The sequence below is a fragment of the Pezoporus flaviventris genome, unplaced genomic scaffold (assembly GCF_033815535.1).
Source record: "Pezoporus flaviventris isolate CSIRO_AGI_PZ_B2104156 unplaced genomic scaffold, CSIRO_AGI_Pfla_v1 ptg000168l, whole genome shotgun sequence".
NCBI lineage: Eukaryota > Metazoa > Chordata > Aves > Psittaciformes > Psittacidae > Pezoporus > Pezoporus flaviventris.
Window position 1 is genome coordinate 241,066 of NW_026892716.1, and position 126,435 is coordinate 367,500.

Consider the following 126,435-nt stretch of genomic DNA (forward strand, 5'->3'; position numbering starts at 1 on the left):
GCAGAAAGCTTTTAAGAGGGGATGGATGCTGTGCACAGAGCAATGGCTGTCATAGACCTGGCACTTCCCTCTGGTTTGGACATCTTCACATGGAGGTGGAGATGCCTCTTGCCTGATGTGCATGGGCAACCTTCCCCTGCCTGGTTGCTCCTCCCAGTTCTCTGAGGATTCCCCTGGGGCTCTGCATGACATTCGAAGCTTGTGAGGAATTCACAACTTGCCCCAAATAACAAAAAACACATAGCAGAGCAGCACAGGCATCTGGGGGCCCCATCCTACTCCCTCCCCCAACTGGACGGGCACTCTGAGGAGAGGGGAGCCCATAATGAGAAGCATTTGCTGCAGCAGCTATCTATAGGCCTTTGTGTTTGGGAGTGGGCAAGGGACAGGCACAGCCCTGCCTGCCTGACCCCAGAGCTGATGTCAGAGAGCCCCAAATGAGTAACAGGGAGTTCTCCGGAGAACGCAGCACAGCAAAGCTGCACAGCGTGGAAGGTGGGACATCAGCACCACTGAACAAAATCACCGATTAAATGGGAGGTGTTGCTCTCACAGGGAAGTATTCTGTATCCATGGGATCCAGATGCCGGTTTCAATTTAGGTGGGCCAGGGAAGTTTGGGTCTTTCTATCGGCTGACTTAGCAACACAGAATCTGTGCTTCTTCCTGTAAGGAAGAACTGTCAGTCCTGGGCAAATTAGTGGAAGGGCTGAGCGCACAGCATAAGAGGGGGTGAGGATTGCCATTAACTATACAACCAAGATACATTTCTAAGCAAGATAATGATGTCTGTTTGGAATACCAACAACAACTAGATATGTTGATATTCTAGGAGGTCTGCTTCCCTGTTTTATTCCCAAGTAACACTGTGGTCTTTTAAAATCTCCTTGTTAATAATTCAGAACTTCATTAAATGATGTTATCCATTCCAAGAGACTTACCTCAGGCACTGCCATGGTCATCTCTCTCTGAAAACTGACAGCTTTCTGAAAAATGTCTTGAAGTCTCCTCCTTGCAGGAGGGATGCTCCTACACTTCCCAAGTGATACTGACCTCTCTGCTTCTGTCTGCATGGTGGGAGGCTCTCTTCATCTCCTTACCCACCACAGAGCTCCTCCGCTGCCTGTTGCTTTCTCCATTCTCAGTAGCACGTTCCCAAACGTGGTGGTGTGTTTACATTCAGTGATCCTCTGTGTCTTGTGAATGAACATGACTGGGGTAAAGCACCCATGATGCTTCTGAGAGACTGATATGGCACCTTAGGCTGTAGTACACGTGTTCACGCTACTCAAACACCTTATCATACCAGCTCAGTTTGCTTGTTCTCTCTGAACAGGTCAAACTCCAGTTTGAGTTACTGTCCAATGTGGATTTTTTTCAGAGAGGTATGAGCAAGGTAGGAGCCTTCAAATTCCATTGAAGGACATTTCTGCCTCTGTTTAAAGGCCTGATGTATGGTAGTGCTGCTTGAATCAGCAGGCTGAAGCATATCAAGGCTCCTTTTGTATTTTAGAAAAAAGACCCTGCCTTGTTTTTCTCCCCACATGCAAACATTATACACAGTCTGTTTCAGAGTTCCTTTGGTGATTTCAAAGCCTCAAAAGATCTGTCTCTCATATTGTTTCCTCCTCAAATCTCTGTATCAATTCCCTGTCTGTAAAATGGATAGAAGACAAAATTTCATACCTCCAATGCAGGGGAGGCAGGTGGAGGGGGAAGCATGAGGGAAAAAACAAGGAATTTTGGCTCATCAGAGATAGATAAGGGATTTCTGTAAGGCATTTGTCCATAGTACATGAAGAGCTGATTAAACACTGAGTGGTGATTCTGATGAAGCTTTTGGTTTAAACTCCACTGCTGTATTTCACAGTGGGTCACTGTCGGCCAGCAGCATTGTTTCTAGGGGAGACCCACAGAGCAGTTCGTGGTTACAAATTGGTGGCTGGGTCCTGTAAAGTAGGAAAGATTTATCAATTACATTAGATGACCAACAGAGTATGAGTTCTCAGTTTGATGAAATAGAATCATAGAATCATAGAATAGTTAGGGTTAGAATGGACCTTAAGATCATGTAGTTCCAACCCCCCTGCCATGAGCAGGGACACCTCATACTAAATCATATCACCCAAGGCTCTGTCCAACCTGGCCTTGAACACCACCAGGGATCGAGCATTCACAACTTCCCTGGGCAGCCCATTCCAGTGCCTCAGCACCCTAACAGTAAAGAACTTCTTCCTTAGATCCAATCTAAACTTCCCCTTTTCAGTTTTAACCTGTTACCCCTTGTCCTGTCACTACAGTCCCTAATGAACAGTCCCTCCCCAGCATCCCTATAGGCCCCCTTCAGATACTGGAAGCTTCTCTGAGGTCTCCACACAGCTTCTCTTCTCCAGGCTAAAGAGCCCCAGCTTTCTCAGGCTGTCTTAATGCAGGAGATGCTTCAGCCCCTGATCATCCTCGTGGCCTCCTCTGGACTTGTTCCAACAGTTCCATGTCCTTTTTATGTTGAGGACACCAGAACTGCACACAATGCTCCAGGTGAGGTCTCACGAGAGCAGAGCAGAGGGGCAGGATCACCTCCTTGGACCTGCTGGTCACGCTCCTTTTGATGCAGTCCAGGATACGGTTGCTTTCTGGGCTGCGAGCACACACTGAAGCCGGCTCGTGTTCATGTTCTCATTGACCACCGCTCCCAGGTCCTTCTCCACAGGGCTGCTCTGAATTTCTTCTCTGCCCAGCCTGTAGCTGTGCCTGGGATTGCTCCAACCCAGGTGTAGGACCTTGCACTTGGCATGGTTTAACTTCACGAGGTTGGCATCAGCCCACCTCACAAGCATGTCCAGGTCCCTCTGGATGGCATTCCTTCCCTCCAGGGTATCAACTGGCATACACAGCTTGGTGTCATCAGCAAACTTGCTGAGGGCGCACTCAATCCCACTGTCCATGCCACTGACAAAGATGTTGAACAAGACTGGTCCCAACACTGATCCTAGACAAATAGCTAGACCAAAAGGTGTTTTGAATAGTATATAAAAAGGACAGCATCATAGGATGGAATGGAGTGGAATGGAATGGAATAGCATGAATAGTTCATTTGGAAAGTACCTACAACAATCATGTAGTTCAGCTGCAAAGGGTTGGTATTGCGTACATATATTTCATTAGTATAATAATTACTGGCATAATGTTAGTGTTCTGGGATCAGCTTTTCAAACCCATTTGGTTTGAAAGGAGTCAAAAGGAGTTCTGGTTTGAATCTCTTTAGTTTAAAAATGGTTGTAAAATTAACCAGGATGGAACTACAAAAGGACTTCTAGAAAATGAAGTCAAATCTGTATCTGGACTGTGAGTAAATTTTGCCAGGGTCCAAGGTCTGTGATACCTTCTGTGTTGCTCTGGCAGGTGACATTATTTCTTACCAATTTCCTGATGTTTCAAGGATCACCAGTGTTATATTGCCATGTTTGCCAGCAGACATAGTGTTGCTTTCCCCAGATTAGAATTTCTCATCCATATGATATTAAAACCAGAATCACATTCACCGTTTTCTTCCTAGGAGGCTCAGATGAACAGGATTAGCAAAGGAAAAGTCTCTCTCCAGTGTCCCTATCCCCAGTTTTGCAACTTCCCATTCTCTCAGCTTTATCCTGCTATTATCTCTGCTCCCAGGAACACATAACCTAACACAGACATTTTGCTAGACTCCAGGGAGTCTCTGGTCCATGAATTTGGCCTTGTTTATAGCATCTGAGCCACAATGTCATCACTTTGGGGCCTCACACATAGATGGCAAGCAAGGAAACAATATAAATTATGCTGGCCCCTGCTTTCTTGTGGTGTCATCTGTACTTACCAGAAACTTTGTTCTGGGATGGGAATGGAGAGGGAGGCACTTTCTATTCTGAGTGGAGAAAGCAGCACCAAGGAAGGTTTTGATTATCTCCCATCAGTGCAGAGCAGCCAGGCTGCCTGTAGTTGCAGGAGCTGATGAACAGTGCAGTCCCAGCCCAGTCTATTGCAGTGAGAAGAGCTGCAGGAATGGAGCATGTTCTCACCCCATGGGAAAAGGGTCCTTGGAGGATGAGGCCAGATCATACTAAGATCCATAATGGAGCTCTTCCCACAAGGACTGGACTCCTTCTGCCAGACTTGGAGCAATAGAGTAAAGCAAGCACTGCTGAGGAACGGAAGTGCAGCAGGCTTTTCTTTCTTTTGTCCCATCTCTCAGCTCTGCTTGAGGTGACATTGTGCTGTGGAGAATGGCACTCTGGGCTTGTCCTTCTTACCTGTCCAGAGGACTAAGGTAGAGGTTGGGCCATTGCTGTTGATGCCCTAGCAGGGAATGTTGCAAACGTGGAAGATGTTCATCTCTTTGTTTTTATGCCTTGCCTTGCTCTTTTCTACAGGGCAGCATGGTACAGTCCAGCAATTTGGGGTCCTGCTATGAAAACTATCTGCTCAGCTTCCCTCAGCTTCCTGCCTGCTCTTCATCCTTCAGATGCTTTGAGGGATGGTTCTTTATGTGCCATTCCCATATTTTGTATTCCTTCTGTCTTGCTGATGCTCGTTCTCCCCTTAACTGTTAGTAGTTCACATTAACTTTGCTAGATCCTTTTTCTGCTTGTTTTTGCTTTACCATTGTAAGTATGAATCTAAATCCTGCATCCCTATTGCAAAAGCTGCTACTTCTTTCCCTCCCCCTTAGTTTGTTTAATATTTCTTTCCACCTTTTTCTGTTTGCCCAGCAGGTCATGTTGCTGATTTTAACATCACCTTGCTTTCTGCTGTTTCTGAAATACCCTCTGTAAAAAATGCATCTGTCCCTGGCATCGTTGTTGCCTCCCTGTCTGTGTCCTGAGTCCTTCAGAGACTTTGATGCCTTTATTTCACATTTCTCAAGGTCTAAACTCCTGATGGATCATGTTGCTTGAATTGGGTCAGACTGTGGGAAATGCTGCACTGCTGTTTTTCCATTGTTGCCTCTTCCCCTACCCTGCCTCCTTCCCTCTTTCCCTCTACAGAGCAGTGCTGTGTTCAGCTTTTCAGTGTTGCTGTCACCAGTCTCCGCCAGCTAATTCTCTTCATGCTCTGTTGTCCTCTACCCTTAATTTGTTTTCCCCGTCTCTTCCATTACAAGCTCTACCCTGTAAGTCATCAGCCTTTACATACTCCTGGGGTCTCTCTCACCTCATGCACTGGTATTAACAAACCCCCATAAAGTCTGAATCCTGCCACTTTACCGTCTTTCCTCCCACCGCCATTTTGCCATCTTCCTAGTTTAAAATGGGAAGGTTAAAAGTTTTGTTTACTCCCTTGTCCTCAATTTCAGGTTTCTTTAGCCTGGTTTAGCTCATTCCTCAAACTCTTTCCTTCTCCTGCTTTCAGCTCTTTCTTTGTAAGAGCTCTCTGCTTCCTCCCACAGGAGAGGAACAAGAAATAATCTCTTCTTTCTCTGCCTTGCTTTCATTCTTCTCCTCTTTCTTCTCCCCATCACAAACGCAGCAATTTCTTACCTACTTTATTCTGTTATTGTAATCTCAGGTAACATGTTCTGAGAATCACAAGTGAAGCATTTTAAAGAATTTGTGTGACTCATCATTCGCTTTAGAAGGGAACACGGTATTTTTACAACAAATAGTGAGTCTGTAGCACATTGGGTTCTGGACTTCAGCCTCCAAGGCTATAGGATACAATATGAGTCATAAAACCTGTGATGCACAAAGGCACTCAGGCACAGAGCAAGTGCTGCAAGATGTGCTAATTTTCTGTAAATGGCACTTAAACCTTATATTTTAATAGACTCATAGAATGGTTCGGGTTGGAAAGGAGCTTAAGATCATCCAGTTCCAACCCCCCTGCCACAGGCAGGGACACCCCACATTAGACCATGTCACCCAAGGCTCTGACAACCTGGCCTTGAACACTGCCAGGGATGGGGCAGCCACAGCATCTCTGGGCACTCTGTGCCATTACCTCAGCACTCTCACAGGGAAGAGCTTCTGCCTTATCTCCAACCTGAACTTCCCCTTGAACCCATCACCCCTTGTCCTATCACTACAGTCCCTCTCCAGCACCCTTGGAGGCCCCTTTCAGACACTGGAAGCTGCTCTGAGGTCTCCACGCAGCTTTTCTTCTCCAGGCTGAACAGCCCCAATGTTCTCAGCCTGGCTCCATACAGGAGGTGCTCCAGCCCCTGAGCATCCTCGTGGCCTCCTCTGGACTTGCTCCCACAGCTCCATGTCCTTTTTATGTCCTTTTTTATTGAAGAAGTAATGAGTCAATAGTAGCCACAAAGCAGAAGACCTGTAGTTGTGGGTAAAGTAGGTTAGGGGTAATGTTTCTCAGAACTCTAAAAGCTGCATGTTGTTCATTCTGTCATGTGGCTGTGGCAGAGGATGCTGATGCCACTGCACATCTCAAGTGTGTCTTAGGTGAGTGAAGTTGGATATGTTCCCTCTCTAAGCACAGATCTGGACACTGGACTGGATAGAACTGGGAAAGTGCTGGGAAGAGTCATCTTTGCCAGTAATGAAACCAAAACCTACTATTTTATAGTAGTTTGGTTCCACTTGGAAGGGACCTTCTACTCTAGTCCAATTGCCTGACTACTTCAGGGCTGACCAAAAGTTAAGGCATTAAGGCATTAAGGGCATTGTCCTTAATGAAGAGGTACTGAAGTTGCCTCTTCAACACTGACTGGCATCAACCACCTCCAGGAAGCCTGTGCCAGTGTCTGACCACCCTTTCTGTAAAGAAATGCTTCCCAATGTCCAGTCTAAACCTCCACCTGAAGCAGCGTTGAACCGTTACCACACATTTTGTCCCTGGATATCAGGGAGAAGAGATCAGCACCTCCCCCTCCACATCCCCTCCTCAGGAAGCTGCAGAGAGCAAGGAATTTACCGCTCAGCCTCCTTTCCTCCAAGCTAGACAAACCCAGGGTCCTCAGCCTCTCCTCACAGGACATGTCTTCCAGCCCCTTCATCATCTTTGCTGCCCTCCAGAATTGCCCCTTGAGCTCCCCCAAGCCCAAGCAGGACATGGAGCCCGTACCCCATTCTCCAGCATATACATGTTGATGAGGTGGGCCAGCATGGACACGTTCAAGTATCATCAAGTATCATCATGCACGTACACGTCCTTCTTAAATTGTGATACCCCAGAACTGCTTGCAGTACCAAAGGTGAGGCTGCACCATCACAAAATACAGCAGGGCAATCTCCTCTTCTTGACTGGCTGGTTATACCGTGTCTGGTGCATCCCAAGGTGCAGTTTGCCCTCTCAGGTGCCAGGCACAGTGCTGGCTCTGTTGACCCTGCTGACAACCAACATCCCTGCGCCCCTTTCTGCAGGGCTGCTCTCCAGCCACTCCTCTCCTAATTTATACTTGTGTCTGGCATGACTGCATCCCAGGGGCAGATTATGGGGTTTGCTTTTGTTAAACTTCATGCCATGGATGACTGCCCAGTCCTCCAGTCCATCTAGACACCTCTGCAAGGCCTCATGTTCCTCAAGAGTCAGCAGCACCTCCCAGTTTAGTATCATCAGCAGACTTACCAATGGTTCATTCAACTCCTGCATCCAGATCATTGATAAAATATTGAACAGAGCTGCCCTCAGATTGAGCCCTGAGGAGCACCACTGGTGTCCAGTCACCAGCCAGATGTGGCCCTATTCACTATATCCCTTTGATCCCTGCCAGTTGTTCACCCAGCACACTGTGTACTTGCTCATCTCACAGTTGGGCAACTTGACCAGAATACTGTGAAGGACAATATCAAAACCCTTAAAACCCAGAAAAGCTACATCCACCACTTCAGGTGACTTTCTCATAGAAGGGTATCAAATTAATCAGACAGGACTTTCACCTCTTGAGCCCATTTTGACTGCACCTGATAACTGCACTGCCCTTTAAATGCCTCTCAGTAGCAATTTCAGTGCCCATAAAAGGAAGGTCACTGTTCCACAGTCATGGTCCTCCAGCTGAGAGGACCGGGCAGCCCAAGGTCTATCGTTAGCATTAAAAATTGAGGCCAAAAAAAAAGCATTGAAAATTCTGTGAGCCGTCTTTCAGTGTTAGAGGTAACTGGTGAAGCACATCCACGTGTCTAGACTAGGAAAAATGAGTGTTGAAGACCTCAGTCTAGTCTCAGGCATCTTTCAGTGTGCACGGAAGAAAGGGAATGCCAGGAGCAGATGATATCAAAGAGCATCTAGCTTAACACAGCATACTTTGGGAAGCAGAAGCATAAGCAAACTGTCTCCCTGAGTGTCAGCCTGGAGAGATGCTTCACACAGAAACCTATCCCGAATGAACAGTGATAGCTATCCACTGTTCTGCCTTCTTACTCACACCCATTTTCTTAGCCACATTCACATTAGATCAAGAGCCTCACAGCTGTAGCAGTGGCACACAATATTCAAGTCAGCCTTAATAAAAGACCATTCTGAAATGCTCTGCCTCCTGACAGGTCAGTACCTGAGTGTGACAAATTAATCTTGCAGCATCTAATGGGCAACTCCTGAAGAGCTGCTGTTCTAAGAAAAAGACCCACACAGTGAAGAGTCACAGAGGAATTGCAACAAGAGGAATTATGTCACAACAGTAAAGACAGAAACAAGGAGTGTTATAAAAGAGTCTCTTCCAACAGGAGGGACTCTGGAGAAGTAGAAGGTGACTTGCTACAAAATTCTATGGTGTAGCTCAAAAGCGTTTGAACTGGAAACAGCATAGCCCTGCATTACCAGTGGGTGTCATTCACTGGCCAGGGAGCTTTTTTCTGTCTCTAGCAAATGGTTCTGTGAACTGCTGCAAAGAAACTACTACAGTCCCTGCGGCAGCACCAGAGTGTAGCTGAGCATCCCTCAGTGATGATCAGGATATACCCACAGAATTAATGCTTGCCCTCCTTCTGTGCAGGATGAGCTCAGAGTCTCCAGATCAAGAACAGACCCAGTGGATGTTTTACCTTTTTGACTGATGTCCACCTTTATGCAGAGTGCCTTTCACATCCTCTGTATACATGCAGTGACCACTTCTTAAACTTGTGACAAAAACGAAAGAACACTTTTTAATGTGAGAAAATTTATGCCCAGGTCCTCAGTAATTTGCCTGTTTCAAAAATCAAGCTAGCATGAAACTGTATTTCACATTCTCGTAAAAGCAAAGAGCGCATCCTGGTCTGTGCACAAAGCTGCTAGTGGTGTTCTGTGGAAATGTCATGATATGCTTCTTCTGTTTTCATGTTTTTCTAGGTCTGTGCTGTCAAAGAGAGAACACTGGGCTAGATGGATCTTTGGTCTAACGTGAGTTTAACATCTTTGTCAGTGACATGGCCAGTAGGATTGAGCACCCTGAGCAAGTTTGCTGACAACCCTGAGCTGTGTGGTGCAGTTGACACACTGGAGGGAAAGGATGGGATCCAGAGGGACCTGGACAGGCTGGAGAGGTGGGACCATGTGAACCTCAAGGAGTTCAACAAGGCCAATTGCAAGGTCCTGCCTCTGGGTCAGGGCAATCCCAAGCACCCACACAGGCTGTGGGAGAGGGGCTGGAGCAGCCCTGGGGAGAAGGCCTTGGGGTGTTGGATGATGAGAAGCTCCTCATGACCCTGCTTCAGGGTGCACTTGAGCCCAGACACCACCCACCCGCCCCGCCCCATGTGCTGGGCTGCACCCCCAGAGCGTGAGCAGCAGCTCAGGGAGGGGATCCTGCCCCTCTGCTGCGCTATGGGGAGACCCCCCCCTGCAGCCCTGATCCAGCTCTGGGGCAGCAGCACAAGAGGGACGTGGAGCTGCTGGAGCGAGGCCAGAGGAGGGCCAAAGTCTGCAGAATTTTTCAGTTCTTAGGCAGAAGCTCTTCCCTGGGAGGGTGCTGAGGCGCTGGCACAGGGTGCCCAGAGAAGCTGTGGCTGCCCCATCCGTGGCAGTGTTCAAGGCCAGGTTGGACACAGGGGCTTGGAGCAAGCTGCTCCAGTGGAAGGGGTCCCTGCCTGTGGCAGGGGGTTGGAACTGGAGGAGCTACAAGGTCCCTCCCAGCCCAAACCATTCTATGGTAGCCATAGAACTACAGAATCACAGCAAGGTTGAGGTTGGAAGGGACCTTTGGAAATCATCAGGTTCAAGCCCCATGCTCATGCAGTATCAAGGAGCTATAGATCTCCTCAGTGAACTTCTTTGTACTTGTATGTGCAAATCAGTTTAGCCCATTGATCTTATAAGCCATTTATTATTGCTAGACTACTGTTAATTATCTTCTAATGTTTTCATCTTGTATCTCACACATGTAAAAGAGAATTTTGACCAACTATTCCTTCTTGGCATCACTAAAAGTTTTTCTATCTTCATATAACATAAATTCACAAAACTGCTCTATGCTGGATTTCTTTTGTTCTTAATTTACTTCAAAGCCAAAAGCATGCCATTTTTATGCTTTTGTGCTGTCAGGGGTTTATTCTTTCTTTTTCCTTGGCTTCACTTTTACATAACTTAGTAATTATGTCACTTAGAAATTCTCTATTTCCCCTTCCCAGCTCCCTCCTTTTCTGTTTGCAGGGTACAGATTTGACTTATGCTGAAAGCAGACACATTCCCACAATTAAAGCTTTGGGTTTTTTTGTGGTTTTTTTTTTTTTGCAATCCATGTTATTGTAACACTGAATATTCTGCTCCTTGAAAACCTCCAATCCTTGAATTTTGTTGAATTCTGTCTTGCAGTTCTAAGACCTGCAGTCTAATTTCATGTGTCTACACATCATGTAGATATTTGGGATAATGGGATCTCTGTGGGATGATCTATTACGAGTCCCAAGCAGCAACAATATTATGAGTCTATTATGAGTCCCAAGTAGCAACAGATAGATTGTGATTTCTGAGAGCTCTTCATGCACAAGTAGCAGTGCAACGCAGCACTGCCAGTTGACATTGCTGCAGGGCAAAAATTCAAATGCTGCTTATCTTTGGGGTTTTAGATCAATCCAGTTTGTCTGTATCCCCTACTTCATACTGGGGCCGTCAGTTCAGGAAAGCCATGTCTATTTTGCTTGGTCAGTTGTCAGGGTCTGATACTCTCTGACCAAGTTCTTTTAGATATGCCACACTATTAAAGGAGGGTTTAAAACCGTTTGCCAAAAGATTTACTTACTCGAAGGTATCTGACATTACACTGGGATTTGTTTAGCAGAGGGATACAGCATATACTGAAATCACAATGTAAGTGTAATACAGCAACATACAGTTGAACCTCAATACGAATGTGATTCCCATTACTAGTCTCTGTATGCTCACTGTCATGATGATGGGCAGCCACAGTTCAATACTTCTTCATATTCCCATTAAAACATGATGCATCTGTCTAAACTTACTTTAAATATATTAAGATGTCTCAGTGAGAAAATTTGTCAGAAGGAATATTTGAGGGTCAGTGTTGCTTCAGTGGTTTTGGTGATTTAAAAGTAAAGTCATTGCTGATAAAGTTGTAGATGATACACTGAAAAAGTAAGAAACAATGAACTAGTAAACTGGATCCTCTCAAACAAGTTTGCTCTTAACAGAGCCAAATGCAAAGATTTCCATGATTATGGGACTGCCCAGACAAAAAAAAAAACAGTAGTGAACTTCACTTTACACTTCAATGTAAACTGAAGCTCAAGCTAGCTTTGAATTCATGGAGAGGAAAGAAATGACTGAATCTGACCTGAATGAATGCACCCACGAGTGATGAGGGAGCTGGATGCCAGCACTATGAGGCCACTCTCCGTTATCTTTTACAAGTCTTGGTGCCTGGGGTGTTCCTGAGGACTGGAAGAAAGCAATTATCACTCCTGTCTTCAGGAAAGGCAAAGAAGATCCAGGGAGCTACAGGCTGATCAGCCTCACCTCAGCCTCTGGGAAGCTGATGGAGCAAATGTCCCTGTAAACTATTTCCAAGGAAGCAAGAAGGTGAACAGGAGCAGCCAGCAAAGCTTAACTGACCTGATGTCCTTCTACCATGAGATGACTGGACATACAAGGGGAGAGCAGTGGTTATTGTTTGCTTGAACTTTAGGAAGGGTCTAGTTGTCCTTGCTTTGAGCAGGGGAGGTGGATTAGTTGTAAATGTCCCTTACAACTTCAATTACTCCGTGATTCAATCCTTCTTATGGCCATATATATTCTGGTTTGGAGGTACCCAATCCCTGATTGTGAAATAAATCTGAGCAAAACCAAGGACTGTAATGAACTTCCTCAGTTTTCAGCATTATTTCCTTTACTTTTCTATGTCCTGTTTTTCCTTCATTTATTGTGGAGAACAGTTATATGGACATAAACCACTTTTCCCACTGTTCCTTAAGGTATCCCACCTCACTGACACCATCAAATTGAAACACAAGATTCCATCTAAACATACAAAAAGATTTTCTCCTGTGAGGGAGGTAAAACACTGGATCAGGTTATGCAGGGATATTGTGTAGTCTCCTGCCTTATTGATATTCTGAACGAAAATGGACACAGTCCTAAGCAACCTGCTGTAGTTGACATTGCCTTGAACAAAGGAACTGGACTAGAAGTCCTTCAGGTATTCCTTTCATCTTCATCTATTCTAGGATTCTAGGATTCTGCTGGCTTTCCAACAGCACAAAACACTGTCATTCCCACTCAACAGTAAGAGGACAGTCATCTAGTACACTGGCATCAGGAAGAATAATCAGAGTCATAAAATCATAGAATCATAGAATGGTTTGGCTTAGAAAGGACCTTTAAAAATCATCTAGTCCAACCTTCCTTGCCATGGGCAGGGACATCTTTCACTAGATCAGATTGCTCAAAACCCCATCTGACCTGACCTCGAACACCTCCAGTAACCAGCTGGGTTAAGCACTTCTTAGGACACCTTTAGTAGCACCTACATGGTATGTTTTTTTCTCTTTCCGTTTAAATTGCATGATACTTTCTGTAACTGCAGACTGTACAAGTCACAGCTATTGCATGGAGGCACAGATGTTAAAGGCAGAGTATCAGCTTCTCCTTCTGTTTTATTTTTTCCACAAGCCCTAGTGTGATTTTAAATTTAAATTTTCAAAGTTTATGATCCTCTTCTCCTCTAAGATATTCTCTTGATGAACATGAACAAGGAAGGATCCTATCTATGACTGATGACAAAAGTCTTTGGTAGCCACTAAATTGCCTTTGGGCAGACAAGGTGCAATTTCCAGTTTACAAAACTGGAAATTAACAGTTATATGTGTGTATATACATACATATACAGTTATATATATACATAACTGCCTTCCTTACAAATCTAAGCACCTTTCAGAAATTCATTAGGCAGCATTGTAAAACCTCTCTGATGTGCCTTAGGTGAGGAATGCAGTAAAGAAACATGGAAAAAAGAGGCATGTCTGTTATGACCAATAATATATAATAGTATCAGAGAGCAAAGGCAAGGACTGGGAGAATGAAGAACTGCCACTTTAGGAGAAAATCAGGTTTGAGGTCATCTAAGAAACTTGAAAGTGCACAAATCTATGGGACCTGGTGACATGCATCTGTGGGTCCTGAGGGAACTGGTGGGTGAAGTTCCTAAGGCACTGGCCATCATATTTGAAGTTCCCACTGACTGGAAAAGGGGAAACCTAACCCCCATTTTTAAAAAGGGAAAAAGGAAGATCTGGGTAACTGCAAGCTGGTCAGACACACCTCAGTGTCCAGCAAGGTCATGGAGCAGATCCTCCTGGAGACTATGCTAAGGCACATGGACAATACGGAGGGGATGAGTGACAGCCAACACAGTGTCACTAAGTGCAAATTGTGCCTGACAAATGTGGTGATCTTACACGACAGGGACTCCTGAAGGCTGCTTCTCTGTGTTCTTTGTCACCAGGGTGCTGGTAGCAGTGGACCCGTGTTTTCCTTAGTCAGTCTCCTGTTGCTGCTGATGCCACTGCAGAAGGCTCTCTTGTTGCACTTCATAGTTCTTGCCAGATTTGACTCTAGGTGGGCATTGTGTCTCCTGATCACCTGTCTTCTTGCTTGTGTAAGATCATGATATTCCTCCTGGGTTACCTCTCCCTTCTTCCCTCTCCCAGAGCCTCACAGTGGCCTGGCTTATTTTTAGATATTTAAGACTCATTAAGTTGACTCATAAAACTCATTTTCTTCGTTCTGGAAGGTCAGTTATGTCCCTCAAGGGTTATGTAAAGCAGAATAACTTGATGGTTAGGTCCAGCTTGACTCTTCTGTGGAGGAGCTGCATGGCTGAGGTTTAACCTGGAGATCTCTGTAACTTTTTTAAGTGTGTGGTATTCTTAACCTATGTGAATTGCATTAGAGCAGTTGATGTTACCTAATGGTAACGTCTGTGTTAAACTGCGTACATTATAGCACCTTAAACTGAAAGTTAATGGTTGGGGGGGAGGTTAATAGTTTGTACACTGTAAGTTTAGCATACAAACTGGTCTGTGTCCGGGCTCACAAGCCATGCTGCGGCTGCTACCCATGGATTAAGATTGTGTAACCAATATATGTCCACTAGATGGAGATGTATCACACCAGTTCCTATCCTTCCTGTCGGTGGGGTAGCAGGGTGCCTTGGTGTGTCACCCTTTCTACTTTAAGAACCGCAGCTTCCCGTGCCTATTTGTGGCAGGTATATTTAGTGCAGTTCAGACCCTATATATGCCTGCAGCATATTTAGAACGGGCTGTTTGGTCAGTGTGCGCTGTTGCCAGTTTACTTGCTGGCGTGCAGGAGCAGAGTGTATTGGTAGGATATCTTGTTGCCTCCCAGCGTGCATCGGCTGTGGATGATAAACTTCATTTGTCTAAGGCAAAAAGAAGGTCAGACCTTCTGCATTTGTGTTTTTCTTGTTGGAATCATCAGATCTTACTCCACATCCTGCCCCTCTGTGACAGCCCAGAGCCTGACCCCATGCTCCAGAGGCAAGCACTCAGGTACAGGTGGGGGATTGCTGGACAGTCCCATTCCCCTGCAGACTCCTCCCAGCTCCCTGCTGCTGGGCAGAAGAGTCCAGTGGAGTCGATAGCTTGTGGGTGAGACTCGACTCTGCTGATCTCAGAGCCTTTCCTTCCTGAACAAACATTTTCCATTCTGAAATAATCACCTCACTATATATAGAAAGCTCCTCCAAAGCGAAACCCATGTTCTTTGGGAAGGGATATTCCTCAAATTGTTTTCTTCCTTTTAAAAGCTCCAACAGGCCCTTTGCCATCAGGCTTGTACATGTTTGTGAATTCTGCTGATCAGAAGCATGTGTTCACCTCACATGAAAATAATCTGGATTCCCGATGCAGCTTCTGTGCTCCCCACCCCCACTGCACGGGTCCTGAGGCTGTCTGCAATCACAATCCACAGGATTTCGGAAACCACCTCCCCATCTCACTTCCTCCCAGCTGATTTTCAGGGGAATAGAAGGAGACTTGTTTGCTAGCAGGGGGGAAGTCCAGGCCTTGGTGAGCAGCTTTCTAAGAGGCACCTATGAGAATGGTGCGCTTCAGTCAGTGCTAAGTTTGCAGAGGCTGCTGCCAAATGAGGTCACCCTGGTGCAGAAACGTGGACGAAGAGCTTCCAGAAGAGGAGGATGGAAGAAGCCAGGACAGGAAGTAGAGCCGTCAGTAGCACAGGGCTCAGCTCAGTCAACTCCCTGCTCTGGAAATGCTGATTTCAGTTTTGTCTTGGCTCACAGACTAAAATGCATTAAATGGTTTCATTGTCATCTTCCTATTTCTCGTCATAAAAATCATTCTTTGGTTTGACACAGTTTAGTTGTCTCTCTGGAAGGTGTCTGCTGGGGCAAGCAGCATACACAGGGCAGTTCAGCCACGAGGTCTGGGTGCCTTTTGGGAATCACAAAGCTCAAAGAACCTCAAGGAGAGACTCCTTTTCAAACCATGTAACATCTGCTGAGCTAGCACATCTCTTGACAAAGGCAGAACACCACGATACCAGCTTGGAGTGGGTCTTGCCAGGGACAGCAAGGATCATCTGGTCCAGTCTCTCTTGGGAAAGAGACAAGACGGCCCAGCACCCTGTTCAGCCAAAGATGGACAACCTGGACTGCTAGGGACCTCTTATGCCTTTTTCTTAGTTATTCTAGTGATTAATTCCTCCTTCAGTTGAACTGTTGCTCTTTACTTTAGTTTGTATAATGGCCATTCCACCCCAGTGCTCCTGTTTGTTTGCTAGATTGAAACATTACACACAGTGGAAAAAAAATTCTTTCTTACAGACCCTTAGAAATCACTTGTATTTTTAATTTTTCTGAAGTTCTCCATGTGGAAACTTGTTCTGCTGATGTTGACTCCTTCTTATGACTCTGACTGCTTTGAGTTTTCTACAGTCTTTATAAATATTGAACATCAAATTAGCATCACTAAAGCTGCAGTAATATAATTTCCCTATTGTTCTGTGTGTTTCTCTTTGGTCAGTCCGTACTTCCTTACAGATTCTTAGTCAAGATACTGAACAAACATTGATGATAGAAATATTAAAATTATTATTATTCCTTGTAGGAAGATTATCCACTTGGTAGGAATAGTAAGATGTACAGATGAAGACTGAGAAACAAACGTCTATACGGTAGTTCTCAGTGTTTAGTTTATAGTTAGCCACAGGTTGAATATGAATCAGCTATGGGCATGTTGTTGCAAAACCAATGTAACATCATATGAGATGATATAAACAGGAATATAACTGGCAGGATGCATGAAGTAACATTTCTGGCTCTGCTTTGCTGTGATAAGGCCCTTAGCCACAGTACTGGGACCAGTCTTAGGGCCCTTCAGAGAATGTAGACAAATCTGAGAAAGTCCAGAGGAGACGGCTGGAGGCTGAGAAAATACAGGATGTGAAGATTAAATTCTCTGGGGCAGTTTAACTTGAAGAAAAGTGAGAAGATATGAGAACCACCTTGATTTGTAAAAGACAGTTGCAAGGAGAACGATCTATTTCCAGTGTTCATGACACTGGATAGTACAAGATAGAATGTACAAGATAGTACAAGGAAGAATGGGTTTAAATAATAGCAAAGAGAAATTAGCACTGAATCGGTGGACTGGCAGGTTTATGAAGTCTTCATTATGGGAGGACCTGAAGGTGCACATCTGCTGAGCATGACAGGGGCTCCTGTGCTCAGTGGAACCCTCTGTGAGGGATAGGAATAAAGCAGCTGACAGCCCTGGGTTTGTTTTTCCTGCTGTTTAAAATCTGCCCCTGCTCTGCTCTTTAGGAAGTACCTGCAAAGAATATAGCTGCTGTCTCACTTGTAGCCTTACCCTTCCATGTTCCTTGTTGTATCTACCTACTTGTCTTCACTTTTGATTGTTTTCTCTTCTGGGCATGAATTGTTTTATTGCTGCACTTGAAGTCTTAACCTTTAGATGCTGCTATAACTTACAATAATACCAAATGAGCTTTTTGAGAAGTCCCGTGCTGAGCTACCAAGGGAGCTGCTGGTTGGGAATGCAAGGAACTGGCAAAATTAAGAACAAGCCCAGGCCTGGGACAGGTGAAATGATGAGCAGTGGAACTCCCAGCCTGCAAGATGGATGGTGTAATGTAAGTAATGTAAGTTCAAGACAAGGAGGCAGCAAGGAGCAACATTTTAAGCCCAACTGTTTCACAGGTTTTGCTGTCATAGAGAATTCCTCTAAAAAAAGAGGCAAGGTGGACAATTGAGTGTTCAGATCATTTAGGACTGTACAAAAAAGAGCCATGGAAAATAGGCTGTGGGGAGTCCTTACCAGGCTACCATGAGAAAGATGGGTAGCAAGGGGAGGTGATGGCTCAGCATCCTTCCTTCAGGCATAATGTAGTGTGATGTTAAGACCACTGCTCAGTCCAGCTGCTTCCAACACTCCTGAGCTTCAGCACATTTCCAAGGTAAAGAGAAGGCAAAAACTCAACCTGCTGTACCCTAACTGCCCACCACATGCAGTGCAGGGGGAGGACCTGGCATTCAGGCTCCAGGCGGCTCATGAACAAACCCTGTAACACAGAAACGTGCCTGTTGCAGGACCTTTATGTGACAGGAGCTTTGTGTCCATCCTGACAAGCAGGAGATGCAGAGCTCTTCCACTGTAAGCTTCCAATCTAAGTCAGGTTGCCTTCAGCAGCATTTCCTTTGACCAGGCTTTGAGTACAGAGCTGCAAAGCCAAGGGACCAGCCCCATTTCCCAGGTGAAATGTTTTTGCAACTCCTTTATATTTCATGGCTTTCAAGGGCATTCCAAATGGTGAAGGCAAACTTGGGATCTCACCCCAAAGCCCTTACTCCTGTCTCAGGGAGAGTTGTGCTGCTTCTCTCTCTCCCAGCCATGGATGTTCCTAGCAGGTGCCTGCCTTCCTTTATTTTTAACCTCCATTCTGAATGCAGGAAGCCTTTGCTTGCTGTGAATGTCCGGGAATCAGAGCCTAAGCACATCCCAGAAGGATTTCCTGTTTGGGACTTTTGAGCTAGGCTTCAGCCTGCAAGCGTGGAAGCCTCCGAGCAATTTAGTGCTGCCGGGCTCCCTGCTAGTTGCTCCTGTCTGGTTCAGGAGCAGCCTGCCGTCTAGCAGGAAGGTGCTAAACTGACAGACCACTTCCCACCTGCTATGGATGAGGGTGAGAACATGGAGAGTCCAGTCAGGGTGGGGATGTGCTTGACTCCAGGATCGGGGACAGGGTGGCAGAAGAGCCACACGAGAGAGAGAGCACAACATCCCATTACAGTGCAGCTTTTGCCTGTAGCTCTAGGACAACACAAAGTACGCAGAGTGTGTTTTCTGTGCTACCTCCCAGCCATGCTCCGGTGACTACTGACTCCGTTTGCTCGGTTTCACTGGCTCCTACATTATTGCCATTTCTCAAGTTCACCATAGCACTGATGAATCCAGAGTCACCTTCACAATGTGCCCCCTTCTCCATACTCTGGTCTCCATGTTATTTCTATCGAAAGGCGTGATACAGCAGTCCTGTCCCAACCTTTACTACTACCAGTAAACTTCTGCCCTGAATAGCTGAATAGCAGATTTCTGCTCTTGTTTCTGTATCTGAGTTGCTCTTACAAGGTATAGGTTAACTTACATTTTTCTATCAGTCTGCATACAGCTTCAAAGGTATGTGCATGTCAGAAAGACTGTTGAAGATCTCTCTGAAGGCCAAGCACATGATACGGATCTGTTCACCCCTCTTTTGCCAAGGGGGATCAAGAATATATAGTAAATTAGAATTTACTGGGAAAAGGAATGCACTGATTTCCATTCCTAAGTAGAAACAACACTTGTGCACAAACTGCAAGTCTGAGAGGAGGGCTGTTTAATGATGTGGGGCAGTGCCTGGGGTTGAAGAATGACAAACATCACAGATTACTGAAGAAAGGAGGAGTGAAGTGAATGTCCATGGAAAATGCAGATTGCTTGCAGTAGTGTGAAGGATTCAAGGCAGATTTTAAAGGGAAATGATAATTTGAAAACATGACAATAAATGGCAAATGTGATCAGCCTCTTTGGGTAGCTTTTTCCAGGGCTGTACAATTCTCCTGGTGAAAAACACCTTCCCCAGTGTTCACTCTGAATCACCCAGGCTGTAATTGTGCCCATTGTTACTGTTCTATTGGTGCCATCATCTTTTTAACATGTCCTAAAGTAGCATTAAGATGCCATTAAGAAGACCCTTAAGCTACTCATCACCAGCCTGAGCAAGCCCAGCTTCTTCAGTGCCTCTTTCTACCTGTCATGTGTGCCTGGCCCTTACCTCTCTGCTAGTTTTTACATATTCCTCATGAACAGGGGTGCCAGGAATGTACCCGGGATTTCAGGGTGGCTTCACCACCTCCCAGCTTGAGGGGATAATTATTTCCCTTGATTTGCTGCTCACCCTTCTCCTGTGTAGTGCAGGAAGTTGTTCGCCTCATTTGCAACGAGAGCAAACTAGGATTCTTGATTCTACCCCTACCTCCAGGTTCCTTTCAGCAGGAGTGCAATTCGGTTGGTTCCCACCCTGGACCAGTTACAGGTTATTCTGCCTCAGGAACAGAACTTTGTACTTCTCCTCATTGAACTTCATGAGGTTTCTGCTAATCCAATTCTTTGAGTTTCTAGACATCTCTCTTGACCAAAGTTCTGCCATGCAACATATCAGCCACTCCTCCAAGTGTCATCTGCAAACTTGCACTCTGTGTCACCATACTGCACAGCACTGGCTCACAGTTCAATGCTTGCTGTGCTTTCCTGGCTTGCAGGCACCAACTCCGTATCGAGTCACTGATCACTACCCTTTGAGCCCAGAGGTGCAGCCAATTTTCACCTACTGCTCTGTTCCTTCAGCCCGTACATCCTCAGGTTAGAAATTGGAAGGTTGAAGGGACCTTTAAAGGTCATCTAGTCCAAGCACCCACAACAAGCAGAGACATCTTGAACCAGATCAGATTGCTCCGAGCCACATCCAACCTGGCCTTGAACACTGCCAGGGATGGGGCAGCCACAGCTTCTCTGAGCACCCTGTAACCCACCCTCACTAAAAGAATTCTTTGTTATATCTAGTCTGAATCTATTCTTCTTTAGTTTAAAACCATTACCCCTTATGCTATCGCTACAGGCCCTATTAAAAAGTCCTGCCCATCTCTCTTTTAAGCCACCTTTAAGTATTGAAAGGTTGCAGTACATCTCCCCTGAGCCTCCTTGTCTCCAGGCCAATCCCCCTGCCATGTCCCTCAGCCATTCCTTATCACACTTGGGCTCCAGGCCCTGCACCAGCTCCGCTGCCCTTCTCTGGCCCCACTCCAGCACCTCAATGTCTCTCCTATAGTGAGGGGCCCAGAGCCGAACTCAGGATTCAAGGTGCGGCCTCACCAGTGCCCAGTGCAGGGGCACAATCCCTGCCCTGGCCCTGCTGCCACACTGGTGCTGATCCAGGCCAGGATGCTGGGGGCTTCCTGGCTGCCTGGGCACAAGCTGCTCGTGTTCAGCTCTGTCAATCAGCACCCCAGCATAGGTCCTTTTCCATGAGCAGTTTTCCAGCCACTCTTCCCCACTCCTGGAGCATTTCATGGGGCTGTTCAGGACCCAGCACTTTGCCTCATTGAATTTCATACCACTGGCCTTGGCCCATTGATCCAGCCTGTCCATATTCTCTGAATTGGTTGTCACTGGTGGAAGAACCTAGATATTTTCCTGAGGAAGGAGATTGAGCTGTGACCTTTATAGCACAAGAACTTAGCAATGGACTGTCATAGCCAGTAGTCACTGGCAGCTTCTCTACTAAGAAGGCAGAATAAAAGAAGGTCCAGCAGTGATTATTGGCCTGGAGGCAGCGTGGCCTCTAACCCACACACCAGTACTTCTGGGACCTGGCCTAGCTGGAGCAGGGAAAAGCAGTTCAAGCGGCCAGGCTGAGCCAAGCAGGAGCCACTGGTGAAGAAGCCTCGACAATCACTCACCAGAGTCTTGGTTTGACTCATCACAGACTGGTGAAACCCAACCACTTGCAGTGCAGGCACTACAGATGAGATAGTGCCTTCCACACGGACATTAGATGCCCTGATGTGAGCCAAGGTGCCAGCATGTTACAGGTTACAGCTACTTGGACTCTGGGCTCTCTGCATAGGAAGGAACAGAGAGCAGAGAATGGGCTGTGCCTCTGCGATCGTGGCCCCAGTGCCCCCAGTATCACGCACAGCCTCCCTCCATCTCCTGCCCAGCCCTCTCCTTGCCCTGTACCATCCCGACACTGCTCTGCCCTCGTTCCTGCCTATCCCTTCCCATTTCCCCGGGCTCCCGGCGCCCGTTTCTTCTTCCCCATCCCTCTTTACCCCGGCTCCAGCCGTTCTCCCCGACGCTGCACCCCGGACCCTTCGTGTCCCGCCACGGGATCCCATCGCCCCGGACCCCAACCCGGGGCCGCTCGGAGGCCGCCCTCCGCCGGCGCGCTCCGGTGGCGGGGCGGGGATGGGGGGAGCGGGGGGAGCGGGGGGCTGAGGGCGGCGCTGGGTCGGGTTTCAGCAGGAGCCTCCGCGCCGAGCCAGCGCCGACCCGCCGCCGAGAGCTCCGCGGGGCGACCGGGGCGGCTGCGGCACCGGGTAGCACCGACACAGCGGGGTGGCCGCGGCAAAGGAGCGCTTCGCAGCGCTGGGGGTACCGGAGCGGCCAGCGGTATCGAAGCGACCGCGGCACCGGAGCACCGGGGTACCGAAGCGGCTGCGGGACGTCTTGGCGGAGCCGGATTCTGCGGGATGTGAGCGCAGTCAGCGCGGGACGCGCGGTGTAAGTGCCAGCGCCGGGCACCGATCCCCTCGGGCTGCCCCGCGCCCTCGCCCGGCGTTCCGCGCAGCGGAATCGCCGCAAGGCGGGCCGGGCCGGACCGGGCGGGACCGGGACCGAGACCGAGACGGGGCCGAGGCCCGGGACTGGGACCGGCACCGGGACCGAACCACGGCCAGGACCGGGACCGGGCGCTTTGTTCTGCCTCCGCAGCGCAGACAATGGAGCGGGGGGGCGGGGGGGACGCGCCCGCGGCGGCGCAGCACCAGGGATTCGCGGCCGGACCGGCCTCGCCCGCGGCGCGACGGCAGCGGGGCTGGCGCTGGCAGCGGAGGAGCGGGACGGGGAGGGTGCGGGACCGGTGCTGCCACGGAGGTGGCCGCAGGGGAAGCGCTGCCGCTGGGCGGGAGCTCGGAGGAGCCGCGGAGGCGCCAGGCGGAGGGAACCGGGGCTGGCAGAGCTGCGGCACCGGGAGTTCACTGATCGCAGCGTCGGGGATGGGGATGTGCCCGGGACTGGGCTGTGCCGGGGGCGGCTGGGAAGCCACCGGCGGTGCGGGGAGCCCCAGGCGCCGGGGGGCCGTGGGGGAGAGAGAGGTCCGGGAGCTCTGAGGGAGGGAGACGCCTGACAGCCTGGGGCACCCGTGGACACGGCGCAGACACTGCCCTGCGGCACCTCTGCGATGGGCACATGGTGTGGTAGGGGCCAGATCAGATGCGTGTGGGCCGGAATGTGGGAACTGGCTAATGCGTGAGGAGATTTTATTAGTGTCCTCTGAGGGGGAGAGTGTTTCCAGAGGCAGGACAGCAGGCAGGAAGCTCTGGTGTGGCACAGAAATGGGATGCACAGGTATGCAGTGGAGCTTAACTGAGAGCGTGGTCACCTCATGGAAGGCTGGTCACTGTTCAGAGCTGGTATCAGAGGGAAACGAGGCCATGTGGCTGGGCTGGAAGTGAACAATAGGGTGCTGGTCCTGAAGGCCCAGGTGGGTGGTGGTGGAAGGGCCAGGAGGCATGGAAATGGTATCTGTAAGTAGTGGCAGACAGTAAAGGCTGAAGAAGAGTTGTTAGCCTAAGGCTGCACTGCTGGCAAGCCTGGGCTGTGGCTGGCTCTGAGAGGCGATAATGAGAAACTCTTGAGAGAGAGATCTCTGTGAATGTAGAAGAGAAAAGCATGTTCCAGGTCAGTAACTGGTGCTCAGCAAAGATTAAACGGGCTTCTGCATCCTTCTTCAACTGGACTGGAGTCTCAAGAAAACATCATTACATGACTCATGGCCTCTCATGTGAGACTTTGGGTATGGCATCAGCAGCATCTGCAGCTTTGGTGGAGCTTTTGCACAGCAAGCACTCTGACATCTGTTTGTGGCATGCACAGTGGGTGCCGTCTTTCCAGCTTCTCTTCTGGGGCCACTGTGGGCCTGCTAGGGCTGCCATGAGATCAGAGGTGCCACTGGCAGGCAGGGATGCACGCTGGTCCCTCTGTGATTCCAGATCCTTTTTATTTGTTTGTTTTCCCATATGTGGTTTGTGTGCTAAGTGCAGGCTGGTCTCTCCTGGTCCCCTGATGCAGTCTGGGCTCTCCTGGTGCCCTGATGAAGGCTGATCTCTCCTGGTGCCCTGATGTAGGCTGGGCTCTCCTGGTGCCCTGGTGTAGGCTGGGCTCTCCTGGTGCCCCAGACCATCAGCTCTAGGCTGGGAGATGCTGATGGTGCAACTCATGCCATTTCAGCTGCCATTCTTGTTAACTTCCTTGCCGTGGCTGTGGGCCCCAGGCACCTCTCTGGACAGGTTCTGGCACCAACAGTTTTCTTCAGAGGATTCTGCTGCCATTGCTGACGCAGAGACTCGGTGCCGGTGGTGGGAGGGACAGCGAGGACGGGGCCGCCCGCTCACATTACACAGCCTGGGCCTGGACCACTTCAGCCAGTGCTGAGCTCTCTGCTAATTGGAAGCAGCTGTTGGGATGTGGTGACTCTGCATTCACTGAGGTCACTGCTGCCTTCCTCTGTGACCCCTGCCTGCAGCCTTCACAGGAGCAGGGGGCTGCCACCAGTGGCTGCAGCCCTGGCAATTGCATCTCTTAGCAGAGAGGTAGCTACGCTCTGAAACAACCTACTTGTGTCTGGGGAGGATGGAAATGGAGAAGTTTACACAGACTTTTATCACAGATTCACAGACTGGTTTGGGTTGGAAGGGACCTCAAAGCTCCTCCCGTTCCAGCCCCCTGCCACCGGCAGGGACACCTTCCACTAGAGCAGGTTGCTCCAAGCCCCTTCACACCAGGCCTTGAACACGTATCACTGGTTCCCTACCCCAAGAACCCTAATTTCAAATCCCTGTTGCCACAGTGCTCTCAGCTGCTTCTCATGCTCCCCAAATTAAACTTTTCAGGTTTCTCCCCTCCCCGGCAGCAGCTCTGTGGGAAGCCCTCCTTGCTGCACTCCCTTCTGCTTCTCAAGAACCACATCGCTAATCAAACCACGTGGGGGTTTCCCCGTACCTGTGCCCTGATTTGTTCCAGGCACTGCCCAAAACCTTTCAGCTTCATCCTGTCCTCAGCAACTGAGATTGCCACAGGGAGCCTTGCCCCTCTAGCTGCTTTTCTGCTCTCCTTTGAATTTAGGTTTTGTCTGACCTTCTGTCAAAGCTTTAAACCCTCTGTCCTGCACCTTCCTATGACCTGGGCAGCTAGGGCACAGTTAGGGTGGGTGCAATCTCATCACAGAAGCAAACTTGGACCCCAGTCCCCAGCACTACATGTTCTGGATGTGTGCTGTTACCCTTCCAGCTGGGGACATTTAACTGTTTCCAACAGAGACACAGACCTGGCTGGGGCCACTGAGCTAGTGCAGACCCCCGCTCAGAGCCCATGGTGGTAGAAGTATCTTCTTTTGACTTCTGCTCCTGAGGGATGGGGAGTATTCATACATGCCAGGTACAAGAAGAGTGTGTGCTCTCACTTGCCATAGACCTCAGACACTGGATGCTCACTGAAGCAAACACCTCTGTAATGCAGAAAACACTTTGTAATACATTTTCTTTCTGTCACTAACCCAGGATTTCCACAGGGAAAACCGATCGAAGCAGCTGACCTGGGGTAGGAATGAGAGCCCAGGAATAATCATCCTGCGTCCCCTGGAAAGGGTTAACAGTGCTATAGGGTTCTTTTGATCAAGGGCTGACAATCTCAGTCCCCAAAATAGGCAATGTCAGCCACCTCCATCCTGCAAGACAGGGAGGTTCCTGCTGTCCTGCCTCTGCCATGAGCGGCTCCTGAGTGTGGTTATGGGACCAGCAGCAAACACTTTCAAGAGAGTCCAAGTGTGAGCTCATGCTGCCGCCATCCCCGCAGACCACTGAGCCTCGCTTACCGGGGGCTGGAAGCAGCGCTGGGGCTGGTGTTCCTCACCGGATCCCTGGTGCTGCTCTTGGGGATGGTGGGCAGAGCCCCGGGGGCTGACAGCCTGTGGGCATTAGGAGTGTACCCAGCGTGTCCAGCAGTGGGGTGGCTGCAGGGAGCTGCTTCCCTCTGCTCGTCCCTCCCCCACTGCTGCAGTGAAATGAAGCTACAGCAGGGGGAAATGAAGTGAAGGAGCCAGAACGAGCCAGGAGCAGTGAGAAGGAGACAAAGGAGGAGAGTGAGCAGTGGAGGGTGTGGGACCGGGAGGGATCCAGAGCAGCTGCTGCGTTCCTGCTGCAGTGCCACCACCCTCCATGGTACCCGCTCAGGGCATCCACAGATCTCTGTGCCAGGCCAAACAATGGACCCTGTCTGATTTTGTCCTGGGCATTCCCAGCTGTGGATACATCCTCTGCAATACAGCCACTCTGATTTATTGTTCACTGGAAGTAAGCCCGCACCAGTTTAGCTGCTGCCTCCCAGGGACACCAGATTTGCCCTTCTTGTTTTTTTTGGCATGTGGCTCTGTGGTCCTGAAAGGCATGTTACTGGTGGTGGTTGGGGGTGTCTCAACATGGTTGCTTGTTCAGCTTTCTCCCAGCTTGAGACCAGCTTTTTTTCGGGGTGGAGAGGTGCTAGGGCTGCTGTTAGTCCCCAGATCTCTGTCCCCTTGCAGGCAGCTTCAGCCTCACAGGGAGCATTCAGCTGTTAAAGGCACAGGAACACCCTGCCCCGGTGTTGCCAGAGGGCAGGTGTCTGGGAAGCACATCCTGTGTGCTGGGGTTCCAGCTGTTAACCTCAGCAGCCTTCAGGTGTGACCTGCTTGGCTGACCAGGTCTGACCTGGTGTTGTCCCAGGCCGTCACTCTGCGCACCCTCTGCTCTGACACATTTTCACGTTCAGTCCTTGCAAGGGGTAGGTGATACAGAGCAATGGGGTGGCATATATGTGACAGGCTTTCCCTTCCCACTGTTTTTATCCCTGTCCTTCCTTTGCTGCTCCTTCTTAACCAGCATCCTCTGGTCTGCATTCCATGCAGGATTAAAGGAGATCAAGCCACCCTCTGCTCTGCAAGTCACTAGCAATGGAACAGATGAAGGGGTCAGCCATGCTTCTGCTGGAGCTGCTAATTCTTGGAGGCCTGAGAGCTGGGAAGGGCTCTGCCGTCCTGGGCACCCTGGATCTACAGATAGATGAGGAGCAGCCAGCTGGCACCATCATTGGGGACATCAGTGCTGGCCTGCCTCCGGGAACTAGTGCCTACATGTATTTCATCTCTGCACAGGAGGGCAGTGGTGTCACCACTGATTTGAAGATAGATGAGAACACCGGTATCATCAAAACAGCTCGTGTCTTAGACCGAGAGACTCGAGACCACTACAGCTTCATTGCTGTAACCCCACAGGGCATCACAGTAGAAGTGAACATCCAAGTGAATGACATCAATGACCATGCTCCAGCCTTTCCCAGACAACACAGCACTTTCCAGATCCCAGAGCACACACCCATTGGCAGCAGATTTCCCTTGGACCCAGCCTTTGATGCTGACAGTGGCCTACTCAATACGCAGGGCTATGTGATTAAGGGAGACAATGTGGGGCAGGCCTTCCGCCTGGAGACACGTCGAGGACCCAACGGGGTCCTTTATTTGGACTTGGTAGTCAGCAACATCTTGGATCGGGAGAACCGTTCATCATATTCGCTGCTGTTGGAAGCCTACGATGGTGGCTCTCCTCCGCGGAGCACCCAGATGACACTGGATGTGTCCCTCCAGGACATCAATGACAATGCTCCTAGCTTTAACCAGAGCCGCTATCACACTCTCATCTCAGAGAACTTGAAACCTGGCAGCAGCATCTTGCAGGTCTTTGCCTCTGATGCAGATGAAGGTGACAACGGGGATGTGATTTATGAGATCAACCGTCGGCAGAGCGATCCTGACCAGTACTTCACCATTGACTCCCGGACTGGAGTCATCAAGCTCAACAAGGGTCTGGACTACGAAGTAAGGAAGGTGCATGAGCTGGTGGTACAGGCAAGGGACAAGGCTGTCCATCCTGAGGTCACTACAGCCTTTGTCACTATTCATGTGCGTGACTACAATGACAACCAGCCCACCATGACTATCATCTTCCTGAGTGAGGATGGCTCCCCACAGATCTCCGAGGGAGCCCAGCCCGGCCAGTATGTGGCACGCATCTCTGTTTCTGACCCAGACTATGGCGAGTACTCCAATGTCAATGTCACACTGGAGGGAGGGGATGGCAAGTTTGCCCTCACTACCAAGGACAACATCATCTACCTGATCTGTGTGGACCAGCTTCTGGATCGGGAAGAAAGAGACTCCTACGATTTGCGAGTGACAGCTACTGACTCAGGAACTCCTCCCCTCCGAGCAGAATCAGCCTTTGTGCTGCAAGTGATGGATATCAATGACAACCCTCCGCTCTTTGACCAGCAGGAGTACAAACAGAGCATCCCTGAGGTTGTGTACCCGGGCAGTTTTGTGCTGCAGGTGACAGCTCGTGACAAGGACCAGGGTCCCAATGGGGAGGTGCAGTACAGTATTGTGCATGGCCAGGATGTCCACTCCAGCTGGTTTGCCATTGACCCTGCCACAGGGATCATCACCACTGCTGCCCCACTGGATTACGAGAAGGATCCTCAGCCTCAGCTGACAGTGCTGGCCACAGACAGGGGAACCCCTCCCCTGTCCTCCTCGGCTGTGGTGCGTGTGGCCCTCCAGGATGTCAATGACAATGAGCCAGTGTTCAGGAGTAACTTCTACAACATGTCCCTGAAGGAGAACACCCCTACTGGGACCTGCTTCTTACAGGTAGGTGCAACTGTCAGGAGCTAAGCTTGAGGAGAGCACTCCCAGGGCTGTGACAGGTTTGGGATGGGGGACCTGCCACTGAAGGCTCTGGTGCAGTTGTCATGGCTTAGATGGGCAACAGTTGCATGAGGAAGGCTGGAACAGAGATCTGTGTGCTCAGGAATGGAGCAGAGCACTGTTACACCCCTTCTGCATGCAAGTACTGAGCGGAATCACTGATGCTCTGGGCACATCTCAAGGATGTCCTTTGTGCAAAGCACGGGGGTGACCTCAGCTAAGGCTGGGGCTCACTGTGCCGGGCCTGGCTTGCACAAGTAAGGAGTTGCCTTGCAAGCCAGGCCACTCAAAATGGTGCTCAGGAATATGGGCGAGACCTCTGGGAAGCTGCTGTGTTCTCTCTCCACCCTGTGAGGTCGCAGCCCAGGTTCATCAGTGTTTGTAAGGCTGGTTGTGAGCACCGGCATTGTTTCTGCACAGCTGGTACTGTTACATTACATTGGAAACAGCCCCTGAGGGATAGAATTAGGAAAGGACCTTCAAGCTCCTCCAGCTCCAGCCCCTGCCACGGGCAGGGACCCCTTCCATAGAGCAGCTTGCTCCAAGCCCCTGTGTCCATCCTGGCCTTGAACACTGCCAGGGATGGGGCAGCCACAGCTTCTCTGGGCACCCTGTGCCAGCGCCTCAGCACCCTCACAGGGAAGAGCTTCTGCCTTAAGATCTAACCTGAACTTGCCCTGTTTAAGGACCCGAGGTGAGGCACAGGCTGCATCAGCTTTGTGGTCTGAGGCAAGGCCTGGAGAGGTCCTGCCCCTCTGCAGGTTCTGTGGCCCCGAGCTGATGACATTTGTCGTTGTCTCTGGTCTGTTCCCTGCATTCGCTATTTCCATGGCAGCTCGGGCCCCGGCGCGGGGGCTGCTGGAGGCAGGGATGCAGCCAGGCTGGGCACGGGGCTTGGGGCTGGCGTGGGGAGCCACTGCAGTGGTGCAGCCCAGGCACCCCCAGGCTGCCCGGTGGGCCAGGCGTCGGTGAGGTTTGGGCACTTCTGTGTGGGGGTGGTGGGGTGCTGGGTGTGTGGCTGGGGCCGTGAGGAGCTCTGGGGCCCAGTGGTAAGCAGTGCCTATGGGGCCAGGAGGAGGGTGTGTGGGGGAGCAGGAATCCATGAGACAAGGCAAGAGGAGGTCCTGCAGCCTGTCCAGGGAGATGGGCCTGGAGGAGGAAGGGGAGCTGCTGAGACAAACCAGTCTACGGGTGTGCTGTGGGTGCACTGCTGGGGCATGGTGGGCTGGTGAGTGTGGGGCACATAGGGTGTGTCAATGGAGGGGACTGATGGGATGGGACAGGAGTGCTGGAGAGTGAGTGCAGGGCATGGGATAGGAGTGTGGGGGAAGAAGGAACTGGGTGGGAGCAAAGGCCAGAATAGAGAGGGAACATGGGGCAGGGGCGAGTGCAGGATGGGGCAGATCTGTGGGGTAGAGGATGAGTCAGAGTGGGACTGGGGGGAAATCTGGGCAGAAGCAGTGGGCGAGAGATGGGGAGGCAGATTTGGGTGGGGAACGGCGTGGGTTCGGTCTGTGTAGGGCAGCAATGCAGATGTCTGAGGTGGGGGGGATGGAGACGGGGACAGGGCTAGGAGCAGAGATGGGGAAGGGGTGAGGGCTGGGTTCAGTGGGGAAGCACGGAGGCCCCAGGCGTGTGCAGGGATGTCTCGGCTGCGGCAGCCCCCGAAGGGAGGCCCCCCTCTCTCTCCTTCTCCGTGCCTTCCTGCTCAGTGCCGCTTGCCGGGTGGGAAGCCGTTCTGGAAATGCAATCGGAGATGGCGGCTGGGCTCCTGCCTGCGAGCGAGCACGGGGAGGCAGAGCGGGGCCTGCCGAGGAGCCGGCACGGTGCAGGGCCACGAGGATGGCACCGGAAGCTGCCCGGCCATGGTGAGGCCGGAGCCAGGCAGGGGCAGGCGCTGGCCCGGCGGTGACTGAGGCTTTGGCCGGATTTCGATGGTCTTGGCTCAGCCCCTGTGTTTCGTTTGGAAGCGGCGCGCCTGGGCTGCGCGCAGGTAACTCCCGCGTGGCCTCGGCACAAAGCAAACAGCTCACACATCTGCTGCTGCTTCCTCTGAGCCGGGAAACGTGAGAGGATGGGAAAGGAGGCTGGGAGGCTGCCGGCTCGGCACCGGGCCGCAGCAGGAGCGAGCCAGCCCGGGGAGCTGGGCAGAGCCGGGGCAGGGAGCCCGCGTCTCGCAGCACGTGTGCCCAGTGTGGCCGCCCCTCAGCCGCAGTCATAGAAGCACAGACTCAACCAGGCTGTGAAGGACCTTTAAGACCCTCAAGTCCAACCTTTAAAGTCCACCTCTGTTGCCCTGAACAGGAGGGCTTAGAGGTGCTGTCAGGGTTCGCAGGGCCAGCAGCCAGCAGCGTGTCCCACGGGGTCACCCACGTCAGCTGTGTCAGCCACCCTGGAGCTTGTGTGCAATGTGCCCCCTTGACTCCATCTGTCCGTGGCAAGTAGGCATCGAGGCTCATTCTGCCCTGGGGGCTTAAAGCCCCACATGATGGTCACGAGAGTTTAGGCAATGGGCAGGTCCTGACAACGTGATGTGCAGGACACAGGACAGCCCCCAAGGTCAGCACAAAACCAAATGGTTCAGTTCTCCATCTGCCATGTTTTTAAGCACAAAACCCTGGGAGGACCAGGTCTATATTGAGATGGTGATGTCTGCTCTCCTGAGCAGAACAGAACGATGGGGAAACGGGGAGTCCATGTGGATGGCCAGAGAGACTTGAGGAACACTGCAAGTCTCCTGCTCCCTTGCAAACCCCCTCCTCTCTGCCAGGTCACTCTTTGTGTTTGGTGTGTGAACAGAGACGAGCAGAGCATGCTGCTGGCCCGAGAACGAAAAAGAATCTCATAACATCTTTATTTATTACTCGTGTTTATCACGGGCCAGGTCCCACAGTAGCAGACTCTGGATGAGCACTAAGCAAAGGAAATAGCAAACACACAGTTTGAGTCTGAGTTGAGAGAGAAAAAACGGTGGAGAAGATGCCCAGGGAGCTGGTGAACATCACAACAGCAGAAAACAAGAGCAAAGGATAGCCACTGGTTTTCTCAGAGTCACTGACTCTCTTCTCTCTGTGGCCATGAACTGATGGACTCATCAGACTACATTCTAATGCTATGGTTACATGATGTGGAGCAGTGTTCTGGTGTACATTCAGGTGCTGCCTTACATTTGTTTTAAACTTAGAGACCTTGTACCATTAAGCTGCATGCATGGTCAGATACTGCCTTTCTGGGCCTTTTTAACTTTTCATGCTAAATCTAGTATTCTCTGTCCTCTGGCATGCGGCGTAAAGCACAAAGAGCTGTGTAAACCCATGCTGTAAGCAAGGCTGATTTGACAGAAATGTGAATGAGATGAGATGGTGTATTATTGATTCTTGCACAGATCCAATATTAATGATTTTGGAACCAGGGTTTACGTATTTCCCCCACATCCCTACACACGGTTGTGGGGGAACAAGCAACACACCTACCATAGACTCCTTGTGTTTTTAGGGTGTGCCTGATGAGTTTTGAAGCTTGAGGACCAAGCTGTGGTTCTGTGGGACTGGCTGTGCCGCATGCGCAGCACTGGGACAGCCTCTTGGGCTGTGCCCCAGATAGGAAGACCTGCATGAAGTGCTGTAGGCTACACTTGGCCACATCCACTGTATTAGTGAGTCTTGACAGATAATCCTGATGCACTGGGGTTTGCTACTGGAGGGGGCAGATGTGAGAGGACACATGGGGGACTGGGACAGCAAGAGGACTAACACTGACGGACTTTGCTGCCCAAGAGAGTGGCAGGAGGTGGGGAGTACATTACTATGTGCATTCGTTTCCTTGGGATGAGGGATTCAGCACTAACCTATTGTCAGGCCTTTGCACGACATCCATCAGGCCTCCCCTCCTCAGAAACAAGTGGGGAGCCAGGGGTGAGCCTGCTGGGGAGCAGGAGGGGAGGGAGCGCCATGCTCCGGGGAACGGGGACGGGGGGAGCCACTGGGCCATGGGGAGGCTGTGGGGGAGGTGATGCTGCTGTTACCGCCAGAAGAGCTGCATTTGTTCCAAATTCCTGTGAAAGTTATTTCCTCGCGCTGCCAGCAGCCTCCTCCTGGGCTTGGCACAGCAGCCAGCGCCATGATTAATTCAAGTAGCATTTCCCCTGGAGCTGCAGCAGCTTTTCCACTGCAGCCGAGAGGCCCCAGCCCCTTGCGCTCCGCTCCCCCCATGCTCCGCTCCTCCCCTCAGCCCCTCCATGGCTCTCTCCTTCCTCTGCGCCAGCCCCGGCCCCCCTCACAGCTGCCCCTTCTCCCTCACCTCTGCTCCAGCGCTAGGCTTGGAACTCCTCTTCCTCCCACAGTCCTTGCTCACCTACACGGGCACTCTGGCCTCCTCCTGCTCTCTGTCCCTGGGCACCCTCCCTGGCACACGCCACCTCCTGCTTCCCTGAGCCCCGCTCTCATCCATGTGTCTTGCTCAGCGTGTCCATCTCATGGTGTAGATCTGCTCCATGAGCTCTGCACAGCCAAACCCCAGCCCAGCACCCCGGTCTGGAGTCCTCGGCATCAGTGCCCTGCAGGATACCACAGCCGGACCCTGTCACTTCCCACCATGCTCTGCTGCTGCCCTACTCAAGCCTCCCCACCTTTGAGTAGTCTTCCTCTGTGGAGGCCCAGGTTTGTGCCCTGCTCAGCTCCCGAAGTCCAGCACACTCTGCTGCGTGTCCCAGTGCCCTGCAGCTCCATTCCACTGCCCTGCTGTCCCACAGTGCCCGTGTCTGAGCCTTGCTCCCTGTCCTTCTGTGCCTCACTGCCCCTCGGCTCAGTGGCTCCAGGACTCCCAGGAGCAGCGTTCACCCCCAGACTCCTGCAGCCCATTTCCCAGCCTCACCCTCCACAGCCCTGCCTCCCTGCCAATGGCTGTGATTAAACTGCTGGCCCTCCTCTGGAAAACCGAGGGCTTCTCCCCATCCCCAAGCAGTGCTGGAGGCCAGAGGCTGCCCCCGTTCTCCATCCCTTGCTCTGTGTGGCTGTGGCAGCCCTGCCCCTGCCGGTTCGAGGCCGTGGGGCTGCCCTTACCCCGCCCTGCAGCCGCTGCGCTGTGCGGAGCCGGCAGTGCCGAGGGCTCCTCGCGGACGCGGAGGGTCCGACCCTCGCCTCGGCCGCGCGTGCAAGGACGTGGCCGGGGCCGAGCCCTGACCCCGCTCGCTCCCCCGAGGCCAGGGCGTGCTGGAGGCCGGGGGCAGCCCGGGAGCCAGGGCCGGCTCCCGAAATAGCCGCGGCCGCTCCCGGCTGCGTTTCTTGGGTCAGCGGCGGTGCCAGGGCTGGGCGGGCAGGAGCCTGGCACACGCGCAGGGGCGGGAGCCGTGCGTGGGAGCGCTGACCACACTGGCGCCAGCCTCCCCTCCTCTCCCACCGAGAGCCGTCACTCGGAGGGGCGGGAGCCCAGAGCCAGATGTTTGCCAAAGCCACAGCGTAACATGTGCGTAGCAGAGATCCAGCCAGGGCAGGGCTCCAGATGCGCTCCCTGCTGCTGACTGCGCGCGCTGGAGGTGGGGAGGGTAGCCGGAACGTGGAGGCCCAAGCTGCTGAGAAGCCCTCAATCCCTTCCCGCACCATGGGCTGTGTAGGGGGCACGTGGGTCAGCAGTGAGGCTGGAAGCACAAAGGCTGACTAGGGCTCAGAGAGCTCTGGCGCTGTTCTCCTCATGGGTCTGTGAGAATAAGAAGCCTTGACTTCTACAGCTGAGGACCCCGGAGTGGGGCTGTGTTTCTCCATCCATCCCCATCCCTGGGGAAGGAAAGAGCTTTGTGGTGCCTTGGCCCCACTTGTTCCTCTGGTGTTGCCAGGGGACTTGGAAGAGGGTGTGAAATAACAAAGTCTCAATGCCCACCTCTGTCCTCCCAGTTCTCCATGCAGTGGGAAGAGGCACACTTGGCTCCTTCTCTCACAGCAGCCATAGCTCCCCAAGACTGGTGCTCTGGTTCCTTTCTGCCTAGTCCTGAGCCATCTTTGCTGCTCTTTGTCATCCACTTCTGCTCTGCTTTGGCGACAGCACTCCCATGAGGTGCTCTTCTGCCCAGATGCTACTAGTAGGTACAGGGTACACGAGTGAAGTCTTCTCACCAAACCTGCAGGGAAGAAGGGGCAAGCAGATGCTGCTGCACTTTGCTGTCTGGGCTGTGGTGCAGATCAGCTCTCTCAGAAGAACTGTAGCTAAATGGGGAACCGGGAGGTTCAGGAGGGCCTTTGGCTGGAGATCACAGAATGGTTGAGTTCGGAAGGGACCTTTTGAGGTAATCTAGTACAACCCCTCCTGTTCAAGCAGGGCCATCCAGAGATGGTTGCGCAGAACCATGTCCAAGCAGCTTTTCAGTACCTCCAAGGATGGAGATTCCACCACCTCTCTGGGCAACCTGTTCCAGAGCTTGGTCACTTGCACAGTGAAAAAGGACTTTGTGATGTTCAGAGGGAAACTCCTGGGTTCCAGTTTGTGCCTGTTGCACTGGGAATAGCCTGGCTCTGTCCTCTTGCTGTCTTCTTTCATGTATGGATGATATTCCTCCACTAGAATTCTCTTCTCCAGTCTGAACAGTCCCAGATCTCTCAGGCTCTCCTCACAGCAGAAATGCTCCAGTCCCTTCATCACCTTGGTGACCTTTCACAGGACTCTCTTCAGTATGTCCATCTCTCTCCTATACTGGGGAGCCCAACACTGGACCCAGCACTCCATTTGTGGCCTCCCCAGTGCTGAGCAGAAGGAAGGTTCACCTCCTTCAGCCTCCTGGCAGCAGTCTCCCAGGAGTCCATTCACCTTCTTTGTAGCAAGGCCGCACTCCTGGCTCATCTTTGACTTGGTGTCCACCAGAACGCCCAGGCCCTTTCTTGCCAAGCTGCTTTCTCACTTGGTGGCCCCCAGCATGGACTCTTGCCTGAGTTTGTTCCTCCCCAGGTGCAGGACTTTGCAGTTCCCCTTGCTGAACTTCACGAGGTTCCTGTTAGCCCAATTCACTGTTGCTCATGATGGCAGCACAACCCTGCAGCCTGTCAGTCCCTCCTTGCAGTTTGGTGTCATCAACAGATGTGCTGAGGGGGCACTCTGGCCCATCATACAGATCACCGATGGGATGTTAAACAGGACTGGACACAGTGTTGAGTCCTGGGCTACACCTCTAGCTGCTGGCCTCCAAGCAGATACTGTGCTGCTGATCACCATTCTCTGGGCCAGGCCATCCAGCCAGTTTTCAATCCACCCCATTGCCTGCTCATCCAGCTCCTTCATTATCTGTGAGTAGCTGATGGGAGTCAGTATCAAAGGCCTTACTGAAGTCCAGGTAGACAATAGCCACTGCTTTTCCTTCATCTTCCAGGCCAGTCATTTATCAAGTTCAGCCTTGGGTGAAGCCATGTAGTCTACTCCCAACAATTTTCTTGTCCTTCATGTGCATGTAAACGGTTTCCAGGGTTAGCTTTTCCCTCATGTTCCCTGACCAAGGTGAGGCTGACTGGTCTGTCATTACCTGGGTCCTCCTGCTTACCCTTCTTGAAGACAGGAGTGACATTTACTTTCCTGCAGTCTTCAGGCACTTCTCCCAAGCATTATGTTTGAGTGAAGATTCTTGTGAGTGGCCTTGCAATGATATCTGCCAGCTCCCTTTGCACTCATGGGTGCATCTCATCAGGGTCCGTGGACTTACGTATGTCCAGTTTGCCTGAGAATTCACTGACCTGATCCTCTTCAACCAAGGAAGCATCTTCCTTGCCTCAGCCTCTGGGACTCCTGGAGCCCAGACTTACTGGTAAAGTCTGAGGGAAGGAAGGCATTAAGTACCCCAATCTTTTACGTGTCCTGTGTCCCCCATCTCCTTTGGCTGTGGGCCTACCACTTCCCTAGCCTTCCTTTTGTTACCTAGGATATAGAGAAGCCCTTCTTCTTGACTTCGACATCCCCTGCTAGATCCAAACCCAGCTGGGAACTGAATGCAGACAGACGTGTTTTCATGTCATTTCAGTGATCAGTTAGTGATTTCAGCAGAAAATGTCCCAGGTGTATTCCCTGAGCCCTCCCCCCCAACCCGTGGTAGCAGCCTCTTCTATACCTATCAAAGACAAATCTTCAAAACACAGCATCAAGTTCATCCTTTGGGTTCCTTGACATGCTCTTGACTCCCAAGGGGCACATGCCATTTCATCTGCACCCAGTGTAGGAAGGAAGAATAGATTTTGTCTTACTTTAACCCAGTTTCTTTTCCTGACCTGACATCAGCCACCTGATCTGGTTGAAGATGTCCCCATTCATTGCAGAGGCTATGGACTAGATGAGCTCTAAAGGTTCAACCCAAATTGTTTTATGATTCTATGATTTTTAATGCAAAACCAACCATAGCATTTCCCAGCTTTATGCTACCTCTACGCTATGCAGTTCCTTTTGCATTTACTGTCCTGTCCCTTTTCCCTCTGCCTCTCATCCGCAGGCCTTTCCCAGTCCTCCTCCCTGGAGCATAGATGGTGATTGTGCCAAACTGTAGCTATTTGAATTTAACATTTTGCACTTTGGTGTGTTTTTCAGTTATCATGCTCCTGCCTTGTACATACAAGCATTCACACGACTGTCTTGATTCTCCTAAGTCTAAGTTTACCGTATCTGGCTAATCCTATCTCTCAATATTCACTGTTTGTCATGGATATAGACTTGAGAACATCCTCAGCCTTTTTCTAGTGGTTGCAGACAAGTTCTGTACCTGTAGAGAGGCTCCCGACGTGCAAAACATCCCTCTGGGATTGTCTGTAAGGGCTCGCTGCCCACCCAGCAGCAGCCAGCATTTGAGTGCCTTTGTCCCCTGTCCCTGTCCTGCTCTGGGGCCTGCTGCAGCGCTGGTGAACAACTGCCTGTACTAAACATTGTTGGCAATGTCTCAGTGAAATACAGCTTTTTCCCCAAGGATGCTGCTGGTTTCTGACCCTGGAATCAGCCTCCAACCCCTGCCCTCCAACTGGATCTCCAGGTTGTCTGCTGCCCTCAGCAGCACCAGGATCTGACCCACTTCTGGTTCAGGCTGTCCCTCACACTGAAGTGGCATATCCTCCCTGGCTTCCCCCTGCCTCTGCCTGCTCTTGCTTCACTTATTTAGTAAGCAAAATATTTATTGCCCTCCATCAGGATTTCCTTTGCAGCCAAGCTCTTGGTTTGTGCTGCTGCACAGTGTGTCACTTGCTCTTTCTTGTATTCTCTTATTTTCCTTGTCTGACTTAAGGAGGAAACAACAAGAATCAAATATACAGCCTATTTCCCAGTAACCTTCAAATTGCTGACCTATCTGTTTAGGACTCAAGTATGAACCAGGACTGAAACATTAACATGAAGGGCACAGGATCCTGCTGGCCACTGCTGCCTTTTGCCTTAATATAAACTTGTGGATCCAAATACAGTGGGTGTCTCATGGCCCTTGGGAAAGGGATTGGCTCATGCTTCTTTCTCCCTTCCTGAATGTTTTCTCCCTTTGGCTGTGTATCACCTGGGAACTCAGCCTGTGCCAGCACAAGAACGCTTGCTAGGATCCAGGAGTGCAAAGAGTTGTATGAAAGAGGGACCCTGCACATGCTGGGACTGTGAAAACACCCAAGGCAGAAGTTCAGGAAGTGCTAAGGATCATCCTGGGCTTAGTGCAGGGGAGCAGTGAAGCCAAGGCAGTGCTGCAGGAGAGGGTAAGGGAACAGGATGAGGACATCCTGCCCTGGTGCAGGGGTGTTCTGCTTCCCAGAGCAGAGCTCAGCATTGTCCTCACTGAGTTCTTTGCAGGTCCTGTCAGGCTGTTCCTCCCGCCTGCCCAGCCCTGGCTTTGCAGCCCTGCCCTTGAGCGTGTCAGCCACTTCCCTTCCAGGCTGGCTCCATCTCTACCCTCCACGAATGGGCACTCTGTTCCTGCACTGGCTTATTGCTGAAGGTGTGAAGCAGGAGAGTCCTCGGGCTGGTCCCTGTGCTGCTGCACTTGTCAACCACTGCCAGGCAGAGCACAGCTCATGAACCTCCGCTTTGTGAGCCCAACCCTGCAACCTGGGCTTTACCCACCTTTGGATAGGAGGATTGTTGGAGAAGGTGTCAAAACCCTTCTAAAAGTCAGGGCAGCTGTCACCCCCAGCCGTCATCCCTTCAACCACAGACCCCATCACTGCATCACAGAAGGCAAGAAGGATGGTCAATATGTGCTGGCTGTTCCCCTCCCAGGCTCCTCCATGTGGCCAAAAACGGGCTCCAAGAAGACTAGAGCTATGATTCTCACAGGGACCGATGTGTGGCTGACAAGAGTGCAGATCATCCGGCTGGCCTTTTCTGAAGGTGGGGTGCAGTATTTGCTTTATTCCAGTTGTCGGGGATCTCCTGTGACCTCCACCATATTCGAAAGAGCAGCCCTTTGAGTCCATTTCTGTCAGCATCAGTTGATGCAGCCTGTTGGGTCCCATGGATTCATAGGGATGAAATTTAGTCAAGAAGTCCTGACTCAATCTTCATCCCTGTCTGGCAGTTCTCTGAACCCTTTCAAAAAGCAGGGAGGCCTGGCAGACCTTCTTGTTGAAGACTGAGGTAGAGGGGGCATCACATGTCTCAGTCTTATCTGTGTCTTTTGTCACTAAATCACCCACTGCATTCTGAAATGGGCACTTCAGCCTTTTACCACCAAAGCAGTGATAGAGGCTCTTCTTAGCACCCTCAATTTTCCTTGCAAGACTCAACCCCACTTGAATTTTGATGTTCCCGATAGCATCCCTGCATGCCTGGGCAATGTTCATAAATCCCTGCTTTGCAATGTCCCTCTGTGCCCACCTCCCATATGCTGCCTTTTTGCATTACAGCTCAGCCCTAAGGTCGCTGCTTAGCCAAGGCCATCTGCTGTTATGTCTCTTATTTTCCTGAGTACTGGGATAGGCTGTTCCTCTGCTGGAGTGTGCTGTCCTGAAGCCTTGTTTCCTGAGCTCCATTGGCCTTCAGAGCTGCCTCCCACGGGATCCCTCCCACCTACCTGTTCCCTGTAGAAGCTGAAGTCTTGCTTGAGGTCCAGGATCCTGAGCACTACTAATTCATGGTCACAACAGCCACATGGTTACTGCATACTCAGCCTTGCTCATGAGCAGCAGATACAGCTGTGTGTCACCCTGCCTGACCTGGGAAGTTGAAATTGTTTGTAAGACCCAGGGTCTAGGATCCAGAGGCTTCTCTGAGCTTCTGCTGCCTCCTTGGCAGCTTGAACTGAGGGATTTCCTGGCCCAGCATTGCTGCTGTTCAGTTTAAAGCCTTTAGCAATTTTTCTCTGTGAACACAGGCGGTTGCTTTCTGAGTCTGTACAATTCGCTGTCACTGTGTCCTGAAGCCAGGAATTCCACATTTTAGTTGACCCTGCGCTGTTGGAGAATCCCCATCTCCAGCTGGCCCCAGCCCAGGGCACTGCTTGCAGGCTGAGGCCAAGCTGCGCTGCCTCACTCCCTCCCCTGCAAGGGGAAGGCAGGTGTGAGGAGTGCCCGAGTGCCTCAAGCCCAGGCCATGCTCTCCAGCCCATGGTCAGGACCTGGCTCTGCACAGGCACAGCAGAACTGTGGGGCACCACTCTATGGCCAGGGGTATCCTGTATAGGGAGTGGTGGAGGAGCCTGGCAATGCAGGGGGGGGATGGACCTTTCACTAGGGGTGATAAGAGAAAGGCACCAGTCCTAGTGCCCAGTTGTGGGGCATGAGGAAGCTGTGTAGGACACGAAAGGCAGGTAGGGGTGAGGTGTGCCATGGTACATGGCAGAGGTGAACACAGTTGAACACTGCCAGGGATGGGGCAGCCACAGCTTCTATGGGCAGCCTGTGCCAGCGCCTCAGCACCCTCCCAGGGAAGAGCTTCTGCCTAAGAGCTCAGCTCAGTCTCCCCTCGGGCAGGTTCAAGCCATTCCCCTTGGCCTGGCCCTACAGGCCCTTGTCCCAAGCCCCTCTCCAGCTTTCCTGCGGCCCCTTTAGGCACTGGAGCTGCTCTCAGGTCTCCCCTTCAGGAGTCTTCTCCAGGCTGCCCCAGCCCAGCTCTCTCAGCCTGGCTCCAGAGCAGAGCTGCTCCAGACCTCGCAGCAGCTCCGTGCCCTCTTCTGGGCTTGCTCTGTGACCCATAGAAACAATTCACCATGTCTTCCTTCTCACTCCTCGTCTGACTGGGTCTGTGAATAGGAACATTTGGACTCTAGATATCAGGGTCACCATACTCCCTGCCTCATGGAGCACCCTCTGGAGTCCCATCATTGGAAGAGAGTGGTGGGCTCAGGCATCAGCACCATCCAACATGACATAAGATGTTTTCATCCAGTGCAGGGAGTCTCCCTGAACCTGTGCTTTGTGAACACTCCTGCTCCAGACACATGGGCCTGCAGCTGCACATCCCATAGTCTTGGGCAGAAACGCCACATGCATACTGTGCCTGGTGCAAACGTGATGGTGCTGTGAGCTTTGAGGTGTGCTGTGTAGATGAGGTGACCCCACAGCTCTGCCTGCATCTCATATCTGCATGCTGACCCTGCAAACTCATGCAGGTGCCATGTTCCCAGTTGCAGCCTGCTCCTTCTCTCCTTACTTCTCTCACAACTCCTCATGCGAACAGCCAGTCTTAGCCTGCAGCATGCTCAGAGGAGTCAGTGGTGAGGATGCTCTAAGGGCTCCATTCAGGCTCAGAGCTTTGACTCCTGCTTTCACATACTGAAGAAACAGGCCTTGCACAATCCTGAATGGAGGTTTTCCTGGGCCCTGCCATGGACAGCTTGGCATTTAGACGTCTCCCTCTTATGTCTCAGCAAACTGTCAGGAGCCTCATAAGTAAGCTACAGTAAAAGCAGATGTGGATCCATGATTTGGGGTGGGTGCTAAATACAGAGCCTGGGGCTGCCCTGCACTGGCTTCCAGCAAAGTTCCTAGAAAAATATCCAGACTTGGTTTAAAACTTTCCAAGAGTGGAAAACTCAATGCAGGCCTCCCTGAGCACTTTTGGAGTTCATTTTCCTCACAGCTCAAGGTGTGCCTCGTGTCCCAGACTGCATGTGCTCTGCAGGCTGCATCAGAGGGCTCAGCAACGCAGCCAGCCAGGCTGGGATGTCAGCCACAGCATCCCAGAATCCCAGACTCCACTAGGTTGGGAAAGACCTGCAAGCTCATCCAGTCCAAGCATCCCCAGCACTGCCAAGGCCACCACTGCCCCATGGCACTGAGGCCTCCTCTCCACGGGCTGTGAACCCTTGCAGGGCCGGTGCCTGCAGCCCTGCCCTGGGCAGCCTGTTCCAATGCCTGAGCACCCTTTGGGGCAGGAATTGTTCCTCAGCTCCATCTAAACCTGCCCTGGTGCAGCTTGAGGCCGTTTCCTCTTGTCCCCTCCCTTGTTCCTTGGGAGCAGAGCCCAGCCCCTCCTGGCTCCATCCTCCTGTCAGGCAGTTGTAGGCAGCCATCAGGTCCCCCCGAGCCTTCTCCAGACTGAACCCCCCCAGCTCCCTCAGCCCTTCCCCATCACACTTGGGCTCCAGACCCTGCACCAGCTCCGCTGCCCTTCTCTGGCCCCACTCCAGCACCTCAATGTCTCTCTTGTAGTGAGGGGCCCAGAGCTGAACTCAGGATTCAAGGTGGGGCCTCACCAGTGCCCAGTGCAGGGGCACAATCCCTGCCCTGGCCCTGCTGCCGCACTGGTGCTGATCCAGGCCAGGATGCTGGGGGCTTCCTGGCTGCCTGGGCACAAGCTGCTCATGTTCAGCTCTGTCAATCAGTATTCCCCGGTCCTTTCCCATGAACAGTTTCCAGCCACTCTTCTCCAAGCCTGGAGCATTCCATGGGGTTGTTGTGGCCCAAGCGCAGGACCTGGCCCTTTGCCTTGTTGAACCTCATACAGTTGGCCTTGGCCCATGGATCCAGCTTGCCCGTACCTGGTGTCTGAGCAGACCCTGTGCTGCCTCTCAGAGAAGTCCTCAGGAGACATCACCCCGACTTCAGCAGGATCTTCACTGCCTTTGGGGCTCACATCGGGCTCTGCTGTGTTCCACTTCCACTCCACGCAGCAGCAGGGCCCCAAGCACGCTGCCCCACACCGTGCTGCTCCTTCTCATCTTTGCTCTTCCTGTTTTTTTTTTGATTTAGCACCACTCCTCCAAGTTAGACCAAGACCAGGCACAAGCCTGCAGTGCTGGCTGCACTGGTGCTGGTCAATGACATGACCTCTCTTTGGACCCTGCATGGGCTTGTACAGGCAGGACTGCATTGGATTGTGGGTCCACACAGTCCCACAGCAGGATGGAGTACGGGACACATGTGAACAGAGAACTTCTCTGAGGATGCCTTGCCCTGGCTCTACAGCAGGTTTGGCTCTGATGCCAGACTGCTGGCTCCATGAGGCAGTCCTCAGGGACATGGCTCTGGGTACCAGGAGCAGCCAGGGAGATGGTGCTGCATTGTGCAATAGTGAGAGCTCGGCTCTGCCGTTAACCACATCTGACCCAGCTCCTGTGGCAGAAAGCTGGATGCCCAGATAGCTTCCCCTGTGGGTGTTCTTCTTAGGACAGCAACTGTCAGAGGGTCGTTAAGGTGGGAAAGTGAGGCTGTTCTGGAAGCACCAGAGCCCATGGTCCAAGGCGGCTGAGGAAACTACCTTACTCTGCTCTGGAGCTTGTTGCTGTGCCACGTGTTAAAGCAACCACCATGCATTTTAGAGCACTTTCAGTGTGGTAAGCACAAGGAGGTTGCTCAATAACCACATAGTGCCTATTCCAGTCACTGTAGCAGCTGACAGTTTCAGGTGATTTCCACTTGCAGTGGCAGAGAACACTACCAGGTAAACACCAAGCATGGCATCTCACTCAGAGCTGTTACCCCAGGAAGGATATCCAGCATGGAGCCAGAACACAGGTAACCTAAGTACAGGTCCCAGCAGCATCCATGGGATCAGATTTGTGCTCCCACAGCAAAGGGGGCTGGGGCAGGGGGATGGAGGACAGGAAATCAGGTGGCTCCACTTTCCCAGACTGCTTCCTGGCCGGGCTGCTGTCAGGGCACCTGTGGCTCCCAGTGCTCCGCAGTGCAGCAGGGAGGGGGGAGCCTGTTTCATGGTGCTTCCTCTGGCAGCTGCTGTGGGGCTGGGGGGCAAATGCCCCATACAGGGAGTGTGGTGTTTGTTGTCCTTGTGCTTTCAGCTTCCTCCCTCAGGTGTTCCCTTGGACTGCAGGGCAGGAGGGCTGCTGAGGGTATGTTGGAGGTACTGCCTCTGCTCCATTGAGGATGTGGGTCACTGGGCAGGGGAAATGGTGAGGGGTAACTGGCCAGGGGCTGTTGCAGGTGCTGCCTGTCCTCCCTGGGGTGCAGAGCAGAGGGGCTGGGGGAAGGTCCCACCTCTGCCTGGCTTGTTTTTCCTTCCCTGGCCCTGCCATGCTCTGTGCTGTCCCTCAGTGTCTCTGGTGCAGGTGGTTCAGGTGCAGCCCCGCCATGCTCTGTGCTGTCCCTCAGTGTCTCTGGTGCAGGTGGTTCAGGTGCAGCCCCGCCATGCTCTGTGCCGTCCCTCAGTGTCTCTGGTGCAGGTGGTTCAGGTGCAGCCCCGCCATGCTCTGTGCTGTCCCTCAGTGTCTCTGGTGCAGGTGGTTCATGTGCAGCCCCGCCATGCTCTGTGCCGTCCCTCAGTGTCTCTGGTGCAGGTGGTTCAGGTGCAGCCCCGCCATGCTCTGTGCCGTCCCTCAGTGTCTCTGGTGCAGGTGGTTCAGGTGCAGCCCCGCCATGCTCTGTGCTGTCCTCAGTGTCTGGTGCAGGTGGTTCAGGTGCAGCCCTGCCATGCTCTGTGCCGTCTCTCAGTGTCTCTGGTGCTGGTGCAGGTGGTTCAGGTGCAGCCCCGCCATGCTCTGTGCTGTCCTCAGTGTCTGGTGCAGGTGGTTCAGGTGCAGCCCCACCATGCTCTGTGCTGTCCTCAGTGTCTGGTGCAGGTGGTTCAGGTGCAGCCCTGCCATGCTCTGTGCCGTCTCTCAGTGTCTCTGGTGCAGGTGGTTCAGGTGCAGCCCCGCCATGCTCTGTGCTGTCCTCAGTGTCTGGTGCAGGTGGTTCAGGTGCAGCCCCACCATGCTCTGTGCTGTCCTCAGTGTCTGGTGCAGGTGGTTCAGGTGCAGCCCTGCCATGCTCTGTGCCGTCTCTCAGTGTCTCTGGTGCTGGTGCAGGTGGTTCAGGTGCAGCCCCGCCATGCTCTGTGCCGTCCCTCAGTGTCTCTGGTGCAGGTGGTTCAGGTGCAGCCCCGCCATGCTCTGTGCTGTCCTCAGTGTCTGGTGCAGGTGGTTCAGGTGCAGCCCTGCCATGCTCTGTGCCGTCTCTCAGTGTCTCTGGTGCTGGTGCAGGTGGTTCAGGTGCAGCCCCGCCATGCTCTGTGCCGTCCCTCAGTGTCTCTGGTGCAGGTGGTTCAGGTGCAGCCCCGCCATGCTCTGTGCTGTCCTCAGTGTCTGGTGCAGGTGGTTCAGGTGCAGCCCTGCCATGCTCTGTGCCGTCTCTCAGTGTCTCTGGTGCTGGTGCAGGTGGTTCAGGTGCAGCCCTGACCCAGGACCGCTGCTGCAGCCCCGGCCAGGCCCTCTCCTTGGCGCGGGTGCCGCTTACGGGAGCCGAGGCCCCAGCGCTGCTGCTGGGAGGAGCTGCGGCTGACGAGGCCTGAACTCCGCTTCACCCGTGCCTGGCCCAGCCGCCTCCCTCCTGGCTCTGGCCCCCAGCTTTGTTCTCGTGCAGAGCTCCAGCCCCTGCGCGGGCAGCGGGGCCGCCCTCCGGAGCTGTGTTCTGCTGGCCCGGCCGCTGCAGCAGCTCCAGGTGCTCTGGGGGCCATGGGTTTCGCAGGGCAATGCCGCCCTCGGTCACCGTCCTCAGAGCCCAGGGCTGCTGGGCACAGACCTCTGGGAGCAAGGCAGGGCCAGGGCCGTGGTGAAAGGGGAACGGTTTTCTTCCCGGTTTTGTCTTCAGCATCTTATTGCTCTCTACAGTTACCTGAAAGGAGGTTGGAGTGGGGCGGGGGTCGGTCTCTGCTCCCGAGGAACAAGGGATGCTACAACAGGAAACGGCCTCAAGCTGCACCATGGGAGGTTTAGACATGGGTTGGTGGCGTTGGAAGTGCTGTGCAGCAGCTGGACTTGATGATCTTAGAGCTCTTTTCCGACCCAGTTGATTCTGTAATTCTATGGTTTTATTCTATGATTTGCAGAAAAGATTGGAGCAGAGAGCCAGGGCTGTCCCTGCCTGGCTGATCAAGCTGGGTGCAGTGGGATGCTTGGCTGCTCGATCCTTGGCATCTGTGTGAGACTTGGCCTTTCTGCACCCCCTCCATATGGCCTTTTCCTTTGCTAAGGCAAGTCTGTTCACCTGGGTCATGGATGTGTTCCCAGCGGTGCAAGAAGGAAGGTATCACCTGAGACAAGGCACTCTGGTAGTGCAGTGACCCAGGGCAGCACTGTGGACAGAGGCATGATGCAGGTCCCCTACCTCTGTGTCCCCTTAGGGGCGCAGGACAGCACAGGCTGCTCCTTGGTGCCCTATGGCTGCCTGTAGCACTGCCTGGGGCACTGCCTGCAGCCAGTGAGCCCTGTGAGGACCTATGCTCTTCCGGGAGGGCTGCAGAGGATGTGTGGCTTGTGTGGGAGAAGAATCGCAGGGCTGAGGAGGTAACTGCCAGTCTGCTTTACTATGGCCAGCTTTGGGGATGGGCACTGGTTGCGGACCATGGAGCAGAGGGCAGCATTGGTTGTGGAGCGGTGATGGGCTGGGTCTGGCTGATGGTCTCTGTTTCCAGCTCCCCTCATGTAGTGCCTTTTCTCCTCCAGGTGACAGCCACAGATGCAGACAGTGGCACATTTGGCTCCCTGTCCTACTCCATTGGTTCTGGCATCGGCAGCATTGTCCCCACGCAGTTCAGCATTGACAAGCACACGGGGCAGCTGTGCACTGTGCAGCCGCTGGATCGTGATGAGGGCACGTCTGCCTACGACTTCACCATCACTGCGGTTGATGGGGTGAGTGCTGGAGCGGCCATGGGGATGCAATGCTGCTAACTCAGCACTGTGCAGGGGGTGCTGTCGTCCTTGCCTCTGCTCTTTGCACCAGCTCTGATCTGATCCTTCTGCAGGGTGGCCTGAACTCCATGGTGTATGTGAAGGTTTTCCTGGAGGACATAAATGACAACCGGCCGGTGTTTTACCCGCTGGAGTATGCTGCGAGCATCAGCACACAGAGCATGCCAGGCACAGCAGTGCTGCGTGTTACTGCCCACGATAAGGATGAGGGGCTGAACGGGAGAGTGACCTACCGCATTGTCCTGGGAAACTCACCCCCTCTCTTCTCCCTCAACAAGGACACGGGTGAGGGCAAGCTCTGGGGCAGGCAGAGCAGGCAGCAGTCGGAGCAGGGGTGAAAGCCAGCCCCAGGGTCACTGCTTGCCCATCTTGGCAGTACAGGCTGCCACCAGGGCATGGCTGTTCCCTTCCCTGCCACACAGCAGCTGCCTCTGCTTCTTGGGCTTCTGGCAGCCCCTTCCCAGGCTCAGTCTCTGACCTCTTGTTCCTGCTTCATTCCTCATTTGTCACGTCTTCCTTCTCTATCATTTCCGGTCCCTGACTCATTGCACCTTTCCTCCTGCATGCTGCTCACTTTGCCCCATCAGGCTGTATCCTGCTTATTTTCTTCTCCCTGCTCAGTTCCTTCCTGTCCCCTGCTCCATTTACTCTTCTTCCCTATAATTTTGTCCCACTCAGTCCCACCTTCTGGCTGCATCTGCTCTGCCTTGCTTTGGCCATCAAAGCCAGAGCACTTTCTGCAGGAGAGGTGAGTGCATGGGCATGTGGTGCCAGGGGATATCAGCAGGACAGGAAGGTGTCCTGTGCTCAGCACAGGCATCGGGGTCTCTCCACACTGTCCCCAAGTTCCCAGAATGTGACTGGGATGAGACTGACCTAACAGCCATCCTAATGCAGAGCCACATATTTTGTAGGGCCTGTTGAGGATGTTTCTCCAGTTCTACATCACCTCCAAGACCTCTCCACAGCCTAGATCCCACCTGCTATGTCATAACCCTCACCTTGTGCCCCACACTGGAAGCCCTATTCCTTCCTTTCCCTCTCGCAGGACCTGCCCTCTGGCTCAATTCCGCCAGCCCTCATCACTGCTTAGCTCAGGGCTAGGCTTCAGATTGAGGATTTGGGGAGTTTTTCCCAGGAGAGTTCCTCTTCTTTACTCCAGTTCTTCTGCGTTGAGCTCTGCCCTGTGATGCACATTGTTTGCAGCCCCTTAGGTCTTTCTTTTCAAGCTCATGGTTTGGCCTGTTCCCTTTGTGCCAGGCAACAGGCAGGGGTGCAGGCACAGTGTCCTCTGAACTGCTTTCTTCCCTAGGTGTCATCTCCCTCTCATGGTCCCTGAGTGGTAAAGCCAACACCCTGGTGCAGCTGGTGATCTCTGCACAAGATGGTGGGGGCCTGCAGGCACAGCCGAACGCCCGGGTGAACATCAGCATCGTGGAGGGGACAGTCTCACCCCCTGTCTTTGAGCAAGCTCAGTACTTCTTCACAGTGCCCGAGGACATGCTGCAGGGTGCCAGTGTGGGGGCTGTCCGGGCCCAGAACCCTCCAGGTATGGGCTTGTCCCTCTCATGCACAGTCACCTTCCCTGTCCCTGCATCATCTTGCAGGTCCAGCACCATACTTCTTCACAGTAGGAGTTCCATGCACACACAGAGGCATGCACACCCCTATGTGCACCCAGGCAATTGTCACTCAGCTCAGTGCATACTCTCCCACCTGTGCTTACAACACACGTGTGCACATGTATCTGTGCGTACATGCACATGGTGTTATTGTGCACCTCCCGACCAGAGTCTGCTGCAGACAGCACTGCCCAGCCCTGCTGCTGTTTGTAGGGAGTGAGGAGGCAAGATGGGCACTCAAATCACTATTGCTGATTGGTAGGGTCACCCAGTTCCAACCCCCTGCCATGAGCTGGGACACCTTCCACTAGACCAGGTTGCTCCAAGCCCTGTCCAACCTGGCCTTGGTCATGCTTGTCCACAGGCCATGTTGATGACATCTTTTATTCCATCTCCTCGGGGGATCCTCATGGCTACTTTTCCATCGACTCTGCCTCTGGGCAGCTCTGCACCAGCCTGCCTCTTGACCATGAGTCCCAGTCAGTCCTCATTCTGGATGTCCAGGCCCGGAGTGGTTCACCTCCTGCCTATAGCAACACACGCGTCAAAATCTCTGTGTCGGATGTGAATGACAACGTGCCAGTGTTCCCAGCCCCCTCTGACTCCATTCTGCTGCCAGAGGCCACAGAACCTGGGACTACAGTGTATACTCTGCAGGCTGAGGACCGTGACAGTGGTGCCAACGGTCAGGTGAATTTTGAGCTGCTGTCAGGAGGCGGTGGCACCTTCAGCGTGGAACGCTTGTCGGGAGCAGTGCGACTCATGGGGGCCCTGCAGTATGAAGCCAGCACAACATACAGGCTGGCCTTTGTGGCCCGGGACAGTGGCGTGCCCCAGCTCAGCTCCACGTTCACGCTGCTGGTGCATGTGCAAGCTGAGCACGATAATGGGCCCATCTTTGACACACTCACCTACCGTGTGGAGGTGCAGGAAGGTGTCCCTGTGTCCACGCGGTTCCTGCAGGTCCGGGCCCTGGCGCGCGATGCAGAATCCATGATTCTCACCTACCACCTGCGTGCGGATGGGGATGCTGCCAGCTTTGGCATCATGCCCGAGAGCGGCTGGCTTTATGTCAAAAGTGCTCTGGACCGGGAGACACGGGACCTGTACGTGCTCACGGTGCTGGCCTCAGCGGGAGGCAGCGGTGCCGGGGGGGAAGCCCGAAAAACAGGCACCAGCACTGTACGGATCAGCATCACTGACGAGAACGACAACAGCCCCCGGCTGAGCGAGGAGCGTTACTTCTTCACCATTCCTGAGAACCAGGCTCCTGGCAGCAGTGTGGGGAGGGTGATGGCGAGTGACCGGGATGCTGGGCAGAACAGCCGGCTCACCTACCGCCTGCTCCAGCACGATCCCAACTTCCTGATCCATACGCAGACAGGTGAGGAAATTCCTGGCTTCCTAGGTTGGGGTGGTGGGGAGGAGGCCCAGGGCAGGTCCAAAGTGATGTAGACCAGGCCAGTGCCCCAACAGAATATTCATCTTCCTACCCCTGTGGTGCTGAGCTCCCCAGCAACGTTCCTGAGCACAGGCTTTTCTCTAAAGCAGTTTTGGGGCTGAGCTGTGTCCCTCGTTCTCCCTCACAGGGGAGCTCAGCACCAAGCATAGCCTGGACCGGGAGCAGCAGTCCAGCTACCAGCTCCTGGTGATCGTGCAGGATGGGGGAGCACCACCCCGCAGTGCCACAGGAACCATCTATGTCACTGTGCTGGATGAGAATGACAACGCTCCCACTTTCCTTCATGTGGCCAGTGGTCAGGAGCTGCCCGTGCAGGTAAGGGCACCAGGGTGACAGCCTCTGGGTTTGGGGAAGGCAGTTCTGTGGAGAAGGAGGGGAGAAGGGACATCCAGGTGAGTTTCAGGGTGGGAGATGAGCAGGCACGAGTTGCATCCATGCAGTGGGCAGGGCACTCTGGTGAGTCTGGTTGCAATGTGGTAAGATGTGCTTGGAAAATAGAGACGTCCTTGTGCACAGAGCAGGAGAAGACTGCAGAGGGCTCTGAGACCAACAGGAGTGACCAGAGGGCAGAAGCTCACAGGGGTTTTCTGAGACCCTGCTGTGGGTCCCAGCCCTGCTTTCCCTCTCAGTACTGTGTGGTGGCAGTGGTCCCCTACGCATGCTGCAGACCTGTTCTGACCATGCTGCTTAGCAGCAGTGGGTGAGAACTGGCTGCATCTGCTGTGCTGTGGCCTCTGTGCAGTGGCTCATGTGGCAAGGGCTCCAGAGCATGTTGTGACCATGGTGTGGGTGATGAACAGAGATGGGAGCAGCTCCAGAGCCACATGGTGGTTTATGGAGGGATGCATGGGTGCTGTGTCTGCTGGCTGCTGCCTTCCTGTAGGGACACAGGCATCTGAGGAAAACCCAACTAGTCTTGCAGCTCTCAGCCTGTAAAATTAACAGGGATTTGAGGACTCTGCTGCTGAAGCCCTCCCAAATGTCTTGCATTTGCTCAGCCCCATGGGCACAGGAAAGGAGTGCAGGGGCTCAAAGAAAGATTGTGAACAACTCCCTGTGTGACTGGGAACAGAACTGAGGGAGCAGCTGCTGCTGGATTTGCTGCAGCAGATGTGGGGCTGCTGTTGAGTGTGCAACACTTGTGAGTTGCAGGATGGGCAGCAGAAGCCCTGTGCTCATCTCCTCTGCACAGAGCGGGCACAGCCTGCAGGTGGAAGGATGCTCTGCACATTGCCGCTCTCGAGGCAGCATGCACAAGGCCACTTGTGCTGTGCTGGGCTTAAAACCTCATGGTGACAGCAGCTTCCTCTGTCACGGGTCCTGCCTGAGCCATGTGCCAAAGGCAGGGCAGAGCAGGCAGGACTGTGGTGGCAGATCACTGGTGGCCATCGGCAGAGGACCCTGGGGACACTGCAACTCATCTGGCCTTCCCTGGTCATTCCTTTTCCATTCCTGATTCTTGCAGACGTGCTCAGTGATGTGTTCATACATTCATATCACTGTTCATAGGCAGAGCAGAGGGAGAGTTCTGTGTCAGCACCTCGCTTCAGGCGTTAGCTCTAGGGGTGTCTCCCACTGCAGCATGAGTACGTTGGTAACCCCTAGCAGGACCAGTTGGGTTCACATAGGAACTGCAGTAGTAACGAATCCTCCCAGGAAATCATCACAAGGAAAGAGAATGCAGAAGTGCTCTGTTTTCCCAGTGGGGGTATGTCACTGGTGGGTGCCTGGTACTGGTGCTGGTGTCCTTGATGTGCAGCATGTTCATGCATCCTCCAGAAGAAGTGGTTGCTTGCTGATGTTCATGGCCATAAAGGTGAGGGCTCCCCGTGGAGAGCTGTAGAGGGATCTTGGTTTGCTGTTCAGTTAGGAAAGAAAATGAAATATTAAGTTCACAGTCACTAACTGTAAAGTAATAGACATGGCAAAAAGCACTATGAATTTCACTTACACAGTGGTGGGTTCTGTATTGGATGCTTAAGTTTAGGGAGAAGACAGGAGCATTGCTGTGAATGCTTTGTGAAAATGTCAGCTCTGGGCTCATCTGCAGTCAAAGAGGCAAATCAAATGCTGAGTTTTATTAGAGAAGGAGCAGAGAATGAAAGAAAACATCACTGCCCTACATCTCAAAGCCTGCACATGCTCTCTGCCCAGCTTCCATTCCACTTAATAAGCAGTGCTAGAAAAGGTTCAGAAAAGGATGTTAATGTCATCTCCAGTAGATAATAGTTTCCATACAGAAAGAAAAGACTTGAACATTCTTTGGCATGGAAGAAACTGCAGGAGTGTAAGAGAGGTGAACAGTGAATGGCACAGAGGAAGTACTGGGGAAATTACAAGTTGCTTTTTTCACAGGACCTGGGCAGCTTCCTAGGGATTACTAGGCAGCAGGTTTAAACTAAACAAAGGCAGTACTTTTCATGCAGAACATCATTAGATTGTGAAATCATTGCCAAAAGTTGCATGGGTTCAAAACTAGATGAATTCATGGAAAGAAACAAATCCATCAAAGACTGTTGAACAAAAATATGATCTGGGGCTCAGGAAGTGACTTAGCCACAGGCTGCTGGAAGCTGGGAAGGTTTCACAGGAGGATTGTTCCATACATACCCTATTTCTTGCATCTCCATTTACCCACTGCCAGCCACAGTCAGAGGTACACCAGTGGCTGAGATGGCTTTGTGATCTCTGGATCAAGCTGGTATTTGCAACAGCCTCTTGGCGGGTGGGCATTGACCTGGACAAACCTGCCTGGTCACAATTTCATTAAGGCTGAGGTTCTTGCAGAGGCAAGACCACTCCTATTGCTGTTTATTCCTCTGTTTGTGCATCTGAAATGGCTTTTGTGTGTGGAGCCTGTGCAGATACTGCTCACTGAGCTCCTCTGCTGAGTCACTGCTTTCCTCGGATGGAGTTGGATTCCTCGTGGAAGAGGAGTGTGACCACGCACACAAAGCAAGAGCCCCTTGTATGCTGGTTGAGGACTATTAGGGACAGCACTGGGGGGCAGGACCTGCCCCAGCCTGACACAGAGGAGAGGGGTAAGGTACCTCTTAAGCATGGCTCCACTTAGAGGTGTCCACACAGACACTCCTTTTCATAGCCAGTCCAGCTATATTTAGAAGGTCTTCCACCTCCATCACTGCTGTGAAATGCTGTTCCAGATTCCTTGATCTGGTAGTCAGAAACCAGCTCTTCATTTCCAGCCTAAACTAATTTCTGACCATTTTGTTCTCATTTGTTCTTGTGCCAATATTGTGTTTTTGCTTAAATAGCTCTTCTCCATCCTTGGAATTTCCCTCCCCTCTCCCCAGTGTTTCCAGAGTGCAGTCACATCACTGCTTGGCCTGGCGAAACAAGTCCAGCTCCTCTGGTCTCCCCGTGCGCAACTTGTGCAATAGCATTAACGCTTGCTCCTCTCATGAGCTTGCAGCCTCTTTCCTGGGATTCTGCTCAGGTTTCACTTATCTCTTTCACCAGTGTGTCAAGGTGGGAGCGCACGGGCAACACCGAGCACAGCTGGGTCTGCAGGGATGATCTGTGCTGTGGGATGTGCTCAGAGGATGGGAATTTCATGTCCTTCTGGTGTGGAAGGGACTGCAGGGTCTGTGCCAGGCGAGGAACCTGCCCTGCCAGTGAGGGGTGGGTAGGTGCCAGGAGTCTGTGCTGGAGGAGAGACAGGTCTGCCAGCAGGCATGGTGTGTGCACTGACCTGACAGGTGGGGAGGGGCAGTGATGGGAATGTGTCCACTTCCATGGCTATCCAGGAAGGGTGTTTGCGTGCAGTGCTGTCACGTTTGGTGTCTGTCAGGAAGCTTGGCAGCTCACCTCAGAATGTGGACTTCACTGAGCACATGTGTAATTGATGTCTTTGTGGTATCGTGATGCACTGCATAAGGTGGTGGTCTTGAGTGCCACAGCCAGCAGGCAGGAGCACTAACTAGAACCAGGTTGAAGAGGAGAAGCACCAGGAGTGCAGGTGTCCCTGCCCAGGAAGAGCTGCACTTCCAGAGATCACAAACCTCCCTGGGCTGGCTGGTGGGAGCTGAGGAAATCAAGACTGTCATGGAGCCCTGGATTTACATAGCTCTAAAGGCTTTGGATCTCACGTGGGCAAAAGTGTCCTCCTTCACCCTGCAGCTCACTGCTGCAGCATGCCCCAACACAGCTAAGCTGGTTTTTAAACAGGGCAGAATGGGAGGAGGGATGGCAAGACAGAAACTCCTTTTGCCAGCTTTGATGTGGACTCCTCCGTGTTGTCCAGACTCAGGTACAGCCAGGGGGATCTGTGCCATGGGTCAGGTGCAGGTCTGGTGTAGGAAGGTGCAGGTCTGTGCCGTGGTCAGGGTTTGGGGAGTATTGTGAATGGTTCCCTGTGCCACTGCTGATCCCTGGGCTGTGCTGCAGGTGCTGGAAGAAAAGCCATCAGGACTTCTAGTCGCTTCCCTGCAGGCCAAGGATCCCGATGAGGGCGAGAATGGGACCGTCATCTACTCACTGATAGGTATGAGCTGCAGAACTTACCGATGTTGCTCTCTGCTTTGCAGCCATCAGCCCTATGGGCAGTGGGTGGGCACACCCCTGTGGGCAATGAGTGAGCACAGCATGCTCCCTCCTCCAGCCCAGCCTGTCCCTGCTCTCCCTCCTCTGTGCCTCTCACCACAGCATTTCACCTTCTTTCTGCAGGAGCCTGGGCAGAGCGTTTCACCCTGCACGTGGCTACTGGAGAGCTGCGCACTGCCACCATCCTGCGCCGCTCAGACCGGGCTGAGTACCTCTTCACTGTGACAGCCAGCGACCATGGCGCGGTGCCCCGCAGCACGTCAGCCAGCATTCGCGTTCAGGTAGCCATCACACAGCTCCTCCTGTCCCTGCACCACCTACCCCTTGCTCACCCCTTGGAGGACACCATGCAGCAGCCCACAGCCTTCTTCCCCACAACTGTCATCGCAGGGCACCCTCTGCCCTTGTTCATCTGCTCATCCAGCCCCAAAATTGTGGAGAAACTGGGACAGGAAGGGATGGGTCTGGCTGCCAGTGCACGTGATGTCATTTGCAAAGCAGTCAACAACATTGATGGTAGAATCATGGAATCATAGAATGGTTTGGGTTGGAAAGGACTTTAAAGTCATCTAGTTCCAACTTTCCTGCCATGGGCAGGGACACCTCATGCTAAGCCATGTCACCCGAGACTCCATCCAACCTGGCCTTGAACACTGCCAGGGATGGAGCATTCACAACTTCCCTGGGCAACCCATTCCAGTGCCTCCCCACCCTCACAGTAAAGAACTTCTTCCTTATATATAACCTAAACTTCCCCTGTTTGAGTTTGAACCCATTACACCTTGTCCTAGTAAGCACGTGTCTTATCCAGACTTGGACGGTCTACACTATCCTAGATACACTGTCACAGAAAAGTCTTTAGAGATCCGTGCATAAAGACATTATAATTCTTCCAAGCATCTACTGAAAACAGTGGTCCTGACATGCAAGGTGTTCTTCACATCAGTATCACTTTGGCACTCACTGTCATTGGCCCAGAAAGCCAAGTCCTTTCCCTGTTGTTAGTAATGCAAAAATCCCTTTTGAAGCGGACTCTGGTTTCCCCCCCCGGTCAAGGCGCAGACCATTTCACATCTCCTGTCCCTGTTTTTGCAGTTCCCAAGGCTGTTTTGATCAACTTATCTGAAGGAGTGCCCTCTAACATCATCAACAAGCTCATAAGGTTCTCAGCTTTCTTTTGACCTTGCACCTATCTGCAGGAAGTGTCAGGCCCAAGAGCCATCTCTGCAAAGGTCTGCTAATCACACTCCTTGAGCCAGACAGTCTTTTAGTCTTTTCTGTTACATAGCCACATCCATCCTTTGCCTCTTTTCAATTTAATGAGGCCTCTCCCATGTGCTACTGCATCAGAGCCCAGCTAACACCCAGGCCAGTTCGACACACTTTATCTTCTTTGCTTCAGGGAGGGAAGCATGGTGTTAGCCTGGCACATCTGCCCTCAGCCATTCCACATACGTTTTATACAATTTCCTCTTTATGCTATGTCTGCAACCGTTCTTGCCATTGAAGTTGTTCTGCAGTGTCCTGGGTTCAGCAGTAGCAGTCATTTTTCTCTTTCTTAGTAGCTGGTGCAGTGCTGTGGTTTTGACTTTCAGCCTGGGAACAGCGCTGATGACACTGATGGTTTTAGTTGTTGCTCAGTAATGTTTACTCTGACCAAGGACTGTCTGGGTCTCGTGCTCTGCCAAGGGGGAGGGGAAGCCACGAGGAAGCAGAGACAGGACACCTGACCCAAACTAGCCAAAGAGGTATTCCATACCACAGCACGTCATGCCCAGTATAGAAACTGGGGGCAGTTACCCAGAAGGGCTAGATCACTGCTCGGGTCAGGCTGGGTATCGGTCAGCGGGTGGTGAGCAGTTGTATTCTCTTCCCTTGTGATTTCCCTTATAATTATTATTATTGGTGGTAGCAGCAGTGGTTTGTGTTATACCTTAGTTACTGGACTGTCCTTATCTCAACCCGTGGGAGTTACATTCTTTCTATTCTCCTCCCCATCCCTCCGGGAGTAGGTGGAAGGAAGGAAGGGGGGGGGGAATGAGAGAGCGGCTGAGTGGCTGAGTTGCCAATTGGGCTTAAACCACGACATACAGCCTTCAAAGTGCTGATGTTAGTCTGCCAGGCTAGTGTCCCTGCAATGCTGGCTTCCATCCCTGTCATGTAGCAATTCACTTGGCAGTGGCTTGTTTTGATACGACCCTGGCTGATGGTATTGCTGTGTTCTCTTTTTACCCAACTCCTTGACAAAGAATCGTATAATCCCAGACTGGTTTTTGTTGAAGGGACCCTAAAGCTCCTCCAGTTCCAACCCCTGCCACAGGCAGGGACACCTTCCACTAGAGCAGCTTGCTCCAAGGCCCTTCCAACCTGGCCTTGAACACTGCCAGGGATGGGGCAGCCACAGCTTCTCTGGGCACCCTGTGCCAGCGCCTCAGCACCCTCACAGGGAAGAGCTTCTGCCTAAGAGCTCAGCTCAGTCTCCCCTTGGGCAGGTTAAAGCCATTCCCCTTGGCCTGTCCCTACAGGCCCTTGTCCCAAGCCCCTCTCCAGGTTTCCTGCAGCCCCTTTAGGCACTGGAGCTGCTCTAGGGTCTCCCCTTCAGGAGCCTTCTCTTCTCCAGGCTGAACAAGCCCAGGTCTCTCAGCCTGGCTCCAGAAGAGAGCTGCTTCACCCCTCACAGCAACTCTGTGGCCTCCCCTGGACTTGCTCAAGCAGGCCCACATGAGTGTACTTCAGCCCATTTTCTCTTAAGATAACACTACGGCTTTTCATGTCTCTCCCATCCACAAGTGCACCTCATCACCGGATTAACTTCAGTATCTTTAATAAAAGTAGTGATAGTATTTATGTATCTTCAGGTCATGCTGGGTTAGGTTTCTTCTCTGTACCTCTCAAATGGATGAGTGTTACCTCTCTTCTTGCCCACTCTTGCTTATCTTTTGCAGAATTGCTTCTGCTGTTGTCTGTTGCCTTTGCAATATCTAACACAAACACAGACTCACAAAATAGACAAGGTGGGAAGGCTCTTCTGGAGATCATCTTATCCACACCCCTGCTGAATCAGGGCTACCCAGAGTCAGTTGCTCAGGCCCATGTCCAGGTGGCTTTTGAGTGTCTCCAAGGATGGAGGCTCCACCACCTCCCTGAGCAATCTGTGCCAGAGCTCTGTCACCTTCACAGGGAAACATTTCCTTATATTCAGAGGGAACCTCCTGTGCTTCAGCTTGTGCCTGTTGCCTCTGATCCTGGCACTGGGCACCACTGGGAAGATTCTGGCTCCATCCTCTTTGCACTTTCCCTTCAGGTATTGATACACTTTGATGGGATCCCCCTGGGGCTCCTCTGCCTGGTCAGCCGTTCTGTCCGCACCCATCCGAGCTCCCACGGCGACGCTCGGCTTCCACCCTGTCAAACCCATGCTTATGCTCAGTATGTTTTTCAGGCTGTTACTCATCTGTTAGGCCACAGGACCCTGCCGCCCGATTCCTGCTCTGTGCAGGCCCCTCCTCCCCCTCTCCACTGCCTCCCTGATAGGACCCCCAGCACACAGCACCCTCACTGCTGCCTCTTCTCTCAGGTACTGCCATCCTCCCGCATGCTGCCGCGGCCTGATGCCACTGTGCTGACCCTGCATCCTCTTGAGGGGGTCAAGCCGGGCTCCGTGATCGGCTCAGTGGCACCCCCAGACGCCCCTGCGCGAGGACAGCTGACCTACACACTGGTAGGAGGTGGTGGGGATGGCACCTTTGTGGTTGACAGTGTGACAGGGGAGATTTACGCTGCCCGGGAGCTGGACTACGAAGCTGGGGCGCGGCATGTGCTTCAGGTGAGCGCCGAGGACACTCAGCATGGATACCCCTCCAGCCGGCTGGTGCTGGTCCAGATCCACGTGCAGGACTGCAATGACCAGGCACCCACCTTCCCAGAAGACCCCATCACCATCGTGGTGCCTGAAAACACCCAGGCTGGCTCATCCATCTTCACCTTCCAGGCACTGGATAGGGATGGGGTGGGTCCCAACAGCCAAGTGCGGTACACGTTGCTGCACCAGGAGCCAGCTGGGGCTCCTTTCCAGCTCGACAGCCGCTCGGGGCTGCTCACCCTCAGCCAGAGCCTTGACCGGGAGGCCGCTGCCTCCTTCCTTTTGGTGGTGGAGGCCACGGACCAGGCTCGCAACATCAGCCAGCGCCGCTCGGCAGCTGTCACGGCCCGCGTGTTTGTGACCGATGAGAATGACAACGCGCCCGTGTTCCTCTCGCCTGCTGCTGTCAGCATCATGGAGGACCAGCCCACAGGGTTTGTGGCACTGCATGTGGTGGCCCAGGACAAGGATCTGGGGGAGAACGGGCGTGTGAGCTACTCACTGAGAGCAGGCAACAGTGATGGACGCTTCCACCTGAACCCCAGCACAGGTGAGGGCCCAGGAGGATGCAGCGTGGGCAGCAGGGACACTGGGAACACAGGCTGAGGAGCATGCAGGGATACACACATCTGGGGGATGAGCACGGTACACAGGAGGAGGGCGAGGGCTGAGGAACCTGGAGGGGGGAGACTGGTGGGGTGTGGAGGGCTCTAAGCATAGCATCTGGTTGGCATGATACTGCTGTCCCTCTTAAATCATAGAATCATAGAACAGTTAGGGTTGGAAAGGACCTTAAGATCATCCAGTTCCAACTCCCCTGCCATGGGCAGGGACCCCTCACACTAAACCATGTCACCCAAGGCTCTGTCCAACCTGGCCTTGATCACCGCCAGGGATGGAGCATTCACAGCCTCCCTGGGCAACCCATTCCAGTGCCTTACCCTTTACCCTTACAGTAAAGAACTTCTTCCTTATATCCAATTTAAATTTCCTGTTTCAGTTTTAATCCACTACTCCTTGTCCTGTCACTACAGTCCCTGATGAAGAGTACCTCTCCAGCTTCCTTGTAGGCCCCCTTCAGATACTGGAAGCTGCTCTGAGGTCTCCAAGCAGCTTCTCTTCTCCAGGCTGAACAGCCTCAATGTTCTCACCCTGACTTCATATGGGAGGTGCTCACGCCCCTGATCCTCATGGCCTCCTATTGACTTGCTCCAACAGCATCATGTCCTTCTTATGTTGGGGACACCAGAATTGTATGCAGTACTCCAAGTGGGGTCTCCCCAGAGCACAGTAGAGGGGGAGAATCCCATCCCATGAGTTGGTGCTCATGCTCTGGGGGTGCAGCCCAGCACATGGGAGGGTTCTGGACTCAAGCTCACACCGAAGCCAGGTCATGGGGAGCTTCTCCTCACCCAACACCCCCAAGTCCTCGAGACCTGACTGTCCCTGGCTCACCCCAGTGCCGGCAGTCCTGCAGTAGCTCTGCCCTGGGAGCTGTGGTGCCACACGGTCCCAGCCCGCCACTCTCCCCATGTCTGCAGGTGCACTCTCCATCGTGCGGGCTCTGAACCGGGAGGAGGTGGTGCAGCACAACCTGACCGTGGTGGCCGTGGACCACGGCTTCCCGCGCCGCTCCGCCACGCAGCTGCTGGCCGTGCTGGTGCTGGATGTCAACGACGAAGCTCCCACTTTTGAGAAACCCGAGTACGAAGCTCACATCATGGAGAACTTGCCGGCTGGCAGTCCTGTGCTGCAGGTGCTGGCCACGGACCGGGACCTGGGTGAGGATGCAGGGCAAGGATGGGCTGCCCAGTTCTGTCAGGGGCCCTTGTGGAGGTGCAGCACCTAGGACCAGGTGCACTCTGCTCTCTCACACCTGGTTTGGAGAGCCTCGCTGACCACGACAGGGATGTATCATTTCCTGGCCTGCAGATGAGTAATGGGCTGGATCCTGAGAGAAGCTGAAAATGAGAATAGGGACTGTGATTCCCTCTGCTCCCCAGAACAGTGGCCTTTGTTCCTTGGGGGTTTCTTGCCCTATTTTCCCTTCTGCAAGCTGGACTGGGCTGGGACTTCCCCCCACCACACTTCTCTATTCCAGCTTTACCTGCCAGGGGTGAGGTCATGTCCCATAGCCTGTGCGATGCCTGCGTGGGAAGCATGGGAGGAGGCAGGTTCAGAGCTGCAGCCAAACGAGGGGCTTCTGGGGTTGCTGCTGGGCTGCTCAAACCATGTTTTTCCATGCAGGTGCCAATGGGCAGGTGTCCTATGGGGGCCTCTCTGGGGGGCTCTTCTCCATCAACCCACAGACAGGGCTCATCACCACCACACACACCCTGGACCGCGAGGAGCAGGAGCAACATGTGCTAATGGGTAGGGCTGTGCTGGGGCACAAGGAGTGCACCAGACATAGGGTAGGGAGCACAGGGGGTTGCATGGGTGCTCCCCACTGCTGGGGGAGGGCAGGACATGAGCATGATGGGGGTTTGTGAGGCACACAGGGTGGTTTGAACATGCAGGAATGCTGACGATCCCATGCCTGGCTGCCCCTGGGATTGTGTGGACGTTCACATGAAATCCTTGATAGCAGCTCCTCATCAGCAGCGCAGCCTGCAGTGCTCTTGCTATGTTCCTGCAGTCTATGCTCGGGATGGTGGCCTGCCCCCCAACCTCTCCAAGGCAACTGTACGGATAACAGTAGGGGACGAGAATGACCACGCACCACACCTTGAAAGTGAGTCCTGCTCCGTGGAGGTCCCAGAGAACCAGAGCCGTGTGGCACTCTACACCCTGCGGGCCACCGACCCCGATGGAGGCGAGAACGGGCGCCTGGAATACCGCCTGGCAGGTGAGGCCACCAGAGCAATGCAGCTTCTCTTGGCAGCTGCCCCAGCTTGCCTGCATCACCCATGGCACTTCCTGTTCCACTTCAGTTCTCTCTACTCCAGACCACATGTAGCTACTGCCACTTCTCAACCCTCCAGTTTCTCTGCACCAAGTAAAAAGCCCCTCAGGATCTGGACAGGCTGCACTTCCTTATTCCCCAGGCTCTTGCCTGGTTCCCCAGGCTTGGACTAGTTCCATACCTCCCTTGGCTGCTCTGACCTGTTGAATTTAGAGGTTGCTGAGTGTGATCTCTTTACTGAGATCATGCCCTGTGTTATCTGGGGCTCCCTATTGGCAGAAGCTCTGGCCTGTAAGCTGTTGGAGCCAGTTCTTAAAGTCACACAGAGCTGGACCAAGGAGGTTCAATCCCACTGGGGCTGTACAGAGAAGAATTCACTGTACCTTCCCTGCCAGGCCACACTGGGATGGACTTTTTCCTGTCCTCTCTGGGCAGCATAGGGCAGGTCCTTCCTTGTACTAGTTATCACAGAATAACTATGGTTATGGACCTTAAATCTCATCCGGTTCCAATCACCTGCCACAGGCAGGGGCACCTTCCACTAGACCAGGTTATAGTCTTGCTATTCCCTCTCTTTTTCAGATGGAGACCCTGGGCAGGATTTCAGCCTAGACCCAGTTTCTGGTGTCCTCTCCACTGCACAAGCTCTTGACCGGGAGCAAGTTGCTTCCTACAGCCTCACAGTGGTGGTGCAAGACCACGGCACTCCCCCACGCAGTGCCACCATGTCCGTGCACGTGAAGGTGCTGGACCTCAATGACAACACTCCTGGTTTCACTCAAGCTGCCTACATGGTGGAGGTGCCAGAGAACTTGCCTGTCGGTGCGCTGGTGCTGCAGCTGGTGGCTCATGACCCAGATGAGGGCACAAATGGGCAGGTCTCCTACTACCTGGGCAACGAATCCCTTGGCATGTTCCAGGTTGAGCCGCAGAGTGGGCGCATCAGCAGCACCCAGGCGCTGGACCGGGAGCATCAGCCCAGCTACAGCTTCCTGGCCAAGGCTGTGGACTCGGCACCATGGGAGCCCAAGAGCGCAGCCGTGCGTGTCACCATCACTGTGCGAGATGTCAATGACCATGCCCCTGCCTTCCTGCACAGCCCACTCACTGTCAACTTGTCCCGCCACACACCACTGAAGCAGGTCGTGGCCACCATGAGGGCAGAGGACAGGGATGCGGGTGCTAATGCCTCCATCCTGTACCGCCTTGCCACCCCCAACTCTGCCTTCGCCATCAACTCCTACACCGGGGATATCCAACTGCTGCAGCCCCTGGGCTCGCTCAGCCAGCGCCAGCGGACGCTTTTCATCCTGGCCACAGACCTGGGGCAGCCGGCACTCTCCTCAACTGGGGTGGTGGTGATCCATGTGCAGGAAGAGCCCTTCCGCGGGCTGCGCTTTCCCCGGAGCACCAGTGACGTGGCTCTGCCGGAAAACGCTGCCCCAGGTATCGCCTGGGCAGTGTCCAGCAAGTGCTGGGGTGAAATAGGGCAGGACAGGAGGGGAGGTGGGTGCTGGGCTGGCAGTGCTGTGGGAAGCTCAAACAGGGAGCAGTGCCTGGTCCTGGGGAGCCCCATTATGCTTTGGGTAGACCCAAGGGACTGTGGGATCTGACCAGTGCCCAAGCTGTTCAGAGTGGTAATTCCTGTGGGATTGCTGGGGAGGGTCAGAGCACTGCTGGCAGTCACGCATGTCCAGTTACTTCTGGAAGGGCCCCAGGGGTCACAGTGAGACCATGGAGGTGACCATGGGCAGGCCCATGAGTTCTGGCTCCCAGCCCAAAGTTGCGTCCTCAGTGTCCTCGGGCAGAGCTGTGTTCCTGTGGGACAGTACGTGCTGCCCTCACACCTTGACCCGCTGCCCACTGAGGCCATGAGGCTCTGCTGCCCCTTCTCACAGTGTCACTCTTCCACAGGCACTGCTGTGGCGAGCATCCAGGCCGTGCACACGGGGGGCTCATCCGGACACATCACCTACAGTATTGTCAGCGGCAATGAGAAGAAGGCTTTCCTCATCCAGCCCAGCTCAGGTATGGCAACAAGACCACCAGGGCAAGTGGCAAGTGGACAAGTGGGAGGCAATCTGTGCCCAGAGCCCCCCTAAAGGGCACAGGAACACAGGCCATGGCTCTGTACCAGTAAATAGTGTTTGTTAGTGTTTGGACATGTACTAAGCACTGTTAACCTGTCATTGTCTGGAGGCTGTTAGCACAGGCTGTTAGTAGTTGGAGAACATACTTAAGTGCCTGCTGTGGACAAGAGCGGGGAATGTCACAGGAGCATCCTCAACCCCATACTGTGGAACCTCAGGCTCTGCTGCTTCTGTCCCAGGCAGGAACAGCCCTTCGGAAGGCAGAAGGCTACCGACTGTTTTCTTTGTATTTTCTGGCATCTCATGCAGTTTGTCTGTAAGGATTTGGCCTAGACCAATAGCTGCAGTAAGATGACTTTAGCTTGGAGCTTGTGCAGCAGCATGGGGCTTGACATGGAGCAGCTCAGATGGTGTCTCCATAGTAGGAGGGCTGTTGCATGCTGCAATGTAAGCAGAAGCTGCCTGTGTGGGGTGCAGGGTCTATCACCCAGGGCCGATGACTGTGGCTAGCAAGAAGGCTGTTGGTTTGGAGAGGGCTCAAAAGAGCTCAGTGTGCTGTTTCTGAGAATAGCTGGGTAAGCAGAGGGATAGACTGAGTGCAAGGGAATGAAGGAATGAAAGAGAAGAAGGGGGGTGGATATGCTGATGGGTCTCTCACCCCCTCTTCACCCACCCCATCCTGCTGTCCCCTGCTCCCAGGTGCCATCTCAGTCCAGGACTCCAGCAGCCTGGATTTTGAGGCCAGCCCCCGGCTGCGCCTGGTGGTCCAGGCAGAGACAGCAGCTTCCTTCGGCTTCATGGCCATAAACCTGAACCTGCAAGATGTGAATGACAACTTGCCACGCTTCCAGCTGCAGAACTATGTGGCATTCATCTGGGAGTCACAGAGCTACGACTCGCCCGTCATCCAGGTATCCCTGGGGACACACACAGGGACATCGGCCCCTGGCCTGCCTCTCTGCTAGGGTGAGGGGATGGACCATGGGCCTGGGGCTGGTGCCTATGGAGAGGTCCAGCCTTTGGAGGGCTGTGGCTTGCAGGGCTCCACAACTACACTGCCGAACCTCTCCTGTGGCTTTGCAGGTCCTGGCAGATGATTTGGATCAGGGAGCAAACGGGCAGGTGACTTATGCCATCAACCAGTCCCTGCCAATGACAGGCTTGTATCACATCGACCCTCAGACTGGCACCATCACTACTGCTGCCATCCTGGACAGGGAGATCTGGTCTCAGACCCGGTGAGTGGAGCCAGACTAATTTGTGCCACAGGTGTGAGGGGCATAGCAGTAGAGCAGCATCCTCAGACATGCTGGCACCAAGCAGCGATTGATGCTCTGCTGCTCGGTGCCACCCAAAGCTGCCTCAGCCCTGTCTGTTCAATGGTTTTGCCAAACAGCAGGAATTTAGGCTTAGTGTTAACATGGGGAGCGCATGGTATTGAAGGCATGACAGATGGCCATCAGATGATCCAGAGCTCTGTTCAGCTTGGCTCTGCAAAGCTGCGAAGATTGTGAAGGGGGGTAGTGGTCTCTTCAGTGGCTGCATCCATCCCCTTTCCTGCCTGCTTAATCCAGGCCTCATATGCTCAGTCCCTTCCCACTCCCGTACATTGCACCCTTCTGCCCTGCCACCATGCTCCAGGGGCTCTGCACTGCCCTGACCCCTCTTGCAAGTCCTGCTGCAGTCAATCCAGGCCCTTTGGGCCCCTCACCATGTGCACACACTCCAGACATCAGCCAGTCTAGCCACACATATGTAATGTAGTGGCAAGCACACACATGATGAATTTAAGTCTTCCCCTACTCTGTAGACATTCATGGTTCATACACAAGGAACCGCTCCTGCCACTCCCCCAGGCTATGTTCTCCCCCCCAGTATGCATGCTGCAGTGGCTGCATGTCTCTCTGCCCAGGCATGGGGAGACCTAGGGCATTCGTTCCATTCCCATACCCATCACCATTTCACAGAGAGGCTCCGTGCATTCCCCCACACCTGGGAATGCTCCAGATGCCTCCCTGCCTGCACCCCACAGCATGGTCTGCCTGCATCATCCCCCAAAAAGGTCTCTGACTCCTGCTGGGGATGCATCCCCTCCCTCCCCTTGCCAAAGCCTCCATCCATGCATCTTCTGTCCCTTGTGCCCGTGCCAGGGCTGGGCATGAATCCACTGCCCACCACATGCTCCAAAGGTTTGTGCCCACATTCAGAGGTTGTTTGTGTGTTCACAAACCCACTGCCCTCCAAACACACACCTTAAACGTGCTTCCATCTGCTGCCCTGCCCACTACTCGGGCACACGTCCACTGCCCCGCACATGCTTTCCAGATGCTCTGCACATATCTGTTGCCCCAGACACTACAGATGCTGTGCACAGTTCCCCTGCCACATACACATTCTTCAGCCTGTGCTTACATGAAGGAATCCCCCCAACATGTTCCAGATGCAGTGCATGCAGGCATTGCCCCTCACACACATGCCACATGCCTGTGAACCGTGTGTTGTGCCTTTGTGCTTACCCACAGTTTGGTGGTAACAGCCATGGACAGAGGGACCCCGCCGCTGGTGGGCTCAGCCACGCTGACTGTGGTGGTGATGGACGTCAACGACAACAGCCCCACCATCCCATTTCCCTGGGAGGTGCGGGTCCCAGAGAGTAAGTGCAGCTCAGCCCCATGAGGTAATGTGGCACCTATGGCACAGGGTGAGGTATGATGCACACCCGAGGGTCGGGAAGAAGCATCCAGGGTAACCTGTCCCTGCCCTTGCCAGGGCTGGCCCACACTGCCCCACAGGCAGAGCTCCCCCGAAGTCCCTTGGCACTGCCCCGTGTACATGGCGTCAGTACTGCCCTGATGCTGCAGATGTGTCCCAAGAGAACCAGCTGAACTCCCAGCTCATCCCTGGCCTTGGCCAGCGCTGCAGGAGCTGTGGCTGCACACACCTCCCCTGCCTGCTCGCTGTGTGCCCTATGCCAACCTCGGCCTGCCCAGCCCAGCTCCAGAGACCTTCCCCGTCCCCCTCCCAGTGTCTCTCTTTGTCATAGTATCATAGAATGGTTTGGGTTGAAGGGACCTTAAAGCTCCTCCAGCTCCAACCCCTGCCACGGGCAGGGACCCCTTCCATAGAGCAGCTTGCTCCAAGCCCCTGTGTCCAGCCTGGCCTTGAGCACTGCCAGGGATGGGGCAGCCACAGCTTCTCTGGGAAAAACTTCTCTTGTCCCTGGTGCTCAGGCTCTGCACTGAGCTGGCTTCCCAGTGAGAGTCAGTTGCTTTCTGAGGAGGGGGCTCTGCTTGCTCATGCCTGGCCTCTCCACAGACACTCTGCTGGGCACCCAGATAGCCCAACTGACTGGGAATGATGTGGACTCGGGCCCTGCGCTCTCCTACACGCTCTTGCTGGATGGGGATGCTGTGGGCACGTTCAGTGTGCTGCGCTACGGCGGGCGCATTGCGCTCACAGCGCCGCTGGACTATGAGCAGCGCAGCCACTACACTCTCACCCTGCGAGCCTCCGACACCCTGCATGAGACCGAGGCCAACCTCACTGTCATTGTGGAGGATGTGAATGACAACTCTCCGACCTTCAGCCAGGGCTTCTATCAGGTACCACACACAGAGGTGTGCCAGCAGCAGGGTCTGTCCCACACAAACCCCTCTGCGGCTCCTACCTGGCCTTGCAAGGCACAGAGACTTCTTGGGGTCTGAGCCTGTTCTGGCCCCTCTCTTTCTGGGCTCCCATTCATACCCTGACACTCCTCATGCTGTCTCTGTGATGTAGCTAGGAGGCTGACACCAGACACATGGCACTGGGATCAGCCGCTTTCAGACAGTTCATGCTGGAATAGATCAGATCCTAGATTCATAGACTCACAGACTGGCTTGTGTTGGAAGGGACCTTAAAGCTCCTCCAGCTGCAACCCCCTGCCTTGGGCAGGGACCCCTTCCACTAGAGCAGCTTGCTCCAAGCCCCTGTGTCCAACCTGGCCTTGAACATTGCCAGGGATGGGACAGCCACAGCTTCTCTGGGCACCCTGTGCCAGCGCCTCAGCACCCTCCCAGGGAAGAGCTTCTGCCTAAGAGCTCATCTCAGTCTCCCCTGGGGCAGGTTAAAGCCATTCCCCTTGGCCTGGCCCTACAGGCCCTTGTCTAAAGCCCCTCTCTATCTTTCCTCATGGAAAGAGTGGGAAGGTAGAAGTGGTGGGAGATGGGTCACAACCTGGACAAATGTTTCTGGCAAGACCTGGCCTGAGGCCCCCCAGGCAGATTACTGAATGAGGGCTGACTGATGCAGTGTGCTGCATCTCTGGTGCAGAGGTTCAAGGAGCTGAGAAGCCACAGAAATGCTTGGAGGCTGTGAGAGCACAGGCCAGTGGGACTGTCTGTTGGTATGTGTTTGGCACGCCAGAAAGACAAGAGCTGTTTTGATTTGTGTGAAATACCTTCTGTGGAGAAAGTATTAGCTATTAAATAGTTCTTCGGAGTAGCAAAGTAGAGAAAAGGATCAGGAACTGGCTGCTGAAGCTGACTGGGAGTCACACTAACAAGGCGAGGTGCTGTGCATGTGGGCCAGGTCCCCTCTGTGTGCCAGCTCTGGTGCAGAGGTGGCGAAAGCTCTGGCCAGCGCGGAGCTGGGCCACCTTGGCTGTCGTTGCCCTGGCCCCTCCCAGCCCCAGTGGCTGGCTCCCAGCTTGGGGCACCAGGCACTGACTGGGGCTTCCTCCTCTCCCAGGTGCTGCTGCCAGAGCACACGCCCGCAGGCAGCGTCATTCTCACCATGAGCGCAACCGACCCAGACGCGGGGACCAACGGGGATGTCACCTTCCGCCTGGCTGTGCCCAGCCTTGATGTCGCCATCGACCCCAGCAATGGTGCGTGGTGCTGGCTGCTGAGTGGGACCCGTCCCGTGGGGTGCTCTGGCTGTGCCCCATGCTGGCCTGGGCGCAGCCCCTCACCAGGTCACTGTCTGGAGTGGCCGGTGAGGCAGATGTGGTGCTGTGGCCCTGAACATTCCCACTGGGGCATCCCAGACACTTGTGCTTCCAGCCAACAACCCCAGTGCCCTTTCCCTAGTGTCTCCCCCATGCTGACTCTTTGTGCCCTCACAGGGACCCTCTTCACGCTCCGGCAGCTGGAGTTTGATGCCAGTCAGCCCACCCTGGACCTGGTGGTGGAAGCCCATGACCATGGCTCGCCCAGCCTCTCCTCCTGGGCCACGGTGCAGCTCCAGGTGCTGGATGTGAATGACCACAGCCCCAGCTTCCAGGAGCCACACTACAACGCCAGTGTCCCTGAGGACCTGCGCCCAGGAACCACAGTGCTGACCCTGGAAGCGGGCGATGCGGATGTCTCCCGGGAGAATGCTGGCTTTGACTACACCATCGTGAGTGGCAACGGCGGCAACGCCTTCCGCGTGGAGAGCCGGGTAGCCTGGGCTGGGGGGCACCTCCGCACGCAGGGAGCCTTGGTGCTAGTGGAGCCCTTGGACTTTGAGGCCATCCCGGTCTACAACCTCACTGTGGCAGCCTCAGACCGGGGCCTGCCGCAGCGCAGCACCACCGTGCCTGTGCTCATCGTTGTGCAGGACGTGAATGACAACCCGCCCGTGTTCACGCGGGCTGAGTACCGCACAGCGGTGAGCGAGAGTGCGCCAGCTGGCACCGAGCTGCTGCGCCTGGTGGCCCATGACGCTGACTCGGGGCCCCGCGGTCACGTGCACTACACCATCAGCTCAGGGGACCAGCACGGGCTCTTCCAGCTGCACGAGAGCACAGGGGCCCTGTGCCTGGCGCAGCCGCTGGACCGGGAGGCACAGGCTGTGCACGCACTCGTGGTGCAGGCCACAGATGTGCCGGGTGGGCACTTTGCGCTGGTACCGGTGGCCATCGAGGTGAAGGATGTCAACGACAACAAGCCCTACTTCCCAGTGGAGGTGCTGAGTGCCAGCATGCGGGAGAACCTGCCTCCTGGCACACTGGTCACCACGCTGCGTGCTGTCGATGCAGACACTGGTGTCTTCGGGGAGCTGCGGTACACGGTGCTGGAACAGCCAGTGGGGGAGCCCAGCGTGGCTGAGGGCCGCGATGCTTTTGCCATCAACAGCAGCTCGGGGGAGCTGCGCTCCTGCCTTACCTTTGACTATGAACGAGCCAAAGCTTTCCAGTTTCTCGTCAAGGCCACGGATGCCGGCAATGCCTCTGCCACAGTGACCGTGCGGGTCCTGGTGACAGGGGAGGACGAGTATGACCCCATCTTCCTGAGCCCCTCCTTCAACTTCGAGGTCCCAGAGGGAGCCCGCAAAGGACAGAGCATTGGGCGGGTGCTGGCAACAGATGAGGACGAGGGGGCCGACGGTGTCGTACTGTACTCCCTGGCAAAGCCCTCGCCGTACTTTGCCATCAACCAAACCACAGGCACCATCTACCTACGGGTGGACAGCCAGCCGCAGGCCGGGGCTGGGCGCGCCAAGAGGGAGCCACGCGAGATGAGCCTGGAGGTGCAGGCGCGCAGCCCCCTGCCCGCCTCGCGCTCGGCCTCAGCACAGGTCACCATCGATGTCACGCACACCTCCTTTGGCCTGGCTCCCGACCTCAACCTGCTGCTGGTGGCCGTGGCTGCCTCGCTGGGGGTCGTGGTGGTGCTGGCTGCCGTGGCCATTGTGCTGGCGCTGGTCCGCTCTCGGCACCGCCGGGGACATGAGAAGCCGGAGGGGGACGGGCCGCTGGGCCGCATGCCGAGCGGATCCCTGCAGAAGCTCGGCCACGAGGAGCCGGTGCTTCCCGGGAGCGAGCACATTTACCACCAGGCCCTGCCGGGGTATGGCGGTGAGCCGGCAGGGCCCTACACGCGGGGCGGCTCGCTGGACCCCTCGCACTCCAGCGGCCGAGGCTCCGCCGAAGCCGCTGAGGATGATGAGATCCGGATGATCAATGAGTACCCGCGTGTGGCCAGCATCACCGCCTCCATGCAGGAGCACATCTCTGCCCGCGGCCCCGACTCCGGCATCCAGCAAGATGCTGACCAGCTCTCCGATATCTCCTGTGAGCCGACCGCCCTGGAGAGCGCCCAGTGGTTCAAGAGCAAGAAGGGCTCTGGGCTGCTGCTGCCGGGGCCACCACCGCTGTACCGTGAGGATGGAGGCGGCAGCGCCTTCCTCGGTGTGCGCTGCGGCCTTAGCGTCTCTTCCCAGCCTCAGGACTACACCTTCCCGGAGGATGGCAAGCCCTCTGTGGAGGGCTCGCTCACCGCCATCGTGGCCAGCGATGAGGAGCTCCGCGGCAGCTACAACTGGGATTACCTGCTGAACTGGTGCCCCCAGTTCCAGCCGCTGGCCAGCGTCTTCACAGAGATCGCCCGCCTCAAGGATGAGAGCTCTTTGCGCAAGCCCTTCCCAACCAAGCCCAAGGCAGAGCCCAAGCCCCGCATCGACCCCCCACCCCTCATCACCTCGGTGGCCCACCCAGGTGCCAAGTCTGTGCCCCCCAAGCCACCACCGGGCAGGACCTTCCCGCACCCGTCTTCCCTGCGCCGCTCGCCCATCAGCCACGAGGGCTCCATCTCCTCCTCTGCCATGTCACCCAGCTTCTCCCCCTCGTTGTCCCCACTGGCCACCCGCTCCCCCGTGGTCTCGCCCTTTGGCATCTCCCAGGGGCCTTCTGCCTCTGCCATCAGCGCTGAGCACTCGCTGGAGCCCCCCGAGGAGGCCGAGCTCAGGATTTAGACCTGGGCCCATGGACTCCTCCCCCCCCTGCAGCCATGTGGGGTCAGGAGCGAGGCCAAGCCCCAGGCTGCATTTTGTGGGTGCTAATCCTGCTCTCCCAGCACCTTGCCTGGCCCAGGGCTCCCATGGGCTGTGGGTTCCTTTGTGCTTTGGGGCTGTTGGCTCCTGTCCCTGCAGTCTGGCAGATTCGGTGCTGGTTTTGATGCCCTATGGACTGCTGGTGCCAGCACCCAAGGGCAATGGTTCCTCCTGCTGCTCGTGGTCCCAGATCAGCACCTGGCAGGATGGTGCTCCATGGTACTGTGTGCTCCGAGAGGCTGGGAGCAGATGGGTGCTCCCAAGAGACTGCAGAGCTGGCTCCAGCTGCACAGCAGCCTGGGTGCAGCAGGACACTGTGCGAGCCCTGCTGGCCCCTTGCCTGCAAGGGCTCCAGGGCTGGGGAGTGATGCTCCCAGGGCAGGTACAGCCACAGCCCCCGACAGTCTGCCCATGCTGTCTGTGGGAATGGGGATGGCCGAACCTGCTTCCCCATAGCGAGGGGAAACCCATCCCAGGCCAAGCTGGGGTGCAAGGAGAAGGCAGTGCCCCCTTTGTACTTGCTGATCCATGGCTGCTGTGGGGAAAGGGCATTCTTTGGGGTCTCTCAAGCCCCTCCATCACCTACCACTACAGGTGACCCTTTTAGGGGATCTCCCTCCCAGGGCTGCTGGAGAGCCCCGCTCCTCAGGGCCTGGGCTGGGAGGCGGGTGCCCTGCTCACCAGGGAGCCCCATTCCAGGGTAGCTGCTCCTAGGCCAGGTGCCTCTGGGCTGCAGCTCCCTGTGGCACGGGCACGGGCACTGCTCATGCGCCAGGCATATGTGGTGCTGTGGGGCTGGCAGGAGCAGTGAGAGCTGCAGCAGAGCTGACCCCAAGACCCAGCCCCAAGAAAGGCAGTGATGTGACCACGCAGTGACACCAGGCAGGGTCCTTCTCCCGCCCCAGCTGCCCCAGGCCTTCAGCTGCAGGGTGGAGGGTGGGAAGGGGCACCCCAAAAAGCCACATGGCCTGAAGCAGGCACAATGGCAGCCAGTGTGTTACCAGGCAGCCGCAGTGTGGGACACCATGCAGCCAGGCTGCCTGGGGCCCTGCAGTGTGACTGTGACATGGCCCCCAGGACAGGCTGTCACCAGGGACACCTCCAAAAAGTGGGTAGCACAGAAGCCAGGCCCCAGGGCTGCTCAGCACCACTCCAGCACACCATGTGAGCATGGGATAGAGCCACGCTTCAATGGGGCTGGTCCCCATCCTCACCATGGCACCTCTCGCACAACCAGCCTCGCAGCCAGTGTCACATCACCCGTGGGGCAGCCCACAGCCAGCGCTCCCCACAGCCCATGGTAGGTCCCGGTGGGTGGCCCCATGCCCTAGGGTGCAGCCCTGGTGCCCTGGATGCTCACAGTCACTGTGACCCACACAGACACGGGTGCAGAGCAAGGGCGAGGACCAAGGCACATGGGGCACACCAGCTGCCCCAGATACAAGGTTAGCCTGGGTGTGAGCATGGCTGTGGTGTCAGGGAAGACACCCAGCCACCTAAGAGGAGGGGCTGGGGGAATTTCCTTCCTATCACACTTTTCCTAGACCCACTTCATAGCCTCAGCCCAAAGCATGTCAGCACCATGGCTGCAACCCCAGCCCCAGAAGATTTACAATAGCAGCCAGAACCCATCACTTTTGCCCACTCCTTCCCCATTTCCCACCAAGAGCCATCGGTGGCTGCAGCCCCATCACTGTCTCAGCCCTCCGCCTCGCACTCTGTGATGCAGGTCCCAGCCCAGCCTGTACCGTGGGAGACAGGGGTCTGCAGCAGCAGTGGTGGCTCTGAGGGTGCTGCTGGGCCATGCCTACACTGCCTGGAACTCACAGAGCACCTCGGGTGACTCTGGGAGGGGAGGATGGTTCTGCCTCCCTCAGCACAGGGACAGCCCTGGGAGGCTCTGGGGCAGGCACCCCTCATCCCTGCTCGCTGTGGAAGCACTGAGGGTGCCAAGCACTCCCCAGCCCCATGCGGGCCAGGGTGGCTGAGCAGCATGTCTGGGACACTGGAGCAGGGATGGGTCAGCCTGGAGTGCCACAGTCACACACCATGGGCTGGGGAGTATGGCCATGGGCACAGCTGCAGTGTCGCACACCAAGGGCACAGCCCCGGTGTGGCACACCGTGGGCACAGCCACAGTGTCGCACACCATGGGCTGGGGAGTATGGCCATGGGCACAGCCGCAGTGTTGCACACCATGGGCACAGCCCCGGTGTCGCACACCGTGGGCACAGCCGCAGTGTCGCACACCATGGGCTGGGGAGTATGGCCATGGGCACAGCCGCAGTGTCGCACACCATGGGCTGGGGAGTATGGCCATGGGCACAGCCGCAGTGTCGCACACCATGGGCACAGCCACGGTGTCACACACCACGGGCACAGCTGCAGTGTCACACACCACGGGCACAGCCGCAGTGTCGCACACCACGGGCACAGCCGCGGTGTCGCACACCACGGGCACAGCCGCGGTGTCGCACATCACGGGCACAGCCGCGGTGTCGCACACCACGGGCACAGCCACGGTGTCGCACACCATGGGCACAGCCACGGTGTCGCACACCATGGGCTGGGGAGTACGGCCACGGGCCCCGCCAGGGGCCCTGCCGCCAGTTATTTATTTTTACACATTGTAATATGACTCCTGTTTTCTACTTTGTTTGTACCTTTTGTATCGTGTCGCGCTGAGCTGCATGTATCGGGTGCTGCGCTTCGGCCGCACATGGCTGCTCCAGCACAGCCTGGACCCAAGTGCCAACTCCTCAAAGAAATGCCTTAATAAACCACACTTGTTTGTACAGAGACGGACATCGTTGCTGCTGCTCCGGGCTTGCCATGTGCGGCCAGTGGGCAGAAGGGCCAGGAGCTGCTGGCACACGGGTAGGAGCAGTGCCCTGCTCTTGGCTCCGCTCAGCTCCTCGTGTGGCAGCGCTGGGATGCACTGGGGCACGTGGGCTGCGCTGTGGCAGCTTCTGGTCCCTGGGGCAGATGCTGCCCAGCCACCACTGCCAGTGTCCTGGACTCAGGTCAGGCCAGCACATGAGGTGCACTGATGCTGTGAGGGCTGGAGCAGCTCTGCTCTGGAGCCAGGCTGAGAGAGCTGGGCTGGGTCAGCCTGGAGAAAAGAAGGGTCCTGAAGGGGAGACCTGAGAGCAGCTCCAGTGCCTGAAGGGGCTGAAGGGAGCCTGGAGAGGGGCTTTCAACAAGGGCCTGTAGGGGAATGGCTTTAACCTGCCCGAGGGGAGACTGAGCTGAGCTCTTAGGCAGAAGCTCTTCCCTGTGAGGGTGCTGAGGCGCTGGCACAGGGTGCCCAGAGAAGCTGTGGCTGCCCCATCGCTGGCAGTGTTCAAGGCCAGGTTGGACACAGGGGCTTGGAGCAAGCTGCTCCAGTGGAAGGGGTCCCTGCCCGTAGCAGGGGCTGGAACTGGAGGAGCTTTAAGGTCCCTCCCTACCCAAACTGTTCGATGATTCACTTGGTACTGAGGCCCCTTTATCCCCTACTCACAGCAGCTCAGCGCCTCAGCCCAGCAGCAGCTGCTCGTTAGAGCAATTGGCTCTCTCAGGCCAACGTGATGGCTTTGGCCAGACAGATCCATGAATAATCTCCAAGCCTGATCCCTCTTAGGTCCTGCCCGAAGCTTTGAGCAGCTGGAGCTGGCGGCCGCAGCGCCCCAGCCGATGGGCGTCAAGGCCGAGCGCAGAGTCCCAGCGGGCTGCAGCTGGAGCCGCTGAGCCGGAGCCATCAGGAGCCGGGCACGGGGAGGGGAGCGGCTCGGCTGCCAGGGACAAGGCGGCTGCCGGGACACGGGAGGGCTGCGCGGTGCAGGGCAGCGGCAGAGGAGCTGCCAGACGTGGCCCTGCCCTGCAGCTGCAGGTCCTGGTGCCGTCCCCATGCACGTCCCTGCACACCCCGAGTCGTGTCCGGGCAGGGAAGGGGCAGCGAGGAAAGCTCTTCCATCAGCAAGGCTGGGCACGGGGCTCTGTTCCCTGAATCTCCTGTGCTGCACCATGTCATAGGCCCTGCATGCACCATGCCCAGACCTTGCCCTGCTCACCACACAGAGCAACCTGCTCACCCCCACCTCCAGCTGCTGAAAACCACAGGGCGCTGCACCCTGGGAACTGTGTGTGCTTCCAGCCGCAGGGAGCAGAGAGCCCCAAGGCAGCACACAGCTTGTGCGATGAGCAGCACCTTCAGAGGAGCACTGGCATCTGCCAGGAATGGGCATAGGGCAGGGGGGTCCTAGAATCATAGGGTCATAGAATGGCTGGAGATGGAAGGGACCTTAAAGCTCCTTCAGTCCCAGCCCCTTACCACGGGCAGGGACCCCTTCCACTGGAGCAGCTTGCTCCCAGCCCGTGTCCAACCTGGCCTTGAACACTGCCAGGGATGGGGCAGCCACAGCTTCTCTGGGCACCCTGTGCCAGCGCCTCAGCACCCTCCCAGGGAAGAGCTTCTGCCTAAGAGCTCATCTCAGTCTCTCCTCTGGCAGGTTCAAGCCATTCCCCTACAGGCCCTTGTCCAAAGCCCCTCTCCAGGCTTCCTGCATCCCCTTTAGGCTCTGGAGCTGCTCTCAAGTCTCCCCTTCACCCAGCAGAGGGGCAGGATCTCCTCCCTGAGCTGCTGCTCACGCTCTGGGGGTGCAGCCCAGGACATGGGGGGGTTCTGGGTTCAAGTGCACACTGAAGCAGGGTTATGGGGAGCTTCTCCTGTCCCAGCACCCCAAGTCCTTCTCCGCAGGCTGCTCCATCCAGTTTCCCACAGCCTGGGTCTGTGCTGGGATTGCCCCGACCCAGGGGCAGGACCTTGGCCTTGGCCTCATTGAACTCCATGAGGTTCCCACCTCTCGAGGCTGTTCAGGTTGTGTGGACACAAGGACTAGCCTCAAGTGGCAGGGGAAGAACTTTTGGAAGTCAGGCAGGGGCTGGGTGAGCCTGAGGAACACAGGGTGAGGTCACAGCATCCGTGAGACGCTGAGGGATGTTCTGTGAAGAGGAAAGATGCTGGTTTAGCCCCACTGTGCTTTCTTCCACCCAAAGGGAGCAGAGGCAAAGGTCTGCAGCAGGCGCTGCCCACCCACGCATGAGGCATCTCCACCTTTGAGCTGCACATGGGGAGCAGCTGAAGAGCAGCACAGGGCTGAGAGCAGGGAGAACAGTGGGGCTGCTTCAGCCCCAGGCAAGGACCTCACCTGCCCAGCTGTGATCCCAGCCCCAGCCCAATCCCTCCTTAGTGCTGCCTCGTGCTGCTTCAAGGGAAGAGCCTTGCTGGGGCTCCTCCCTGGCAGCGGCTGCTCTGGATGCGCAGCCCGGGGCTGGCAGGTGGTTTTCCCATTGTCCGTCTCTTCCTGGCTTGGACTCTGCCCTGCAGAAGCAGGAAAGCCGGTGGGAGCTGTGGGAGCCGTGGCGTGCAGCTGAGCCAAACTGACTGGGGCAGCCGGGGTCACAGCAGTCTCTGCCCCACCGCTGCCCGAGCCCTCAGCGCTGCTCATGGGCACCGGGATCTGCTCTGTGGTGCAAGAGCCGCGAAGTCCAGAGCTCAACTGCAGGAAAGGCTCAAACCTTCCCCAGCCCCGAGGTCTGCAAGTACCGTAACGCCACCGTTGTGACTGCAATTAGGAGAGCTCCTGGTGTGGGAACAGGGCCGAGGGGACAAGCACAGGAAGATGGGAGCAGGAGCCAAGTGGCGGCTGCTGCAGTGCCAGCTGGACAGAGGCTGCTGCAGGCACTCAGCATGATGCAGACACGGCTCCTGCTGCACAGGGCACCAGCACCTCACACTGAGCCCAGGACCGAACGATGGGCTCCAAGTCCTGAGCCTCCCGCTGCCCTGTCCCCCTCGGTGCTCCTGACCAAGGCCCATGGCTTGGGCCCGTGGCTTCCCCCTGTGGCTGTGGTGTGAGCACCAGCAGGGCCAGGACACGGGGCCCTGACACGGGGATGTCAGACACGCTCTGCCACTGACCCCGTGCTTCAGGCTCCTCTGGACACACTGGTGATGTACAGTCCCTGCGCAGCGGGGACAGCCCAGGCACTGCCATACAGCTCTGCTGCCCCACGGCCTGGGGTGGGGGAGTCACAGCACAGGCTCAGAGGGGAGCACAGACATTCCCATCCTTCCCGGCTGCCCCTCTTCATAGTAAGCTTCCAGGCCCATGGAATAGTGGAGACTTGAAGCCCTCTCTGTGCCAGCCCTGCTGCTCCCGTGCATTCCTCTCCTGCCAGGAGCTGCTTCCCTCAACAAACATCCATCCCTGGGGTGCTGCTGGACTGACCCAGCCTGAGCTCCTCTAACGAGACATGGATATCTGAACTGGATGCTGAAGAGGGACTCTTCATCAGGGACTGTAGCGATGGGTCAAGCAGTGATGGGTTCAAACTGAAAAGGGAAATTCAGGTGAGATCTAAGGCACAAGTTCTTCCCTGTAAGGGTGCTGAGGCGCTGGCACAGGGTGCCCAGAGAAGCTGTGGCTGCCCCATCCCTGGCAGTGCTCAAGGCCAGGTTGGACACAGGGGCTTGGAGCAAGCTGCTCTATGGAAGGGGTCCCTGCCCGTGGCAGGGGGTGGAACTGGAGGAGTGTTAAGGTTCCTTCCAACACAAACCAGTCTGGGATTCTATAAATGGGGCCCAGCCCCGAACCACCAGCCCCACATGGCCCCTGCCGTACCCCCCGGCCGGTACCGTGCGCGAGCAGCCCCTCCGGGCCCCCACTGCCGGGCCGTGACCCCAGCCCGCCCCGGCACTGCCGGCGCGGCCCCGCTGGCGAGCGCCCGAGCCCGGAGCCCGCCCGAGCCCGGAGCACTCCCGAGCCCGGAGCCCGCCCCCGCCCGCTACCGCCCACCGCCACCGCCTGCCGGGTCCCAGGCCCCGCCCATCACGTGACAGATGTTTGGGCCTCTTCATGTGACTGGAATCATGCGCCCGCACACGTGATCGGGTCGCTGCAGCGGGAGACGGCAGGATGGCGCCGGGGTACCGGGGCCGGGGTGTCCGGACCGGGGTGACGGGGGGGGGGCGGGAGAGCTCGGGGGGGGCCGGGGTCCCCGGTGCGGAGGTGACGGCGGTCAGGAGGGGTTCCCCAGCCCGGGGGCGGGAGGACGGGCGGGCAGCCGGCAATGCCCGAGTGTCCCGTGGCCCCGAGGCCGCGCCGGTGCCACTGTCCCCTGACCGCCTGTTGCAGGTACCGGGGTCTCCCCGCCGCGCTGGTGCTGTGCGCGGCCGCCTGGAGCTGCGCCGCGGGGCCGGTGCTGGAGCGGGAGCAGCAGTTCCGGTAGGTGCCGGGCTGGGGGCGGGGCCGGGGCGCGGGAGCCCGGCTGCCGCTCACGGCCCGCCCGCAGCGTCCCCCCGGGCTGGGCGCACACCGGCCGCGTGGAGCCCGGGCACGACGTGCAGCTGACGTTCGCGCTGCGGCAGCGCGGCCTGCAGCGCCTGGCCCGGGTCGTCGAGGCCGTGTCGGACCCGCGCTCGTCACGATACGGTAACGGCTGTCACCTGTCACCGCGATGCGGTAGTGACCGTGCCCTGCAGGGAGGTGCTCTGACCCCAGCTCTGCCTCACAGGCCAGTACCTGTCCCTGGAGCACGTGCGAGACCTCGTCCAGCCATCCACAGCCACGCTCATGGTGGTGCTGAAGTGGCTGCAGGGACACGGTATTGAGACCTGCAGGAGTGTCGCCACCCTGGATTTTCTGGAGTGTCGCATGCCAGCAAGGTGAGACCTTCCCATGCCCAGCGGGGCTGCAGGAAAGCTGGAGAGGGGTTTTGGACAAGGGCCTGTAGGGACAGGCCAAGGGGAATGGCTTTAACCTGCCCGAGGGGAGACTGAGCTGAGCTCTCAGGCAGAAGCTCTTCCCTGGGAGGGTGCTGAGGCGCTGGCACAGGGTGCCCAGAGAAGCTGTGGCTGCCCCATCCCTGGCAGTGTTCAAGGCCAGGTTGGACACAGGGGCTTGGAGCAAGCTGCTCCAGTGGAAGGGGTCCCTGCCCGTGGCAGGGGTTGGAGCTGGAGGAGCTTTAGGGTCCTTTCCAGCACAAACCATTCTGTGATTCCATGGCTGCCCTTCCCACCAAGACAGAGGCAGACAGACCTTCCCCTTCCTGCTGCAGCTCTCTTTCCCTGGGCTCTGCAGTGGAGGGCTGAGCTGCTTTTCTTCCTGGGCCTGAGGGCTCCATGGCCATAACGTGGCTGCCTGGATGCCCAGTCCCAGTGCTGGGAGAGTCAGCCAATGACACAGGGTGCTGGGAACAAAGCATGCGGGTCTGTTAGGGGTTTGGGCCAGCCCCACACCTGTTTTTGCCTTCTGTGGGGCTGCGGAGTCCCCTCTGCAGGACATGGAATAGAGCTGCAGGGGCAGAGCTCTGGCTGGGTTTGGTGAGGGCGGTCATGTATGGACGAAGGTCTTTGCTTTGCCTGTGCTGTGGGTCCCAGCAGCGGGAGGGTGGGATGGGGCCAGGGGCAGGCGCTGACCCTGTGTGTGGCTGTCCCTGTGCTGCAGCACGGCCGAGCGTGTCCTGCCAGGGGCAGAGTTCCACCGGTACGTGAAGGGGCAGCGCAGCGTTGTGCGCTCCCCGCGCCCCTACACAGTCCCCACGGAGCTGGTGGAGCACCTTGACTTTGGTACGTCCTGCACGGGGAGCCCTGAGTTCCCACTGCCTGGGCAGGGGGAGGGAGGCTACAGCATTGAGCAGCCAGGACTGACCACAGCAGTGTTCCGGAGGGCAGGAGCAGGGCCTCCAGGCTGCTCTGGGCCCCCTGAGGGGCTTTGTGCATGCCCCATCCCTGACAGTGTTCAAGGCCAGGTTCGATGGGGCTTGAAGCCACAGATTCTATGGAAAAACAACCTGTGCCGGGGTCCAGCTTCCCTCCTCCTGTCAGGTCCTGCAGGGGATGGCAACCCCTGTGGGACACAAAGCCTGAGTGAAGATGGTGAAGGGCGAGCCAAGGGACCATGATACCATCCTGCTGCAGCTCTGGGCTCTAACAGCCACTTCTTTTCCTGCTTGTTTGTGCACCAGTGGGTGGCCTGCATCGGTTCCCTGCAGAGAGAAAGATGGTCAGCAGAGCCTGGATCAAGAAGGAGCTGGAGCAGCACCGTGGAGGGAGAGCAGCTTTCCATCTGGGAGTGACACCTTCCATCCTTCGTCAGAGATACAACATGACGAAGGAAGACGTCGGGCTTCTGCCAAACAACAGCCAGGCCTGTGCCCAGGTAACTGGTAGAGCTGGTAGGGAATTCCGTAGGGAATTCCAGCCATTGATGCGTCTCCAGCACTTCCCTGCTGTGCTGGTCCCTGGGCAGCGGGGGGGCTTCCTCAGGGGCTGGTGGGAGCACTTGGTGGGCTCGAGCTTTGTGGGACCTCTGGGGCAGCTTCGAAGTGGGGAGAAAAACAACTCAATTTCTCAAGAGAAAATGAGAGGCCGCTTGTCCTTCCCTTGTCCCACAGTTCCTGGAGCAGTACTTCCACCAGGCTGACGTGGCCGAGTTCATGAAGCTCTTTGGCAGCAGCTTTAGCCACCGCACTCAGGTTGACCGAGTCGTTGGGCACCAGGGCATGGGCAAGGCTGGGCTGGAGGCCAGCCTGGATGTGGAATACATCATGAGCACGGGTGCCAACATCTCCACATGGGTCTTCAGCAATGCAGGTACTGCTCCCCTACCAGGGATGTCCTGTGACTGCTTCCATGCATCCCACTGCTGCAGCACCAGCACAAGTGCCTGTGCTGAGGGAGCATCACTCTGCTGGTGTCTGCCCAAACACACACGAGCTGCTGTGGTGCACCATGGAATCATCATCCCAGACTGGGTTGGGTTGAAGGGACCTTAAAGCTCCTCCAGCTCCAACCCCTGCCACGGGCAGGGACCCCTTCCACTGGAGCAGCTTGCTCCAAGCCCCTGTGTCCAACCTGGCCTTGAGCACTGCCAGGGATGGGGCAGGTACAGCTCATGCTGCTGAGATGAGCCTAGCAAAATGCTTTCCCACATAGGACAGGGAGGGACCTTGTGGGCTTCCAAAGTTGGGGCTGCTGCTGGTATCTAATTGCTCACAGGGAAATCATTGCACAAGTTTGTGTAGCTGCTTTTGAGATGGTGTGAACTCTATCCTGTAACAGGCACTTCCACACCTCAAGTACACAGTGTAATGCATTACCCCACTCCGCTCCTTTTCCATGGGGCGAGAGCACAGCGACCCTGTCCTACTGTTACTTTTTCTGCTTGCTTGGGGCTGAAGGTTGAATCTGTCGGTGCGGAGGATGGAGGAGGGGAAGGAATCTGTAAAACCAGGCTTGCAAAACAGCCTGCACCAGCAGGGCCTGTGGTGTTGTCTGTTCCAGATCAAAAACTGGCTGAACAGGAGCGGGGGTGCCCTGAGGCCTGGCAGCTCTGCCCTCCCAGCAGAATGTGAGCAGCCAAGAGGGGAGGGCTCTGCTCCCACCTCATGGAGAGGGATGAGAGGCCTTGGGCAGGTGGAGGTGGAATCATCCTTCCAGGAGCAGAGACTGGATGGAGCAGCCCTGAGGAGAAGGACTTGGGGTGTTGGGTGAGGAGAAGCTCCCCATGACCCAGCTTCAGTGAGAGCTTGAGCCCAGAACCCCTCCTGTGTGCTGGGTGCACCCCCAGAGCGTGAGCAGCAGCTCAGGTAGGGGATCCTGCCCCTCTGCTCCACTATGGGGAGACCCCCTCTGCAGTCCTGATTGAGCTCTGGGACAACAGCACAGGAGGGACGTGGAGCTGTTGGAGCGAGGCCAGAGGAGGCCATGGAGCTGCTGTGAGGGCTGGAGCAGCTCTGCTCTGGAGCCAGGCTGAGAGAGCTGGGCTGGGGCAGCCTGGAGAAGAGAAGGCTCCTGAAGGGGAGACCTGAGAGCAGCTCCAGTGCCTGAAGGGGCTGCAGGAAAGCTGGAGAGGGGCTTGGGACAAGGGCCTGTAGGGCCAGGCCAAGGGGAATGGCTTTAACCTGCCCAAGGGGAGACTGAGCTGAGCTCTTAGGCAGAAGCTCTTCCCTGGGAGGGTGCTGAGGCGCTGGCACAGGGTGCCCAGAGAAGCTGTGGCTGCCCCATCGCTGGCAGTGTTCAAGGCCAGGTTGGACACAGGGGCTTGGAGCAAGCTGCTCCAGTGGAAGGTGTCCCTGCCCGGGGCAGGGGTTGGGGCTGGATGGGCTTTAAGGTCCCTTCAACACAAACCAGTCTGTGATTCCATGATTGTAAGATTCAGCTCCTGGTGCTGATGGTGCTGCTGAGGCATGCTCACCCTCTTTTATCCCTCATGTCTCCTCGAGTCTTGTGGTCCAAGGAGCTGAACTTTCCTCCCCATGTGTCTGCAGGGAGACACGAGAGCCAGGAGCCCTTCCTGGCCTGGCTGCTGCTGCTCAGCAACATGTCCTCATTGCCCTGGGTGCACTCTGTCAGCTACGGGGACGACGAGGACAGCCTCTCGGTGGCCTACATGGAGCGCATCAACGTGGAGTTCATGAAGGCGGCTGCTCGTGGCTTGACCATCCTCTTTGCCTCTGGTGCGTGCTGGTGCCGGTGCTGGTAGCAGTGCTGGTGCAAGTTCATCCAAGCATCCCAGTGCACTGGGGAGTTCCATGGTTGGGATGTTCTGCCCCTGGGCAGCCGGGATCCCCCAGGAATGCTGTCTGGGATAACCCCCTCCGTCTGTGCCAGCAGGTGATGATGGTGCGGGGTGCAGGAGGGTGCGCAGTGGGAACCACACGTTCCGCCCCAGCTTTCCAGCCTCCAGGTAGATGTGGGGAGAAGAACATGGGTCCTGTGGAGGTCTGGGTCTCCACACAGAGCCGCTGCTGCTGGTGGTACTTGGAGCCCCAGCTTGGGCCAGTGCCAGTGTAGGGCTGGTTTTGAGCTGCTGTGGAGACTCCTGGGGGTCACCCCAGTGACCTGCCTGGGGACACTCAGAGACTGGAGCTGGGAGCGCTGGGAGTGGGTGGTGTGTGGGGTGACCCTGCAGTGCCCCCCATGTTCCCCCAGCCCCTATGTCACCACTGTGGGTGGAACAACCTTCAAGAACCCCTTCCTGGTGACGGCTGAGGTGACCGACTACATCAGCGGCGGTGGCTTCAGCAACGTCTTCCCCATGCCCCAGTACCAGGTGAGGCAGCGCTGGGGCTGCAGCCAGGGCTTGGGGTGCTCAGTGAGGTGATGGGGGCTCCAGGGTCTGGAGCTGAGCCCTTGTCCTGTCCCCAGGCCGCTGCCGTGGGGCAGTTTCTGCGGTCGACTCCGAAGCTGCCACCCAGCTCCTACTATAACAGCAGTGGCCGAGCCTACCCTGACCTGGCTGCCCTCTCGGACAACTACTGGGTGGTGACGAACCGCATCCCCCTGCCCTGGGTGTCGGGGACCTCGGTGAGGATGTGGACCTGCGGCCTGCGGTGCTGAGGTGCTTTGGTGCTCACGTCCATCTGCTCCAACTCCTCGCTTGTGCCGCAGGCGTCCACGCCGGTGGTGGGAGGCATGGTGGCTCTGATCAACGACCGGCGGCTGCAGCAGGGGCTTGCACCCCTCGGCTTCCTGAACCCCGCGTTGTACCAGCTGCGGGAGCAGGGCCACGAAGACGCGCTCTATGACGTGAGCTGGGCAGGGGGGTGTATGTTGGGTGCTGGGGAACCGGGGCAGCTGTGGGGCCAGGGGGCCGGGGCTGCTGGGGGGCACTGGGGCTGCAAGGGGGGCCGTGGGGCTGGGGGCTACAGCGAGGAAGTGGCCATTGGGCTGGGGCTGGCGGAGGGGGGGGCGGCTCATGGAGTGGGTGCTGGGCCCATCCCGGGGCTGCTGTCAGGGCCGGGGGCATGAAGCTGCTGTCCCACGGTGCTGGGTCCGGGGGCGCGCTCCGCGGGGTGGGGGGGCGGGCTCCGGGTGTCCGCGGGGGCTCGGTCCGGGCCGGCGGTGCCCGGTCCGCTGAGGGCTGTCCCTGCAGGTGACGCAGGGCTGCCATGTGTCGTGCCTGGACGGCGCCGTGCAGGGACAGGGCTTCTGCGCCGGCCCCGGCTGGGACCCGGTCACGGGCTGCGGCTCCCCCAACTTCCCGCGGCTGCTGCGGGCGCTGCTCACCGGCGCCGCCAGGGGGCGCCAGCAATAAACGCACCGCTCTGCGCCCGCGCGTCCGAGTCTGTGCCCGGCGACGAGGCGAGCGGGTGGGGCCAATGGGGTGACGAGGTGGGCGGGATGGAATGGCGGAGCCAATGGGGCCGCAGGCTGTGCGCAGGCGCAGCGGCGGTGGGCGGTGCCGGTGCTGCGCGGCGGCGGGCGATGAGCGGCAGCGCCGAGGCCGACCCGTCGGCTCCGGCCGCCCCTGCGCCGCCCGCTCCCGCCGACAGCAAAGCGAGCCCCGGCAGCGGCCCCGGGGCGGCCCCGGGCGCGGTGGGCGGTGCGGTGCGGGGCCGGGCGCGGCGGGCGGGAGGGGGCCCGGGGAGCGCGGCCGGGCCGGGAGCGGGGGAGCGGAGGGCAGCGGCCGAGCCCCGGGGGAGCGCGGGCCGGGGACGCGGGGGTCCGGGGCAGGCCCGGGGGGTTCGGCCGCCCGCTGAGCGCTGTGCCCACAGGCCCCGTGTCGGCGGCGGTGGCCGCGGCCCCGCCTGAGGGGACCATGTCCAACGGGATTTACGTGCCGCCCGGCGTGGCCAACGGCGACGTGAAGCCGGTGGTCTCCACCACGCCGCTGGTGGACTTCCTCATGCAGCTGGAGGATTACACACCGACGGTACGGGCGCGCCAGGGGGGGGCTGGCGCCGGGGGCGGCCCTGTTCCTCCCGCCTCTCTCTCCTGCAGATCCCAGACGCCGTCACCGGGTATTACCTCAACCGGGCGGGATTCGAGGCCTCGGACCCGCGCATGTGAGTGGCCGCGGGGAGGGGGGCGGCCGCCAGGTCCCGGCAGGGCTCCAGTCCCCGGGGGTGTCCCCCTTGGCTCCCTCGGCAGCTCTGGTCCCGTCTCGCCCCGCAGCATCCGCCTCATCTCTCTGGCTGCACAGAAGTTCATCTCGGACATCGCCAACGACGCTCTGCAGCACTGCAAGATGAAGGGCACAGCCTCGGGCAGCTCCCGCAGCAAGAGCAAGGTGGGAGCAGCCACTTGGATGGGGAAAGCATTCCCCAGGGCTGGACCGTCTCAAAGAGCCCCCAGTGGGCACTGAGACGTGCAGAACGTCTGCAGTCTGCTGTGCCTTTGAAAGAACAGCACATGAATAGCCCAAGGCTGTGCTGCTGGCAAAGTGGTGCTGTGAGGGAATGAGGTGGGCAGGATTTATGGGATAGGCTTTGGAGGCTTCACGGAATGTGTGAACAGCCACACCTTGTGTCCTGTCCTGCCTCTGACAGCAACTAGAACTCTGAGGATTGTAGCGGTAGGACAAGGGACCTGAAACAGGAAGTTCAGGTTAGATCTAAGGCAGAAGCTCTTCCCTATGAGGGTGCTGAGGTGCTGGCACAGGGTGCCCAGAGAAGCTGGGGCTGCCCCATCCCTGGCAGTGTTCAAGGCTTGGAGCAAGTTGCTCCAGTGGAAGGTGTCCCTGCCTGTGGCAGGGGTTGGAGCTAGAGGAGCTTTGAGGTCCCTTCAACCCAAACCATTCCAAGAGTCTGTACTTGGGAAAGAACATGAACAGGGCACAAGGCTGGTTCTGGGGATTCTCCCAGTCATCACCTGTCATGGGTCAGGGCTTCAGGATGGTCCCGATGGGATTTCTCTTTATAAAATGGAGCAGCACTTGGCCTCTCTCTGCTCACTGAGGGCGCAGAGCAAAGCAAACATAGGAGCTTGTGAACGCCCAAAGCCGGGTGTGCAGCTGCTCATGGTACTGGGGCCTGTGCAGGTCACACCAAAACCCTCCTGGGTGTGAGGAGTTTGGGTTGCCCCGGCTGGGACTGACAGCACTCCTTGTTCTTGCAGGACAAGAAGTACACACTGACCATGGAAGACCTGACACCAGCGCTTGCGGAGTACGGCATCAACGTGAAAAAGCCCCATTATTTCACATGAGGACTGAGGGGTATTCACTGGAACTTCAGGTCACTTCTCTGCCATTAAACAGGGGGCTTTGATGGGGCAGTGTCTTGTCTCCTGCCCTGCCTGCAGTGGAACAGCACAAGCTGCTGGCCAGTGCCTCTGTTCTCATCACATCACCACAGGTTACTGTTGTGCCTTTGGAAGGTGAGGAGGGGGTTTGGCAACTGGTTCCAGTTGCATCCTGTGCCCTTCCCAGAAGGCTTATTCTTGCCCCGGGGGCCTGCAGGGAATGTGTGGTGGGACTAGGGCTGCCCACGTTTCTCCCACCCAAGCATCTCTCGACTCTCCAGAGGATGCTTGGGTGCTGCACAGCCCTGCAGCCAGAGCTTGGACCTGTCCCCCATGAGAGGAGGGTGCTGATGGCCCCGCTGCCTCCCTCCCAGCACTGGGGGAGGTTTGGCACAGCCGCAGAGCCCAGACCCTGTGGAATGTTGGCAGCCCCTGTCCATCTCCCACCCTCCCTGCGCCCCAAGCACTCTTCACAGCAGCTTTGTAACAAACGTTTATTTGGGATGCTGGCGGCTTTTCCATGTGCCCTGGATGGAAAACCAGGGAGTGAAGCGCAAAGCCCGGGGTGTGCAGCAGGCAGAGCCCCCTGGCTGCTTGGGGAGGAGAGCTCCAGCACCCTGCCCAGTCCCAGGGCAGCAGAGCCCATGGCCAGGCCTCCTGACCCGGCTGCTCACAGCTCTGGGGAGGGTGGAGGTTCTGCCCTGGGCTTGGTGCTGCAAGTGCCTGGAGCTGGCGACGTGGCCCCGGCAAGGGCAGTGGTGTCTGTACCGTGTCCGTGGCTGGCGCGGGAGGGGGATGGTCCCTGCTCCCCCCGGCACTGGATTAGAGAAGGCACTTGGGGGTGGTAGGGGAAGCGTGGCAGCGCAGGGGGGTATCACCCTCTACTTCTCCTGCATCTTCTCCAGGATGGGCACGATCATGTCAAACTTGGGGCGCTTGGCTGGGTCCTCGTTCATGCAGATCTTCATCAGCTTGCAGATGTGTGGGGAGATGCCGGGAGGGATGGTGGGACGCAGCCCCTCCAGGGCCACCTTGAGCAGGGGAAGAGAGGGGCAGGATCCCAATCCAGGCCCTGCGTGGGCTGTGCAGAGCCCACACCTCTGGGATAGGGGGTGGTAACAGGCTCCCTGCCAGTGGGTCTTCCTCCCCAAGGGCTGCCTGTTCCTGGCTTATCCCTGCCCTTTGCTGAACCCTCTCCTCACCTTCATGCCTATCTCCATGTTGGACAAGTCTGCAAAGGGCACCTCCCGCGTCACCAGCTCCCACAGCAGCACGGCGAAGCTCCACATGTCAGCTGAGCGCCTGTTGATCTCTTCTGGCTTTTTCTGCAGGGCTGCAGGGAACCCAGGGCAGGATTGGATGGGTCCTGTGCTTGCACCACAACCACCCCATGCACTGCTCCAGGCCTGGGGAACTGTGGCTGGAAACTGCTCATGGGAAAAGACCTGGGGATACGATTGATGGAGCTGAACATGAGCAGCTTGTGCCTGACAGGAGGATGGAGCCAGGAGGGGCTGGGCTCTGCTCCCAAGGAACAAGGGAGGGGACAAGAGGAAACAGCCTCAAGCTGCAACAGTGCAGGTTTAGATGGAGCTGAGGAACAATTCCTGCCCCAAAGGGTGCTCAGGGCAGGACTGCAGTCACCGTCCTGCAAGGGTTCACACCCCGTGGAGGCGAGGCCTCAGTGCCATGGGGCAGTGGTGGCCTTGGCAGTGCTGGGAGCAGTTGCACTGGATGACTCCTTCCCAGCCCAGCTGGTTCTGTGGCACTGTGAGGAGAGTGAGGAAGGGCCAGGAGGTGATGCCAGGCACTCACCTTCAGGTGCCACCCAGGCGGGCGCGTACATCCTGCCTGGGCACTGGAAGGAGAACTTGACGTCGGCCATGCTGATCCGCGCCGTCATGTCCTCATCGATCTGGGGGGGGACACTGGTGAGAGGGAGCCCTGCCCGTGCCTGCGGGGGTCAGGCTGCACTGCATGACCCTGGCACTCACCATGATGCTGCGGCTGTTGAGGTGGTGGCGCGGGATGAGCGGCTCCAGCGTGTGCAGGAAGGCCATGCCCCGTGCAATGTCAAAGGCGAATTTCACCGCCTGCATCTGGTCCACCACAAAGTCTGCAGGGAGGGAGGAGGTGACACGTCATGGGGAGAGTCCCTGGGACATGGACCCAGCTCACCCTGCGCTGGGGTTGCAGCTGGAGAAACCCTAAACACACCAGAGAGAAGGGGAGACCGGCTGTAGGCGCCAGTGCTGTCATCCCTGTGGGCACTCACTTGTCCCCTCGTGCAACACATTGTAGAGGGACCCATAGGGCATCCAGTGGCTGATGATGATGGGATGTGGCGCTGGGGGGGCCTGGCAGGCACCCAGCACCGGTAACACATTGGGGTGAGAGAAGATCCTGCAAGAGAATCGTAGAATCAACCAGGTTGGGAAAGAGCTTCAGACTCACCCAGTCCAACCATTCCCAGCACTGCCAAGGCCACCACTGCCCCATGGCACTGAGGCCTCGTCTCCCCGGTGTGTGAGCACTCGCAGGGACGGTGACTGCAGCCCTGCCCTGGGCAGCCTGTTCCAATGCCTGAGCACCCTTTGGGGGGCAAGCACCAGCCCTGAGGGTGGCAGGTGCTCCCCACAGCCCCCCTGCACGGCTCCTGTGCCATGTCCTGCCCATGTCGGAGCCCGGCCTCAAGCGCCGCTGCCCTGGGGCAGACAAGGTTGGTGCTCACCGCAGCTTCGGGTATTCCTCGTTGAAGTCTCGGCTCTTCCGAGTTGTCCAGTCACGAATTTTGAGCATTTTGATGATGATGTCGTTGCCCTGCCAGCGCCCCTTCCACAGCTGCAGGGACCAGACGAGACAGTGGAGACACTGCTGCGAGCGACCCACGGCCCCCGAGCACCTCCCAACCCTTCATGGGGCTATGGGGTCCTCAGGATGGGTGCACAGTGACATGAGGTGACAGTGACACAGCACGAGAGCAGTGCCTGCCCAGCCCCGCGCCTGGCTCTGGGACCCCCTGAGGCATCCATGCCTATCCCTGCACCCAGCAGGGATGGAGCAGGAGCAGGGCTCTGCTGGAGGCAGTGCTCCCCCAGCCACACACCTCCCCCGACTGGTTCTCGTTGAGTTTCTGGCTCAGGATGAGCTGCTTGAAGTCGATTCCAGCGAGTTTGTTGAGAGTCCCGTTCCCTGTGGGAAAAGGAGGGCATGGAGCCTGCGGGCCTGGGACCTTCCCACCCCCCGGGAACAGCCCTGCCCAGCGGGAGGGCTCTGGCCTTACTGGGGCGCGTGCGTGTGGTGCCCTTCCAAAAGGTGTCCTTGTAGGGGATCTTGGTGAGGCTCTGCCCCAGCTTCTCGGCGCGCTCTGCAGGGGACAAGGGGTTGGCAGCGCTGCCGGTGCAGGGCACAGAGGCTGCCGCGCCGTGCTGGGAACCTCCTACCTCTCAAGACTTCCCGCAGCGGTGGCTTGGCTTTGTCCATGGGTGTCTCACCGTACTTGTTGGCGATGCTGACCAAAGCCCCATTGCCCACCAGGTCCTGAGGGAGCAGGGAGCGGGTATCAGCATTTGCCATGCTGAGCCTCCTGCCTCGTTCCCCCCCTCCCCACCCATGTCCAAGTGCTTCCACTCACCTCCGCCACTGGATCATGGCCCCAGAAGCAGGCATAGTGCAGTGGTGTGTTCCCGTGCTCGTTCACGGCGTTGATGTCTGCTTTGAATTGGATCAGCTGGGGCAGGATGACAGTTCCTGTCAATCAAGAGCAGCTCCCCCCCCCCCCCCAGCACCAGGCCCTGCAGCAGCACCAGCACATCACCTGCTCTGGCACTGGCCAGGTCTGGGAGCAAGTTGAGGGTGAGGAGGGGCTTCTGTGGGGAGGGTGAAGGAGCTCAGATGTGGGGATACAGCAACTTCATGGCAAGGAACCCAGGAGGTGACAAAGGGGAGAGAGCCCTGGGTGGACCTGGAGGGAAAGGACCTGGGGATACTGACATGGAGCTGAACACGAGCAGCTTGTGCCCAGGCAGCCAGGAAGCCCCCAGCATCCTGGCCCGGATCAGCACCAGTGTGGCAGCAGGGCCAGGGCAGGGATTGTGCCCCTGCACCGGGTGCTGGTGATGCTGCACCTCGAATCCTGTGTTCAGCTCTGGGCCACTCACTACAGGAGAGACATTGAGGTGCTGGAGTGGGGCTAGAGAAGAGCAGCGGAGCTGGTGCAGGGCCTGGAGCCCAAGTGTGATGGGGAAGGACTGAGGGACCTGGGGGGTTCAGGCTGGAGAAGGCTCAGGGGGGACCTGATGGCTGCCTACAACTGCCTGACAGGAGGATGGAGCCAGGAGGGGCTGGGCTCTGCTCCCAAGGAGCAAGGGATGGGACAAGAGGAAACGGCCTCAAGCTGCACCAGGGCAGGTTTAGATGGAGCTGAGGAACAATTCCTGCCCCAAAGGGTGCTCAGGCATTGGAACAGGCTGCCCAGGGCAGGGCTGCAGTCACCGGCCCTGCGAGGGTTCACACCCTGTGTGGCCAAGGCCCTCAGTGCCATGGGCAGTGGTGGCCTTGGCAGTGCTGGGGAGCGGTTGCACTGGATGCTCCTGCTCTCCACCAGCCAGGTTGGCTCTGTGGTTCCCTGACCCAGAGCCCAGCCGAGTTCCTGGTGCCAGCGGTGCTGCAGGTACCTTCTGCACGATGTCACGGTGGCCGTGGCTCGCAGCCAGGTGCAGGGGGGTGTCGTCGCCGCGGTTCATGACGTTGATGCGCGCCCCGCGCATGATGAGCATGTCCACCACGTTGGCACGGCCCTCGCGGCAGGCCCAGTGCAGCGGGCTGAAGCCGTGGTCATCCCTGCGGGGGCAGCAGGCACACGGCTCCTCCCGCGCTCTCCCATCCCCACTGGGGCCCCGGAGCCCGAGGCCAAACCCCATCTTCCCATGAATCACAGACACTGGCAGGAGCCAGAGCCTGGATCCCGCCTCCCCCGGCCCCTCGCTCCATCCTGGCCAAGTAAGGGAGGAGGAGACCGGCCGGGCCTTAAAAGGAGACCGGGGCCCACGGCAGGGCTGTGGCACCCCCGGCTCCCTCTGCCCTGCACCCGACACCCCAACCCAGCAGGGCCCTGGCACACACTGTACAGGGCTTGGAGCAAGCTGCTCCAGTGGAAGGGGTCCCTGCCCGTGGCAGGGGTTGGAGCTGGTGGAGCTTTAAGGTCCCTTCCAACCCAAACCAGGCTGGGGTTCTGTGACACGACCAAACACCCCAGGAGTGCCCAGCATGACCCGCGGGACTGGGACCCCCAGGAGGGACACAAAAATGTGGCCACGGGAAGGTCCCTTGTCCAGGACGAGCTCAGGGAAGATGCTGCCACGGCCCGGCAGGAACCTGCCTGCCCACAGCGATGGAGGTGTCAGCTCCAAACACGGGAGGTCCTGGGGGAGCCCCGGGAGCAGGAGGACAGACCCAGGGCAGGACACAGGGGCACGGAACCGGTGGGATGGGCAGAAGCGTCCCTCACTGCTCCAGCCCTGCTGTCAACCCGGGGCCGTGCTCCCATGGGAAGAGCTCACCCAGCCCCGTTCCCCACCCCAGGGACGGGGGCATCCCCCGAGCGCCCCCAGCGCAGCCCCGGCCCCAAACGGCCGGAGGATCAGCGGTCTCGGCCCGTGCCTCAGCGATGCCGTAACTTCCTCCCGGCGGGGAGGAGCTGAATCCCACCCGCTCCCGGGACTCGGAGTGGGGCGGAAGCGAGCCCAAGTCCAGCCCCTGCCCCGGCCCCCGTCCCGGTCCCCCTCCGCTCACCCCTGGTTGAGGTCATTCTCGGTGTTGTCCAGCCACAGGCGCACGGCCACCGCGTTGCCCTCCCGGCACTGCGTGAAGATGTCGTCCATTGCGGCTCTCGCTGTGCGGACACGGGGATTTGGGCACACGAGACACACACGGGGCTCGCTGCCCCCCTGTCCCGCACACAGCCCCAGGACCCGGACATGGCGTCCCCTCGGCTGCGGCATCCCCCGGGACAGGAGCCTCATGCTCCCTCCTCAGCTCTATGGAACACTGTGGGAGCGCTGGAGGCCGGGACGGAGCCGCCGCCGCAGGGGAAGCTCAGGGCTGCGGTGTCACCAGGAAGCACATTTGGCACCGGGGGCTTATCGCGAGGCACAGCCGCAGCCGGCGGCCGCAGTGCCCGGGGGCGTCCAGCACCACCCCCATGGGATCCCACCGCTCACGGACCATCCTGAGCCCTGTCTCTGCCCAGCCTCGGCTGGATGTGGCGCAGCCTCACGCTCCGCTAGGACCACAAAGGGCCGGGAGCTCCCCTCAAACCACCGGAGACCGGCAAAGAGAACACACGGCTGCAGATTTAACCCCCTGGGGACAGCAGCCCATGACAGCAGCCCTCTGGCAACACCCCGAGCTCCGGCCGTGCCTTCATTTCCCTGAGGGTCTGAAGCATCGAGCAGGGACGTGGGGCTGCCCTCAGCGAGTCCCACAGCGAGGGTGCAGGCACGGACCGCGCACCATGTCCCCACAGACACCCGTGAGGGGTTAAACACGGGCAGGACGGACCCGGCTGACCCCGGGGAGAGACCCGGGCTGCTGGGTGAGGGATGCAGGAGACACAAACGCTGCGAGGCTCCAGCACCGCCAGGGCAGCGGCGGTGTCATCCTGGCTCAGTGGCTGCGAGGACAGGGGAGTTCTGCCCACATCCCAGCCCCGCGTCCTGCGGGTCCTGACAGCCCCAGGGCCGGTGGCTCTGCCCCAGGCCGGTGGCTCTGTCCTTTCTCAGTGGGTCCCTGCCTGTCCTCAGTGGGTCCTGCCCGTCCTCCATGGCTTCAACAGCCTCTGCCCCCTCCACCCCCAACGGCTCCGTGTCCCAGCCCCGCCACACCGGGGCCCGGCCCAGCCTCATTCCCGACCCGTCCAACCGCAGCCGCTGCCCGCTCACCCCCGCACCAGCCCCGCCCGGCCCTGTCGGCGCCAACGGCGGCCCCGGCCCAGCTCCCTGCCCCCCGCCCCGCTCCGGCCCCTCCCCACCCCCGCCCCGCTGCGCTCCGGTCCCGGCTCTCACCGGCTCCGCTCGCCGAAGGGCGCTGGCTCGCGGGCGCGGGACCGCTCGTAGGCTCCGCCCATGGACGGACGCCGCAGCGCCCCCTGCCGGACGGACGCCGCACAGCCTCCGGGCTCCGCGCTACGGCAAAGGGGCGTGGCGGGAACCGGGGGCGGGAACTGGGCACCGCCACCGAGCACCGGCAGCGGCGAGGCCGGGCGCGACGCTGGGTACGGGAGGGGCGTGGGGCTGCGGGGGCGGGGCGAGCGGGGCTCGGGGGCGGGGCGGGGGGCTCGGGGGCGGGGCTAGCGGGGCTCGGGGGCGGGGCAAGCGGGGCTCAAGGGGCGGGGCGTGGGGCTCGGGAGGCGGCTCAGGGCTCGGGGCTGCTCTGCCTCCCGGCCGCGTGTGGGCGCTGCTTCCACTGGTGCTGCCGGCGCCGCTCTGGCCCCGCCGGGCGGATACACGTGGTCCCGGCCCATGTTCGCGGAGCAAGAGTGGGACGATGGCTGCGAGGGCCCCGCCCGGGCTCTGTCGGGGCCCCGCGGCGCCCCCGAGGGCCCGGGCCGGCCGGTAAGGGCAGCGCGCTCTGGGCCGTCCGGGGCCGGTCCCTGGGCGGGGAGAGGTGACTGGAGCCCGCCGTCCGCAGGGCCCCGCGGCGGGGAGGCGGAAGCGGCGGCGGCCGGGGGCTGACGGTGAGACCCCGCGGAGGCGGCCCGGGGCCGGGGAGCGGCGGCGGAGCGCGCAGCGGCCGGACACAGGTACCACCGCCCGCGGGGCAGCCCCTGGAGCGGGGCCGGGACCCGCAGACAGGGCCGGGGAGCGGCCGAGCGCGGAGCCCGCGAAACCGGTGCGGAAGCTGAGCCGGCGGCAGCGGCTGAAGCGGCGCCCGGAGGAGCAGCAGCAGCAGCAGCTCCCTGCGGGCCCGGCGGCACCGGCAGCGGCGCCGCTGGGGCGGGCGGCGGCTCTGCGCGCCCGGATGGAGGAGCGGCTGCTGGCTGCCCGGTTCCGGTACATCAACCAGCAGCTCTACACGTCCAGCAGCCGGGAAGCGGCAAAGCTCTTCCGGGACGACCCCGAAGCCTTCCAGATCTACCACCGCGGCTTCACGCAGCAAGTGGGCCGCTGGCCCGAGAACCCGGTGCAGCGCATCGCGCACGCCCTGCGGCGGCGGTGAGCCGGGGCCGGCGGGCAGTGCAGGGGCCGAGGCGCGGGCAGCGCCCTGACCCCGGTCCCACCCCCAGGCCGTCCTCGCTCGTGGTAGCGGATTTCGGGTGCGGGGACTGCAAACTCGCCAAAAGCATCAAGAACAAAGTTCACTCCTTTGACCTGGTGCCGCTCAGCCCAGAGGTCACCGTCTGCGACATGGCCAAGGTGGCTGGGCGGGGATGCTGTGGGGCAGGAGAGGGGAATCAGGGGTCCCTCTCGGGGAACAGGTGCCTGTCTGGGGCACTGGGAAACCTCCCGCTCTCCAGAAGTGATGCCTGGCTGAATCCAGGAGCCTGGGTTTAGCAGCTTGTGGAAGGGCTGCCCCAGCCCTGTTGCCATCCTCATCTTCTTCCTGGGACGTGCGTCCCGGGAGTGTCCAACAGGTGCCTTTGGCAGACAAGTCAGTGGACGTTGCAGTGTTCTGCCTGGCGCTGATGGGCACCAACCTGCAGGAGATCCTGGAGGAAGCCAACCGGGTGCTGAAGCTGGGGTAAGCAGAGCCAAATGCACTGGGAGGTGTTACCTGAGCCGGAAGGTGCCGGTGCTGCCCCTGAGGGCTGGGGTGTTCCACAGGGGTACCCTGATGGTGGCCGAGGTGGCCAGCCGCTTCGAGGATATGCGAGCCTTCATGAGCGCAATGGCTCAGCTGGGCTTCAAAAGCATCTCCAAGGTGAATCCTCAGGGGAGCTGGTCTGGGGGTGCTGAGGACTTGGAGCATGCAGGGACTGAGGGCTGGGAGCATGTTTGGGGGACTTGGGACACACTGATGCTGTGATGTTGGGGGTCAGGGAGAGCTGGGCCAACTGGGGGTCATGGTCTGGGCTGGGAGCACTTGGGGCACATGGGGGATGTGATGCTAAGGGCTGGAAGGAGGTTTGGGGCACTCAGGGTCTGAAAGGGAGGGGAGACTGGGCGGGGGTTGTGGCACTCAGGGTGCACTGGGATGGGGTACCAGGGTTTGGGCTGGGGTTGGAGCACACTGGGCACAGTGGGGATGGGATCTGGGGTCTGGGACGGAGTTGGGGCACTCAGGGGAGGGGCTGCTGGATTTGAGGTGGCACAAGGAGGCTTGAGATGCAGCAGGTGTGGGGTGCTGGGATCTGGGGCAGCGCTGAGCACATGTGGTGCACTGGGGCCGGGCAGTGTTGGGCACGCGGGGTGCACTGGGGCTGGGCAGTGTTGGGCACGCGGGGTGCACTGGGGCTGGGCAGTGTTGGGCATGCGGGGTGCACTGGGGCTGGGCAGTGTTGGGCACGTGGAGTGCGCTGGGGCTGGGCAGTGCTGGGCACACGGCATGCACTGGGCCTGGGCAGTGTTGGGCACAGGGGGTGCACTGGGGCTGGGCAGTGTTGGGCGCGCGGGGTGCACTGGGGCTGGGCAGTGTTGGGCACGTGGGGTGCACTGGGGCTGGGCAGTGTTGGGCACGCGGGGTGCACTGGGGCTGGGCAGTGCTGGGCACACGGCATGCACTGGGCCTGGGCAGTGTTGGGCACGTGGGGTGCACTGGGGCTGGGCAGTGTCGGGCACAGGGGTTGCACTGGGGCTGGGCAGTGTTGGGCACACGGCATGCACTGGGGCTGGGCAGTGTTGGGCACACGGGGTGCACTGGGGCTGGGCAGTGTTGAGCACGTGGGGTGCACTGTGGCTGGGCTCTGGGCAGTGTTGGGCACGTGGGGTGCACTGGGGCTGGGCAGTGTTGGGCACGCGGGTGAACTGGGGCTGGGCAGTGTTGAGCACGTGGGGTGCACTGTGGCTGGGCTCTGGGCAGTGTTGGGCACGTGGGGTGCACTGGGGCTGGGCAGTGTTGGGCACGTGGGGTGCACTGGGGCTGGGCAGTGTTGGGCACGTGGGGTGCACTGGGGCTGGGCAGTGTTGGGCACACGGGGTGCCCTGGGGCTGGGCAGTGTTGGGCACACGGGGTGCACTGGGGCTGGGCAGTGTTGAGCACGTGGGGTGCACTGTGGCTGGGCTCTGGGCAGTGTTGGGCACGTGGGGTGCACTGGGGCTGGGCAGTGTTGGGCACACGGGGTGCACTGGGGCTGGGCAGTGTTGGGCACGCGGGTGCACTGCCGCTGTGGGGCGCTATGGGGCCCGTCGGTGCCAGTCGGTGACGCCGCTGCCCCAGGACCTCTCCAGCGCCTTCTTCCACCTGCTCGAGTTCTCCAAGACCGGGTCCCCCCGCGGCCGCCCCGTGCCGGGGCTGCGCTTGCGGCCCTGCCTCTACAAGCGCCGGTAGCTCCGGTCCCGCCCCGCCACCACCAATAAACAGCCTTTTTCCGCATTGCGTCAGCGTCCTGTGGGCGGGGCAAGGGGCGCGGCCACCAATGAGCGTGCTGTTTCGGCGCGGCGCCTCGGCTAGGTGGGCGCGGTCACCAATAAGCGCGCTGTTTCCATGTGGCGTCACGGCTCGGTAGGCGGGGTGAAGCGGCGCCTGCGCGGAGCGGCGGGGCCTGCGAGGCGGCGGGGCCGGGATGTCGGGGCCGGGCCCCGGTGCGGGGCCGCTGGACATCAACCGCGCGGGTGCCGCGGAGCTGCAGGGCGCGCTGCAGGGCATCGGCCGGCGCCGCGCCCGCGGCATCGTGCGCAAGAGAGAGGTGCGGGAGGGGGGCCGAGGAGGCGGCGGGAGCCCGCTCCGGGGGCGCGGCTGCGGCGGAAAGAGCCGCGTCCCGGGTGGGGCGGGCAACGCGTGAAAAACCGGCGGGCCAGGGCCGGGGTCCGGTGCCGGTGTTGGGCAGCGAGGGGAGGGGCCGGAGCGGGGGGCGGCTGGAGCTGGGATGGGTTCGGCCGGGCAGGAGGCGGTGGAGCGGGGTCGGGCAAGGGGCTGGGGCGCTGGCGGGGCAGCGGGGGTGGTGGAACTGCAGCACCGGGAGGACGGAACGGACTGGGGCAGGGGTTGTCACCGGAGTCGGGGTTACGCTGAGGGAGCAGCTGCAGGAGGGGTTCGGGGTGATGTGTGGTGGATGCTGGATGGAGCAGCCCTGAGGAGGAGGGCTTGGGGTGTTGGGTGAGGAGAAGCTCCCCATGACCCGGTTTCAGTGAGCGCTTGAGCTCAGAAATCCCCGTGTGCTGGGTGCACCCCCAGAGCGTGAGCAGCAGCTCAGGGAGGGGATCCTGCCCCTCTGCTGCGCTATGGGAAGGCCCCCCCCCCGCAGTCCTGATCCAGCTCTGGGGCAGCAGCACAAGAGGGACGTGGAGCTGTTGGAGCGAGGCCAGAGGAGGCCATGGAGCTGCTGTGAGGGCTGGAGCAGCTCTGCTCTGGAGCCAGGCTGAGAGAGCTGGGCTGGGGCAGCCTGGAGAAGAGAAGGCTCCTGAAGGGGAGACCTGAGAGCAGCTCCAGTGCCTGAAGGGGCTGCAGGGAACCCGGAGAGGGGCTTGGGACAAGGGCCTGTAGGGCCAGGCCAAGGGGAATGGCTTTAACCTGCCCGAGGGGAGACTGAGCTGAGCTCTTAGGCAGAAGCTCTTCCCTGGGAGGGTGCTGAGGCGCTGGCACAGGGTGCCCAGAGAAGCTGTGGCTGCCCCATCCCTGGCAGTGTTCGAGGCCAGGTTGGACACAGGGGCTTGGAGCAAGCTGCTCTAGTGGAAGGTGTCCCTGCCCAAGGCAGGGGTTGGAACTGGATGAGCTTTAAGCTCTCTTCAGCCCAACCCAGGCTGTGGTTCCATGATTTGGAATGGTCAGACCCTTGCTCTCTGTGTGACTCGTCACAGTGGACGTTCTCTATGCTGGGCCCCTCTCCAGCAGTCCGCGTCCCTGCTGTATTGGTGCCATGCTCCTGGTCTGCTGCTCTCCTGCTCAGAGGCAGCTCTGGTGCTGTGGCTGCTCCTTGTTCAGGGCAGGGGGCTGGGAGGGATTACATGGGAAGGGTTTTTTGGGAGAAGGCATCCCTCTCTTTGGATGGGAGCAGCAGTGAGGACAGGCCGTACAAAGGTATCTCCTGTACATGGCATTGCTACCCTCCTTCCCCTGAAGACTCAGAGGGAGCTGGTGGTCAGAAGAGGCAAAGGCTGGGAGCTCTGAACCAGCAGGAAGGAAACCAGGGTGTGAGTGAGCAGGCCCTGCTGCTCCCTGGATTTCTCAGCTTTGCTTTGACTCTTCTCACAGGAACTGAAAGGCTTCAGCTCGCTGGATGATCTTCTCCTCGTCAAGGGCATCACCACCCGCATTTTGGAGCTCAACAGCCAGCGAATGACTTGCAGGAGGAGACCAAGCAGTGAGGAAGAAGCGAGAGTGAGCCCTGGTCTGCAGGGGGACAATAAAGCTCTTGTGCCCCAGGTAGGACAAGAAAGTTTGGAGTCATGGAAACAGAGTGAGCTGGATTGGGAAAGACCTGTAAGATCATCCAGTACAACCGCCCCAGCACTGCCAAGGCCACCACTGCCCCATGGCACTGAGGCCTCGTCTCCCCGGGGTGTGAACCCTTGCAGGGACGGTGCCTGCAGCCCTGCCCTGGGCAGCCTGTTCCAATGCCTGAGCACCCTTTGGGGCAGGAATTGTTCCTCAGCTCCATCTAAACCTGCCCTGGGGCAGCTCCACTTGTCCCCTCCCTTGTTCCTTGAGAGCAGAGCCCAGCCCCTCCTGGCTCCATCCTCTCAGGCAGTTGTAGGCAGTGATCAGCCCCCCCCCCCAAGCCTTCTCTTCTCCAGCCTGAACCCCCCAGGTCCCTCAGCCCTTCCCCATCACACTTGGGCTCCAGGCCCTGCACCGGCTCCGCTGCCCTTCTCTGCCCCTGTTCCAGCACCTCAATGTCTCCCTCGTAGTGAGGGGCCCAGAACTGAACACAGGATACGGGGGAAGGGGGGATTCGGTCTCGCTGCAGCTGTGGAGCTGGGATGTGGCCTGTCCCTAGAGTGTGCCCATGACCCCTGGGAACTCCTCAGCTCCACAGTCTGTTCCCTGCTCCTCATCTCAGGCTCTGCACTGCAGAGGGCAGCTCCTTCACCCCTTGGCCCCAGGGCACCCCTGTAGCAGCACAGCCAGACCTGACCCTGCCCCCCCTCTGCTGCAGGCAGGGGCTGAGGAGGAGGCAGAGGCTGCAGGCGCCTGGGAGCCGGAGTGCGCTGGGAGCACAGGGCCTGGGCTGGAGGCTGATGGCTCCGGCAGGCACCGGGCACAGGAGCCACTCAGCTCCACAGGCTGCGGGGAGCAGGAGGAGGACGAGGAGGAAGAGGAGGAGGAGGGGAGCTGCTACAGCGAGGAAGGGGAGGATGGTGGCAACGTCTACTTCTATTACACCATTGGCGAACGCTGGATCGACTACCTGCAGCGGACGGAGGATGGTGGCCTCCTCCGGCACGTGAGACCGAAGGTAACAGCCCCAGGCTGCAGCTTCACCCCAGAGGCTGGCGCTGGTGGCTGGAGCTGGCACTGGCACATGGCCTGTGGGGCTGTTGTGGGAGCTGGTGACCTCAGCACCTCCGGGCCTGCTGCCATGGTGGTGCCAGCTTGGGCCTCCTTTGGGCAGGAAGGTGCGACCCCAGAAGGGTTTGGCATGTCTTCTCCTTGCAGATGAAGAGAAAGTCAGAGAACGGCCTCGATGGCAGAGCCCTCTCCCCGGGCAAGAAGCTGCGCAAGGGCTCCGAGTACAGCAGGTGAGATGGACAGGAAGCGCACCTGGCTACCAGAGCAGCCCTCAGCCATCTGGGTGTCCTTCTGCCAGAGCCACCCTCAGCCGTTTGGGTGTCCTACCAGTGGCAGGGGACCGTGCAGGCTCCTGGCTGGTGGGGCTGGGTTGCTCTGTTCTGGGACCCCTTGGCACGGTGTGGCTGTGCCGACGTGGTGTCTCCCTGCTGTGGTGCAGGACCCTGGGTCCCTGCACCCCCAGTCCCACCACCACCTTCGGGGACCTTCGCAACGCCAAGGCAGGCCCAGCCCGGCGCCGCCGCATCCCCTCGGTGGCCCCCCCGCCTGAGCTGCAGGACTGGCTCCGCACCTTCCAGGTAGGCTGGTGCCAAAGGGCTCCCACAGGAACACTGGGAGCTTGGGGTTTGGTGGATGTGCAGGAGGGGAACCAAGCCCTGGGGAGCCCATCAGCGTGGAGCCCTCCTCACGCAGGGGTTTGGGTTGATGTTTGGTGAGGTTTTGCCTCAGGTGAGGGAGCACAGGGTGGTGTTGGCCTGGCTCCTGCTCTCCTTCAACCTGAGGGTTATTGCTTTGTCCATGATTCCTGGAGCACCCAGCCCCATCTCTGGCTCTGCTCTACCTTGAGGTCCAGGTACCAGAGCCCTGTCCTGCTCCAGTGGCCCACTAGCCCTTTCTGCCTATGCTGGTTGGTGCCTGTGGGGTTGGTGCCTGTGGGGTTGGTGCGGGCTGCCCTGGGTGCAGGCAGCGTGACCCATGTCCTCTCCTCAGCGGTGGAGTGGCCCAGAGAAGCTGCTTGCTCTGGATGAGCTCATCGACCGCTGCGAGCCCTCCCAGATCAAGTACATGATGCAGGTCATTGAGCCCCAGTTCCAGAGAGACTTCATTTCCCTGCTGCCCAAGGAGGTGAGTTGAGCCAAGGGATGCGCTGGGCACCCATCACCAGCCATAGGAGTGCCCCTGGAGTTCCTGGTGCCCCTTTGACTTGGTGTCCTCTCTGCAGCTGGCACTCTATGTCCTCTCCTTCCTGGAGCCTCGGGACCTGCTCCGCGCTGCCCAGACCTGTCGCTACTGGAGGGTCTTGGCTGAGGACAACCTGCTCTGGAGGGAGAAGTGCCGTGAGGAAGGTAAAGCCTTTCATCCATGCAGCACCAGGGAGCCCACAGCACCCAGCGTGTGCTCACCTGAGCTCCCCCAGGGTGCGGGAATGCCCCCGCCGTGTCCTGTGTCACATCCCGCGGTGGTTCCCTCCCGCAGGCATCGAGGAGCCCCTGAACCTGCGGAAGCGGCGCCTGCTCAGCCCTGGCTTCATGTACAGCCCCTGGAAATTCGCCTTCATGCGGCAGCACAAGATCGACATGAACTGGCGCAGCGGGGAGCTCCGAGCCCCCAAGGTGGGTGCCTCGGGGTGTCCTGGTGAGAACCAGGCTCCAGAGTTTTCCCATGTGGGAAGTTGGAGCACGAAGGAAGTAGCAGAGAAACATCTGTGACAGCTGGATGAGAACAACACCAGGAATTGTCAGAGTGCCTCAGGAAGAGGCGGACAGGTCTGACCTGTCCTGAGGAGGCACCAGCCACAGGCATCCACCTGGAAATATGTGTGGGAAGCTCTTCAGAGGGATCTGGACAGGCTGGATTGATGGGCCAAGGGGATGAGGTTCAAAGAGACAAAGGGCTGGGTCCTGATGGGTCCCAACCCCATGGAGTCCTCCAGGCTTAGAGCAGGAAAAGGGTCAGGGGGTGCTTGGAAGTCCCTTCCAATCCAGACTGTTATGTGAGTCTGATTTTTAGATGATCTGGGACAGAGTGGTGGCTCTGAGCTCCAGGTGGCCTTCAGAGCCACAAGGGTCCAGCCAGGTTTTGAAGTCCCTGGGTAGCCCCCAGCAGTAGCCACCAGATGTCCACACCGGGCTCTGAGCCTCACTCCTGGTGTTCCCCATGCAGGTGCTGAAGGGACACGACGACCACGTCATCACCTGCCTGCAGTTCTGCGGCAACCGCATCGTCAGCGGCTCCGATGACAACACCCTCAAAGTGTGGTCGGCTGTGACAGGGGAGGTGAGACCTGGTCCTGCCCGAGTGGGGGGCTGGGAGAGGCCTTGTAGTGGATTTTGTCTGATACAGATCCTGTATCAGCACAGGTGCCACAGCAGGGCCAGGGCAGGGATTGTCCCCTTGTGCTGGGCACTGGTGAGGCCACACCTTGAATCCTGAGTTCATCTCTGGGCCCTTCACTGCAAGAGAGACATTGAGGTGCTGGAGCGGGGCCAGAGAAGGGCACTGGAGCTGGTGCAGGGCCTGGAGCCCAAGTGTGATGGGGAAGGGTTGAGGGACGTGGGGGGTTCAGTGTGGAGAAGAGAAGGCTCAGGGGGGACCTGATGGCTGCCTACAAGTGCCTGACAGGAGGATGGAGCCAGGAGGGGCTGGGCTCTGCTCCCAAGGACCAAGGGACAAGATGGGACAAGAGGAAACGGCCTCAAGCTGCACCAGGGCAGGTTTAGACGGAGCTGAGGAACAATTCCTGCCCCAGAGGGTGCTCAGGCATTGGAACAGGCTGCCCAGGGCAGGGCTGCAGGCACCGGCCCTGCAAGGGTTCACACCCCATGGAGACGAGGCCTCAGTGCCATGGGGCAGTGGTGGCTTTGCAGTGCTGGGGAGCAGTTGCACTGGGTGGTGCTGAAGCTCTTTCCCAGCCTGGTTGGTTCCATGATTTGTCCCGTCTCTGAGGAGATCTGACAGAGCCTCTGGCTGCAGGAGCTGTCTTAAGCCACCAGTCTGATGGTGCAGTGCCAAATGAGCAAGAGTTGGCTACACTTGTGTTTTCAGCTCAGGTCAGCAAGTGTGGAGCATCTTCCTGGAGATGCAGGAGGGCAGGAAACTCAGTTGGGTTCAGAGGACCATGTCATGGAGAGGACTCTGGTGGGGTCTGGTGCAGGGAGTGGATCACTGAGGGATGAACCTCGTGGATGCTGCAGCGGGGCGGGAGGGGGGGTTGTCCTGTGCTCTGCTGCTCCTTTGCCACATTGTGGAGCCTTTCCCAATGCAGTGTCCCCATCCCGCCCCTCGCAGTGTGTGCAGACCCTGGTGGGTCACACCGGTGGTGTGTGGTCATCACAGATGAGGGACAGCATCGTCATCAGCGGCTCCACGGACCGGACCCTCAAAGTGTGGAACGCGGACACGGGCGAGTGCGTGCACACGCTCTACGGGCACACGTCTACCGTGCGCTGCATGCACCTGCACGGCAACAGGTACGGGCAGGGGGGCTTCAGCTGCCCGCTGTGCTGGGAGGGTTTGGAGCTGGGTGAGCTTTAAGGTCCCCAAAGCAGTCCATAGGTCTATGATGTGGGGCTTGGGCTGGGCTGGGGTGTGGGCACAGAGGTGGATCTGTGGCTGTGCGGGAAGAGGTTTCCCTCAGGAGGAAAAGCTGCTCCTCGGGGTTGCCTCCATCGCCCGAGGTCAGATGTGGTTGTGCTCCATGTCCATGCCCACAGGGTGGTGAGCGGCTCTCGGGACGCGACGCTGCGCCTGTGGGACATTGAGACGGGGCAGTGCCTGCACGTGCTCATGGGGCACGTGGCTGCTGTGCGCTGTGTGCAGTACGATGGGCACAAGGTGGTGAGCGGTGCTTACGACTACACAGTGAAGGTGTGGGACCCCGAGAGCGAGAGCTGCACCCACACACTGCAGGGACACACGAACCGCGTCTACTCCCTGCAGGTAACACCCTGGAGCCCCTGTCCCTCCCACTGATGGCCCCAGGGACACATGGGCTATGTCTGATCCCTGCAGGGGAGGCCCTCTGCCCTGCTCCCTGACACCACAGGTGTGCTGCAGGGACACACACCCTGAGGAGAAGGACTTTAGGTGTTGGGTGAGGAGAAACTCCCCATGACCCGGCTTCAGTGAGTGCTTGAGCCCAGAACCGCCCCCCCCCCGTTTGCTGGGCTGCGCTATGGGGAGACCCCACCTGCAGTCCTGATCCAGCTCTGGGGCAGCAGCGTAAGAGGGATGTGGAGCTGTTGGAGTGAGGCCAGAGGAGGCCATGGAGCTGCTGCGAGGGCTGGAGCACCTCTGCTCAAGCCAGGCTGAGAGAGCTGGGCTGGGGCAGCCTGGAGAAGAGAAGGCTCCTGAAGGGGAGACCTTAGAGCAGCTCCAGTGCCTAAAGGGGCTGCAAGAAGCCTGGAGAGGGGCTTGGGACAAGGGCCTGTAGGGCCAGGCCAAGGGGAATGGCTTGAACCTGCCCCAGGGGAGACTGAGATGAGCTCTTAGGCAGAAGCTCTTCCCTGGGAGGGTGCTGAGGCGCTGGCACAGGGTGCCCAGAGAAGCTGTGGCTGCCCCATCCCTGGCAGTGTTCAAGGCCAGGTTGGACACAGGGGCTTGGAGCAAGCTGCTCCAGTGGAAGGGGTCCATGCCTGTGGCAGGGGTTTGGGAATGGAGGAGCTTTAAGCTCTCTCCAGCCCAACCCAGGCTTGGGTTCTTTGAATACGCTGCCAGTCACATGCGCACCTGGATTAGCTGCAGGGGACACAAGAATGTCTCTCAAGCAGCTGTGCCCTGTCCCTGACCGCAGGCTGGTATTGCCCCTTCCCCTGCTCAGGCTATGCTGATTGTGTCTCCCTGGGCAGTTTGATGGGACGCACATTGTGAGCGGCTCCCTGGACACATCCATCCGTGTATGGGACGTGGAGAGCGGGAACTGTCTGCACACCCTCATGGGGCACCAGTCGCTCACCAGCGGCATGGAGCTGCGGGACAACATCCTCGTGTCCGGCAACGCCGACTCCACCGTCAAAATCTGGGACATCAAGACAGGCCAGTGCCTGCAGACGCTGCAGGGTGAGTGCTGGAACGGGGCAGCTCCTCCTGCTGCGCGCTGGGGACACGTGTGGCTGCTAGATGGGGCAGGGCAGAGGTTGTCAAGGGGGCTCCCAATGGGGTTGTGGTGGGAGCATGGAACTGAGGGATCCCAAAGTCCTAGCACAGGCTGGGGCTGACAGCTAGAGAGCAGTTGAGCTGAGACCTGGGAGAGTTGATGGATGAGAAGCTGACCATGAGGCAGCAGTGTGACCTTGAGCCAGGAGGGACAGGAATATGCAGGGGTGCATCAGGAGGAGTGTGGCAGCAGGTTGAAGGGGGATCATCCTCCCCCTTTCCTTGACGCTGGTGAGGCCACATCTGGAGTCCTGTGTCCAGTGCTGGGCTCCTCAGGACAAGAAAGACGAGGTACTGGAAGGCTTCCAGTGGAGGCTACAAGGATGGTCGGGGGGTCTGGAGCATATCTGATGAGAAGACGTCTCAGAACTGAAAGACTAGATTATCTTCTAGTGGAAGGTGTCCCTGCCCATGGGATAGGGTTGGAACTGGATGAAGTTTAAGGTCCCTTCAACCCAAACCACTCTGGGATTCTGTTCTGTGAGAAACTGCCAGAACTGGGCCTGTTGAGTCTGGAGAAGAGCAGCCTGAGAGGGGATCTCATCAATGCAGATCAATATCTCAAAGTTGGGTGCCAGACTCTTCTCAGTGGTGCCCAGTGACAGGATGAGGAGCAATGGCCGTAAACTAAAACACAAGTTTCCTAGGAATCATAGAATGAATCCTGGAATCCCAGTCTGGTTTGTGTTGGAAGGGACCTTAAAGCTCCTCCAGTTCCAAACCCTGCCATGGGCAGGAATACCTTCCAAAGAGCAGGTTGCTCCTGGCCTTGAACACTGCCAGGGATAGGGCAGCCACAGCTTCTCTGGGCACCCGTTGCCAGCACCTCAGCACCCTCATAGGGAGGAGCTTCCTTACATCTGACCTGAATCTCCCCTAAACACGAGGAAGAACAATGTGAGGGAGAACTTCCTTCCACTGCGGGTGGCAGAGCCCTGGCACAGGCTCCACAGAGCTTTGTGGAGTCTCCACCTCAGACATCCCAACCCCTCCATGGACACACTCCTGTGCCCTGCTCCGGGCAGCCCTGCCCTGGGGGTGGGTTGGAGCCGATGATCTCCAGCGGTTCTGACTGCGGTCGCTCTGCTCCTAGGGCCCAGCAAGCACCAGAGCGCCGTGACCTGCCTGCAGTTCAGCTCCAAGTTCGTGGTGACCAGCTCGGACGACGGCACCGTCAAGCTCTGGGACCTAAAAACGGGCGAGTTCGTGCGCAACCTGGTGGCGCTGGAGAGCGGCGGCAGCGGCGGAGTCGTGTGGCGCATCCGCGCCTCCAACACGAAGCTGGTTTGTGCCGTGGGCAGCCGCAACGGCACCGAGGAGACCAAGCTGTTGGTGCTGGACTTCGATGTGGACCTCAAGTGAGCCCGGGCAGGCCAGGCCGGTGCCGGGGCCCGCGGGCTGGGCCGGGGCCGGGGCCGGTGCCGGTGCCGGTGGGGCGGGCCCCGCACAGGCATCTCCCGCCTGAGCCCCCGGGGTGTTATTTATATGTGTGGAGGCCGCGGGGGACAGCAGCATGTTTTGTACACACTAATATATCGATTTATTTCTGTAACCGGGGCCTCCTCCTCCCCCCCCCCCCACTGAGCTCTGCTCCTTTGGGATGGCGCCAGCATTCCCGCGAGGCATGGGCCTCAGCAAACAGCCCCTGCCCTGCTGGCATCTGCCCAGAGAGCCACAGCCTGGGCTCCAGCCTGTTTTCTGGGCCCAGTAATGGGCTGGGAGTGGAACTGGGATCTCATGGAATGGTTTGGGTTAAAAGAGACTTTAAAGCCCTCAGCATAAGAGGGATGTGAAGCTGTTGGAAGGTGTTCTTGCCCATGGGGCAACTCTGTTCCAACACAAACCATCCCCATTCAGTTCAGAAGAACCACCCTGGCACTGCTGGAGCAGATTCCCTGGAGCTGTTCAACATCCTCTGTCCTCAGGGGTGTTGAGGACACCCCTGCCTCCAATGAGGCAGGACCCAGCCTGCCCTGCCCCCTCTGGGGGGGCCACCGAACTCCTCCATGAGCAGCCCCGCAGCACCCTGCAGCATCCACCCGTGCAACCACCAGCACCACAGCAGTGACAGCACAGTGCCGGGTGGGGTGGCAAGGCCATGGGTCAGTACTGGGGGACACGATGGAAGGGGTGAGATGTGGCCGTAAGAGACACGACTGTGGGGGGCACATGAGGGGATGTGATAGCTATGGGGGTACGTGGGGGCCAGGGGCGGGAGGCGCTGGTCATGCGGGAGCCCGGGTTGGTCTCATCGTTTATTATCAAATCGCTCGGGGGGGGGGGGGCGGGGACGGGGACGGACACGGGACAGGGAAACAGCGCGGGCTCAGCTCGGGGGGGCCCCGCGGCCCGGCCCCGCCGCCAGGCGCCGCAGGAGGCGCAGCACGGCCCAGCCCTGGCGGGGGGCGGCCGGGGCCGAGGGGGGCGGCTCGGGGCTGGGGCCGAGCGGGAGCGCCCCAACAGCAGCACCGGCCGGGGGCAGCGGCGCGGGAACGGGCGGGTCCTGCTGGGGCGGGGCGGGCTCGGAGCCGCGGCGCGGGGGCTGCGGGGTGAGCGGGGCGCGGCGCGGGGCGCCGGTGTCGGGGGGCGCGGAGCAGGCGGCGATGGAGTGGCGCTTCCCGCGCTCCAGCTGCAGCCGCCGGCGCTGCGCCTGCTCCCGGCGGCCGTTGTCGCCCGCGGCCGCGCGCAGAGCGAGCGCGAAGCGGTGCAGGACGGAGCAGAGCGCCGGGAGCGCGCCCGCCGCCGCCTCCTCGCAGAAGAAGTCGAGCGTGGCGGCGGCCGCGCGCTGCTGCTGCTCCAGGGCGCGCCAGGCCGCGCGCAGCTCCTCCTCGGCCGCGCGCAGGAACGGCGCCGCCGCGCTCAGCCCGCGCGCCCCCGCGAGCCGCCCCGCGAGCCGCCGCAGCTCCCGCTCCACCTCGGCCGCGTCGATGCTGCGGGGGGAGGAGGGCTCCGGTCACCGCCTGCGCCGCAGCCCCGCGGGGCCGCTGCAGCGGGGCCGCCCCTCACCGCGAGGCCAGGCCCACGTGGCGCAGCTTGTCCGGGAAGTCCAGCAGGGTCCGGTCCATCCGGGCCGCTTCCTGCGGGGGAGGCCACAGCGTCACCGGGGGCCACAGCCCGCGGCCGCGTCCCTGCCGGAGTGAGCTGAACCGAGGCACACGAGGAGAGAGAGGAACACGCTTGGGGGGCACTGATGGTCTCCCAAAGGACCTGAGAGCAGCTCCAGTGCCTAAGGGGGCTACGGGAAACCTGGAGAGGGGCTTTGGACAAGGGCCTGTGGGGCCAGGCCAAGGGGAATGGCTTTAACCTGCCAGAGGGGAGACTGAGCTGAGCTCTTAGGCAGAAGCTCTTCCCTGGGAGGGTGCTGAGGCGCTGGCACAGGGTGCCCAGAGAAGCTGTGGCTGCCCCATCCCTGGCAGTGCTCAAGGCCAGGTTGGACACAGGGACTTGGAGCAAGCTGCTCTATGGAAGGGGTCCCTGCCTGTGGCAGGGGTTGGAGCTGGAGGGGCTTTAAGGTTCCTGCATCCCAAACCAGGCTGGGATTCCATGAGAAGGGGGCACAAGGGGCTGGGGTGATGGTGACTGGCAAGGACACCCCAGCACTGTTGCAGAAGGCTCAGCAGCATCTCCGCATGGGCAGAGATTGAAGAACTGTGCTGGACCTCATCTGCTGGATAAACAACATCCTCCCCTGCACCGGGCAGCGCGTCCCACAGGAGCGACCTTGAGCAGGACATGGGCAAGAGCCACCAGGCTCCCACTAGGGGCCCATGGGGGGCTCCTCGCAGCTGCCGCGTGCTCACCATGGCCACGAAGTGCAGCAGGTCCATGCCGGGCTCGTTGCCCTTGGTGTCGGGGAGCTTGAGCAGCGAGGCGAGGCGGAAGCCGGCGGCGCTGCCGGCGTAGCCCCCCTGGGTGCAGACAGGTGAGCGCAGCCCCTCACGGCAGCACCGGGGCAGCGCCCGCGCCCGCGCTCACCGCGTTCAGGTGGTTGCCGGCGCTCAGGATGAGGTGCAGGATGCGGTGCAGCTCCTCACACTCCATCAGCTCTATGGGGCAGCAGCCGGGGGGAGTGAGCAGCTGGGAGGGGGCGCAGCCCATGCCCCGAAACCCCACGGGGCCGCTCACCGGCACCGGCGGCCGCCAGGGTCTGGATGGAGCCGCGGAGGGCGCGGAGCCGCGGGGAGAACTCCTCCTGCAGCACCAGCAGCTCCAGGCGCTGGGCGTAGCTGGCGGGGATGGGGGAACGAACACGCAGAGCGTGGGACCCCCCCCAGCTCATGGGAACCGCTAATGTGTGGGACCCCTCCAATGCATTGGAAACCACCCCAATTCATGGGAGCCCCCCCCAGTGTGTGGGACTCCCCTGATGAATGGGACCCCCTCTCCCCAGTGTGTATCCTCCCCAAAGTGACATCCCCCATCCCTCATCCCCCCAGTTTATGGCAACCCCCGGGTGTGTAGGGCCCTCTCCCCAGTGTGTGACCCCACCCCAATGTGTGGCACCAGCCCCCTCCGAAAGCAGTGGCCCCCACCCGTGTGGGACACCCCCCGTCCATGTGTCCCCCCGACCTGGGCACCCGGGTCAGCAGCACCATGAAGCGCTCGGGCTCGGGGAGCTGCCGGGGACTACCGAGGTGCGCTCCCAGCCGGGCGACCTGCGGGCGGGGAAGAGGCTCGGGGGGGGGGGTGCACCGGGAACCCCCGCCCCGCGCACCCCTGCGTACCCCGGCTCCCACCTCCGCGGCGCTGGGCAGCAGCCGGGACAGCTCCAGAAGCTTCTCTGCCCCATAGGGAGCCCCGACGCCCTCCTCGATGTCCCTCACTACCTGCTCGACGGGGCTGGGGGCACGTTGGGCACCGGTGACCCCCGGACCGGACCCGGGGGCGCGGGGGGGTCCCGGGTCCCCGCTCACCGCTTGAGCTGCTTGAGGAAGACGCCGAGGGCGAGGCTCCGCTTGTGCTCCAGCAGCGCGGCCTGGGGGGTGCGGAAGGGGGGGGGGGGGTCAGGGGGGGCTGCGGGAGGGGTCCCGCTGGGCGCAGGGTTTGGGTCTCACCGCGGGCGCCGGGCGCTGCCCCGGGGCGACCCCGCGGGGCTCCCGGAACAGCGCCCGGAGCCGGGGCAAGTCCAGCGGCGGGAGCAGCGCGGGCGGCGGGGCCCAGACCGAGCGGCGGCCCCGCACCCGCCAGGCGGGGACCGGCTCCCAGTGCAGCGCCCGCAGCCGCGCACCCGGCGACAGCGCTGGGGGGGGCGGCGGCACCGGCGGCGGCACCGGCGGGGGCGGCGGCACCGGAGAGCCCATGGCCGGGACCGGGGAGCCCATGGCCGGGACGGGACAGCGGCACCTGTGGCTGCGGAGCTCCTCCCCCGGCCCCGCCCCGGGCAGCGGGTAACGGCGGAGGGCGCTGAGCCCGTCCCGTTCGCCCGCTCGGGGTTGGTCCCGGCCCCGCTGTAGGTTCTCCCCCCACAAAGGACACCCCGAACCCCGGTGTCCGCCGCTCACTCCCGGCCGGGCTAGGCCGGTCCCAGCGGCGCTGCAGGAGCAGGTACTGGAGCGGCAAATGCCGGTGGGAATGAACCAACCCCCCCCCGAGGCAGGGCACCCCCTGCGCCCTGGGATGGGTTTAATCCTGACACCCACCCGGAGCCTAACCCAGCCCCGGAGCCTGACGGGTGCGGGAACTGAACCATCGGATCAGCTGCGCTGGGAAACAGCTTCAACATCATCCAGTGCAACCGCTCCCCAGCACTGCCGAGGCCACCCCTGACCCATGGCACCGAGGACCTCGGCTACTCTTATCCCGTGAGGCGGGGGAGCGAGCCCCGAGGGTGGATCTCGCTCCGGGGACAGCAGCAGGTGAGTTTGAGTGGGGCGGTGCAGCTGCCAGAGCGTAGCACAGGGGTTTAAAGGCTAGCTCGGGAAGGATGGAAACCAACTACGGAGGGGCGAAAGCTCGGTCTTGATTTTCAGCACGATCACAGACCGTGAACGCGGGGCCTCACGATCCTGCTGGCTTTTGGGGTTTGAAGCGGGAGGTGTCAGAAGTTACCACAGGGAAAACTGGCTTGTGGCGGCCAAGCGTTCATTGCGACGTCGCTTTTTGATCCTTCGATGTCAGCTCTTCCTATCATTGTGAAGCAGAATCCACCAAGCGTTGGGTTGTTCACCCACTAACAGGGAACGTGAGCTGGGTTTAGACCGTCGTGAGACAGGTTAGTTTTACCCTACTGATGTGTTGCTGCAATAGCAGTCGGGCTCAGTGCGAGAGGCGCCGCAGGGTCAGAGCCCTGGTGCCGCGCCTGGCCCGAGGCTGCAGCCTGCGGGCTGACGGCTGAACGCCTCCGAGCCAGAATCCGGCCCGCACGCAGCGGTACCGCGGCGCCGCCGCCGCCTCGCTGGGCTCAAGAGAGCCGCCCGCCCGCCTGGGGCGCGGTGGTCCCGGCGCGGAGCTCGGGACCGGAGGGGCGGGCGGGTGCGGAGCCGCCTCTCCCCTGCCGCGCCCCGCACGACCGCGGTGCGCCCGGCGCTCGATCCTCCGCAGGCGCCCTGCCTCTGGGCCGGGGTTTCGCAAGGAGCGGGGCAGCTCCCTCGCTGCGCTCCGCTGAGAACTCGCCCTCGGCACAAGCGGTTGCGTTTTCTTCCTGGGGGTTGGAGCTGGATGACCTCAAAATCCTTTCCAAACCAAACCGTTCTGATTCTACACGGGGTGTGAACCCTTGCAGGGCCGGTGCCTGCAGCCCTGCCCTGGGCAGCCTGTTCCAATGCCTGAGCACCCTCTGGGGCAGGAATTGTTCCTCAGCTCCATCTAAACCTGCCCTGGTGCACCTTGAGGCCGGTTCCTCTTGTCCCCTCCCTTGTTCCTTGGGAGCAGAGCCCAGCCCCTCCTGGCTCCATCCTCCTGTCAGGCACTTGTAGGCAGCCATCAGGTCCCCCCTGAACCTTCTCCATCTGAACCCCCAGGTCCCTCAGCCCTTCCCCACACTTGGGCTCCAGGCCCTGCACCAGCTCTGCTGCCCTTCTCTGGCCCCGCTCCAGCACCTCAATGTCCCTCTTGCAGTGAAGGGCCCAGAGCTGAACTCAGGATTCAAGGTGGGGCCTCACCAGTGCCCAGTGCAGGGGCACAATCCCTGCCCTGGCCCTGATCCAGGCCAGGATGCTGGGGGCTTCCTGGCTGCCTGGGCACAAGCTGCTCATGTTCAGCTCCATCCATCAGTATCCCCAGGCCCTTTTCCATGAGCAGTTTCCAGCCACTCTTCCCCATGCCTGGAGCATTGTACAGGGTGGTTGTGTCCCAGATGCAAGACCAGGCACTTTGCCTGTTGAACCTCATCCCATTGGTCTCATCCCATGGATCCAGACCCTCTGCGGTGCCTCCTCCCCTCCAGCAGCTCAATGCTCCCACCCAACTCGTGTCACCTGCGGGGACGGTGCGAAACGCTTCACAGAGCTTCAGTGGTGCCCCCGTTGTCCAGGGCCGGGCATGGCCAGGTCAGGACGGAGCAGCCCCGGTCACCGGCTGCCCGGAGCCAGGACCAACAACGGGCCCTTGTGCCGCGCTCCAGCCCCTGCGGTCGGGCGGGGGCAGTGCAGGATCCCCGACCCTGGGACCCCGTGTCCCTGGAACGCCGTCACTGGAGCCCCCAGCTCCCGTCCAGCCCCACTCGCTGCTCGGTACCGTTTATTCTGGATGTCACAGGCTGGGCCCGGGGCGGAGCGGATCAGCGGGAATCCCGAGCGGGGCTCACGGGAGAAAGTGCCCAAGTGCAGCCGGGAGAGCCCGGCCCGACGTGCCCGGCCTGGCCCCGGCGCTGCCGCCCCGGGACACCAGCACGGGGCCAAGGGGACACGAGTCACCTGTGTCCTGCGGGGGGGGACACGTGTGTGTGGGTGTATGTCCTGCAGGGGGGACGTGTGTATCATATGTGTGTATGTCCTGCGGGGGGGACATGTGTGTGTCCTGCAGGAAGGGGGACGTGTGTGTGTGTGTGTCCTGCGGGGGGTACATGTGTGTGTGTGTGTGTGTCCTGCGGGGGGGACATGTGTGTGTGTGTGTGTGTGTGTGTGTGTGTGTGTCCTGCAGGGGGGGGGGACATGTGTGTGTGTGTGTGTCCTGCAGGGGGAACATGTGTGTGTCATGTGTGTGTCTGTCCTGCGGGGGGGACATGTGTGTCATGTGTGTGTCATGTGCGTGTCTGTCCTGCGGGGGGGACATGTGTGTCATGTGTGTGTCATGTGCGTGTCTGTCCTGCGGGGGGGACATGTGTCTCATGTGTGTGTCCTGCGGGGAGGGGACACGTGTGTGTTGTATGTGTGTGTGGTCCTGTGGGGGGAAACATGCGTGTCACATGTGTGTGTGTCCTGCAGGGAGGGGACATACGTGTTTCTGTGTGTCCTGTGGTGAGAGGAGACGTGTCTGTGTGTCGTGCAGAGGGGACATGCTTGTTTCTATGTGTCCTGCTGAAGGGACGCGCGTTCCTGTGCGTCCTATGGGAAGGGGGACACACACACGTCAGTGTCCTGCAGAAGGGACATGCGTGTGTGTGTGTTCTGTGGGGAGGGGACATACGTGTTTCTGCATGTCCTGTGGGAGGGGACATGCGTGTCAGTGTGTTCTGCTGAGGGGTGTGTGCGTGTGTCCTGTGACAAGGGGACACGCATGTTTCTGTGGGTCCTTCAGAGCCTGGGTGCCCCCAGAGCAGCCACCAGTGCCTGGGGGGAGGTCAGGGGCACCCCACAGGCTGGGGGGGGGGGGGGCAGGGGCCTGGCCTGGGGTCCCACAGGGCTCACCCAGGGGAACTAGGGGTGATCCTGGAGCCCCCCCAGCACCACTACTCCCTGGACCCTGACACGCCTGCACCGGGCAGGGGGGACCGTGGGGGTTTGGGGTGTCCCGGCTGTGGCGGGGGTCCCTGGGCTGGGGGGGTCCCTGGGCCGGGGGCACAGCGGCTCCTGGGGCCCCATCCCGATCTGTGTCCATGCTCACTGCTCCTCCAGCCACGATGGCTTCTCGGCGCCCGGTGGCTTGAGCTTGATGTTGAACTGCCTGAGCGTCTGCTCCAGCTGCTGCTGGTTGCCCGCGAAGTAGGCGGAGATGGCGTTGTGGAAGAGCAGGAGCTGCTTGTGCATCACCTTCACCTGCGGCACCGCCGGGGGGGACCACGGTCACTGCAGGCACCCGCCAGTGGCACCCGAGAGCGCAGCTCCCAAAGGGTGACCCCCCCAAAGCAGCCCCCCAAAACAGCCACTCAAAAAGAGGAAGCCTCAAAAGGGCGGAACCCCAGTGGCTGCACCCAAACAGAAGTGCCCCAAAAAGGCCCCCAAATGGCAATTCCAGAAGGAGCCCCAAAAAGCTGACCCTAAAAGGAGCCCCCGAATGGCAGCTCCAAAGCACAGAACCTAAAAGAAGACCCCCAAAACTGTCCCCAAAAGGCAGCTACCAAAAGGAGACCCTCAAAAAGCCATCCCCCAGCAGGCAGCCCCCCAAGAGCCATCTCCCAAAAGGCAGCAGCAAACGGCAGCCCCAACCAAAGACCCCTTCAAAGGCAGCCCCAAAAGGTGACTCCCAAATGCGGCCCCAAAACACAGCCTCCAAAAAAAATTCCACCAAAAGTGGCCCAGAAAAAACAGACCCCCAAAGGCCCCCCCGAAGCCGTGGTGAGGCCCCCACCTTGTTCTCCTCCAGGAACTTGAGCTTGATGGCCACGTCCGCCCGCAGCTTCTCGTACTTGTCCTTGTGGCTCTGGAAGTGGCTCTGGGCTGCGTCCAGGCGGCTCAAGGTGCCGGCATCCCGCGGGCCCATGCTCAGCTCCTCCAGGTCCGTGCGGTACGCGTCGTACTCCAGCCTGCACGGAGGGAGGCTCAGAGGCATGCTGTGACCCTCAGCTGCCCCACGGCACCTCACAGCACTGTGGCTACGTCCTACCTGGCTGTCTCATACTGCTTGACTGTCATGAGCGTGTCCTCCATGGTCTTGTTGACCAGTGTGTTGATGCTGGAGACGAAGAAGTTGACGGCACCCAGCAGCGTCTCCCCGTTCTTGCAGAGCAGCTTCTGTGTCTCCGCATTATACCCAAACTCCTCCTGCAGGACAGGATACATGGGGCCGGGATGGCACGAACCAGGATCTGAGAGCCCAGAATCAGCTCATGGATAACCGAGCACAGCTCATGGATAACACCACTGTCCTCCACGTCCTCATGCACCCAGGGTGCTCCATGGGACCTGCAGCTCATGGGGACCCGCAGCTCACGGGGACTCAGCGCAGTGGAGAGCACAGCAGATGTGGTGCAGGGGGATGCGGCTCAAGGGATGCAGCGCAGGGGAATGGAGGCAGCGCAGGGGATGCAGAGCAGGGAACGTGGCTGAGGTCTGGTCAGGTACCTGGAGCTCTGGTGACTTCTGGCTGAGGTCGGCGAAGGCGTCCCCCAGCGCGTGCTGCGTCTGCACCAGGCTGTAGAAGTGGGAAGTGAGGGCCCGCGCCAGCTGCAGAACGCTCTCGTACTTGCGCTTGGTCTCCCGCAGCAGCTCGATCTGCGTCTCCAGCTCCAGGTCCACCGTGCGGGAGCCGCGGCCGAACCGCTCCGAGATGAGCTGCTTCGTGCACTGCAGGAGGAGCAAGGTTGGACGGGGGCGAAGTCCTGCCCCAGTGCAACCTCCTGCACCCCTGGAGGTATGGAATCAACCAGGCTGGGAAAGAGCTTCAACATCATCCAGTGCAACCGCTCCCCAGCACTGCCAAGGCCACCACTGCCCCATGGCACTGGGGCCTCGTCTCCATGGGGTGTGAAACCTTGCAGGGCCGGTGCCTGCAGCCCTGCCCTGGGCAGCCTGTTCCAATGCCTGAGCACCCTTTGGGGCAGGAATTGTTCCTCAGCTCCATCTAAACCTGCCCTGGGGCACCTTGAGGCCGTTTCCTCTTGTCCCCTCCCTTGTTCCTTGGGAGCAGAGCCCAGCCCCTCCTGGCTCCATCCTCCTCTCAGGCACTTGTAGGGAGCGATCAGGTCCCCCCTGAGCCTTCTCCACACTGAACCCCCCAGGTCCCTCAGCCCTTCCCCATCACACTTGGGCTCCAGGCCCTGCACCAGCTCCAGTGCCTTTCTCTGGCCCTGCTGCCGCACTGGTGCTGATCCAGGCCAGGATGCTGGGGGCTTCCTGGCTGCCTGGGCACAAGCTGCTCATGTTCAGCTCCATCAATCAGCACCCCCAGGTCCTTTCCCTGAGCAGTTTCCACCCACTCTTCCGCACGCCTGGAGCATTGTATGGGGTGGCTGTGGTCCAAAGTGCAGGACCAGCACTTTGCCTGTGGAGCCTCATCCCTTTGGCTACATCCCAGCCTACCCTGGCCACGTCTTTCCAGAGCCCTCACCTTGTACGTGTTGATCCCCCACTTCTTGACAATGTCAAACTTCTCCACAGCGATGCCGCGCACGATCTCCTCCCCTCCACCCGCAGGGCTGGGATGCGCCTGGTGCAGCCCTGAGCCTGCGACAGAGACAACTCCGCATGCACTGGGTCTCCAGAAGCAGAGTCCTCGTGGGGCAGCAGCACCCCCTGCCCGCTCCAGCCCCGCTCCCAGCATGACCAAGCACGGGACCTGCTCCTCTGAGCCCTGTCACGAGGTTTCATGCAGGGAACAGCCTCTGCTCCAGCCCCCCTGGTCCCGGTGCTCCCCCGAGCATCATCCTGCCCATCCTCATCCTCACTGGGGCAGAACGGGAAGGCCTCACATGGGCTCCTCCCTGCCCAGGTCGCACCTCGTCGCCACAGCAGCAGCCTCAGCCCCGGCACCAGGACCCGGAGCCACAGCAGCACCATCACCCAGGACTGCCCGGCAGCGCCCGGCCGCGGTACCTGCAGCCTGTTCGGGGTCGGCCATCCTGCGGGCAGCGGCCGCGCTGGGGCACACGTTGGATGCTCCTCGGGCTGCGTGAGGCTGGACAAGACAGCCTGGAACGGAGTGGCCAGCAGGCGGGAGCACAGCACGGTGTGGGGATGGGCAGGGAGGGGGAGAGGGCAGGGATGGGCACAGAGCAGGGACAGGGGCGGGCAGGGTGGGGGACAGGGCAGCAGCAGGGAGAGCAACAGAAGCAATGAGTGTGACGTGAACTCGGACATGGCTGCAGGCTGCACTGAGTCCCAGGCAGTGTCACTGCACCCAGTGAGCCGAGCACCAGATGGGCCGGGAGTGATGGAGACACAGGGACAGTGACCACGACACACGGTGACACAGGGACAGTGACCATGGGGATGGTGACCAGGGCACACAGGGACCATGGCACAGCCCGGCAGCACCACAGACTCACTGAGCCACAGCAGCACCTGGCACTGCACCTATGGTGCAGGGTCTGCAAAGCATCAGAGCTGTGGCACATCTGCCTGCACATCTCATCACATCCCAGCCTGGTTTGGGTTGGAAGAGACCTCAAAGCTCCTCCAGTTCCAACCCCTGCCACGGGCAGGGACACCTTCCACTGGAGCAGCTTGCTCCAAGCCCCTGTGTCCAACCTGGCCTTGAGCACTGCCAGGGATGGGGCAGCCACAGCTTCTCTGGGCACCCTGTGCCAGCGCCTCAGCACCCTCACAGGGAAGAGCTTCCTCCTTACATTTAACCTGAACTTCCTGCCTCTGTGTCTTGCAGGCAGGACACCTGCAGCCTCGCTGCGGAGCACCCACAACCAATCCTGAGCAAAGAGAAGAGGGAATAAGCGGAGAGTGGAGAGAATGAGCCTCGGAGCCATGGAGAAGCCAATCACAGTTTTCTGGTCCCATCACAGTCACCAGTGCAGCTCCAGAGCCCCTCATCCACCCAGGGATGGAGAGGATACACCCGACCCTTCCACAACACAGAAGGAAGGATATGAGGACCCAGCCACAGCACCACCAGCTGCAGCCCAGGGTGCTCCTGGCCGGCAGCAGAACAAAGACCCGGCAGGGAGTAAGGAGCAGGAGCCGCCATCCCGGCATGGAGAGGTTGTACAGAGGCAGAACCACGTGGTGGGACACGCTGCCGAGCCCATCTTCCTGTGATGGGACCTCTCCTTCCCACCCTCCCTGGCAGCAGCCCCGGCCCCTCGGTACCTTTCATGGTGCTGGTGGGGATGATGCCCTCGGCTGTGCCCCCGTAGCCGCCTGACACGATGCTGGTCTCATTGAGGTTGGGCCCTGACACCATCACCTGCTGCAGGTCCTGGAGCAAAGGCAGGAGGTGAGGGAGAGCACAGAACACACCGGGGATCCAGCAATCCCAGCAAGCCCAGCACATCTCAGCCCTGAACCTGCTCCAGGCCGTCGTCCTCGGGCAGGCTGCCCGTGTCCCCGTTGCTGCTGATGGGGATTTCCATGGTGGCCGCTTTGCTCATGATCCCGTCTGACATTCTTAGGGCCTGCAGGGACACAAAGATGGAGATTAGGAGCAGGTCCAGATGGAGGCAACCTCCCCATGGTGCAGGGCAGGACCCACCAGGGCAGCTCCTGGTGCACCAAGGAGCCCCCACAGGGGCTTCTGCAGCCAATGCCCAGCACTGCAGTCCCTTGGGATAGAGCCACAGCCTGGTTTGAGTTGAAGGGACCTTAAAGCTCCTCCAGCTCCAACCCCTGCCAGGGACATCTCACATTGGAGCAGCTTGCTCCAAGCCCCTGTGTCCAACCTGGCCTTGAGCACTGCCAGGGATGGGGCAGCCACAGCTTCTCTGGACACCCTGTGCCAGCGCCTCAGCACCCTCCCAGGGAAGAGCTTCTGCCTAAGAGCTCAGCTCAGTCTCCCCTCGGGCAGGTTCAAGCCATTCCCCTTGGCCTGGCCCTACATCCCTTGTCCCAAGCCCCTCTCCAGCTTTCCTGCAGCCCCTTCAGGCACTGGAGCTGCTCTCAGGTCTCCCCTTCAGGAGCCTTCTCTTCTCCAGGCTGCCCCAGCCCAGCTCTCTCAGCCTGGCTCCAGAGCAGAGCTGCTCCAGCCCTCGCAGCAGCTCCGTGCCCTCCTCTGGCCTCGCTCCAGCACCTCCAGGACCCGGGGTCCCGGCTGCAGCCTCCGGAGCCGCCCCTCCCGGAGCGCTCCAAGTCCGGGCTCCCCCCGCCCCGCGCTGCCGCCGGCGATGGAGCTGTCCCGGGTCAGGGCTGGCGCCGGGCCCGGCGGATCTAAGCCCAGAGCCACGTCCGCAGCCGGGCTCCGGGGGGGCAGCGGGGCCGCGCAGTGCCCGGACCGGTCCGGCCGCATTCCAGAGCTCCCGCAGGGCCGCCCCGCCCGCTCCGGTACCCGCTGGGCCGGGGGCACGGCCGAGGGACACCGCGGGGCGGCCCCATCGCTCCGAGGCAGCCGCCGGTGCCCCCCCGCTGCCGGCCCCATCGCTCTGCGCTGCAGGTGCCCCCCGCTGCCGGCCCCGCCGCACCGCCCTGCTCAGGCCGCGCTCCGCGGCCGGATCCCCACCGGCCCGTTCCTGCCCCGGATGGAAGCGGGGCCCGGTGCTTCCCCCCCGCAGGCACCGCTGCGGCGCCGGGCTGCGGTACCGGTGCCCGTGCCCCGCCCGTGCCCCTCCTGCCCCCGTGCCCGGTTCCCCCCCACCTTCTCGGCCGCGGCCGCCGCCGCTCCGCTCGCCGGGACACGCCGGACGTTGCGTCACGGGCGGCGGAGGCCGCCGGGAGCCGGGCCGGAGGTGACGCCGGACGGAAGCGGGGCTGGGAGCGGGCCATGGAGGCGGTGGCGGAGGAGCAGCGGCAGCAGCTGCGCAGCGTGAGGGGGGCAGCGGGGTGCTGGGGGTGGTGCGGGGCCGCAGGGGTGATGTCCCGGTGCTTTACCGGGGGGGTGGTGATGTCCCGGTGCCTTACCGGAGGGGTGGTGATGTCCCGGTGCCTTACCGGGGGGGGGGTGGTGATGTCCCGGTGCCTTACCGGGGGGGTGGTGATGTCCCGGTGCCTTACCGGAGGGGTGGTGATGTCCCATTGCCGGTACCGGGGGGGGGTGGTGATGTCCCGTTGCCGGTACTGGGGGGGGTGGTGATGTCCCGGTGCCTTACCGGGGGGGGTGGTGATGTCCCGGTGCCGGTACCGGAGGGGTGGTGATGTCCCGGTGCCTTACCGGGGGGGTGGTGATGTCCCGGTGCCTTACCGGGGGGGTGGTGATGTCCCGGTGCCTTACCGGGGGGGGGGTGGTGATGTCCCGTTGCCGGTACCGGGGGGGGGTGGTGATGTCCCGGTGCCTTACCGGGGGGGGTGGTGATGTCCCGGTGCCTTACCGGGGGTTGGTGATGTCCCGGTGCCTTACCGGGGGGGGGTTGGTGATGTCCCGTTGCCGGTACCGGGGGGAGTGGTGATGTCCCGGTGCCTTACCGGGGGTTGGTGATGTCCCGGTGCCTTACCGGGGGGGGGTGGTGATGTCCCGGTGCCTTACCGGGGGGAGTTGTGATGTCCCGGTGCCGGTACCGGAGGGGTGGTGATGTCCCGGTGCCTTACCGGGGGGGTGGTGATGTCCCGGTGCCTTACCGGGGGGGTGGTGATGTCCCGGTGCCTTACCGGGGGGAGTGGTGATGTCCCGGTGCCGGTACCGGAGGGGTGGTGATGTCCCGGTGCCTTACCGGGGGGGTGGTGATGTCCCGGTGCCGGTACCGGAGGGGTGGTGATGTCCCGGTGCCGGTACCGGAGGGGTGGTGATGTCCCGGTGCCGGTACCGGAGGGGTGGTGATGTCCCGGTGCCGCGGTGGGTGATGTCTCCGTGCCGGGGCCGGTTGTTGCAGCTGCGGGACTTCCTGCTGGTGTACAACCGCATGACTGAGCTCTGCTTCCGGCGCTGTGTCTGTAACCTCAACTACCGGCTGCTCACCGGGCGCGAGGTGCGGCGGGACCCGGGATCCCCGGGCGCGGTGCCCGGGCCCTGTTCCCGGTCCTGCGTCCCGGATCCCCTCGTTCCCCGTCCCCTCATTCCTTTACCCCGGTCCTCGAGGCCCTGCTCCTGATCCGTGTTCCCCTGCTCCTTCATTCACTCTGTCTTCATCCTCTGGTCCCAGGTCCCCGATCCTTCATTCCCTGATCCTCGTTCCCATGGTCCCCTGGTCCTGAGCCCTTGGTCCTTGATGCTGGATACCCCGGTCCTGGATGCCCTGGTCCCCTGTTCCTCCATCCCTGATCCCTTGGTTCTTGATTCCCGGATCCCCTGGTTCTGGTTCCCCTCTTGTTCCTCAACTTGCTGATCTCGGGTCGCCATCCTGCAGGAATCCTGCCTCGACAGCTGTGCCTCCAAGCTGGTGCACTCCAACCACCGCCTCATGCGCTCCTACGTGGCGCTGATGCCGGGCATCCTGCAGCGCCGCGCGGCCGATTCAGCATCCCAAGACCCGGCACTTCCTGCAGCCCCCCCCGACCCCCCAGCGGCTCCCAGAACGGGCACATAGCAGGTGGGTGGCCCCAGGATGGATCCAGCACCGGGATGGATCCAGGCCTGGCACTGGGCTGAGCCTGCCCACACTGAGCCGGAGCTCATGCTGCTCCGGACCTGGCCATGCGGGTCTGCAGCCTCCATCAGGATTGGGAGCCTCCATCATTATCAGGAGCCTCCATCGGGATCAGGAATCTCTCAGCAGCTGCCAGGAGTGTCCAGTGGCAGCGGGAAGGGGACGGCAGCGCCGGTGCCTCCAGTGGGGGATTCCCAACCAGACTTGGTGCTGGTGGCTCCGCGCTGGGCTCTGGCTCCAGCCCCAGGCCTTGGATTCTCAGGAGTGTTTTCCTCGTGCTAATAAAGAGTCTCATCCCCAATGTCCTGCTGCTGATGTGTCAACAGGGCCCCGCTGCTGCTTCCCGGCCCCGCTGCTGCTTCCTGGCCCTGCTTCCCAGCTCTGCTCCAGCCCCAGCACAGGAGCAGCCCGTAGGGAGCTGGCGGTAGGGGACGGTCCCTGGGTGCAGCCACCCCCGGTGTCACGGGCGCTGCAGCTGCTGAACAGCCTGGCCTGGCCTGTCAGCACCCGGCTCTGTCCCACTGCAGCCCCAGGGGGGCTCTGCTGGGGGTGCTGCAGGAGGAGTCCCTGTGCTGTGGGTCCTGGAGCTGGCGCTGCCTCGGGGTACAGCCACCAGCGGTGGGATTGAGGGGCTTCAGGAGCCCTGTGTGCCCTGGGAGCAGGAGGGGAGGGAAGGGAAGGGAAGTGGTGTCCCTCAGGAATTGGTGTTGGACCCAAAGTCGTTCAACGTCTTTGCCGATGACACCAAGCTGTGTGGTTCGGTTGATACACTGGAGGGAAGGAATGCCATCCAGAGGGACCTGGACACACTTGAGAGGTGGGCTGATGCCAACCTCATGAGGTTTAACCGTGCCAAGTGCAAGGTCCTACACCTGGGTCGGAGCAATCCCAGGCACAGCTACAGGTTGGGCAGAGAAGAGATTCAGAGCAGCCCAAGGAGAAGGACTTGGGGGTGTTGGTTGATGAGAAAATGAACATGAGCTGACTTCAGTGTGCACTCACAGCCCAGATAAGCAACCGTATCCTGGGCTGCATCCAAAGGAGCGTGACCAGCAGGTCCAAGGAGGTGATCCTGCCCCTCTGCTCTGCTCTTGTGGGACCTCACCTGGAGCATTGTGTGCAGTTCTGGTGTCCTCAACATAAAAAGGACATGGAACTGTTGGAACAAGTCCAGAGGAGGGCCACGAGGATGATCAGGGACTGGAGAACCTCCCATTTGGAGACAGGCTGAGAAAGTTGGGGCTGTTCAGCCTGGAGAAGAGAAGCTGTGTGGAAACCTCAGAGCAGCCTTCCAGTATCTGAAGGGGGCCTATAGGGATGCTGGGGAGGGACTCTTCATTAGTGACTGTAGTGACAGGACAAGGGGTGATGGGTTCAAACTGAAACAGGGGAAGTTCAGGTTGGAGATAAGGAGGAAATTCTTTCCTGTGAGGGTGCTGAGGCGCTGGCACAGGGTGCCCAGAGAAGCTGTGGCTGCCCCATCCCTGGCAGCGTTCAAGGCCAGGTTGGACACAGGGGCTTGGAGCAAGCTGCTCCAGTGGAAGGGGTCCCTGCCCATGGTAAGGGGCTGGGACTGGAGGAGCTTTAAGTTCCTTTCCAACCCAAACCATTCCATGATCTATGATTTCAAGGGAAGCTGCTGCTCCTGGTGCTACCAGTGCTAGCAGGCACTTTTCCATCAGGTGCTGGTTCATGGTCCATTGGTGTGTGCAGGAGCCAATGTTCCTCTTGGGGCACTGGGAGGCTCCCCACTGATTCTCTGTGTAGCCATAGAACCAGCGGGTGGGAAAGAGCTTCAAGGTTATCCAGTGCAACCGCTCCCCAGCACTGCCAAGGCCACCACTGACCCATGGCACTGAGGCCTCATCTCCATGGGGTGTGAACCCTTGCAGGGCCGGTGCCTGCAGCCCTGCCCTGGGCAGCCTGTTCCAATGCCTGAGCACCCTTTGGGGCAGGAATTGTTCCTCAGCTCCATCTAAACCTGCCCTGGTGCAGCTTGAGGCCGTTTCCTCTTGTCCCCTCCCTTGTTCCTTGGGAGCAGAGCCCAGCCCCTCCTGGCTCCATCCTCCTCTCAGGCACTTGTAGGGAGCGATCAGGTCCCCCCTGAGCCTTCTCCAGACTGAGCCCCCCAGGTCCCTCAGCCCTTCCCCATCACACTTGGGCTCCAGGCCCTGCACCAGCTCCATTGCTCTTCTCTGGCCCCGCTCCATCAGCATCATCTGGATGTTGGGATCAAGTGTGTGACATTCAAAGGAGAGACTGAAACTGGGGGTGGCAACAACCTGAGGGGCTGCGCTCAGCAAGGGGGTGACCTGGGTAGAGCAGGGTAATGGGATCTGATGGATCCAATGAGGACAAGGGGAAGGTCTCACAACCAGGAATGCCCAGATGACCCCAGGATGGCAGCGTGTGAGGAAGGGCCTGGAGGGCTGGAGGGAAGGGGTGATTCCACAGCATTGGACACTACGGATGGGCTGCATGGGGCTGGGCCATGCTCGCTGGGAAAGGCTGGAGCAGATGGGCCCTGAGTCCCCCTCCTGCCCGGATTCAGGATTCCAGGAGTCCTGTGCCCCACATCATCTCTGGATGTGCAGGAGCAGAGCGGGACCCCCACACTGTGGGGTCACACACTGGGAGGGGGGGTGTCACACATTGGGACCCCACTGGCTCCCTATATCCCCCCATTGCAGCCATGACCCCATATTCCACCGCACCTCCCCTTCTCCTCCCGCTTTCACCCCCCACCATCTCCTCCCGTCCCCATCGCTCCCATCCCGTCTCCATCCCTCTCCCCGCATCCCATCTTTTGGGGGATGCTGTTGCCGTGGCGACGGGCGGGTACCGCGGGATGCGGTGGGGCTGCGGAGGCACTGGGCGCGACCATTTGTGTGCAAGGGGGGCGGTGCGCCCTTCTCGCCCCACACTTTCAACGGGATCTCCCCCTCCCCGTGACCCACAACTTGGGGGAGAGACGCGTCGCTTTCCGACGCGTCTCTCCCCCAAGTTGTGGGTCACGGGGAGGGAGATCCCATGTAGTAAGTGAGGGGACAAAGAGAGTGTTCCCCCTCCAGCTCCTCCATGGTACGTCCCGGCCTCCCCTGCCCATCCCTGCCGCGCTCGGGATGCGCCGGGGGCCGCAGCGCGCTGGGGGCTGCGTGTGGGGTGAGTGTCCGCTGTGGGGCTGGCGATGGGGACGGGCTGTGGAGCGCTATGGGGAGATATGGGGCGCTGTGTGTGTGTCTGTGTGCTCCCCCCCCCCCCCCCCAGCACCTCAGAGCCGGTCCCATAATGGCGGCCGGGGCGGGGCTGGGTCCGGGCCTGAATCACGGAGCGGTCGCAGTGGGGCTGGTGTGGGTCTGGGGTGTGTGTGTAGGGGTGGGGGGTGTGGGGCTGGCAGGGGAGGGGTAGGGTGCTATAGGGTAGGATGTGTGCCATGGGGCAGGCAGTGGGGGCTGGAGGGTAAAGGGGTGGGTGCTGTGGGGCAGGCAGGGGATGCTGTGGGGCAGGCAGCGGGTGCTGTAGGAGAAGGGGGCGGTGCCATGGGGCAGGGGGGTGTGCGCCGTGGGGCAGACAGGGGGTGCCATAGGGTAGGCAAGGGGGTGGGTGCTGTAGGACAAGGGGGTGGGTACCATGGGTGAGGTAGTAGGTCCATGGGGCTGCGGCGTGGGTGCCATGGGGCCTGCAGCAGGCGCCATGGGGCAGGCAGGGATAAGGGTGCTGCTCACCCCAATGCGTTGTGCAGGGCAGAGCTGGGGGCCATGGGGACATGTGGGGCTGGGCTAGGCTGTTGTGGGGCTGGCTCTGGGGCTGTGGGCATGGAGGGGCTAAGGGGGAGCCCCCCCAGAGGATGTGGGCCAGGGGGTGAGTGGCACCAGTGTGGGGCTGGGTGCTGTGGGGTGTTGTGGGGTGCCCACTGCCCGTCCCTGCAGGCTGACGCCGTGGGGCCGCCGTGGGGCCGCCACCGCCGCCATGGCCACACGCGAGGCCGGCGCCAGCCCCGTGGTGCGGCAAATCGACCAACAGTTCCTGGTGTGCAGCATCTGCCTGGACCGGTACCGCAACCCCAAGGTGCTGCCCTGCCTGCACACCTTCTGCGAGAGGTGAGCCCCCCTGTGCCCCACTGTGCCCCACGGCAACCCCCCTACAGCCCCACTGCACCCCACTGTGACCCTGTGCTCCCCCCTGCTTCCCCTGCGCCCAAAAAGCTGCATCTCCCCACTCATGCCTTCAGCTGCTCCCGGTCCTGTTCACTCCCAGCAGCTCCTGCAGGGGGGAGCTGGGCTCCTGCACCCCTGGGCCCCACATTGCTCCTGCACTGCACCCTTCTGTGACCCACTGCACCCCCACTGAATACCACTGCACCTGGACCGCATCCCTGCTGTACCCACTGCACCTCACTGCATCCACATGGCACTGCACTGCATCCCCGCAGCGTTCTCTGTGTGTCCTTCCTGCAGGAAATGAGCTGGGGCTGCTGTAACCCACTGCACCTGCTGTGCCCCACTGCACCTGCTGTGCCCCACTTCACTGTACCACTGCACCCCACTGCACTGCATCCACTGTCCCCCACTTCATTGCACCCACTGCACCCACTGTGCCCCACTGTGCCCCACTGCACTGCATAGAATCTCAGAATCCCAGACTGGTTTGTGTTGGAAGGGACCTTAAAGCTCCTCCATTCTCAACCCCTGCCATGGGCAGGGACCCCTTCCACTGGAGCAGCTTGCTCCAAGCCCCTGTGTCCAACCTGGCCTTGAACACTGCCAGGGATGGGGCAGCCACAGCTTCTCTGGGCACCCTGTGCCAGCGCCTCAGCACCCTCCCAGGGAAGAGCTTCTGCCTAAGAGCTCAGCTCAGCCTCCCCTCTGGCAGGTTAAAGCCATTCCCCTTGGCCTGTCCCTACAGGCCCTTGTCCCAAGCCCCTCTCCAGCTTTCCTGCAGCGGCTTCAGGCACTGGGCTCTCACTGCACACACTGCACTGCACCCCCAGAACCTCCCCAGTGAGAGGCAGGTCTGAACCCCCCTGTGCCCCACTAATGTGGGGCCCTGCTCACATGGGGGCCTGTCCCTGAACCCCCTGAGCCCTGTGGCAGCCCCCTGGTGCTGGGGGGTGTTGAGGGTCCTGTCCCTGTTGCAGGCTCAGTGCAATGATCCAGAGACACTCACACACCCCAACCCCCCAAGCCCAGCCTGGCCCCCCCAGCCCTCCCCTCCTGTCCCCCTGCCCCACTGTCTGTCCGCACCCTGGTGTGCCACATCCCCCCCGGGCCCACTGTCCCCACAGCCCTGATCCCCGTCTGTCCATCCGTCTGTCTATCCCTGCCCAGGTGCCTGCAGAGCTGCATCCCC

The 126,435-nt window shown here is 58.6% G+C and overlaps 9 protein-coding genes and 1 long non-coding RNA gene across 19 annotated transcripts in view; 7 read left to right on the top strand and 3 right to left on the bottom strand.

Moving 5' to 3' along the window:
* Positions 1-13,311: 13,311 nt before the first annotated feature.
* LOC133283358 (uncharacterized) lies at positions 13,312-16,388 on the top strand. Of its 2 annotated transcripts, none has more exons than XR_009747789.1 (2): positions 13,312-13,973; positions 15,351-16,388. It is a non-coding gene; the product is annotated as an uncharacterized LOC133283358 (long non-coding RNA). The 2 variants fall into 2 exon arrangements; XR_009747790.1 differs by lacking the exon at positions 13,312-13,973 and adding an exon at positions 14,379-14,625.
* A 5,711-nt stretch (positions 16,389-22,099) lies between these two features.
* DCHS1 (dachsous cadherin-related 1) lies at positions 22,100-73,288 on the top strand. Of its 2 annotated transcripts, none has more exons than XM_061480049.1 (21): positions 22,100-22,237; positions 26,676-28,472; positions 46,336-46,524; positions 46,638-46,869; positions 47,897-48,133; positions 48,571-49,590; positions 49,796-49,983; positions 54,076-54,172; positions 54,355-54,512; positions 57,809-58,643; positions 59,635-59,874; positions 60,341-60,466; positions 60,732-60,941; positions 61,581-62,444; positions 62,913-63,026; positions 63,788-63,999; positions 64,172-64,326; positions 65,611-65,741; positions 66,404-66,690; positions 67,817-67,955; positions 68,193-73,288. In XM_061480049.1, exons 2-21 carry the CDS (start codon positions 26,721-26,723, stop codon positions 70,802-70,804), a joined length of 9,798 nt encoding a protein of 3,265 aa, XP_061336033.1. In that variant the 5' UTR covers positions 22,100-22,237; positions 26,676-26,720; the 3' UTR covers positions 70,805-73,288. The 2 variants fall into 2 exon arrangements, with proteins under 2 accessions (XP_061336033.1, XP_061336034.1); XM_061480050.1 differs by lacking the exon at positions 22,100-22,237 and adding an exon at positions 25,263-26,551.
* A 4,497-nt stretch (positions 73,289-77,785) lies between these two features.
* On the top strand, positions 77,786-83,981 carry TPP1 (tripeptidyl peptidase 1). Of its 2 annotated transcripts, XM_061480110.1 has the most exons (13): positions 77,786-77,852; positions 78,061-78,150; positions 78,218-78,357; positions 78,440-78,590; positions 79,372-79,493; positions 79,892-80,085; positions 80,321-80,519; positions 82,196-82,384; positions 82,542-82,614; positions 82,860-82,980; positions 83,076-83,234; positions 83,319-83,456; positions 83,803-83,981. In XM_061480110.1, the coding sequence occupies exons 1-13, from the start codon at positions 77,842-77,844 to the stop codon at positions 83,962-83,964; spliced, it is 1,749 nt and encodes a 582-aa protein (XP_061336094.1). In that variant the 5' UTR covers positions 77,786-77,841; the 3' UTR covers positions 83,965-83,981. The 2 variants fall into 2 exon arrangements, with proteins under 2 accessions (XP_061336094.1, XP_061336093.1); XM_061480109.1 differs by lacking the exon at positions 77,786-77,852 and having other exon boundaries at positions 77,950-78,150.
* A 138-nt stretch (positions 83,982-84,119) lies between these two features.
* Positions 84,120-84,908, top strand: TAF10 (TATA-box binding protein associated factor 10). Its single transcript, XM_061480112.1, has 3 exons — positions 84,120-84,252; positions 84,425-84,715; positions 84,825-84,908. Exons 1-3 carry the CDS (start codon positions 84,135-84,137, stop codon positions 84,899-84,901), a joined length of 486 nt encoding a protein of 161 aa, XP_061336096.1. The 5' UTR covers positions 84,120-84,134; the 3' UTR covers positions 84,902-84,908.
* A 1,468-nt stretch (positions 84,909-86,376) lies between these two features.
* Positions 86,377-93,086, bottom strand: ILK (integrin linked kinase). Its single transcript, XM_061480111.1, has 13 exons — positions 92,957-93,086; positions 91,686-91,785; positions 90,569-90,734; positions 89,527-89,622; positions 89,336-89,432; positions 89,176-89,259; positions 88,999-89,084; positions 88,624-88,733; positions 88,168-88,295; positions 87,887-88,008; positions 87,708-87,807; positions 87,095-87,225; positions 86,377-86,923 (listed from the first exon to the last, which is right to left on the bottom strand). Exons 2-13 carry the CDS (start codon positions 91,772-91,774, stop codon positions 86,774-86,776), a joined length of 1,359 nt encoding a protein of 452 aa, XP_061336095.1. The 5' UTR covers positions 91,775-91,785; positions 92,957-93,086; the 3' UTR covers positions 86,377-86,773.
* A 229-nt stretch (positions 93,087-93,315) lies between these two features.
* On the top strand, positions 93,316-106,203 carry RRP8 (ribosomal RNA processing 8). Of its 4 annotated transcripts, XM_061480113.1 has the most exons (17): positions 93,316-93,505; positions 93,582-94,105; positions 94,177-94,306; positions 94,525-94,631; positions 94,715-94,811; positions 98,241-98,411; positions 99,145-99,444; positions 99,645-99,727; positions 99,937-100,075; positions 100,488-100,622; positions 100,720-100,843; positions 100,974-101,110; positions 101,661-101,774; positions 102,786-102,967; positions 103,211-103,436; positions 104,345-104,555; positions 105,745-106,203. In XM_061480113.1, the coding sequence occupies exons 1-17, from the start codon at positions 93,413-93,415 to the stop codon at positions 106,011-106,013; spliced, it is 3,042 nt and encodes a 1,013-aa protein (XP_061336097.1). In that variant the 5' UTR covers positions 93,316-93,412; the 3' UTR covers positions 106,014-106,203. The 4 variants fall into 4 exon arrangements, with proteins under 4 accessions (XP_061336097.1, XP_061336098.1, XP_061336100.1 ...); XM_061480114.1 differs by lacking the exon at positions 93,316-93,505 and having other exon boundaries at positions 94,083-94,105; positions 94,197-94,306; XM_061480116.1 differs by lacking the exons at positions 93,316-93,505; positions 93,582-94,105; positions 94,177-94,306; positions 94,525-94,631; positions 94,715-94,811 and adding an exon at positions 96,578-96,735.
* A 741-nt stretch (positions 106,204-106,944) lies between these two features.
* Positions 106,945-109,951, bottom strand: LOC133283366 (FH2 domain-containing protein 1-like). Its single transcript, XM_061480064.1, has 9 exons — positions 109,706-109,951; positions 109,565-109,626; positions 109,388-109,490; positions 109,221-109,306; positions 108,777-108,877; positions 108,627-108,697; positions 108,452-108,559; positions 107,658-107,728; positions 106,945-107,581 (listed from the first exon to the last, which is right to left on the bottom strand). Exons 1-9 carry the CDS (start codon positions 109,949-109,951, stop codon positions 106,978-106,980), a joined length of 1,452 nt encoding a protein of 483 aa, XP_061336048.1. The 3' UTR covers positions 106,945-106,977.
* A 3,029-nt stretch (positions 109,952-112,980) lies between these two features.
* On the bottom strand, positions 112,981-119,294 carry ARFIP2 (ADP ribosylation factor interacting protein 2). Of its 3 annotated transcripts, XM_061480088.1 has the most exons (9): positions 119,205-119,294; positions 117,925-118,032; positions 117,728-117,836; positions 116,501-116,596; positions 116,016-116,131; positions 115,031-115,252; positions 114,573-114,730; positions 114,318-114,492; positions 112,981-113,785 (listed from the first exon to the last, which is right to left on the bottom strand). In XM_061480088.1, the coding sequence occupies exons 2-9, from the start codon at positions 118,021-118,023 to the stop codon at positions 113,630-113,632; spliced, it is 1,131 nt and encodes a 376-aa protein (XP_061336072.1). In that variant the 5' UTR covers positions 118,024-118,032; positions 119,205-119,294; the 3' UTR covers positions 112,981-113,629. The 3 variants fall into 3 exon arrangements, with proteins under 3 accessions (XP_061336072.1, XP_061336073.1, XP_061336074.1); XM_061480089.1 differs by lacking the exon at positions 116,501-116,596; XM_061480090.1 differs by lacking the exons at positions 117,925-118,032; positions 119,205-119,294 and having other exon boundaries at positions 116,501-116,582; positions 117,728-117,815.
* On the top strand, positions 119,230-121,387 carry TIMM10B (translocase of inner mitochondrial membrane 10B). 2 transcript variants are annotated; one of them, XM_061480108.1, is made up of 4 exons: positions 119,230-119,372; positions 120,373-120,468; positions 120,847-121,029; positions 121,158-121,387. In XM_061480108.1, exons 1-3 carry the CDS (start codon positions 119,331-119,333, stop codon positions 121,024-121,026), a joined length of 318 nt encoding a protein of 105 aa, XP_061336092.1. In that variant the 5' UTR covers positions 119,230-119,330; the 3' UTR covers positions 121,027-121,029; positions 121,158-121,387. The 2 variants fall into 2 exon arrangements, with proteins under 2 accessions (XP_061336092.1, XP_061336091.1); XM_061480107.1 differs by having other exon boundaries at positions 120,847-121,387.
* A 2,723-nt stretch (positions 121,388-124,110) lies between these two features.
* Positions 124,111-126,435, top strand: part of TRIM3 (tripartite motif containing 3) — an 11,500-nt gene continuing 9,175 nt past the window's right edge. The window contains exons 1-2 of the mRNA XM_061480085.1: positions 124,111-124,248; positions 125,016-125,186. Of these exons, the coding sequence (XP_061336069.1) occupies positions 125,056-125,186 (131 nt within the window). The 5' untranslated portion in view covers positions 124,111-124,248; positions 125,016-125,055. The remainder of the gene's footprint in view (positions 124,249-125,015; positions 125,187-126,435) is intronic.

Excerpts from the sequence above, each read along its gene's own strand:
- DCHS1 (XM_061480049.1), top strand. The coding sequence starts at position 26,721 with ATGGAACAGATGAAGGGGTCAGCCATGCTTCTGCTGGAGCTGCTAATT. Across the intron at positions 54,513-57,808 it reads CAGCCAGCATTCGCGTTCAG|GTACTGCCATCCTCCCGCAT; the intron begins GTAGCCATCACA and ends CTCTTCTCTCAG. Across the intron at positions 64,000-64,171 it reads ACGACTCGCCCGTCATCCAG|GTCCTGGCAGATGATTTGGA; the intron begins GTATCCCTGGGG and ends GTGGCTTTGCAG.
- ARFIP2 (XM_061480088.1), bottom strand. The coding sequence starts at position 118,023 with ATGTCAGACGGGATCATGAGCAAAGCGGCCACCATGGAAATCCCCATC. Across the intron at positions 116,597-117,727 it reads CCCCACCAGCACCATGAAAG|GCTGTCTTGTCCAGCCTCAC; the intron begins GTACCGAGGGGC and ends ACTCCGTTCCAG. Across the intron at positions 113,786-114,317 it reads AGTTCCTGGAGGAGAACAAG|GTGAAGGTGATGCACAAGCA; the intron begins GTGGGGGCCTCA and ends GCGGTGCCGCAG.
- TPP1 (XM_061480109.1), top strand. The coding sequence starts at position 77,996 with ATGCCCGAGTGTCCCGTGGCCCCGAGGCCGCGCCGGTGCCACTGTCCC. Across the intron at positions 79,494-79,891 it reads GGTGGAGCACCTTGACTTTG|TGGGTGGCCTGCATCGGTTC; the intron begins GTACGTCCTGCA and ends TTTGTGCACCAG. Across the intron at positions 82,385-82,541 it reads GACCATCCTCTTTGCCTCTG|GTGATGATGGTGCGGGGTGC; the intron begins GTGCGTGCTGGT and ends CTGTGCCAGCAG.
- RRP8 (XM_061480113.1), top strand. The coding sequence starts at position 93,413 with ATGTTCGCGGAGCAAGAGTGGGACGATGGCTGCGAGGGCCCCGCCCGG. Across the intron at positions 94,812-98,240 it reads GCTTCAAAAGCATCTCCAAG|GAACTGAAAGGCTTCAGCTC; the intron begins GTGAATCCTCAG and ends CTCTTCTCACAG. Across the intron at positions 100,844-100,973 it reads GGAGAAGTGCCGTGAGGAAG|GCATCGAGGAGCCCCTGAAC; the intron begins GTAAAGCCTTTC and ends TCCCTCCCGCAG.
- TIMM10B (XM_061480107.1), top strand. The coding sequence starts at position 119,331 with ATGGAGGCGGTGGCGGAGGAGCAGCGGCAGCAGCTGCGCAGC. Across the intron at positions 119,373-120,372 it reads AGCGGCAGCAGCTGCGCAGC|CTGCGGGACTTCCTGCTGGT; the intron begins GTGAGGGGGGCA and ends CGGTTGTTGCAG. Across the intron at positions 120,469-120,846 it reads GGCTGCTCACCGGGCGCGAG|GAATCCTGCCTCGACAGCTG; the intron begins GTGCGGCGGGAC and ends GCCATCCTGCAG.
- LOC133283366 (XM_061480064.1), bottom strand. The coding sequence starts at position 109,951 with ATGGGCTCTCCGGTGCCGCCGCCCCCGCCGGTGCCGCCGCCGGTGCCG. Across the intron at positions 109,491-109,564 it reads TTCCTCAAGCAGCTCAAGCG|CCCCGTCGAGCAGGTAGTGA; the intron begins GTGAGCGGGGAC and ends ACGTGCCCCCAG. Across the intron at positions 108,560-108,626 it reads CCGGCAACCACCTGAACGCG|GGGGGCTACGCCGGCAGCGC; the intron begins GTGAGCGCGGGC and ends GTCTGCACCCAG.
- TAF10 (XM_061480112.1), top strand. The coding sequence starts at position 84,135 with ATGAGCGGCAGCGCCGAGGCCGACCCGTCGGCTCCGGCCGCCCCTGCG. Across the intron at positions 84,253-84,424 it reads GGCCCCGGGCGCGGTGGGCG|GCCCCGTGTCGGCGGCGGTG; the intron begins GTGCGGTGCGGG and ends CTGTGCCCACAG. Across the intron at positions 84,716-84,824 it reads GAGGCCTCGGACCCGCGCAT|CATCCGCCTCATCTCTCTGG; the intron begins GTGAGTGGCCGC and ends CTCGCCCCGCAG.
- ILK (XM_061480111.1), bottom strand. The coding sequence starts at position 91,774 with ATGGACGACATCTTCACGCAGTGCCGGGAGGGCAACGCGGTGGCCGTG. Across the intron at positions 88,296-88,623 it reads GAGGAATACCCGAAGCTGCG|GATCTTCTCTCACCCCAATG; the intron begins GTGAGCACCAAC and ends ATTCTCTTGCAG. Across the intron at positions 86,924-87,094 it reads ACATGGAGATAGGCATGAAG|GTGGCCCTGGAGGGGCTGCG; the intron begins GTGAGGAGAGGG and ends CCCCTGCTCAAG.